This window comes from Ranitomeya imitator, chromosome 10, assembly GCF_032444005.1.
Source record: "Ranitomeya imitator isolate aRanImi1 chromosome 10, aRanImi1.pri, whole genome shotgun sequence".
NCBI lineage: Eukaryota > Metazoa > Chordata > Amphibia > Anura > Dendrobatidae > Ranitomeya > Ranitomeya imitator.
Window position 1 is genome coordinate 147,624,012 of NC_091291.1, and position 144,179 is coordinate 147,768,190.

At 54.1% G+C, this 144,179-nt stretch overlaps 1 protein-coding gene across 7 annotated transcripts; it reads left to right on the plus strand.

The window, feature by feature from the left end:
• The first annotated feature begins 1,755 nt into the window (after positions 1–1,755).
• On the plus strand, positions 1,756–119,242 carry APLP2 (amyloid beta precursor like protein 2). Of its 7 annotated transcripts, XM_069742114.1 has the most exons (18): positions 1,756–1,893; positions 87,574–87,747; positions 87,828–87,957; positions 88,695–88,807; positions 91,611–91,789; positions 91,858–92,057; positions 93,603–93,770; positions 101,532–101,662; positions 103,135–103,209; positions 103,904–104,062; positions 104,175–104,303; positions 105,730–105,829; positions 105,909–106,082; positions 109,606–109,641; positions 110,279–110,355; positions 110,843–110,917; positions 116,767–116,922; positions 118,391–118,846. In XM_069742114.1, the coding sequence occupies exons 1-18, from the start codon at positions 1,822–1,824 to the stop codon at positions 118,490–118,492; spliced, it is 2,250 nt and encodes a 749-aa protein (XP_069598215.1). In that variant the 5' UTR covers positions 1,756–1,821; the 3' UTR covers positions 118,493–118,846. The 7 variants fall into 7 exon arrangements, with proteins under 7 accessions (XP_069598215.1, XP_069598219.1, XP_069598216.1 ...); XM_069742118.1 differs by lacking the exon at positions 93,603–93,770 and having other exon boundaries at positions 118,391–119,242; XM_069742115.1 differs by lacking the exon at positions 109,606–109,641 and having other exon boundaries at positions 118,391–118,838.
• The last annotated feature ends 24,937 nt before the right edge of the window (positions 119,243–144,179 follow it).

Genomic DNA, 144,179 nt, shown 5'->3' on the forward strand with positions numbered 1-144,179 from the left:
ATGGTGATGATGGTGGTGGTGATGGATGATGATGGTGATGACGATGTTGGTCGATGGTGGTGATGGATGATGATGGTGATGATGATGTTGGTGGATGATGGTGGTGATGATGATGATGATGGATGGTGGTGAGGGATGATGATGATGATGGATGGTGGTGATGGATGATGATGGTGATGTTGGTGGATGGTGGTGATGGATGATGATGGTGATGATGTTGGTGGATGGTGGTGATGGATGATGGTGATGATGATGTTGGTGGATGATGGTGATGGATGATGATGGTGATGATGTTGGTGGATGGTGATTATGTTGGTGGATGGTGATGATGATGTTGGTGAATGATGGTGGTGATGATGGTGATGGATGATGGTGATGATGATGGTGATGGATGATGGTGATGGATGATGGTGATGATGATGGTGATGGATGATGGTGATGGATGATGGTGGTGGTGGTGATGGTGATGGATGATGGTAATGATGATGTTGGTGGATGATGGTGATGATGGTGGTGATGGATGATGATGGTGATGATGATGTTGGTGGATGGTGGTGATGGATGATGATGGTGATGATGTTGGTGGATGGTGGTGATGGATGATGGTGGTGATGATGGTGGTGATGGATGATGATGGTGATGATGTTGGTGGATGATGATGATGTTGGTGGATGGTGGTGATGGATGATGGTGGTGATGATGGTGGTGATGGATGATGATGGTGATGATGTTGGTGGATGGTGTTGATGGATGATGGTGGTGATGATGGTGGTGATGGATGATGATGGTGATGATGTTGGTGGATGATGGTGATGATGTTGGTGGATGATGGTGATGATGGATGGTGGTGATGGATGGTGGTGATGGATGATGATGATGATGATGATGGATGGTGGTGATGGATGTTGGTGGATGATGGTGATGATGATGATGATGGTGGTGATGGATGATGGTGATGTTGGTGGATGGTGGTGATGATGATGATGGTGATGATGGTGATGATGATGTTGGTGGATGTTGGTGGATGATGGTGATGATGATGATGATGATGGTGATGATGGTGATGGATGATGATGTTGGTGGATGTTGGTGGATGATGGTGATGATGATGGTGGTGATGATGATGATGGTGATGATGGAGATGATGATGTTGGTGATGTTGGTGGATGATGGTGATGATGATGGTGGTGATGATGATGATGGTGATGATGGAGATGATGATGTTGGTGATGTTGGTGGATGATGGTGATGATGATGATGATGATGGTGATGATGATGGATGGTAGTGATGGATGGTGGTGATGGATGATGATGGTGATGATGATGGATGGTAGTGATGGATGGTGGTGATGGATGATGATGATGATGATGATGATGATGATGATGGATGGTGGTGATGGATGTTGGTGATGATGATGATGATGATGGTGATGATGGAGATGATGATGTTGGTGGATGATGGTGATGGATGGTGATGACGTCACACACGTCTCTGCTTCTTGTCCTGTGTCCTCGGTCGCAGCATCTTCTTCTCTGCATCCTTGGTGGGCGTGGTCATTGATCTTTGAGGGGCGTGGCTCTCTTAGGCCTAATAGACAGCCGCAACTGAAGAGGCGGGGTTACAGCACTATTTACCTGTGCTGGGAGGATTGTGGGTGTGGCTTAGAAATTGCCTGCGTTATGATTGGCATAGCGGCTGGACTACGGAAGAGGTAAGGGCGGGGCCTTGTGACGTCAGATCCGGTTGGGCTGGCTCTTGGTCTGCGGGGCGGGCTTCTCCTCAGTCCAGAGCTGCAGGTTGAGCGGAGAGGAGCTTCCGTCATGGCCGCGTTCCCTGCGCTGTGCGCGGTCCTGGCTGCCGTCGTCGTGCCCTGTCTGGCCGGATACATAGAGGTACGAGCTGCCCGGGGCGGGGAGGCTCCCGGCGGCGGAAACCCGCAGCGCCCGCTCTGCCGCCACATTGTGGCCGTGCGCCCCCTCCCGCTCTGTCCTCACCCGCCGCTCCGGTTACATAATGCGGGGACGGGAGGGGAAGTAATAATGTGAGAGGCGGCGGCGGCGGCTGTGTGCAGTGTGTGTATATATATATATATAGGGGGGGTCCTCAACATTACAGGTATATACTGGTGTATATATATATATATATACAGGGGGGTCCTCAACATTACAGGTATATACTGGTGTATATATATATATATACAGGGGGGCTCCTCAGCATTACAGGTATATACTGGTGTGTGTATATATATACAGGGGGGGCTCCCCAGCATTACAGGTATATACTGGTGTGTGTGTATATATATATATATATATATATATATATATACAGGGGGGGCTCCTCAGCATTACAGGTATATACTGGTGTGTGTATATATATATATACAGGGGGGGCTCCTCAACATTACAGGTATATACTGGTGTATATATATATATATATACAGGGGGGTCCTCAACATTACAGGTATATACTGGTGTATATATATATATATATACAGGGGGGTCCTCAACATTACAGGTATATACTGGTGTGTGTATATATATATATATACAGGGGGGGCTCCTCAACATTACAGGTATATACTGGTGTGTGTATATATATATATATACAGGGGGGGCTCCTCAACATTACAGGTATATACTGGTGTGTGTATATATATATACAGGGGGTCTCCCCAACATTACAGGTATATACTGGTGTGTGTATATATATATACAGGGGGTCCTCAACATTACAGGTATATACTGGTGTGTGTATATATATATACAGGGGGGTCCTCAACATTACAGGTATATACTGGTGTATATATATATATATATACAGGGGGGTCCTCAACATTACAGGTATATACTGGTGTGTGTATATATATATACAGGGGGGCTCCCCAACATTACAGGTATATACTGGTGTGTGTATATATATATATACAGGGGGGCTCCCCGGCATTACAGGTATATACTGGTGTGTGTATATATATATATACAGGGGGTCCTCAACATTACAGGTATATACTGGTGTGTGTATATATATATACAGGGGGGTCCTCAACATTACAGGTATATACTGGTGTGTGTATATATATATATATACAGGGGGGTCCTCAACATTACAGGTATATACTGGTGTGTGTATATATATATACAGGGGGGTCCTCAACATTACAGGTATATACTGGTGTGTGTATATATATATATATACAGGGGGGTCCTCAACATTACAGGTATATACTGGTGTGTGTATATATATATACAGGGGGGCTCCCCAACATTACAGGTATATACTGGTGTGTGTATATATATATATACAGGGGGGCTCCCCGGCATTACAGGTATATACTGGTGTGTGTATATATATATATATATACAGGGGGGTCCTCAACATTACAGGTATATACTGGTGTATATATATATATATATATACAGGGGGGTCCTCAACATTACAGGTATATACTGGTGTGTGTATATATATATATATATAGGGGGGGTCCTCAACATTACAGGTATATACTGGTGTGTATATATATATACAGGGGGGTCCTCAACATTACAGGTATATACTGGTGTGTATATATATATATACAGGGGGGTCCTCAACATTACAGGTATATACTGGTGTATATATATATATATATATACAGGGGGGTCCTCAACATTACAGGTATATACTGGTGTGTGTATATATATATATATATAGGGGGGGTCCTCAACATTACAGGTATATACTGGTGTGTATATATATATACAGGGGGGTCCTCAACATTACAGGTATATACTGGTGTGTATATATATATATATAGGGGGGGTCCTCAACATTACAGGTATATACTGGTGTATATATATATATACAGGGGGGTCCTCAACATTACAGGTATATACTGGTGTGTATATATATATATATAGGGGGGGTCCTCAACATTACAGGTATATACTGGTGTATATATATATATACAGGGGGGTCCTCAACATTACAGGTATATACTGGTGTGTACAGGGGGGCTCCCCGGCATTACAGGTATATACTGGTGTGTGTGTATATATATATATAGGGGGGGTCCTCAACATTACAGGTATATACTGGTGTATATATATATATACAGGGGGGTCCTCAACATTACAGGTATATACTGGTGTGTACAGGGGGGCTCCCCGGCATTACAGGTATATACTGGTGTGTGTGTATATATATATAGGGGGGGTCCTCAACATTACAGGTATATACTGGTGTGTGTATATATATATATATACAGGGGGGTCCTCAACATTACAGGTATATACTGGTGTGTGTATATATATATATATACAGGGGGGTCCTCAACATTACAGGTATATACTGGTGTGTGTATATATATATATATACAGGGGGGTCCTCAACATTACAGGTATATACTGGTGTATATATATACAGGGGGGGCTCCCCGGCATTACAGGTATATACTGGTGTGTATACAGGGGGGCTCCCCGGCATTACAGGTATATACTGGTGTGTACAGGGGGGGCTCCCCAGCATTACAGGTATATACTGGTGTGTATACAGGGGGGCTCCCCGGCATTACAGGTATATACTGGTGTGTACAGGGGGGGCTCCCCAGCATTACAGGTATATACTGGTGTATACAGGGGGGGCTCCCCAGCATTACAGGTATATACTGGTGTCTATACAGGGGGGCTCCCCAGCATTACAGGTATATACTGGTGTGTATACAGGGGGGGCTCCCCAGCATTACAGGTATATACTGGTGTATACAGGGGGGGCTCCCCAGCATTACAGGTATATACTGGTGTATACAGGGGGGCTCCCCAGCATTACAGGTATATACTGGTGTGTATACAGGGGGGGCTCCCCAGCATTACAGGTATATACTGGTGTATACAGGGGGGGCTCCCCAGCATTACAGGTATATACTGGTGTATACAGGGGGGGCTCCCCAGCATTACAGGTATATACTGGTGTGTATACAGGGGGGGGCTCCCCAGCATTACAGGTATATACTGGTGTATACAGGGGGGGCTCCCCAGCATTACAGGTATATACTGGTGTGTATACAGGGGGGGCTCCCCAGCATTACAGGTATATACTGGTGTGTATACAGGGGGGTGCTCCCCAGCATTACTGGTATATACTGGTGTGTATACAGGGGGTGCTCCCCAGCATTACAGGTATATACTGGTGTGTATATGGCGGGTGCTCCCCAGCACTGTATATACTGGTGTGTGTATACGGCGGGTGCTCTCCAGCACTGTATATACTGGTGTGTGTATACGGCGGGTGCTCTCCAGCACTGTATATACTGGTGTGTATATGGCGGGTGCTCCCCAGCACTGTATATACTGGTGTGTGTATATGGCGGGTGCTCCCCAGCACTGTATATACTGGTGTGTGTATACGGCGGGTGCTCTCCAGCACTGTATATACTGGTGTGTATATGGCGGGTGCTCCCCAGCACTGTATATACTGGTGTGTATACGGCGGGTGCTCTCCAGCACTGTATATACTGGTGTGTATACGGCGGGTGCTCCCCAGCACTGTATATACTGGTGTGTGTATATGGCGGGTGCTCCCCAGCACTGTATATACTGGTGTGTGTATACGGCGGGTGCTCTCCAGCACTGTATATACTGGTGTGTATACGGCGGGTGCTCCCCAGCACTGTATATACTGGTGTGTATACGGCGGGTGCTCTCCAGCACTGTATATACTGGTGTGTGTATACGGCGGGTGCTCTCCAGCACTGTATATACTGGTGTGTGTATACGGCGGGTGCTCTCCAGCACTGTATATACTGGTGTGTATATGGCGGGTGCTCCCCAGCACTGTATATACTGGTGTGTATACGGCGGGTGCTCTCCAGCACTGTATATACTGGTGTGTACGGCGGGTGCTCCCCAGCACTGTATATACTGGTGTGTATATGGCGGGTGCTCCCCAGCACTGTATATACTGGTGTGTGTATATGGCGGGTGCTCCCCAGCACTGTATATACTGGTGTGTGTATACGGCGGGTGCTCTCCAGCACTGTATATACTGGTGTGTATACGGCGGGTGCTCCCCAGCACTGTATATACTGGTGTGTATACGGCGGGTGCTCTCCAGCACTGTATATACTGGTGTGTGTATACGGCGGGTGCTCTCCAGCACTGTATATACTGGTGTGTGTATACGGCGGGTGCTCTCCAGCACTGTATATACTGGTGTGTATATGGCGGGTGCTCCCCAGCACTGTATATACTGGTGTGTATACGGCGGGTGCTCTCCAGCACTGTATATACTGGTGTGTACGGCGGGTGCTCCCCAGCACTGTATATACTGGTGTGTATATGGCGGGTGCTCTCCAGCACTGTATATACTGGTGTGTATATGGCGGGTGCTCTCCAGCACTGTATATAGTGGTGTGTACGGCGGGTGCTCCCCAGCACTGTATATACTGGTGTGTGTGTGTGTGTGTGTATACGGCGGGTGCTCTCCAGCACTGTATATACTGGTGTGTATATGGCGGGTGCTCCCCAGCACTGTATATACTGGTGTGTATATGGCGGGTGCTCCCCAGCACTGTATATACTGGTGTGTATACGGCGGGTGCTCCCCAGCACTGTATATACTGGTGTGTATATGGCGGGTGCTCCCCAGCACTGTATATACTGGTGTGTGTATATGGCGGGTGCTCTCCAGCACTGTATATACTGGTGTGTACGGCGGGTGCTCCCCAGCACTGTATATACTGGTGTGTATACGGCAGGTGCTCCCCAGCACTGTATATACTGGTGTGTGTATATGGCGGGTGCTCCCCAGCACTGTATATACTGGTGTGTGTATACGGCGGGTGCTCCCCAGCACTGTATATACTGGTGTGTGTATACGGCGGGTGCTCCCCAGCACTGTATATACTGGTGTGTACGGCGGGTGCTCCTCAGCACTGTATATACTGGTGTGTATACGTTAGGTGCTCCCCAGCACTGTATATACTGGTGTGTGTATATGGCGGGTGCTCCCCAGCACTGTATATACTGGTGTGTGTATACGGCGGGTGCTCCCCAGCACTGTATATACTGGTGTGTGTATACGGCGGGTGCTCCCCAGCACTGTATATACTGGTGTGTGTATACGGCGGGTGCTCCCCAGCACTGTATATACTGGTGTGTATGCCGGGTGCTCCCCAGCACTGTATATACTGGTGTGTGTGTGTGTATACGGCGGGTGCTCCCCAGCACTGTATATACTGGTGTGTATACGGCAGGTGCTCCCCAGCACTGTATATACTGGTGTGTATATGGCGGGTGCTCCTCAGCACTGTATATACTGGTGTGTATACGGCAGGTGCTCCCCAGCACTGTATATACTGGTGTGTGTATATGGCGGGTGCTCCCCAGCACTGTATATACTGGTGTGTGTGTGTGTGTGTGTGTGTGTATACGGCCGGTGCTCTCCAGCACTGTATATACTGGTGTGTATGCCGGGTGCTCCCCAGCACTGTATATACGTGTGTGTGTGTGTATACGGCGGGTGCTCCCCAGCACTGTATATACTGGTGTGTATACGGCAGGTGCTCCCCAGCACTGTATATACTGGTGTGTATATGGCGGGTGCTCCCCAGCACTGTATATAGTGGTGTGTGTGTGTATACGGCCGGTGCTCCCCAGCACTGTATATACTGGTGTGTGTATATGGCAGGTGCTCCCCAGCACTGTATATGGCGGGTGCTCCCCAGCACTGTATATACTGGTGTGTATATGGCGGGTGCTCCCCAGCACTGTATATACTGGTGTGTATGGCGGGTGCTCCCCAGCACTGTATATATTGGTGTGTATATGGCGGGTGCTCCCCAGCACTGTATATAGTGGTGTGTGTGTGTGTATACGGCCGGTGCTCCACAGCACTGTATATACTGGTGTGTGTATATGGCAGGTGCTCCCCAGCACTGTATATGGCGGGTGCTCCCCAGCACTGTATATACTGGTGTGTATATGGCGGGTGCTCCCCAGCACTGTATATACTGGTGTTTATGGCGGGTGCTCCCCAGCACTGTATATACTGGTGTTTATGGCGGGTGCTCCCCAGCACTGTATATACTGGTGTGTGTATATGGCAGGTGCTCCCCAGCACTGTATATACTGGTGTGTATATGGCGGGTGCTCCCCAGCACTGTATATACTGGTGTGTGTGTGTATATGGCGGGTGCTCCCCAGCACTGTATATACTGGTGTGTATGGCGGGTGCTCCCCAGCACTGTATATACTGGTGTGTATATGGCGGGTGCTCCCCAGCACTGTATATACTGGTGTGTGTATATGGCGGGTGCTCCCCAGCACTGTATATACTGGTGTGTATATGGCGGGTGCTCCCCAGCACTGTATATACTGGTGTGTGTATATGGCGGGTGCTCCCCAGCACTGTATATACTGGTGTGTATATGGCGGGTGCTCCCCAGCACTGTATATACTGGTGTGTGTGTATATGGCGGGTGCTCCCCAGCACTGTATATACTGGTGTGTGTATATGGCGGGTGCTCCCCAGCACTGTATATACTGGTGTGTATATGGCGGGTGCTCCCCAGCACTGTATATACTGGTGTGTGTATATGGCAGGTGCTCCCCAGCACTGTATATACTGGTGTGTGTATATGGCAGGTGCTCCCCAGCACTGTATATACTGGTGTGTGTGTATATGGCGGGTGCTCCCCAGCACTGTATATACTGGTGTGTATATGGCGGGTGCTCCCCAGCACTGTATATACTGGTGTGTATGGCGGGTGCTCCCCAGCACTGTATATACTGGTGTGTGTATATGGCAGGTGCTCCCCAGCACTGTATATACTGGTGTGTATGGCGGGTGCTCCCCAGCACTGTATATACTGGTGTGTATATGGCGGGTGCTCCCCAGCACTGTATATACTGGTGTGTATGGCGGGTGCTCCCCAGCACTGTATATACTGGTGTGTGTATATGGCAGGTGCTCCCCAGCACTGTATATACTGGTGTGTGTGTATATGGCGGGTGCTCCCCAGCACTGTATATACTGGTGTGTATATGGCGGGTGCTCCCCAGCACTGTATATACTGGTGTGTATGGCGGGTGCTCCCCAGCACTGTATATACTGGTGTGTGTATATGGCAGGTGCTCCCCAGCACTGTATATACTGGTGTGTATGGCGGGTGCTCCCCAGCACTGTATATACTGGTGTGTATATGGCGGGTGCTCCCCAGCACTGTATATACTGGTGTGTGTATATGGCGGGTGCTCCCCAGCACTGTATATACTGGTGTGTATGGCGGGTGCTCCCCAGCACTGTATATACTGGTGTGTGTATGGCGGGTGCTCCCCAGCACTGTATATACTGGTGTGTATGGCGGGTGCTCCCCAGCACTGTATATACTGGTGTGTGTGTATATGGCGGGTGCTCCCCAGCACTGTATATACTGGTGTGTGTATACGGCGGGTGCTCCCCAGCACTGTATATACTGGTGTGTATGTGGCGGGTGCTCCCCAGCACTGTATATACTGGTGTGTATGGCGGGTGCTCCCCAGCACTGTATATACTGGTGTGTGTATATGGCAGGTGCTCCCCAGCACTGTATATACTGGTGTGTATGGCGGGTGCTCCCCAGCACTGTATATACTGGTGTGTATATGGCGAGTGCTCCCCAGCACTGTATATACTGGTGTACTGTGGCCCCGCTGTCGTGCTCCATCCTGCCCCCTTCTGGTCGTTTGCTCTCGGCCCCGGGACCCTCCGGTGGTGGCCACTGTCCGCTGACATTGCAGAGGCCGGTAAGGGTTAATGTGCGGCCCCCTCTGTCCGGTTAGGATATCCGGCGGTGGCAGTTGGAGGGGATGCAGGGGATGTGCGGCGCTGGGTGGGATGTTACAGGGAAGACCCCGCTTGTGTCTGCCAGGTACTGCGACTCTCATCCTCTGTCCTTTGTCGGCACAGTGGGACCACAAGTCTCAGCCTGCAGGGTGCTGGTGATGCCTGGCTGTTAACCCTTCAGTGTGTGGAACTTTCCCCCTCCCCCTCATCCTATTGAAATCTGTTAATAATTAATTTTCTCCTGTGGAATTCTTCCAAGGTCGTCTGTCTGCAGCGAGTGGCACATCGGAGGGTCCCTGCACGCTGCCGGAGACCCCCAGAGCCGGCGGTGTGGCTGCCCGGTCTGGTGGTTGCTTGTTTTACCCTGTGTTCTTGGCATCATCTGTCAGGACTGCGGACCCCCGGGATGCACATTGCTGGGATTCCTGCTGGCTGGTCCAGGTGTGCGCTGTGGATGAGTCTCGGGGAGTGGACGCTCTTGTGGCTGTCTGCAATGTATTCTGGGAGATGGGTGGACGCTCGAGGGGGAAAAAAAGATCCCCCAAAACTGGAAAAATGAGAAGCTCACAAATCCCCAGTGACCTTCTGTGTACTGGGAGTGACAACCAGTTTGGCACCAGTGCAGCTTTTATCAGGTTGTCAGTCAGCTCAGTGCTGCAAAGCGACTGATGTGTGCATGGCACTATATACCTGCTCCTCAGAGGGTGGAGATTGCGCAGTGTCTGTGGCTGACCAAGGTGTGTGTGCACAGTGTCTGTGGCTGACCAAGGTGTGGGATTGCACAGTCTGCGGCTGACCAAGGTGTGGGATTGCACAGTGCCTGCGGCTGACCAAGGTGTGGGATTGCACAGTGCCTGCGGCTGACCAAGGTGTGGGATTGCAGTGTCTGCGGCTGACCAAGGTGTGTGAGTGCACAGTGCCTGCGGCTGACCAAGGTGTGTGAGTGCACAGTGCCTGCGGCTGACCAAGGTGTGTGAGTGCACAGTGCCTGCGGCTGACCAAGGTGTGTGAGTGCGCAGTGCCTGCGGCTGACCAAGGTGTGGGATTGCACAGTGCCTGCGGCTGACCAAGGTGTGGGATTGCACAGTGCCTGAGGCTGACCAAGGTGTGGGATTGCACAGTGCCTGAGGCTGACCAAGGTGTGGGATTGCACAGTGCCTGCAGCTGACCAAGGTGTGTGAGTGCACAGTGCCTGCAGCTGACCAAGGTGTGGGATTGCACAGTGCCTGCGGCTGACCAAGGTGTGGGATTGCAGTGTCTGCGGCTGACCAAGGTGTGGGATTGCACAGTGCCTGCGGCTGACCAAGGTGTGTGTGCACAGTGACTGCGGCTGACCAAGGTGTGGGATTGCACAGTGCCTGCGGCTGACCAAGGTGTGGGATTGCACAGTGCCTGCGGCTGACCAAGGTGTGGGATTGCACAGTGCCTGCGGCTGACCAAGGTGTGGGATTGCACAGTGTCTGGCTGACCAAGGTGTAGGATTGCACAGTGCCTGCAGCTGACCAAGGTGTGTCAGTGCACAGTGTCTGCAGCTGACCAAGGTGTGCGAGTGCACAGTGCCTGAGGCTGACCAAGGTGTGGGATTGCACAGTGCCTGAGGCTGACCAAGGTGTGGGATTGCACAGTCTGCGGCTGACCAAGGTGTGGGATTGGTGTCTGCGGCTGACCAAGGTGTGTGAGTGCACAGTGCCTGCGGCTGACCAAGGTGTGGGATTGCACAGTGCCTGCGGCTGACCAAGGTGTGGGATTGCAGTGTCTGCGGCTGACCAAGGTGTGTGAGTGCACAGTGCCTGCGGCTGACCAAGGTGTGTGAGTGCACAGTGACTGCGGCTGACCAAGGTGTGTGAGTGCACAGTGCCTGCGGCTGACCAAGGTGTGTGAGTGCGCAGTGCCTGCGGCTGACCAAGGTGTGTGAGTGCACAGTGCCTGCGGCTGACCAAGGTGTGGGATTGCGCAATGCCTGCGGCTGACCAAGGTGTGGGATTGCGCAGTGCCTGGGGCTGACCAAGGGCAGATGAAAGTGTGAAAGTTAGTCTCCTACAGACTCCATGCACTGCCAGGGTCTTGGGTAAATTATTCCTGACCAGTTCGCCTCCCCGCTGTTACATTTCTAGCTGTATTTTTTCATGAACGTGCTTTGTGTTGGTGACCTGTGTCCATGCTTAGCTATGCGAAGCCAAACTGAACTTTGGGATCCTGAAAAATGCTCCAAAACATGTTTCTAATGCTGCTTCTTTTCTGCTAAGAGTGCTAGTGTTGCTGCAGGAAAAGCCGCAGCCAATATTGCTAGTGTGAACTGCGCCTTAACCCTGCTGTTCTGTTGGTCAAAAATGACCGACTTTGAACTTCAATATTCTTTAAAATATTCAAGATGCGGCTCTGAAACCCGTGGCCGACCGACCCATCCTCATTTAAGTCAATCAACCACAAGTTTCAGAACCGCATCTTGAACACCCCAAAAAATACCAAAGTTCAAAATAGGTCTCCCCAGACCGAACAGAACAGCAGGGTTAATGGGTAGCTGAAAACATGGTGACAGGTTCTGGCTGTGGAGCCAGGTCAGGTCTCCAGCCCTGAGGACTCCTCACTACGTGCCGTCAGGTCCGCCCTGGCTGCTGCTCGGCCGCTCAGTGACTGTAGACCGTCCACCTGCTGCCGGGTGGCTTCTGAGGCTCGGATACGGCTGTGTATCTCAGGGGCATCCCAGGGCGCGGTACTCTTATTTCGGGGGCCACGGCCGGAGCGTCGGTGACTTTAGCGCGCCGTCTCCTGCTGGCCGGTTATTATTTATAATTGCTTCCTCAGTGTTGGGCAGTAGCTGGGAGGAAGCGGATCCGGAGAGGAAGGTTCTGATGGGTGGAGGGTCCGGCGGTGGAGTTAACCCTTCCAGGGATGGAGCGAGCTGATGCCGCACGTTGGGCTTCTCTTCAGCTCCGTGTGTGTCTGCTGGTTACTGGTACTTGCTGGGATTATACTGGGGCGGGTGCAGACGTGATTCTCAGGTGACCGGATCCCTTAGATCCCGGCGCTGATCTCATTAGTGAACATTTTTCCTGGGCGCCGCTGATCCTGACCGCTGAACAGTGATTGCATGGGAGCGTGCTTCATTCCCGCAGGGCGGCAGTGGTGATGTAGACTGGACGCTGGTTGTTCAGGATGATGGGAGTCTTCATCCTCAGTGTCCGTGTTCTGCTCCGTGGCTGCGGCCCTGATAGATGGTGACAAGGACCGCGGCTGTAGCCCCACCCCATGCAGCCATCTTCTTGGGGGTCCATCGGTCTGTGGCCGCTGCGTGGTTATTACGTGACGGAGCCGATCCTCACACGATGACTGCGAAGGCTACACTGGTGTTTATGGTGGAGGAGTCGGTCACATGAAGGGTGCGTGCGGCAGACGCCATCATCCTCCAGCTTCCTCTTCATATGATGCCCCTGGTCTATTATCCTGCCTGACAGTCCTGCTGAAGGTTTGTTACAATGTGTCGGTAAGAGCAGCTCCAGTGTCTCCTGATGGCCGCTTGCTGATCGTCTTCCCTGATACACTGTAACGATCCCTGAGCCTGGTGCTGCTGCCGGTCTGGCTCCTGGTCGGTGTCGCTGCCGGCGCTCTGCGGGGCCCTGAGTCCGGGTTATTGCTGCAGGAATGTGATCTTTGTCCTTCCTGGCGCTGCCGTCATCTGACCCTGGTCCGGGCGTTCACCTGGGTGCGGTATTATGGCGCTGCGGTCCTAGACAAGGTCACTGCTGGGTCACAACAGCCGTGGCTCAGCCGCACATCCCTACCGCCTAGGTGTGCCACGGGCAGGAAGCGTGCGCCCCTCGGTGACGTGGTGGGTACAGTGCTGGCCGGCCAGGCCTCGGTCCAGCCTGGGGACCCTCGCTCCTGTCCTTGGGCCCTCGCTCTGGTCCTGGGGGGGGGCCCTGGCTCTGGTCCTGGGGGGGGGGGGCCCTCGCTCCTGTCCTTGGGCCCTCGCTCTGGTCCTGGGGGGGGGGCCCTCGCTCTGGTCCTGGGGGGGGGGCCCTCGCTCCTGTCCTTGGGCCCTCGCTCTGGTCCTGGGGGGGGGGCCCTCGCTCTGGTCCTGGGGGGGGGGGCCCTCGCTCTGGTCCTGGGGGGGGGGGGCCCTCGCTCTGGTCCTGGGGGGGGGGCCCTCGCTCTGGTCCTGGGGGGGGGGGCCCTCGCTCTGGTCCTGGGGGGGGGGGGGGCCCTCGCTCTGGTCCTGGGGGGGGGGGGGGGCCCTCGCTCTGGTCCTGGGGGGGGGGGGCCCTCGCTCTGGTCCTGGGGGGAGGGGCCCTCGCTCTGGTCCTGGGGGGGGGGGGGGCCCTCGCTCTGGTCCTGGGGGGGGGGGGCCCTCGCTCTGGTCCTGGGGGGAGGGGCCCTCGCTCTGGTCCTGGGGGGAGGGGCCCTCGCTCTGGTCCTGGGGGGAGGGGCCCTCGCTCTGGTCCTGGGGGGAGGGGCCCTCGCTCTGGTCCTGGGGGGGGAGGGGCCCTCGCTCTGGTCCTGGGGGGGGAGGGGCCCTCGCTCTGGTCCTGGGGGGGGAGGGGCCCTCGCTCTGGTCCTGGGGGGGGAGGGGCCCTCGCTCTGGTCCTGGGGGGGGAGGGGCCCTCGCTCTGGTCCTGGGGGGGGAGGGGCCCTCGCTCTGGTCCTGGGGGGGGGGGGGGCCCTCGCTCTGGTCCTGGGGGGGGGGGGGGCCCTCGCTCTGGTCCTGGGGGGGGGGGGGCCCTCGCTCCGGTCCTGGGGGCCCTCGCTCCGCTTGCTTTGCAGCGGTTTGCGTCGGTTCTCGCGCACCACAATGAGCCGCTCAGGATTTGTTTTCATGGCGTTGGATGCTCTGGTCATTGCTCATTGTCGGGGCTCTCGCCCGCGGGTCACCTTTAGGTTACAACCTGTCACTGACTACTATTACTGCGGCCGGGTGGAGGCCGACGTCCCGTGGTGCTGTAGGTTATCCGCTAGTGTCGTCTGGCAGCGTTAGTCCCGTGCGGCGCAGTGTGACCGTGGAGCGTCCGTCACACAGTCTACACCTGCTGGCTGTTTGCACATGGTGGATCCGGTCGCAGCGGCCGTTAGTCAGCGGCACAGAAGCTCCCGCCGGTGTCGGTGGAGATCGGTGCTCTTCTTTGCCTCCATGCGGTTTTCCTGGTTTCTGCCATTGGTGAACCTCACGGTATTGATCAGCGGTGATGGAGATGAGCGGATGTCGCCGTGGACGAGGAGCCGATGACACCGGGTGGATTTAATTCTCTCCCGATTCGTTGCTGGTAATGGCCGTGGCTGAGGAGTCACATTGTAGACTGGATGTGATCGGCGGCGGTCACCGCAGGGTGGGGGCAGGGATTGGACCTTGCATGAAATCCCCCCGTATGTGTACAGTCTGGGGGGCACCATGCGGCTGCAGTCGGAGTTCTGCCCGCTGTCCCCCCGCAGTGCGTCTCTGGATGGAGCATGCGTCCTGCAGTAAGGATGGAGGCCCGCTCCGCGTCTGTCTACATGTCTATAGCAGTGTGGGGGTGATGGGCACCTTGTATCAGCGACTAACACGCACCCCCCAACAGGTGACTGCAGAGTCGGGCCGGCCCCCTATGTCATGCATCGCACCATATGGAGAGAAACCAAGCCTGCAATGGCCAAGGGATTCCTGCCGCGGCCGTCTCCGGTGGAGCTGTGCAGCTGCCGCCACGCAGGAGTAACGCTGGTGATACGGGGCGGAGGAATGTTCCAGTGACTTATATAGCAGCCGGAATATGTGTTTGTATACGAGCACTGTAGGTGCACATTCCCACTGCAGCTAAAAGCCAAATGTGCCGATCCCCCTGCAGGAATAGTAATTGTGCATGTAAAAGCCGTCCTACCACGACAAGGTGACCCCACCGGGACAGGCCCTAACCTGTGCCAGCAGACGTCACAATAGACGGGGCAGAGCAGGACGGGGCCGACGGTGCAGACACATGTGCGTGGAGCGCACGGCCCAAGAGGGAGCCGCAGCCCGTATGTACAGAGCAGAAAAAACTAAGGCAAAACCAAAAACATGAGCCGCGGCACATAAGTGCAGTGAAGGTGACCAGTGAGTGACCCCCAAGGCAGCTGACAACCTGGCTGTATAATGGCTGCTGGTAGTGGTTGTCACCCAGCGGGCAACATGTGGCAATTGACATGGGGTGGAGGGCAAGATGGCTTATGTGAATGCAGGAAAACAATGTGGCGTCCAATCCTGGAGACTTGTACCACTATCTACCACTATATATACACCCCTTTATACACCATGTATATCACTACAGTTGCTTGCAGAAGTCTTCACGCCCTACAGTCAGTACTCTGTAGAGCCTCGTTTTGCAGCAGTTACAGCTGTACGCCGCTGTGGACCAGTCTCTGAGCTTTGCACACCTTGTCACTGGGATTTCTGTCCAGTCCACTGCTCCAGCTCCTTCACGTTAGATGTTTCCTCTGGTGAACAGCGATCTTCATGTCTGACCACACATTCTCCATTGGATGAAGGTCTGGACTTGGTCTTGGCCGCTCCAGAACGTTTACATTACTGGCCGACCCCATGGGACTCCATACCGCGACTCGTGTTTTCGGCACTCTGGCAGTAGGGTAGTCCTTGGCATCCCCGTGGATACAGCAGACACCCACATGTTTCCCCGTGATCTTCTGGTGGAGAAACGTGGCCTATATCGGGGTCTCCAAACTCCGAGTCCAAGAGTCCTGACATTAGTACTGTTTATGGTCATGGGTCGTGACTGTGGCCCCTCATCGGCCTGATCGTCCGCACTGCAGGCGGGATAGGCATAGTGTGAGGAGCGCCTCCCGAGGCTGCAGTCCGTCTGCTCACAGGACATAGGACACAGGTGGCCCCTCACCGGCCTGATCGTCCACACTGCAGGCGGGATAGGCATAGTGTGAGGAGCGCCTCCTGAGGCTGCAGTCCATCTGCTCAGAGGACATAGGACACGGGTGGCCCCTCACCGGCCTGATCGTCCGCACTGCAGGCGGGATAGGCATAGTGTGAGGAGCGCCTCCCGAGGCTGCAGTCCGTCTGCTCAGAGGACATAGGACACGGGTGGCCCCTCCCCGGCCTGATCGTCCACACTGCAGGCGGGATAGGCATAGTGTGAGGAGCACCTCCCGAGGCTGCAGTCCGTCTGCTCAGAGGACATAGGACACGGGTGGCCCCTCAGCGGATCCGGTCATTACCAGCAGCCTTTGGTAGCCCCTCAGCAACTCCTTGTGGGGACTCTACTACTCCTCTTCTGGGGCTCGGGCTCCCGCTGAGTACCCCAGTATGGAGATGCCCCACCCTGAGCTTCCTTAGGGACCCCCTCAACAACCTGGTACCTTTCTATGTGGTCCGCCAGGTTGTCTGCTTTCTGGGGGTCTCCCTGGACTACCCATATCTGCACTGGCCTGGGGGGAGAGTGAATAAATCTGTCCATGACACCCGCTTGACTGGGCTGGAGTGGAGATCTCTGGCTGCACCATTTCTGGACCAAACGCAGCAAGTGAAACATCTGAGAGCGGGGAGGTCTGTCACCATGATACGCCCAGTGATGAGCCCCACGGGCACTGACATTGACCCCGGAGCCACTGTCTGTTATTCCTGGGCATCCTGTGAGCCCAAGTAAGTCAAAATAAGCTTTCTGGGCGGGGGGGGGGGGAGGGCCGGCAGCTTCGCCCGCTGCTCCGGGGGGGGGGAGGGGCCGGCACCTCCGCCCGAGCTGCTCTGGGGGGGGGCCGGCACCTCCGCCCGCTGCTCGGGTTATATTTTCTAGCCCCCGCGGCGTCATCTAGTCGCTCCACGCAGCCACGGGGACATTAACACGGGAGCACGGCCATTATACTCGATAACCCCCACGCCACATTGTTACTGGGGGTCATAGGTCACTGGCTCGTTGTGGTGACAAGGGAGGAGTCGCAGGACATGTTATATGATTTGGAGGACCATGGCAGCGCGAGCCCTGGAGAAGTCCGGCAGCAGACTCCTGAGCCAGCGATCACTTTTGGTCCAGTCTGTCACTGGGAGAGCTGGGTGCCCTCCATCATGGCCGCCATCTCGGTCTCCCGCGGTCCTCTGTGTGGTGTCATGGCGTCCACGTCGGTCTCTCGGCTTCTTCATTGCATCTGTTAATGTCACGGATCCCAGAGAGGATTCCTTTATCATCCCCGCCACTCACACCAATTTGTCACGAATCGGGGTTGTTTGGTTGCCCCTGGTTCCTTCTGAAGTGGATTTATCTTTATCCCACTTCCCAGTTAGTTTGTAACTTGCAGCTCTCTGGTGCCCCTTACCTTCAGGTCAGACACGGTACTGCACCTGGGTTAATTAGTCGCCAGAAAGGCTGCCTTACTTTGTACTGGCTAATGGGCACACTGCAGCGAGGGCGATATAACTACTCCCACTCAGGCGGGAACAATAATTATCAACGCCGCTGGTCGCTACAAAGCCTCCCAAACGCACAGGACAAAACCTCTGCCGCCAGCTCCGATTCCTTAATAACGGGTCCGGAGCCAACCCAAATTAGTAGCGTAATTCACCATAGAGGACGTGACAGTACGTTATAGAGCAAGGAGAAACTAAGCTAGTAATTTTATATATTTTACTCCAAAAAGGTAGGCAGTGTTTACACTGGTAAAAGGATATTATAAACAGATACGTATCGTTAATGCAGTACAATTACATATAAAATGGGATTAACATTGAGAAAAACTTAGTTCCTTATGTCATTTCATCTCATGGCAGACCAGGTGACTCGGGGGACGGGTGACACATCAAGATGCGTTACACATGGGTCTCACAGCTAGACCCTAGACAAGACAAGTGAGAGAGATATCAGTCTTCACTAATCTGTGTACCCACAGTCAAGGCACTCCCCCTGTGGTGACCTCACTCAGAGGCTGAATACTCCTTTCTTAGATTTAACAATTCCTATACATAACTCGCTGTATGAACCTCATAGAAGTATGACACAATGATCATGATGCTCACCATGCCATGGGTGTTCTTTTAAGTATTAACACGGCATAGATATATGACCCGCTTATGGAGATATTTGTTGTTGCTTTTCGTTGGGTTTAGATTCTAGCGATTTCAGTGAGTTATAGACCTCTTGGTGGTCATCCTGAATATGTAACCTTTATATCTCTATCCCTGATCCGTGCCATTATACATAACTTTTCAATAACAAAAGAATCTCATGCGGTTTGAAAGTTGCTGTACCAGTTATAGCTGGTATCAGGCGGGAGGGGTGATAAGGGGTTTAGACAGAAGACTGGCTTTCCCAGCTCAAAGCCATAAAAATTCCACCCTTGAATGTTGCTGGCACGCTGGTCTCACATTACAGCTATATAGCAGGGGGAGGGAGGAAGAGTGGCTTAGAATTCCAGCCTGTGCTGGCAGGCAGAGGAAACTGCAGCAGAGAGCCATGTATGTGTAATTGGGAAGAGACTTGCAGGCAGTGTGGCGTGTTGTGGTGCGCTCCCCGGTATTCGCTTAGTCTCGGGGGTGGCTGACTTCCCCTACTATGGGCATTAGGCCTGTAGTGATGGAGGAAGGTGGCGCGGTTTCCATGTGGGCCGCCCGTGTCGGGGTGCCGGAGGTTGGGAAGAGACTTGCTGGCAGTGTGGCGGGTGTTGTGCGCTCCCCGGTATTCTCCTGGTCTTGGGGGTGGCTGACTACCCCTACTATGGGCATTAGGACCATAGCGATGGAAGGAGGTGGCGCGGCGCGGTCTCCATGTGGGCCAACCGTGTCGGGGTGCCGGAGGTTGGGAAGAGACTGGCTGGCAGTGTGGCGGGTGTTGTGCGCTCCCCGGTATTCTCCTGGTCTCGGGGGTGGCTTACTACTCCTACTATGGGCATTAGGCCTGTAGTGATGGAAGGAGGTGGCGCGATCTCCATGTGGGCTGCCCGTGTCGGGGTGCCGGAGGTTGGGATGAGACTTGCAGGCAGTGTGGCGGGTGTTGTGCGCTCCCCGCTATTCTCCTGGTCTCAGGGGTGGCTGACTACCCCTACTATGGGCATTAGGCCTGTAGTGATGGAAGGAGGTGGCGCGGTGTCCATGTGGGCCGCCCGTGTCGGGGTGCCGGAGGTTGGGATGAGACTCGCAGGCAGTGTGGCGGGTGTTGTGCGCTCCCCGGTATTCTCCTGGTCTCGGGGGTGGCTTACTACTCCTACTATGGGCATTAGGCCTGTAGTGATGGAAGGAGGTGTCGCTGTCTCCATGTGGGCTGCCCGTGTCGGGGTGCCGGAGGTTGGGATGAGACTTGCAGGCAGTGTGGCGGGTGTTGTGCGCTCCTCGGTATTCTCCTGGTCTCAGGGGGTGGCTGACTACCCCTACTATGGGCATTAGGCCTGTAGTGATGGAAGGAGGTGGCGCGGTGTCCATGTGGGCCGCCCGTGTCGGAGTGCCGGAGGTTGGGATGAGACTTGCAGGCAGTGTGGCGGGTGTTGTGCGCTCCTCGGTATTCTCCTGGTCTCAGGGGTGGCTGACTACCCCTACTATGGGCATTAGGCCTGTAGTGATGGAAGGAGGTGGCGCGGTGTCCATGTGGGCCGCCCGTGTCGGGGTGCCGGAGGTTGGGATGAGACTTGCTGGCAGTGTGGTGGGTGTTGTGCGCTCCTCGGTATTCTCCTGGTCTCAGGGGTGGCTGACTACCCCTACTATGGGCATTAGGCCTGTAGTGATGGAAGGAGGTGGTGCGGTCTCCATATGGGTGGCCGGTGCCTGAGGTTTGGAGGAGACTTGCAGGCAGTATGGTGGGGCAAGGTTCTGCAGGCCTGTGACACGGTCCTCCTCCGTTCCCTGCGGTGCCTCTGTCACTAGACTGATGGGGATTTTTCTCCGGGGCTCAGAGCTCCTCCATCCATGGAGGGCACACAGTTCACCTGCGGAGGGATGTGGAGCCGGGCGGTGATGCATCCTCCCTGGGTCTCGGCAGCCATTGTGTGGACAGCGCTGTGGTGGGTCCGTGGTGGGCTCCAGCTGGCGCTGTTGTCTGACACATAGTACAGACTGTAACGACCCCTCAGCTGTGAGCAGTGGATCTCGGGATGCTGTTCCTGCAGGTAATGACTGCGCCTCCGTCTGCCGCTCATCGGCCATTATCCCGCCGTAGTCACATGGCTCACAGCACTGGTTTCCATAGCGACAGGAGTTCTAGGACGAAGGAATTGGCCCAAATCTCGTGTTCTGGTGTTTGCAGCTCAGAATTAATCATCGTCACGAATGTCAGTGCCAGCGCCGCTAATTACCCAGATGTTCAGGGCGCGGCGCCACCCGGAGGACCCCGGATCATACTGGAGCGTTATAAGAGGCTGATATCAGTACTGGAGCGTTATAAGAAGGCTGATATCAGTCACATATGGTGTAATGTCTGGAGGTTATATCAGTACTGGAGCGTTATAAGAGGGGCTGATATCAGTCACATATGGTATAATATCTGGGGGATATATCAGTACTGGAGCGTTATAAGAGGGGCTGATATCAGTCACATATGGTGTAATGTCTGGGGTTATATCGGCCCTTTTATAACGCTCCAGTATTATCAGTTCCGAGTGTTGGGGGGCCTGTGTCTTGCTGTGTGAGTTGTGTAGGGATGAGGCGGGGGGTGAACTGTGTAGAAGCCATAGAGACCCTGAAAGACAAGGCCTGCAAAACCTTCTATGCCATCCGAAGGACACTCTACCATCTGAAGCCACCAGTGAGGGTCTGGCTAAAAATCTTCGACTCCATCATCGCCCCAATCCTCCTGTATGGCAGCGAAGTCTGGGGTCCTCACACCTACCCAGACTGGTCAAAGTGGGACTCCAGTCCAACAGAAATATTCCACCTGGAATTCTGCAAGCACCTTCTCCAGGTCCATCGGAGCACCTCCAACAGTGCTTGTCGGGCCGAGCTGGGCAGATTCCCTCTACACCTAACAGTTCTAAAGAGGGCGCTGTCATTCCGGGCTCACCTGCATAGGAGCAATCCAAGCTCCCATCCCCATAAAGCCCTGATACATGAAGGTGAAACAGAAAAACCAGAACCCCCGGAACAGCCCAGCCAAACCCAACCGGAGCAGAACACCAATCACAACAACCTGACAAAAGCCGGAATTAGGAAGATGGCAGATGAAGGCCAGGAGAGGTATGTCAGTGACTGGAAGAATGATATCATCAGCTCACAGAAACTGACCATGTACCGGAGCCTACAGAGAGACTACAGACTGGCCCCATATCTGGAGAAACTCCCGGACCCCAGAGACCGCCAGATCCTGAGCCGATATAGACTCAGTGCCCACAGTCTGGCCATCGAATGTGGCCGACACAGGCAGAGCTACAAGCCCAGGGAGGAAAGACTGTGCCAACACTGTGACCAGGAGGCCATAGAGGACGAAACCCACTTCCTGCTACACTGCTCCAAATACTCAGCAGTGAGGGACACTCACTTCAGGAGACTCTCACATCTCTTCCCAGACTTCATCACCATGAAGGAGGAAGAGAAAACATATATCTTGCTGGGAGAAGAAGAGAGAGCGGTGGAGATAGCAGCGCGGTATGTGAGCGAATGTCATAGACTGCGAGAAAGAGAAGTATGATGCCATGGACTATAGCCCCCACAATGGACCTGCCCCATCCACCTCCCCTATGCCATGGACTATAGCCCCCACAATGGATCTGCCCCATCCACCTCCCCTATGCCATGGACTATAGCCCCCAACCTGAACCTGCCCCATCCACCTCCCCTATGCCATGGACTATAGCCCCCACAATGGATCTGGCCCATCCACCTCCCCTATGCCATGGACTATAGCCCCCAACCTGGACCTGCCCCATCCACCTCCCCTATGCCATGGACTATAGCCCCCACAATGGATCTACCCCATCCACCTCTCCTATGCCATGGACTATAGCCCCCACAATTGATCTGCCCCATCCACCTCCCCTATGCCATTGACTATAGCCCCCACCCTGGACCTGCCCCTTCCACCTCCCCTATGCCATGGACTATAGCCCCCAACCTGGACCCCATCCACCTCCCCTATGCCATGGACTATAGCCCCCAACCTGGACCCCATCCACCTCCCCTATGCCATGGACTATAGCCCCCACCCTGGATCTGCCCCATCCACCTCCCCTATGCCATGGACTATAGCCCCCACCCTGAATCTGCCCCATCCACCTCCCCTATGCCATGGACTATAGCCCCCACCCTGGATCTGCCCCATCCACCTCCCCTATGCCATGGATTTGCCCCCATCCACCTCCCTTATGCCATGGACTATAGCCCCCACTCTGGATCTGCCCAATCCACCTCCCCTATTCCATGGACTATAGCCCCCACAATGGATTTGCCCCCATCCACCTCCCCTATGCCATGGACTATAGCCCCCACCCTGGATCGCCCCCATCCACCTCCCCTATGCCATGGATTTGCCCCCATCCACCTCCCCTATGCCATGGACTATAGCCCCCACAATGGATCTGCCCCCATCCACCTCCCCTATGCCATGGACTATAGCCCCCACAATGGATCTGCCCCCATGCACCTCCCCTATGCCATGGACTATAGCCCCCACCCTGGATCTGCCCCATCCACCTTCCCTACAGCTCCTACCCAACATCCCCACAGTCCCTATCCCTATTGCCTTTATACACTTGCTTTGGCAAAACTTATGTGTATTTGGTCCTGACAATAAAGCTTCTTTGAATCTTGATTTCTTGATATCAGTTTAGTCCTGCCTGTGATGATAATGAGATAACTGTGGAGACTTTACAGAACAGAAGTTTCATCCTTTGAGGCTCTGTGGTCAGAAGGACTACAGGATCTCGTAGTGACCTGGAAACTAAAAAAGCACCATAAGAGGAAAAAACCTCCACTATTAAAGATGAAAAAAACCAGGAAACTACCATCTTTCTTCCCCAGGTACGAAGTGCAGAATTGTGCTGACGGCTCCTCTCGGATTAGGGCCTGGCTGTGCTGACGCTCCGTCTGATGGCTCCGTGTGCTGACGGCTCCTCTCGGATTAGGGCCTTGCTGTGCTGACGCTCCCTCTGATGGCTGTGTGCTGACGGCTCCTCTTGGATTAGGGCCTGGCTGTGCTGACGCTCCCTCTGATGGCTGTGTGCTGACGGCTCCTCTCGGATTAGGGCCTGGCTGTGCTGACGTTCCCTCTGATGGCTCCGTGTGCTGACGGCTCCTCTTGGATTAGGGCCTGGCTGTGCTGACGCTCCCTCTGATGGCTGTGTGCTGACGGCTCCTCTCGGATTAGGGCCTGGCTGTGCTGACGCTCCCTCTGATGGCTCCGTGTGCTGACGGCTCCTCTCGGATTAGGGCCTGGCTGTGCTGACTCTCCCTCTGATGGCTCCGTGTGCTGACGGCTCCTCTCGGATTAGGGCCTGGCTGTGCTGACGCTCCCTCTGATGGCTCCGTGTGCTGACGGCTCCTCTTGGATTAGGGCCTTGCTGTGCTGACGTTCCCTCTGATGGCTCTGTGTGCTGACGGCTCCTCGTGGGTTAGGGCCTTGCTGTGCTGACGCTCCCTCTGATGGCTCTGTGTGCTGACGGCTCCTCTCGGATTAGGGCCTGGCTGTGCTGACTCTCCCTCTGATGGCTCCGTGTGCTGACGGCTCCTCGTGGGTTAGGGCCTTGCTGTGCTGACGCTCCCTCTGATGGCTCTGTGTGCTGACGGCTCCTCTCGGATTAGGGCCTGGCTGTGCTGACTCTCCCTCTGATGGCTCTGTGTGCTGACGGCTCCTCGTGGGTTAGGGCCTTGCTGTGCTGACGCTCCCTCTGATGGCTCTGTGTGCTGACGGCTCCTCTCGGATTAGGGCCTGGCTGTGCTGACGCTCCCTCTGATGGCTCCGTGTGCTGACGGCTCCTCTCGGATTAGGGCCTGGCTGTGCTGACTCTCCCTCTGATGGCTCCGTGTGCTGACGGCTCCTCTCGGATTAGGGCCTGGCTGTGCTGACGCTCCCTCTGATGGCTCCGTGTGCTGACGGCTCCTCTTGGATTAGGGCCTTGCTGTGCTGACGTTCCCTCTGATGGCTCTGTGTGCTGACGGCTCCTCGTGGGTTAGGGCCTTGCTGTGCTGACGTTCCCTCTGATGGCTCCGTGTGCTGACGGCTCCTCTTGGATTAGGGCCTTGCTGTGCTGACGTTCCCTCTGATGGCTCTGTGTGCTGACGGCTCCTCGTGGGTTAGGGCCTTGCTGTGCTGACGCTCCCTCTGATGGCTCCGTGTGCTGATGGCTCCTCTCGGATTAGGGCCTGGCTGTGCTGACGTTCCCTCTGATGGCTCCGTGTGCTGACGGCTCCTCTCGGATTAGGGCCTGGCTGTGCTGACGCCTGTCGCTTGCTTTCTTCTTGTGATGTAGACTTGACCCAGTACATGCTGCGGTGAGATGTGAGGGGTTAATGCAGATTACATGAGATTTCATCTTCCCGCTGCGCTCGGCAGCTTTTATAGAGGACTAATTACTGCACTGTGAGGTTTTCACTTCAATGATCCCACGGCTGTGAGGCGCGATGTGTCCTGGGGGCCGCAGGCTGCGACGGGTGCTGGTGGTAGCTGGGGGGCCGCAGGCTGCGACGGGTGCTGGTGGTAGCTGGGGGGCCGCAGGCTGCGACGGGTGCTGGTGGTAGCTGGGGGGCCGCAGGCTGCGACGGGTGCTGGTGGTAGCTGGGGGGCCGCAGGCTGCGACGGGTGCTGGTGGTAGCTGGGGGGCCGCAGGCTGCGACGGGTGCTGGTGGTAGCTGGGGGGCCGCAGGCTGCGACGGGTGCTGGTGGTAGCTGGGGGGCCGCAGGCTGCGACGGGTGCTGGTGGTAGCTGGGGGGCCGCAGGCTGCGACGGGTGCTGGTGGTAGCTGGGGGGCCGCAGGCTGCGACGGGTGCTGGTGGTAGCTGGGGGGCCGCAGGCTGCGACGGGTGCTGGTGGTAGCTGGGGGGCCGCAGGCTGCGACGGGTGCTGGTGGTAGCTGGGGGGCCGCAGGCTGCGACGGGTGCTGGTGGTAGCTGGGGGGCCGCAGGCTGCGACGGGTGCTGGTGGTAGCTGGGGGGCCGCAGGCTGCGACGGGTGCTGGTGGTAGCTGGGGGGCCGCAGGCTGCGACGGGTGCTGGTGGTAGCTGGGGGGCCGCAGGCTGCGACGGGTGCTGGTGGTAGCTGGGGGGCCGCAGGCTGCGACGGGTGCTGGTGGTAGCTGGGGGGCCGCAGGCTGCGACGGGTGCTGGTGGTAGGTTGGCTGCTGTGGGCGACGCTGCCGTCGTTCTCCTGTGGTGATGTGTAATGTGACCGTCTGGTGTCTTACACGGCAGGGGTCTGCTGTGCCCATGGGCCGCAGGTCAGCTCAGGGGAAAACTGTTGCTTTCTGTTATCAGCTTTTTTTAGCGGCTTTTGACTGATTAATTTGCTGGAGCCATAATCGCAGCCATACTGGCAAACGGCGCATTCACAAATCTATCGGAAGACGTAAAGCGGCGGTTTGTCATAGACCCGATCCTTGTGACCCGGCTCCTGGGGTTCGTCCTGGTGGGCTCGGCTGCAGTAGCCCCCTGTCAGATATGTGGCTGTGTACTGGAGCCCGTATACACCATGTTCCAAATTATTATGCAAATTATATTTTTCTCGGATTTTCCTAAATGGTCGGTGCAAATGAGTCAGTCTAATAAGTCATCACCCGTTAGATTATACATCAAATTTTATTGAAGAAACCTCCCAATGGTAACAGTATAATCTCCAAAATGAATAAAACCCCACAATGCACTGCTCCTAATTATTAGGCCCAGTAGAATTTCTAAACATTTGATATAAAGACCTGAAACGTCTCATTTGTGGAATTTGCAGCATTAGGAGGTCACATTCACTGAGCAAAAAAGCTATTTAACTCCAGAACCTCCTAACAGCCAAGTTACATGTAACATCGGAGCCTTCTGTGATGTCACCTTCACAATTCTTGCATCCATGGAACTTGTGAGAGCTTCTGCTTGTATTTCTTTGCCCCCAGAGCTGCTGTTTTGATGTGAACGGCCTCCCACCCTCATAGATCTTTTGCTTGATGATCCTACAAAGGTTCAATATAGGGTTGAGGTCAGGGGAAGATGGCGGCCGCACCATGAGTTTATCTCCTTTTATGCCCATAGCAGCCAATGACTCAGAGGTTTCTTTGCAGCATGAGATGGGGCATTGTCAGCATGAAGATGATTTTGCTCCTGGTTTCTGCTTTTTAGACCATGGAAGAAAGTTGTCAGTCAGAAACTCTATATACTTTGCAGAGGCCATTTTCACACCTTCATGAACCTTAAAGGGCACTACCAGCTGTTTCCCCATGATTCCGGCCCAAAACATGACTCCTCCACCTCCTTGCTGACATCGCAGCCTTGTTGGGACATGGTGGCCTCCACCATCCACTACTCCATCCATCTGGACCATCCAGGGTTGCTCAAGACTGTTGGAAAGTATGTCTGGGCCCACTGCAACCGTTTCTGCTTGAGAATACTGTTTGGGGGTGGCCGAATAGTAGGTTTATGCACCACAGCAAGCCTTTGAAGGATCCTACACCTTGAGGTTTGAGGGACTCCAGAGGCACCAGCAGCTTCAAATATCTGTTTGCTGCTTTGTAATGGTATTTTGGCAGCTGCTCTCTTTATCCAATGAATTTGTCTGGCAGAAACCTTCCTCATTATGCCTTTATCTACATGAACTCTGTGCTTTTTGTCACAAATCTCTTCACAGTATGATGATCACTCTTAAGTTTTCGTGGAATATCTAATGTTTTCATCCCTTGTCCAAGACATTGCACTATTTATCGCTTTTCAGCAGCAGAGAGATCCTTTTTATTTCACATATTGCTTAAAACCTGTAGCCTGCTTAATAATGTGGAACATAATTTTTAAGTAGTTTTCCTTTAATTAGAATCACCTGGAAAACTAATTATCACGTGTTTAAGATTGATTTGTTATCTATTGAGCCCTGAGACACAATACCATCCATGAGTTTATTTGAAAAACAAAACAATTAAATCTTTATGACACTTAAATGCAATTTGCATAATAATTTGGAACACGGTTTACACTGCTATGTGTAGTGGTGGTGGGGTGTATACGGCTATATATGTGGTGTGTAATGTGTATGCTGTGTGTAGTGGTGGGGTGTATACGGCTATATATGTGGTGTAATGTGTATGTATGCCGTGTAGTGGTGGGGTGTACACGGCTATATAAGTGGTGTGTAATGTGTATGTACACCGTGTGTAGTGTTGGGGTGTATACGGCTATATATGGGGTGTATAATGTGTATGCGGTGTAGTGGTGGGGTGTATATGGCTATATATGGGGTGTATAATGTGTATGTATGCTGTGTAGTGGTGGGGTGTATATGGCTATATATGGGGTGTATAATGTGTATGTATGCCGTGTGTAGTGGGGTGTATACGGCTATATGTATGGGGGTTGTGTGTAACATAGGTGTACACACCGTGTATAGTGCTGAGGGGTGTATATAGGTATATATGGGGTGTATACGGGTATATATGGGGTGTGATGTGTGTGTGTGTGTGTGTATACACACACACACACACACACACACACACACACACACACACACACACACACACACACACACACACACACACACACACACACACACGTCTCGGTCTCTGTACTTGGCGCTTCAGTGTTGGCTCAGGTGCCGGCCCTGGTTTCCCGCCGCCGCCGGCCCTCCTCACACCTGCCTCCTTTCCGTGTCTGTCAGTCTATATAAACAATGTTCTGTCATCTGCTGGTGACCCTGCGCCGCCACCCTCTGTGTATGGAGGGGCTGACTGTCCCCCCAATAGATGAAGTCTGGGTGAATAACTAGTCCGGAGGGCAATGGTGCCAGAGGGTCTGTTATATATCAGGGGTCCGAGGTGTGTGGTAAATATAGGATTGTCAACATGTATCTCGTGGCAGCGGTCCCCGGGCTGATGGCGGTACATGGGCGGTGGCCATGGCTCTTGTCATCCATCCCTCAGCTCTGGCGTCCTCTTCATGATGTCTCCCTGATGGCGGCTGTGCTGACCTCGCGGTGTCAGAGCTGAGACATGAGGTTAGTTGTGAGTGCAGAAGATCTACTCGCCATGCTCTAGTTATAAGGTGGCGGTCTGTGTTGCCATGTTGACCTCTGGGGCCAGACCCTCTTATCCCGGGCAGCCCCTCGTCTTTATGAATGACATTCTCCTCCACAGTCCCTGGCTCTGCAGCGCACCTTACACCCAGGTGCGTGACGAGCCCGCACATACCAGGATCAGCGTGTGCACGGACCTGGGTGAATGACTGTCACGATATGGTATGAAATATCATATAAGTAGTTTCTCTTGTTAGCAGGCTGTGGGCTAAAAAGCCCCCCTTCCCTCTCACCCAGCCAAGAGCTGCCTTGTCAATGTGCTGGGGGGAGTTTTATGGCCGAAAGGTATTTACGACTAGGCTCAAATCTTCCTCTAGCAGAGAACTGTTTAGAAGTGTCTAGAAGTTTCCAGAAATCCATGGAAGTTCTTTGTTCTGTTTTTGTAAGATATTACGCAAACCGTTTACGTTAAGAACACGAAAATATATATTCGTAATCTCCCTCGGTGGATCTACCCATCCCTCGAAACACGGACTTCTAACTCCATCCGGTAAAGAAGTAGGGATTTCTCTGTAAATATGTATCACTGACAGGACATATTTGATCTCATTAGAATGCCCACGTTAATCCGAGATGAATGCTGGGTTTGTTATGACTGACATGTTTTGTAGCGGAGTTATCGAAATTAGATATAGGTTAGGGTAAAATTAGTTAACTGAAGAGGTAGGAGGGACGAGGTGATCCAACCCCTTTCTGGGATGTCACAGGCTGAAGCTATAACTGTCTGCCAAGATCCCCAGCTCAGTCTTCTTGACTTCTTGCCTTTCTCTCTGGAGAGCCCGGAGTACGTCCAATGAACTGGGACGTATGGTTGCCTGCAATGCAATGAACTGAGAACATGTGAGTGTTATATTTTCTCCTTTAATCCCCTTTGTTATAATTACCTTGTACATATTTGCAATTGTCTCATTTGTAACATCATTTGTAAAATATTTTGTTAAAACACTGCCTGAAACTTTTGATGGGGTATATTATTTAATACTAGTTCGTTCTCCTGTTCTAAACCGTACCCCAAGTCTCCTGAAGGGAAATACTCTACTGTTTTGGGTTAGCTTCGGACCCGTTTAATCGAAGCTGGTGGCAGCGATACCGTGCAGGCTTTTGGGGTGATGTTGTATCGACTGCGGCGTTGATTATTGTTCCTGCCTGAGTGGGAGTAGTTATCGCGTCGCTGCAGCGTGCCCAATAGCCAGTACATAGCAGGCAGCCTGTCTGGCGACTAACTACCCAGGGTGCAGTACCTAATCTGACGAGATTAAGGGGGGCGCCAGAGAGCTGCAAGTGTTAAGTGGAACTGTAAGCGGGATATACATAAATCCCTGCAGTTCGTGGTGTATTGAAAAGCAGTGGGATACCTAATATAAGCCCCTGCTGTAAACTAAGAGGTCAATAGTCTTGTGTGTGTTTTCTCATCACATTGTTAGCAGTGGAGGGATAACTAAGATAAGCCCCCTGCACATGTGATAGCCGTCTGTTGGCCCAAAGTCACCCCGATCTGTGACGTAGGGGTGACGGTCACGGTGTGAATAGTGACAAATTGGTGGCAGCGGTCAGGGATTCCTGACAAATTGGTGGCAGCGGTCAGGGATTCGTGACAGTGACGAGGCCGCACATACCAGGATCAGTGTTTAACTAAAAACCAGAGCACCGAACAGGAAAACTACCAAACAAGCATACCAATCCAGGAAAAATTATAAAAATAAAGCCTTTTATATCAGAAATGGCAATTAATTACAAAAGTGTAAAAATTATATATGATCATACATATTTAAAATAAATTATAAAAATACGCAACAGGATAAAAACAAAATTGTTCCCAGCAGAAAAATAACCCCAGATACACTAAATCAGGATTTTTTCGACTACAGCTGCACCAGAGTATACACAAAAACTAGTGTTCAAAATTATATAAAATATAAAAATATATAAATATTCGATATTAATAAAAGCGGAAAAAGAAATTTGGGTGATACTAAAAAGTGCAACTGTGCAGTTATATATAAGCAGCAAATATAAAGTGCTGGAATGCTGTGACCATAAATATGGTCATACCATGTGCAATCCACAACAATCAAGTGCAAATGTGTGGCAAAACTCCAGATAGCACCGCAATCATATGTATTAGTATACCTGTGGGGGGCTGGGTCCTGTATCGGCGTTCACCCGACGCGCGTTTCGGAGCACTGTCCTTCGTCAGGGGGTGGCTATGTGAGCAATTATGGGGGTTTATATACTGTGCTTATTCCAGACGCCGCGGCCCAGGCACATGCGGCGCATGCGCAGTCAGGAGGTCCCGGAAGTTCCGGTCTCCGCGTCACATGACCGGCCGTACGGGGACGGAGTACCCGACGTAGCCAAGGCAACATGGACGCGGAGAGCCGGGACTCCAGGACACAGACCCGGCATGCGCACAGCCCAGGACACAGCGTGAGGAGGAAAATATACCACTGCAGTGTATATGTAAATATGGGCGTGTAAAAAATAAAGAGAAAGACGGGGGCACAACTATATGTATATAAGGATGTATATAGGATACGTGGGCAACGGGATGGAGGGTTATGGCATAAAGAATGGATAGATATGTATAAAATATATATATCTCTAGTACAAATGTTAAGAGTAGGAATAAATCCACACTATATGGAGGATAGAAATATAATAAAGACACACCATATGTCTAGAGACAGTTGAGATACTGAAAATTACATAGATATGTGCATGCTGATATATAGTAAAGACATGTGGTCATATTAGGTCACATGCCTAATATGTAATATCGGGGGTTACAGATCCTATTAACCACAAATAAAGGCGTACAGACATACAATATCTTATGTACATATGCATATAACCCATCAATAAGGACCAAAAGAAATATTGAAAAACCAAAGGAAAAAAATTGAAAAACCAAAGAAAAAAATAAAAAAATACTACATAAAGGACAAAAATAAAAATAAAACAAAAAAAATATTAAAGTAAAAAATAAAAAATAAAATATAAAAAATAAATAAAAAAATATATATAAGAAATAAAAAATAAGGAAATTATGAGAAAAATAAAAAAAAAGGAAAATAAGAAACCATACTAATGAAAAAATAATAAAGAGAAAAATATATAACAGTATATACATAAGAAATATGCAAAAAATATAGTTCCCGATATTAATCATTAATCATTTGTTCCACAGGGTTTTCAAGTTTATGGTCCGCTGTGAGCTCCCATCCACCATCCGATGTCCCACACGAATAGCGAAGATCACCATCCAAGAAAACGAAGCCCACATATGGTAAGATAAAAACTAAAAAATACAAATAAAATACAATCACATACAAAGCCTAAAAACAGATTAAAATATGATAAAAAGTATATAATATTAATGTTAAAAGCGATGGTTTACAAGAGAAAATTATAAAAATGGTACGAAACTCAAATTTTCATTTAGAGCTTTTGGCGACACCGTTTCAAGAGTCCATATCCATTTGGTTTCTTTTTTGGCCAAAGCTACACTTATTTCACCACCTCTCTCATTCACTTTGATCATGTCAATGCCAGTAACTCTCAGTAATGATGTAATTTAAAGTGCTTCGGGATTGTTTTTAACAGGGACACATCATTTACCTCTTTTGCAGCTAGAATGCCTAGAATATGTTCCCTAGTGCGGACCTTGAGCTGTCTAGTGGTCATACCCACGTATACCATGCCACATGGGCATGTAGCATGGTACATCACAGCTTTAGACGTGCATGTTATATTTTGTTTGATCTTGTACAGAACTGTGCCGTCATGGTTGCAGAAGGTATTTGTCCTCACAATGTTGGGACATGCAACGCATTGTCCGCATGGTTTGCAACCAGGGACCGCCTTTATATCGTTAAGAAAGGAAGGGATTGTACAATTGTAGGTATAATGGCTTTTGACTAAATGATCTTTTAAATTCCTTGATCTGCGATGGGTAATGTTTGGTTTGTCACCGATGTATTGAGACAAGACTGGATCGGACTTCAAGATAGCCCAGGACTTAGTTAGATATGACCGCATAAGTTCGGTCTGGCCATGATATTGGGTAATCTATCTCACTACCCGGCTTGATTTAGGTGGTTTATTCCCATATAGGGCTTGATGTCTCGTTGTATGCTTAGCTCGGTTATAGCCTTTTTTTATTGAGCGCTTACTATATCCATGTTCTAAAAATCTCGCCTTAAGTTCAGTAGCTTGTCTTTCAAAGTCCATATCATTTGAACAAATCCTACGCAGGCGCAGGAACTGGGCTGTGGGGATAGATTTAATCATAGCAGGGGGGTGTGATGATGAAGCGTGAAGGAGAGAATTTACAGCCGTAGATTTTCTAAAGATATTGGTGTACAGACAACCATTATCATCCTTATGTACGCCCACATCCAAAAATTCCATAAACCCAACATCACATTTATATGTTAGGTGAATATTTAAATTGTTTGAGTTAAGCTGTTTCATAAACGCGTGGAGAGATTCCACAGAACCTTGCCAGATAAAAAATGTCATCAATGAACCGCACCCAAATAAAAATGCGGTCCATTCATGACACTGGCTCAGAATGAAAGAGATCCCTCTCCCACAGCCCCAAGAATAGATTTGCGTACGATGGCGCAAATGAAGCACCCATTGCTGTGCCTTGGAGCTGTAGGTAGAGGGATCCCTTAAAAAGAAAAAAAAATTTTGTCAAAGAAAATTCTAATAGCTGCAAAATAAATGGTCTCATGGATGTGGGTAAAGATGATGATTCTAAAAAATATCTGGCTGCCTGCACACCATTATTATGACGAATGTTGGTATATAAGCTCTCGACATCACAAGATACCAGCAGCGTGTCATCCCCAACATGAAGGCCATCTATTTTTTTCAAAAAGTCGTTAGTGTCTTTTAGAAAAGAGGGTAAATTTGCAACTAAAGGTTGTAGTCTTGAATCAATGAATTTATTGACCTTTTCTAAATAATTGCCACAGCCCGATATGATGGGTCTACCTGGTGGAGTTATTTGGTTTTTATGGACTTTAGGCAATAAATAGAATGTAGATACAGTTGGTTCGGAAACCTGGAGGGCCATAAACAGGTCCTTATTGATGACATTGTCATCCAGGGCTTCTTTCAAAATTAGTGATAGTTCTGCTCTAAATTTGCTCAGAGGGTTAAAGGTTAATTTTTTATAATAGATGCTATCCCTTAGCTGTCTAAATACGTCATGTTCATACATCTGTTTAGGCCAAATCACAACGTTACCCCCCTTGTCAGCCGGTTTAATAACCACATCAGATAAACTCTCCAATTTCTTAAGGGCAATTTTTTCATTTTTATCTAAATTATTAGTAGATGGAAAACAAGGAATCCTATCAAGTTCCTTGCTTACTGTTTTCACGAATGTATCAATAATAGAACAAGCTGACAAGGGGGGAAACCTACGAGACCTAGGCCTAATAGATGTCGGGATCTTACCCCCCTCAGGGTCGTTGTGCTCTCGTGCCAATTCATCCAGGATCTCTAGTGCCTCCTGTTCCACCTCTGTAGGGAATAATTGTAATATTCTTTCATTATGAAAATGCTTTTTAAACATGAGTTTCCTTGCGAACAAATGTAAATCTTTAATGGCCACAAATTTATCAAATCGTGCCGTAGGGCAAAACATGAGACCTTTTTTGAGAACATCAATCTCATTATTGGACAAAATATGCGTACTCAGATTAATCACCTTCAGATTGTTCTCCGGCGAATATCTGAAGTTGCGTTTAGCTGGCGCATAACGTGGTTCACGCTTGCGTTTAGGGGTCGACATGATTGAAGCCAGGGTAGAAACAGAGGCGGAAGAGGAGGCACCAGAAATATTCACTAATGCAGGATTTGATGAAGCAGACTCAGTCCGATCACGTGTATCACCATTCTGTTGGTTTTACAAACATTACCTATCGCAGATCAAGGAATTTAAAAGATCATTTAGTCAAAAGCCATTATACCTACAATTGTACAATCCCTTCCTTTCTTAACGATATAAAGGCGGTCCCTGGTTGCAAACCATGCGGACAATGCGTTGCATGTCCCAACATTGTGAGGACAAATACCTTCTGCAACCATGACGGCACAGTTCTGTACAAGATCAAACAAAATATAACATGCACGTCTAAAGCTGTGATGTACCATGCTACATGCCCATGTGGCATGGTATACGTGGGTATGACCACTAGACAGCTCAAGGTCCGCACTAGGGAACATATTCTAGGTATTCTAGCTGCAAAAGAGGTAAATGATGTGTCCCTGTTAAAAACAATCCCGAAGCACTTTAAATTACATCATTACTGAGAGTTACTGGCATTGACATGATCAAAGTGAATGAGAGAGGTGGTGAAATAAGTGTAGCTTTGGCCAAAAAAGAAACCAAATGGATATGGACTCTTGAAACGGTGTCGCCAAAAGCTCTAAATGAAAATTTGAGTTTCGTACCATTTTTATAATTTGCTCTTGTAAACCATCGCTTTTAACATTAATATTATATACTTTTTATCATATTTTAATCTGTTTTTAGGCTTTGTATGTGATTGTATTTTATTTGTATTTTTTAGTTTTTATCTTACCATATGTGGGCTTCGTTTTCTTGGATGGTGATCTTCGCTATTCGTGTGGGACATCGGATGGTGGATGGGAGCTCACAGCGGACCATAAACTTGAAAACCCTGTGGAACAAATGATTAATGATTAATATCGGGAACTATATTTTTTGCATATTTCTTATGTATATACTGTTATATATTTTTCTCTTATTTTTTCATTAGTATGGTTTCTTATTTTCCTTTTCTTCTTTATTTTTCTCATAATTTCCTTATTTTTTATTTCTTATATATATTTTTTTATTTATTTTTTATATTTTATTATTTTTTATTTTTTACTTTAATATTTTTTTTTGTTTTATTTTTATTTTTGTCCTTAATGTAGTATAATTTTATTTTTTCCTTTGGTTTTTCAATATTTCTTTTGGTCCTTATTGATGGGTTATATGCATATGTACATAAGATATTGTATGTCTGTACGCCTTTATTTGTGGTTAATTTTTGCACTTTTGTAATTAATTGCCATTTCTGATAATAAAGGCTTTATTTTTATAATTTTTCCTGGATTGGTATGCTTGTTTGGTAGTTTTCCTGTTCGGTGCCCTGGTTTTTAGTCTTTCTCTGGCAGTGGCTCTCGCTGTCCGCTTCCACTGTGCACCCTGACTAATGATGTATTGTGTGATATAAAAGTGATTTTTCATGATTTGTGGATACTCTGGGGTATATTGTGGTATTTAACAGGATCAGTGAGTGCACGGACCTGGGTGAGCGATGAGGCCGCACATACCAGGATCAGTGAGTGCACGGACCTGGGTGAGTGACGAGGCCGCACATATGAGGATCAGTGTGTGCACGGACCTGGGTGAGTGACGAGGCCGCACATACCAGGATCAGTGTGTGCACGGACCTGGGTGAGTGATGAGGCCGCACATATGAGGATCAGTGTGTGCACGGACCTGGGTGAGTGATGAGGCTGCACATATGAGGATCAGTGTGTGCACGGACCTGGGTGAGTGATGAGGCCGCACATACCAGGATCAGTGTGTGCACGGACCTGGGTGAGTGATGAGGCCGCACATACCAGGATCAGTGTGTGCACGGACCTGGGTGAGTGATGAGGCTGCACATACCAGGATCAGTGTGTGCACGGACCTGGGTGAGCGATGAGGCCGCACATACCAGGATCAGTGTGTGCACGGACCTGGGTGAGTGATGAGGCTGCACATACCAGGATCAGTGTGTGCACGGACCTGGGTGAGTGACGAGGCCGCACATACCAGGATCAGTGTGTGCACGGACCTGGGTGAGTGATGAGGCCGCACATATGAGGATCAGTGTGTGCACGGACCTGGGTGAGTGACGAGGCCGCACATATGAGGATCAGTGTGTGCACGGACCTGGGTGAGTGATGAGGCCGCACATACCAGGATCAGTGAGTGCACGGACCTGGGTGAGTGATGAGGCCGCACATACCAGGATCAGTGAGTGCACGGACCTGGGTGAGTGATGAGGCCGCACATACCAGGATCAGTGTGTGCACGGACCTGGGTGAGTGACGAGGCCGCACATACCAGGATCAGTGTGTGCACGGACCTGGGTGAGTGATGAGGCCGCACATATGAGGATCAGTGTGTGCACGGACCTGGGTGAGTGATGAGGCCGCACATACCAGGATCAGTGAGTGCACGGACCTGGGTGAGCGATGAGGCCGCACATATGAGGATCAGTGTGTGCACGGACCTGGGTGAGTGATGAGGCCGCACATGAGGATCAGTGTGTGCACGGACCTGGGTGAGTGATGAGGCTGCACATACCAGGATCAGTGAGTGCACGGACCTGGGTGAGTGATGAGGCTGCACATACCAGGATCAGTGTGTGCACGGACCTGGGTGAGTGATGAGGCTGCACATACCAGGATCAGTGTGTGCACGGACCTGGGTGAGTGACGAGGCCGCACATACCAGGATCAGTGTGTGCACGGACCTGGGTGAGTGATGAGGCTGCACATACCAGGATCAGTGTGTGCACGGACCTGGGTGAGTGATGAGGCCGCACATATGAGGATCAGTGTGTGCACGGACCTGGGTGAGTGACGAGGCCGCACATATGAGGATCAGTGTGTGCACGGACCTGGGTGAGTGATGAGGCCGCACATATGAGGATCAGTGTGTGCACGGACCTGGGTGAGTGACGAGGCCGCACATATGAGGATCAGTGAGTGCACGGACCTGGGTGAGCGATGAGGCCGCACATACCAGGATCAGTGTGTGCACGGACCTGGGTGAGTGATGAGGCCGCACATACCAGGATCAGTGTGTGCACGGACCTGGGTGAGTGATGAGGCTGCACATATGAGGATCAGTGTGTGCACGGACCTGGGTGAGTGATGAGGCCGCACATACCAGGATCAGTGAGTGCACGGACCTGGGTGAGTGACGAGGCCGCACATATGAGGATCAGTGAGTGCACGGACCTGGGTGAGTGACGAGGCCGCACATATGAGGATCAGTGTGTGCACGGACCTGGGTGAGTGATGAGGCCGCACATACCAGGATCAGTGTGTGCACGGACCTGGGTGAGTGATGAGGCCGCACATACCAGGATCAGTGTGTGCACGGACCTGGGTGAGTGACGAGGCCGCACATACCAGGATCAGTGTGTGCACGGACGTGGGTGAGTGACGAGGCCGCACATACCAGGATCAGTGTGTGCACGGACCTGGGTGAGTGATGAGGCTGCACATACCAGGATCAGTGAGTGCACGGACCTGGGTGAGTGATGAGGCCGCACATACCAGGATCAGTGTGTGCACGGACCTGGGTGAGTGATGAGGCCGCACATACCAGGATCAGTGTGTGCATGGACCTGGGTGAGTGATGAGGCCGCACATATGAGGATCAGTGTGTGCACGGACCTGGGTGAGTGATGAGGCCGCACATACCAGGATCAGTGTGTGCACGGACCTGGGTGAGTGATGAGGCCGCACATACCAGGATCAGTGTGTGCACGGACCTGGGTGAGTGATGAGGCCGCACATACCAGGATCAGTGAGTGCAGGGACCTGGGTGAGTGATGAGGCCGCACATACCAGGATCAGTGTGTGCACGGACCTGGGTGAGTGATGAGGCTGCACATACCAGGATCAGTGTGTGCACGGACCTGGGTGAGTGATGAGGCCGCACATACCAGGATCAGTGTGTGCACGGACCTGGGTGAGTGACGAGGCCGCACATACCAGGATCAGTGTGTGCACGGACCTGGGTGAGTGACGAGGCCGCACATACCAGGATCAGTGTGTGCACGGACGTGGGTGAGTGACGAGGCCGCACATACCAGGATCAGTGTGTGCACGGACCTGGGTGAGTGATGAGGCCGCACATATGAGGATCAGTGTGTGCACGGACCTGGGTGAGTGATGAGGCCGCACATATGAGGATCAGTGTGTGCACGGACCTGGGTGAGTGATGAGGCTGCACATACCAGGATCAGTGTGTGCACAGACCTGGGTGAGTGATGAGGCCGCACATACCAGGATCAGTGTGTGCACGGACCTGGGTGAGTGATGAGGCCGCACATACCAGGATCAGTGTGTGCACGGACCTGGGTGAGTGATGAGGCCGCACATACCAGGATCAGTGTGTGCACGGACCTGGGTGAGTGATGAGGCCGCACATATGAGGATCAGTGTGTGCACGGACCTGGGTGAGTGATGAGGCCGCACATACCAGGATCAGTGTGTGCACGGACCTGGGTGAGTGATGAGGCCGCACATACCAGGATCAGTGTGTGCACGGACCTGGGTGAGTGATGAGGCCGCACATACCAGGATCAGTGTGTGCACGGACCTGGGTGAGCGATGAGGCCGCACATACCAGGATCAGTGTGTGCACGGACGTGGGTGAGTGACGAGGCCGCACATACCAGGATCAGTGTGTGCACGGACCTGGGTGAGTGATGAGGCCGCACATACCAGGATCAGTGAGTGCACGGACCTGGGTGAGTGATGAGGCTGCACATACCAGGATCAGTGTGTGCACGGACCTGGGTGAGTGACGAGGCCGCACATACCAGGATCAGTGTGTGCACGGACCTGGGTGAGTGATGAGGCCGCACATATGAGGATCAGTGTGTGCACGGACCTGGGTGAGTGACGAGGCCGCACATACCAGGATCAGTGTGTGCACGGACCTGGGTGAGTGATGAGGCCGCACATACCAGGATCAGTGTGTGCACGGACCTGGGTGAGTGATGAGGCCGCACATACCAGGATCAGTGTGTGCACGGACCTGGGTGAGTGATGAGGCCGCACATACCAGGATCAGTGTGTGCACGGACCTGGGTGAGTGATGAGGCCGCACATACCAGGATCAGTGTGTGCACGGACCTGGGTGAGTGATGAGGCCGCACATACCAGGATCAGTGAGTGCACGGACCTGGGTGAGTGATGAGGCCGCACATATGAGGATCAGTGTGTGCACGGACCTGGGTGAGTGATGAGGCTGCACATACCAGGATCAGTGAGTGCACGGACCTGGGTGAGTGATGAGGCCGCACATACCAGGATCAGTGTGTGCACGGACCTGGGTGAGTGATGAGGCCGCACATATGAGGATCAGTGTGTGCACGGACCTGGGTGAGTGATGAGGCCGCACATACCAGGATCAGTGTGTGCACGGACCTGGGTGAGTGATGAGGCCGCACATATGAGGATCAGTGTGTGCACGGACCTGGGTGAGTGATGAGGCCGCACATATGAGGATCAGTGTGTGCACGGACCTGGGTGAGCGACGAGGCCGCACATACCAGGATCAGTGTGTGCACGGACCTGGGTGAGTGACGAGGCCGCACATACGAGGATCAGTGTGTGCACGGACCTGGGTGAGTGATGAGGCCGCACATACCAGGATCAGTGTGTGCACGGACCTGGGTGAGTGATGAGGCCGCACATACCAGGATCAGTGAGTGCACGGACCTGGGTGAGTGATGAGGCCGCACATACCAGGATCAGTGAGTGCACGGACCTGGGTGAGTGATGAGGCCGCACATACCAGGATCAGTGTGTGCACGGACCTGGGTGAGTGATGAGGCCGCACATACCAGGATCAGTGTGTGCACGGACCTGGGTGAGTGATGAGGCCGCACATATGAGGATCAGTGAGTGCACGGACCTGGGTGAGTGACGAGGCCGCACATACCAGGATCAGTGTGTGCACGGACCTGGGTGAGTGATGAGGCCGCACATACCAGGATCAGTGTGTGCACGGACCTGGGTGAGTGATGAGGCCGCACATACCAGGATCAGTGAGTGCACGGACCTGGGTGAGTGACGAGGCCGCACATATGAGGATCAGTGAGTGCACGGACCTGGGTGAGTGATGAGGCCGCACATACCAGGATCAGTGAGTGCACGGACCTGGGTGAGTGATGAGGCCGCACATACCAGGATCAGTGAGTGCACGGACCTGGGTGAGTGATGAGGCCGCACATACCAGGATCAGTGTGTGCACGGACCTGGGTGAGTGACGAGGCCGCACATACCAGGATCAGTGTGTGCACGGACCTGGGTGAGTGATGAGGCCGCACATATGAGGATCAGTGTGTGCACGGACCTGGGTGAGTGATGAGGCCGCACATATGAGGATCAGTGTGTGCACGGACCTGGGTGAGCGATGAGGCCGCACATATGAGGATCAGTGAGTGCACGGACCTGGGTGAGTGACGAGGCCGCACATACCAGGATCAGTGTGTGCACGGACCTGGGTGAGTGACGAGGCCGCACATACGAGGATCAGTGTGTGCACGGACCTGGGTGAGCGATGAGGCTGCACATACCAGGATCAGTGTGTGCACGGACCTGGGTGAGTGATGAGGCCGCACATACCAGGATCAGTGTGTGCACGGACCTGGGTGAGTGACGAGGCCGCACATACGAGGATCAGTGTGTGCACGGACCTGGGTGAGTGATGAGGCCGCACATACCAGGATCAGTGAGTGCACGGACCTGGGTGAGCGATGAGGCTGCACATACCAGGATCAGTGTGTGCACGGACCTGGGTGAGTGATGAGGCCGCACATACCAGGATCAGTGTGTGCACGGACCTGGGTGAGTGATGAGGCCGCACATACCAGGATCAGTGAGTGCACGGACCTGGGTGAGTGATGAGGCCGCACATACGAGGATCAGTGAGTGCACGGACCTGGGTGAGTGATGAGGCCGCACATACCAGGATCAGTGAGTGCACGGACCTGGGTGAGTGATGAGGCCGCACATATGAGGATCAGTGTGTGCACGCACCTGGGTGAGCGATGAGGCCGCACATACCAGGATCAGTGTGTGCACGGACCTGGGTGAGTGATGAGGCCGCACATATGAGGATCAGTGTGTGCATGGACCTGGGTGAGTGATGAGGCCGCACATATGAGGATCAGTGTGTGCACGGACCTGGGTGAGTGATGAGGCCGCACATACCAGGATCAGTGAGTGCACGGACCTGGGTGAGCGACGAGGCCGCACATATGAGGATCAGTGTGTGCACGGACCTGGGTGAGTGATGAGGCCGCACATATGAGGATCAGTGTGTGCACGGACCTGGGTGAGTGATGAGGCTGCACATACCAGGATCAGTGTGTGCACGGACCTGGGTGAGTGACGAGGCCGCACATACCAGGATCAGTGTGTGCACGGACCTGGGTGAGTGACGAGGCCGCACATACCAGGATCAGTGTGTGCACGGACCTGGGTGAGTGATGAGGCCGCACATACCAGGATCAGTGAGTGCACGGACCTGGGTGAGTGACGAGGCTGCACATACCAGGATCAGTGTGTGCACGGACCTGGGTGAGTGACGAGGCCGCACATATGAGGATCAGTGTGTGCACGGACCTGGGTGAGTGATGAGGCTGCACATATGAGGATCAGTGTGTGCACGGACCTGGGTGAGTGATGAGGCCGCACATATGAGGATCAGTGTGTGCACGGACCTGGGTGAGTGATGAGGCCGCACATACCAGGATCAGTGTGTGCACGGACCTGGGTGAGTGATGAGGCCGCACATACCAGGATCAGTGAGTGCACGGACCTGGGTGAGTGATGAGGCTGCACATACCAGGATCAGTGTGTGCACGGACCTGGGTGAGTGATGAGGCTGCACATACCAGGATCAGTGTGTGCACGGACCTGGGTGAGTGACGAGGCCGCACATACCAGGATCAGTGAGTGCACGGACCTGGGTGAGTGATGAGGGCGCACATACCAGGATCAGTGTGTGCACGGACCTGGGTGAGTGATGAGGCCGCACATACCAGGATCAGTGAGTGCAGGGACCTGGGTGAGTGATGAGGCCGCACATACCAGGATCAGTGTGTTCACGTACCATGGTGAGTGATGAGGCCGCACATACCAGGATCAGTGAGTGCAGGGACCTGGGTGAGTGACGAGGCCGCACATACCAGGATCAGTGAGTGCACGGACCTGGGTGAGTGATGAGGCTGCACATACCAGGATCAGTGTGTGCACGGACCTGGGTGAGTGATGAGGCTGCACATACCAGGATCAGTGTGTGCACGGACCTGGGTGAGTGACGAGGCCGCACATACCAGGATCAGTGAGTGCACGGACCTGGGTGAGTGATGAGGGCGCACATACCAGGATCAGTGTGTGCACGGACCTGGGTGAGTGATGAGGCCGCACATACCAGGATCAGTGAGTGCAGGGACCTGGGTGAGTGATGAGGCCGCACATACCAGGATCAGTGTGTTCACGTACCATGGTGAGTGATGAGGCCGCACATACCAGGATCAGTGAGTGCACGGACCTGGGTGAGTGATGAGGCTGCACATACCAGGATCAGTGTGTGCACGGACCTGGGTGAGTGATGAGGCTGCACATACCAGGATCAGTGTGTGCACGGACCTGGGTGAGTGACGAGGCCGCACATACCAGGATCAGTGAGTGCACGGACCTGGGTGAGTGATGAGGGCGCACATACCAGGATCAGTGTGTGCACGGACCTGGGTGAGTGATGAGGCCGCACATACCAGGATCAGTGAGTGCAGGGACCTGGGTGAGTGATGAGGCCGCACATACCAGGATCAGTGTGTTCACGTACCATGGTGAGTGATGAGGCCGCACATACCAGGATCAGTGAGTGCAGGGACCTGGGTGAGTGACGAGGCCGCACATACCAGGATCAGTGAGTGCACGGACCTGGGTGAGTGATGAGGCTGCACATACCAGGATCAGTGTGTGCACGGACCTGGGTGAGTGATGAGGCTGCACATACCAGGATCAGTGAGTGCACGGACCTGGGTGAGTGATGAGGGCGCACATACCAGGATCAGTGTGTGCACGGACCTGGGTGAGTGATGAGGCCGCACATACCAGGATCAGTGAGTGCACGGACCTGGGTGAGTGATGAGGCCGCACATACCAGGATCAGTGTGTGCACGGACCTGGGTGAGTGATGAGGCCGCACATACCAGGATCAGTGAGTGCACGGACCTGGGTGAGTGATGAGGCTGCACATACCAGGATCAGTGAGTGCACGGACCTGGGTGAGTGATGAGGCCGCACATACCAGGATCAGTGAGTGCAGGGACCTGGGTGAGTGATGAGGCTGCACATACCAGGATCAGTGTGTGCACGGACCTGGGTGAGTGATGAGGCCGCACATACCAGGATCAGTGTGTGCACGGACCTGGGTGAGTGATGAGGCCGCACATACCAGGATCAGTGAGTGCACGGACCTGGGTGAGTGACGAGGCCGCACATACCAGGATCAGTGTGTGCACGGACCTGGGTGAGTGATGAGGCCGCACATATGAGGATCAGTGTGTGCAGGGACCTGGGTGAGTGATGAGGCTGCACATACCAGGATCAGTGAGTGCACGGACCTGGGTGAGTGATGAGGCTGCACATACCAGGATCAGTGTGTGCACGGACCTGGGTGAGTGATGAGGCCGCACATACCAGGATCAGTGAGTGCACGGACCTGGGTGAGTGATGAGGCCGCACATACCAGGATCAGTGTGTGCACGGACCTGGGTGAGTGATGAGGCCGCACATACCAGGATCAGTGAGTGCACGGACCTGGGTGAGTGATGAGGCCGCACATACCAGGATCAGTGTGTGCACGGACCTGGGTGAGTGATGAGGCCGCACATACCAGGATCAGTGAGTGCACGGACCTGGGTGAGTGATGAGGCCGCACATACCAGGATCAGTGAGTGCACGGACCTGGGTGAGTGATGAGGCTGCACATACCAGGATCAGTGAGTGCACGGACCTGGGTGAGTGATGAGGCCGCACATATGAGGATCAGTGTGTGCTCGGACCTGGGTGAGTGACGAGGCCGCACATACCAGGATCAGTGTGTGCACGGACCTCGGTGAGTGATGAGGCTGCACATACCAGGATCAGTGTGTGCACGGACCTGGGTGAGTGATGAGGCTGCACATACCAGGATCAGTGTGTGCACGGACCTGGGTGAGTGATGAGGCCGCACATACCAGGATCAGTGAGTGCACGGACCTGGGTGAGTGATGAGGCTGCACATACCAGGATCAGTGAGTGCACGGACCTGGGTGAGTGATGAGGCTGCACATACCAGGATCAGTGTGTGCACGGACCTGGGTGAGTGATGAGGCCGCACATACCAGGATCAGTGTGTGCACGGACCTGGGTGAGTGATGAGGCTGCACATATGAGGATCAGTGTGTGCTCGGACCTGGGTGAGTGACGAGGCCGCACATACCAGGATCAGTGTGTGCACGGACCTCGGTGAGTGATGAGGCTGCACATACCAGGATCAGTGTGTGCACGGACCTGGGTGAGTGATGAGGCCGCACATACCAGGATCAGTGAGTGCATGGACCTGGGTGAGTGATGAGGCCGCACATACCAGGATCAGTGTGTGCACGGACCTGGGTGAGTGATGAGGCCGCACATACCAGGATCAGTGTGTGCACGGACCTGGGTGAGTGATGAGGCCGCACATATGAGGATCAGTGTGTGCACGGACCTGGGTGAGTGATGAGGCTGCACATACCAGGATCAGTGAGTGCACGGACCTGGGTGAGTGATGAGGCTGCACATACCAGGATCAGTGTGTGCACGGACCTGGGTGAGTGATGAGGCTGCACATACCAGGATCAGTGAGTGCACGGACCTGGGTGAGTGATGAGGCTGCACATACCAGGATCAGTGTGTGCACGGACCTGGGTGAGTGATGAGGCCGCACATACCAGGATCAGTGTGTGCACGGACCTGGGTGAGTGATGAGGCTGCACATACCAGGATCAGTGTGTGCACGGACCTGGGTGAGTGATGAGGCCGCACATACCAGGATCAGTGTGTGCACGGACCTGGGTGAGTGATGAGGCCGCACATACCAGGATCAGTGTGTGCACGGACCTGGGTGAGTGATGAGGCCGCACATACCAGGATCAGTGTGTGCACGGACCTGGGTGAGTGATGAGGCCGCACATACCAGGATCAGTGTGTGCACGTACCATGGTGAGTGATGAGGCCGCACATACCAGGATCAGTGTGTGCACGTACCATGGTGAGTGATGAGGCCGCACATACCAGGATCAGTGTGTGCACGTACCATGGTGAGTGATGAGGCCGCACATACCAGGATCAGTGTGTGCACGGACCTGGGTGAGTGATGAGGCCGCACATACCAGGATCAGTGTGTGCACGGACCTGGGTGAGTGACGAGGCCGCACATATGAGGATCAGTGTGTGCACGGACCTGGGTGAGTGATGAGGCCGCACATACCAGGATCAGTGTGTGCACGTACCATGGTGAGTGATGAGGCCGCACATACCAGGATCAGTGAGTGCACGGACCTGGGTGAGTGATGAGGCCGCACATACCAGGATCAGTGAGTGCACGGACCTGGGTGAGTGATGAGGCCGCACATATGAGGATCAGTGTGTGCACGGACCTGGGTGAGTGATGAGGCTGCACATACCAGGATCAGTGAGTGCACGGACCTGGGTGAGTGACGAGGCCGCACATACCAGGATCAGTGTGTGCACGGACCTGGGTGAGTGATGAGGCCGCACATACCAGGATCAGTGAGTGCACGGACCTGGGTGAGTGATGAGGCCGCACATACCAGGATCAGTGAGTGCACGGACCTGGGTGAGTGATGAGGCCGCACATACCAGGATCAGTGAGTGCACGGACCTGGGTGAGTGATGAGGCCGCACATACCAGGATCAGTGAGTGCACGGACCTGGGTGAGTGATGAGGCCGCACATACCAGGATCAGTGTGTGCACGGACCTGGGTGAGTGACGAGGCCGCACATACCAGGATCAGTGTGTGCACGGACCTGGGTGAGTGATGAGGCCGCACATACCAGGATCAGTGTGTGCACGGACCTGGGTGAGTGATGAGGCCGCACATACCAGGATCAGTGAGTGCACGGACCTGGGTGAGTGATGAGGCCGCACATACCAGGATCAGTGAGTGCACGGACCTGGGTGAGTGATGAGGCCGCACATACCAGGATCAGTGAGTGCACGGACCTGGGTGAGTGATGAGGCCGCACATACCAGGATCAGTGTGTGCACGGACCTGGGTGAGTGACGAGGCCGCACATACCAGGATCAGTGTGTGCACGGACCTGGGTGAGTGATGAGGCCGCACATATGAGGATCAGTGTGTGCACGGACCTGGGTGAGTGATGAGGTCGCACATATGAGGATCAGTGTGTGCACGGACCTGGGTGAGTGATGAGGCCGCACATACCAGGATCAGTGAGTGCACGGACCTGGGTGAGTGACGAGGCCGCACATACCAGGATCAGTGAGTGCACGGACCTGGGTGAGTGATGAGGCCGCACATATGAGGATCAGTGAGTGCATGGACCTGGGTGAGTGATGAGGCCGCACATACCAGGATCAGTGTGTGCACGGACCTGGGTGAGTGATGAGGCCGCACATACCAGGATCAGTGAGTGCACGGACCTGGGTGAGTGATGAGGCCGCACATATGAGGATCAGTGTGTGCACGGACCTGGGTGAGTGATGAGGCCGCACATACCAGGATCAGTGTGTGCACGGACCTGGGTGAGTGATGAGGCCGCACATACCAGGATCAGTGTGTGCACGGACCTGGGTGAGTGATGAGGCCGCACATACCAGGATCAGTGAGTGCACGGACCTGGGTGAGTGACGAGGCCGCACATACCAGGATCAGTGAGTGCACGGACCTGGGTGAGTGACGAGGCCGCACATACCAGGATCAGTGAGTGCACGGACCTGGGTGAGTGACGAGGCCGCACATACCAGGATCAGTGAGTGCACGGACCTGGGTGAGTGACGAGGCCGCACATACCAGGATCAGTGAGTGCACGGACCTGGGTGAGTGATGAGGCCGCACATACGAGGATCAGTGAGTGCACGGACCTGGGTGAGTGATGAGGCCGCACATATGAGGATCAGTGAGTGCACGGACCTGGGTGAGTGATGAGGCCGCACATACCAGGATCAGTGTGTGCACGGACCTGGGTGAGTGATGAGGCTGCACATACCAGGATCAGTGTGTGCACGGACCTGGGTGAGTGATGAGGCTGCACATATGAGGATCAGTGAGTGCACGGACCTGGGTGAGTGATGAGGCCGCACATATGAGGATCAGTGAGTGCACGGACCTGGGTGAGTGATGAGGCTGCACATACCAGGATCAGTGTGTGCACGGACCTGGGTGAGTGATGAGGCCGCACATATGAGGATCAGTGTGTGCACGGACCTGGGTGAGTGATGAGGCCGCACATATGAGGATCAGTGTGTGCACGGACCTGGGTGAGTGATGAGGCCGCACATACCAGGATCAGTGAGTGCACGGACCTGGGTGAGTGATGAGGCCGCACATACCAGGATCAGTGTGTGCACGGACCTGGGTGAGTGATGAGGCCGCACATACCAGGATCAGTGAGTGCACGGACCTGGGTGAGTGATGAGGCCGCACATACCAGGATCAGTGTGTGCACGGACCTGGGTGAGTGACGAGGCCGCACATACCAGGATCAGTGTGTGCACGGACCTGGGTGAGTGATGAGGCCGCACATATGAGGATCAGTGAGTGCACGGACCTGGGTGAGTGATGAGGCCGCACATATGAGGATCAGTGAGTGCACGGACCTGGGTGAGTGATGAGGCCGCACATACCAGGATCAGTGAGTGCACGGACCTGGGTGAGTGATGAGGCCGCACATATGAGGATCAGTGAGTGCACGGACCTGGGTGAGTGATGAGGCCGCACATACCAGGATCAGTGTGTGCACGGACCTGGGTGAGTGACGAGGCCGCACATACCAGGATCAGTGTGTGCACGGACCTGGGTGAGTGATGAGGCCGCACATACCAGGATCAGTGTGTGCACGGACCTGGGTGAGTGATGAGGCCGCACATACCAGGATCAGTGAGTGCACGGACCTGGGTGAGCGATGAGGCCGCACATATGAGGATCAGTGAGTGCACGGACCTGGGTGAGTGATGAGGCCGCACATACCAGGATCAGTGAGTGCACGGACCTGGGTGAGTGACGAGGCCGCACATATGAGGATCAGTGTGTGCACGGACCTGGGTGAGTGATGAGGCCGCACATATGAGGATCAGTGTGTGCACGGACCTGGGTGAGTGACGAGGCCGCACATACCAGGATCAGTGTGTGCACGGACCTGGGTGAGTGATGAGGCCGCACATACCAGGATCAGTGTGTGCACGGACCTGGGTGAGTGATAAGGCCGCACATACCAGGATCAGTGAGTGCACGGACCTGGGTGAGTGATGAGGCCGCACATACCAGGATCAGTGTGTGCACGGACCTGGGTGAGTGACGAGGCTGCACATACCAGGATCAGTGTGTGCACGTACCATGGTGAGTGATGAGGCCGCACATACCAGGATCAGTGTGTGCACGCACCTGGGTGAGCGATGAGGCCGCACATACCAGGATCAGTGTGTGCACGGACCTGGGTGAGTGATGAGGCCGCACATATGAGGATCAGTGAGTGCACGGACCTGGGTGAGTGATGAGGCCGCACATATGAGGATCAGTGTGTGCACGGACCTGGGTGAGTGATGAGGCCGCACATACCAGGATCAGTGAGTGCACGGACCTGGGTGAGTGATGAGGCCGCACATACCAGGATCAGTGTGTGCACGGACCTGGGTGAGTGATGAGGCCGCACATACCAGGATCAGTGTGTGCACGGACCTGGGTGAGTGACGAGGCCGCACATACCAGGATCAGTGAGTGCACGGACCTGGGTGAGTGATGAGGGCGCACATACCAGGATCAGTGTGTGCACGCACCTGGGTGAGCGATGAGGCCGCACATACCAGGATCAGTGTGTGCACGGACCTGGGTGAGTGACGAGGCCGCACATACCAGGATCAGTGAGTGCACGGACCTGGGTGAGTGATGAGGCTGCACATACCAGGATCAGTGAGTGCACGGACCTGGGTGAGTGATGAGGCTGCACATACCAGGATCAGTGTGTGCACGGACCTGGGTGAGTGACGAGGCCGCACATACCAGGATCAGTGAGTGCACGGACCTGGGTGAGTGACGAGGCCGCACATACCAGGATCAGTGAGTGCACGGACCTGGGTGAGTGATGAGGCTGCACATACCAGGATCAGTGAGTGCACGGACCTGGGTGAGTGACGAGGCCGCACATACCAGGATCAGTGTGTGCACGGACCTGGGTGAGTGATGAGGCCGCACATACCAGGATCAGTGAGTGCACGGACCTGGGTGAGTGATGAGGCCGCACATATGAGGATCAGTGTGTGCACGGACCTGGGTGAGTGATGAGGCCGCACATACCAGGATCAGTGTGTGCACGGACCTGGGTGAGTGATGAGGGCGCACATACTAGGATCAGTGTGTGCACGGACCTGGGTGAGTGATGAGGCCGCACATAGCAGGATCAGTGTGTGCACGGACCTGGGTGAGTGATGAGGCCGCACATACCAGGATCAGTGTGTGCACGGACCTGGGTGAGTGACGAGGCCGCACATACCAGGATCAGTGTGTGCACGGACCTGGGTGAGTGACGAGGCCGCACATACCAGGATCAGTGAGTGCACGGACCTGGGTGAGCGATGAGGCCGCACATATGAGGATCAGTGAGTGCACGGACCTGGGTGAGCGATGAGGCCGCACATACCAGGATCAGTGTGTGCACGGACCTGGGTGAGTGATGAGGCCGCACATACCAGGATCAGTGTGTGCACGGACCTGGGTGAGTGACGAGGCCGCACATACCAGGATCAGTGTGTGCACGGACCTGGGTGAGTGATGAGGCCGCACATACCAGGATCAGTGTGTGCACGGACCTGGGTGAGTGACGAGGCCGCACATACCAGGATCAGTGAGTGCACGGACCTGGGTGAGTGATGAGGCTGCACATACCAGGATCAGTGAGTGCACGGACCTGGGTGAGTGATGAGGCTGCACATACCAGGATCAGTGTGTGCACGGACCTGGGTGAGTGACGAGGCCGCACATACCAGGATCAGTGAGTGCACGGACCTGGGTGAGTGATGAGGCTGCACATACCAGGATCAGTGAGTGCACGGACCTGGGTGAGTGATGAGGCTGCACATACCAGGATCAGTGTGTGTACGGACCTGGGTGAGTGATGAGGCCGCACATACCAGGATCAGTGTGTGCACGGACCTGGGTGAGTGATGAGGCCGCACATACCAGGATCAGTGTGTGCACGGACCTGGGTGAGTGATGAGGCCGCACATACCAGGATCAGTGAGTGCACGGACCTGGGTGAGTGATGAGGCCGCACATACCAGGATCAGTGTGTGCACGGACCTGGGTGAGTGATGAGGCCGCACATACCAGGATCAGTGTGTGCACGGACCTGGGTGAGTGATGAGGCTGCACATACCAGGATCAGTGAGTGCACGGACCTGGGTGAGTGACGAGGCCGCACATACCAGGATCAGTGTGTGCACGGACCTGGGTGAGTGATGAGGCCGCACATACCAGGATCAGTGTGTGCACGGACCTGGGTGAGTGATGAGGCCGCACATATGAGGATCAGTGTGTGCACGGACCTGGGTGAGTGATGAGGCCGCACATATGAGGATCAGTGTGTGCACGGACCTGGGTGAGTGATGAGGCCGCACATACCAGGATCAGTGAGTGCACGGACCTGGGTGAGTGACGAGGCCGCACATACCAGGATCAGTGTGTGCACGGACCTGGGTGAGTGATGAGGCCGCACATACCAGGATCAGTGTGTGCACGGACCTGGGTGAGTGATGAGGCCGCACATATGAGGATCAGTGAGTGCACGGACCTGGGTGAGTGACGAGGCCGCACATACCAGGATCAGTGAGTGCATGGACCTGGGTGAGTGACGAGGCCGCACATACCAGGATCAGTGTGTGCACGGACCTGGGTGAGTGACGAGGCCGCACATACCAGGATCAGTGTGTGCACGGACCTGGGTGAGTGATGAGGCCGCACATACCAGGATCAGTGTGTGCACGGACCTGGGTGAGTGATGAGGCCGCACATATGAGGATCAGTGTGTGCACGGACCTGGGTGAGTGATGAGGCCGCACATATGAGGATCAGTGTGTGCACGGACCTGGGTGAGTGACGAGGCCGCACATACCAGGATCAGTGTGTGCACGGACCTGGGTGAGTGATGAGGCCGCACATATGAGGATCAGTGTGTGCACGGACCTGGGTGAGCGATGAGGCCGCACATACCAGGATCAGTGTGTGCACGGACCTGGGTGAGTGATGAGGCCGCACATATGAGGATCAGTGTGTGCACGGACCTGGGTGAGTGATGAGGCCGCACATATGAGGATCAGTGAGTGCACGGACCTGGGTGAGTGACGAGGCCGCACATACCAGGATCAGTGTGTGCACGGACCTGGGTGAGTGACGAGGCCGCACATACCAGGATCAGTGTGTGCACGGACCTGGGTGAGTGACGAGGCTGCACATATGAGGATCAGTGAGTGCACGGACCTGGGTGAGTGACGAGGCCGCACATACCAGGATCAGTGAGTGCACGGACCTGGGTGAGTGATGAGGCCGCACATATGAGGATCAGTGTGTGCACGGACCTGGGTGAGTGATGAGGCCGCACATATGAGGATCAGTGTGTGCACGGACCTGGGTGAGTGATGAGGCCGCACATATGAGGATCAGTGTGTGCACGGACCTGGGTGAGTGACGAGGCCGCACATACCAGGATCAGTGTGTGCACGGACCTGGGTGAGTGATGAGGCCGCACATATGAGGATCAGTGTGTGCACGGACCTGGGTGAGCGATGAGGCCGCACATACCAGGATCAGTGTGTGCACGGACCTGGGTGAGTGATGAGGCCGCACATATGAGGATCAGTGTGTGCACGGACCTGGGTGAGTGATGAGGCCGCACATATGAGGATCAGTGAGTGCACGGACCTGGGTGAGTGACGAGGCCGCACATACCAGGATCAGTGTGTGCACGGACCTGGGTGAGTGACGAGGCCGCACATACCAGGATCAGTGTGTGCACGGACCTGGGTGAGTGACGAGGCTGCACATATGAGGATCAGTGAGTGCACGGACCTGGGTGAGTGACGAGGCCGCACATACCAGGATCAGTGAGTGCACGGACCTGGGTGAGTGATGAGGCCGCACATATGAGGATCAGTGTGTGCACGGACCTGGGTGAGTGATGAGGCCGCACATACCAGGATCAGTGAGTGCACGGACCTGGGTGAGTGATGAGGCCGCACATACCAGGATCAGTGAGTGCACGGACCTGGGTGAGTGATGAGGCCGCACATATGAGGATCAGTGTGTGCACGGACCTGGGTGAGTGATGAGGCCGCACATATGAGGATCAGTGTGTGCACGGACCTGGGTGAGTGACGAGGCCGCACATACCAGGATCAGTGTGTGCACGGACCTGGGTGAGTGATGAGGCCGCACATACCAGGATCAGTGTGTGCACGGACCTGGGAGAGTGATGAGGCCGCACATATGAGGATCAGTGTGTGCACGGACCTGGGTGAGTGATGAGGCCGCACATATGAGGATCAGTGAGTGCACGGACCTGGGTGAGTGATGAGGCCGCACATATGAGGATCAGTGTGTGCACGGACCTGGGTGAGTGATGAGGCCGCACATATGAGGATCAGTGTGTGCACGGACCTGGGTGAGTGACGAGGCCGCACATACCAGGATCAGTGTGTGCACGGACCTGGGTGAGTGATGAGGCCGCACATATGAGGATCAGTGTGTGCACGGACCTGGGTGAGTGATGAGGCCGCACATATGAGGATCAGTGTGTGCACGGACCTGGGTGAGTGATGAGGCCGCACATATGAGGATCAGTGTGTGCACGGACCTGGGTGAGTGATGAGGCCGCACATACCAGGATCAGTGTGTGCACGGACCTGGGTGAGTGATGAGGCCGCACATATGAGGATCAGTGTGTGCACGGACCTGGGTGAGTGATGAGGCTGCACATACCAGGATCAGTGTGTGCACGGACCTGGGTGAGTGATGAGGCCGCACATACCAGGATCAGTGTGTGCACGGACCTGGGTGAGTGATGAGGCCGCACATACCAGGATCAGTGTGTGCACGGACCTGGGTGAGTGATGAGGCCGCACATATGAGGATCAGTGTGTGCACGGACCTGGGTGAGTGATGAGGCCGCACATATGAGGATCAGTGTGTGCACGGACCTGGGTGAGTGATGAGGCCGCACATATGAGGATCAGTGTGTGCACGGACCTGGGTGAGTGATGAGGCCGCACATACCAGGATCAGTGTGTGCACGGACCTGGGTGAGTGATGAGGCCGCACATATGAGGATCAGTGTGTGCACGGACCTGGGTGAGTGATGAGGCCGCACATATGAGGATCAGTGTGTGCACGGACCTGGGTGAGTGATGAGGCCGCACATATGAGGATCAGTGTGTGCACGGACCTGGGTGAGTGACGAGGCCGCACATACCAGGATCAGTGTGTGCACGGACCTGGGTGAGTGATGAGGCCGCACATACCAGGATCACTGAGTGCACGGACCTGGGTGAGTGACGAGGCCGCACATACCAGGATCAGTGTGTGCACGGACCTGGGTGAGTGACGAGGCCGCACATATGAGGATCAGTGAGTGCACGGACCTGGGTGAGTGACGAGGCCGCACATACCAGGATCAGTGAGTGCACGGACCTGGGTGAGTGATGAGGCCGCACATACCAGGATCAGTGTGTGCACGGACCTGGGTGAGTGATGAGGCCGCACATATGAGGATCAGTGAGTGCACGGACCTGGGTGAGTGACGAGGCCGCACATACCAGGATCAGTGTGTGCACGGACCTGGGTGAGTGATGAGGCCGCACATACCAGGATCAGTGAGTGCACGGACCTGGGTGAGTGATGAGGCCGCACATACCAGGATCAGTGTGTGCACGGACCTGGGTGAGTGATGAGGCCGCACATATGAGGATCAGTGAGTGCACGGACCTGGGTGAGTGATGAGGCCGCACATACCAGGATCAGTGAGTGCACGGACCTGGGTGAGTGATGAGGCCGCACATATGAGGATCAGTGTGTGCACGGACCTGGGTGAGTGATGAGGCCGCACATACCAGGATCAGTGTGTGCACGGACCTGGGTGAGTGATGAGGCCGCACATACCAGGATCAGTGTGTGCACGGACCTGGGTGAGTGATGAGGCCGCACATATGAGGATCAGTGTGTGCACGGACCTGGGTGAGTGATGAGGCCGCACATATGAGGATCAGTGTGTGCACGGACCTGGGTGAGTGATGAGGCCGCACATACCAGGATCAGTGAGTGCACGGACCTGGGTGAGTGACGAGGCCGCACATACCAGGATCAGTGAGTGCACGGACCTGGGTGAGTGATGAGGCCGCACATACCAGGATCAGTGTGTGCACGGACCTGGGTGAGTGATGAGGCCGCACATATGAGGATCAGTGAGTGCACGGACCTGGGTGAGTGATGAGGCCGCACATACCAGGATCAGTGTGTGCACGGACCTGGGTGAGTGACGAGGCCGCACATACCAGGATCAGTGTGTGCACGGACCTGGGTGAGTGACGAGGCCGCACATACCAGGATCAGTGTGTGCACGGACCTGGGTGAGTGATGAGGCCGCACATACCAGGATCAGTGTGTGCACGGACCTGGGTGAGTGATGAGGCCGCACATACCAGGATCAGTGTGTGCACGGACCTGGGTGAGTGACGAGGCCGCACATACCAGGATCAGTGTGTACGGACCTGGGTGAGTGATGAGGCCGCACATATGAGGATCAGTGTGTGCACGGACCTGGGTGAGTGATGAGGCTGCACATACCAGGATCAGTGAGTGTACGGACCTGGGTGAGTGATGAGGCCGCACATACCAGGATCAGTGTGTGCACGGACCTGGGTGAGTGACGAGGCCGCACATACCAGGATCAGTGTGTGCACGGACCTGGGTGAGTGACGAGGCCGCACATACCAGGATCAGTGTGTGCACGGACCTGGGTGAGTGACGAGGCCGCACATACCAGGATCAGTGTGTGCACGGACCTGGGTGAGTGACGAGGCCGCACATACCAGGATCAGTGTGTGCACGGACCTGGGTGAGTGATGAGGCTGCACATACCAGGATCAGTGTGTGCACGGACCTGGGTGAGTGACGAGGCCGCACATACCAGGATCAGTGTGTGCACGGACCTGGGTGAGTGATGAGGCCGCACATATGAGGATCAGTGAGTGCACGGACCTGGGTGAGTGATGAGGCCGCACATACCAGGATCAGTGTGTGCACGGACCTGGGTGAGTGACGAGGCCGCACATACCAGGATCAGTGAGTGCACGGACCTGGGTGAGTGATGAGGCTGCACATATGAGGATCAGTGAGTGCACGGACCTGGGTGAGTGATGAGGCTGCACATACCAGGATCAGTGAGTGCACGGACCTGGGTGAGTGATGAGGCCGCACATATGAGGATCAGTGAGTGCACGGACCTGGGTGAGTGACGAGGCCGCACAAACCAGGATCAGTGTGTGCACGGACCTGGGTGAGTGATGAGGCCGCACATATGAGGATCAGTGTGTGCACGGACCTGGGTGAGTGATGAGGCCGCACATATGAGGATCAGTGAGTGCACGGACCTGGGTGAGTGACGAGGCCGCACATACCAGGATCAGTGTGTGCACGGACCTGGGTGAGTGACGAGGCCGCACATACCAGGATCAGTGAGTGCACGGACCTGGGTGAGTGATGAGGCCGCACATATGAGGATCAGTGAGTGCACGGACCTGGGTGAGTGACGAGGCCGCACATACCAGGATCAGTGTGTGCACGGACCTGGGTGAGTGATGAGGCCGCACATACCAGGATCAGTGAGTGCACGGACCTGGGTGAGTGATGAGGCCGCACATACCAGGATCAGTGAGTGCACGGACCTGGGTGAGTGATGAGGCCGCACATACCAGGATCAGTGTGTGCACGGACCTGGGTGAGTGATGAGGCCGCACATATGAGGATCAGTGAGTGCACGGACCTGGGTGAGTGATGAGGCTGCACATATGAGGATCAGTGAGTGCACGGACCTGGGTGAGTGATGAGGCCGCACATACCAGGATCAGTGAGTGCACGGACCTGGGTGAGTGATGAGGCCGCACATACCAGGATCAGTGTGTGCACGGACCTGGGTGAGTGATGAGGCCGCACATACCAGGATCAGTGTGTGCACGGACCTGGGTGAGTGACGAGGCCGCACATACCAGGATCAGTGAGTGCACGGACCTGGGTGAGTGATGAGGCTGCACATACCAGGATCAGTGAGTGCACGGACCTGGGTGAGTGATGAGGCTGCACATACCAGGATCAGTGTGTGCACGGACCTGGGTGAGTGACGAGGCCGCACATACCAGGATCAGTGTGTGCACGGACCTGGGTGAGTGATGAGGCCGCACATACCAGGATCAGTGAGTGCACGGACCTGGGTGAGCGATGAGGCCGCACATACCAGGATCAGTGTGTGCACGGACCTGGGTGAGTGATGAGGCCGCACATACCAGGATCAGTGAGTGCACGGACCTGGGTGAGTGACGAGGCCGCACATACCAGGATCAGTGTGTGCACGGACCTGGGTGAGTGATGAGGCCGCACATACCAGGATCAGTGAGTGCACGGACCTGGGTGAGTGACGAGGCCGCACATACCAGGATCAGTGTGTGCACGGACCTGGGTGAGTGATGAGGCCGCACATACCAGGATCAGTGAGTGCACGGACCTGGGTGAGTGATGAGGCCGCACATACCAGGATCAGTGTGTGCACGGACCTGGGTGAGTGATGAGGCCGCACATACCAGGATCAGTGAGTGCACGGACCTGGGTGAGTGACGAGGCCGCACATACCAGGATCAGTGTGTGCACGGACCTGGGTGAGTGATGAGGCCGCACATACCAGGATCAGTGTGTGCACGGACCTGGGTGAGTGATGAGGCCGCACATACCAGGATCAGTGTGTGCACGGACCTGGGTGAGTGACGAGGCCGCACATACCAGGATCAGTGTGTGCACGGACCTGGGTGAGTGATGAGGCCGCACATACCAGGATCAGTGTGTGCACGGACCTGGGTGAGTGATGAGGCCGCACATACCAGGATCAGTGTGTGCACGGACCTGGGTGAGTGATGAGGCCGCACATACCAGGATCAGTGTGTGCACGGACCTGGGTGAGTGATGAGGCCGCACATATGAGGATCAGTGTGTGCACGGACCTGGGTGAGTGATGAGGCCGCACATATGAGGATCAGTGTGTGCACGGACCTGGGTGAGTGATGAGGCCGCACATACCAGGATCAGTGAGTGCACGGACCTGGGTGAGTGACGAGGCCGCACATACCAGGATCAGTGAGTGCACGGACCTGGGTGAGTGATGAGGCCGCACATACCAGGATCAGTGTGTGCACGGACCTGGGTGAGTGATGAGGCCGCACATATGAGGATCAGTGAGTGCACGGACCTGGGTGAGTGACGAGGCCGCACATACCAGGATCAGTGAGTGCATGGACCTGGGTGAGTGACGAGGCCGCACATACCAGGATCAGTGTGTGCACGGACCTGGGTGAGTGATGAGGCCGCACATATGAGGATCAGTGAGTGCACGGACCTGGGTGAGTGACGAGGCCGCACATACCAGGATCAGTGAGTGCATGGACCTGGGTGAGTGATGAGGCCGCACATACCAGGATCAGTGTGTGCACGGACCTGGGTGAGTGATGAGGCCGCACATACCAGGATCAGTGTGTGCACGGACCTGGGTGAGTGACGAGGCCGCACATACCAGGATCAGTGAGTGCAGGGACCTGGGTGAGTGATGAGGCCGCACATACCAGGATCAGTGTGTGCACGGACCTGGGTGAGTGATGAGGCCGCACATATGAGGATCAGTGTGTGCACGGACCTGGGTGAGTGATGAGGCCGCACATATGAGGATCAGTGTGTGCACGGACCTGGGTGAGTGATGAGGCCGCACATACCAGGATCAGTGAGTGCACGGACCTGGGTGAGTGACGAGGCCGCACATACCAGGATCAGTGAGTGCACGGACCTGGGTGAGTGATGAGGCCGCACATACCAGGATCAGTGTGTGCACGGACCTGGGTGAGTGATGAGGCCGCACATACCAGGATCAGTGTGTGCACGGACCTGGGTGAGTGATGAGGCCGCACATATGAGGATCAGTGAGTGCACGGACCTGGGTGAGTGACGAGGCCGCACATACCAGGATCAGTGAGTGCATGGACCTGGGTGAGTGACGAGGCCGCACATACCAGGATCAGTGTGTGCACGGACCTGGGTGAGTGATGAGGCCGCACATATGAGGATCAGTGAGTGCACGGACCTGGGTGAGTGACGAGGCCGCACATACCAGGATCAGTGTGTGCACGGACCTGGGTGAGTGATGAGGCCGCACATATGAGGATCAGTGAGTGCACGGACCTGGGTGAGTGACGAGGCCGCACATACCAGGATCAGTGAGTGCATGGACCTGGGTGAGTGATGAGGCCGCACATACCAGGATCAGTGAGTGCACGGACCTGGGTGAGTGATGAGGCCGCACATACCAGGATCAGTGAGTGCACGGACCTGGGTGAGTGATGAGGCCGCACATATGAGGATCAGTGTGTGCACGGACCTGGGTGAGTGATGAGGCCGCACATATGAGGATCAGTGTGTGCACGGACCTGGGTGAGTGATGAGGCCGCACATATGAGGATCAGTGTGTGCACGGACCTGGGTGAGTGACGAGGCCGCACATACCAGGATCAGTGTGTGCACGGACCTGGGTGAGTGATGAGGCCGCACATATGAGGATCAGTGTGTGCACGGACCTGGGTGAGCGATGAGGCCGCACATACCAGGATCAGTGTGTGCACGGACCTGGGTGAGTGATGAGGCCGCACATATGAGGATCAGTGTGTGCACGGACCTGGGTGAGTGATGAGGCCGCACATATGAGGATCAGTGAGTGCACGGACCTGGGTGAGTGACGAGGCCGCACATACCAGGATCAGTGTGTGCACGGACCTGGGTGAGTGACGAGGCCGCACATACCAGGATCAGTGTGTGCACGGACCTGGGTGAGTGACGAGGCCGCACATATGAGGATCAGTGTGTGCACGGACCTGGGTGAGTGATGAGGCCGCACATACCAGGATCAGTGTGTGCACGGACCTGGGTGAGTGATGAGGCCGCACATATGAGGATCAGTGTGTGCACGGACCTGGGTGAGTGATGAGGCCGCACATATGAGGATCAGTGTGTGCACGGACCTGGGTGAGTGACGAGGCCGCACATACCAGGATCAGTGTGTGCACGGACCTGGGTGAGTGATGAGGCCGCACATATGAGGATCAGTGTGTGCACGGACCTGGGTGAGTGATGAGGCCGCACATATGAGGATCAGTGTGTGCACGGACCTGGGTGAGTGATGAGGCCGCACATATGAGGATCAGTGAGTGCACGGACCTGGGTGAGTGATGAGGCCGCACATATGAGGATCAGTGTGTGCACGGACCTGGGTGAGTGACGAGGCCGCACATACCAGGATCAGTGTGTGCACGGACCTGGGTGAGTGATGAGGCCGCACATATGAGGATCAGTGTGTGCACGGACCTGGGTGAGTGATGAGGCCGCACATATGAGGATCAGTGTGTGCACGGACCTGGGTGAGTGATGAGGCCGCACATATGAGGATCAGTGTGTGCACGGACCTGGGTGAGTGATGAGGCCGCACATACCAGGATCAGTGTGTGCACGGACCTGGGTGAGTGATGAGGCCGCACATATGAGGATCAGTGTGTGCACGGACCTGGGTGAGTGATGAGGCTGCACATACCAGGATCAGTGTGTGCACGGACCTGGGTGAGTGATGAGGCCGCACATACCAGGATCAGTGTGTGCACGGACCTGGGTGAGTGATGAGGCCGCACATATGAGGATCAGTGTGTGCACGGACCTGGGTGAGTGATGAGGCCGCACATACCAGGATCAGTGTGTGCACGGACCTGGGTGAGTGATGAGGCCGCACATATGAGGATCAGTGTGTGCACGGACCTGGGTGAGTGATGAGGCCGCACATATGAGGATCAGTGTGTGCACGGACCTGGGTGAGTGATGAGGCCGCACATATGAGGATCAGTGTGTGCACGGACCTGGGTGAGTGATGAGGCCGCACATATGAGGATCAGTGTGTGCACGGACCTGGGTGAGTGATGAGGCCGCACATACCAGGATCAGTGTGTGCACGGACCTGGGTGAGTGATGAGGCCGCACATATGAGGATCAGTGTGTGCACGGACCTGGGTGAGTGATGAGGCCGCACATATGAGGATCAGTGTGTGCACGGACCTGGGTGAGTGACGAGGCCGCACATACCAGGATCAGTGTGTGCACGGACCTGGGTGAGTGATGAGGCCGCACATACCAGGATCACTGAGTGCACGGACCTGGGTGAGTGACGAGGCCGCACATACCAGGATCAGTGTGTGCACGGACCTGGGTGAGTGACGAGGCCGCACATATGAGGATCAGTGAGTGCACGGACCTGGGTGAGTGACGAGGCCGCACATACCAGGATCAGTGAGTGCACGGACCTGGGTGAGTGATGAGGCCGCACATACCAGGATCAGTGTGTGCACGGACCTGGGTGAGTGATGAGGCCGCACATACCAGGATCAGTGTGTGCACGGACCTGGGTGAGTGATGAGGCCGCACATACCAGGATCAGTGTGTGCACGGACCTGGGTGAGTGATGAGGCCGCACATATGAGGATCAGTGTGTGCACGGACCTGGGTGAGTGATGAGGCCGCACATACCAGGATCAGTGTGTGCACGGACCTGGGTGAGTGATGAGGCCGCACATATGAGGATCAGTGAGTGCACGGACCTGGGTGAGTGACGAGGCCGCACATACCAGGATCAGTGAGTGCACGGACCTGGGTGAGTGATGAGGCCGCACATACCAGGATCAGTGTGTGCACGGACCTGGGTGAGTGATGAGGCCGCACATATGAGGATCAGTGAGTGCACGGACCTGGGTGAGTGACGAGGCCGCACATACCAGGATCAGTGTGTGCACGGACCTGGGTGAGTGACGAGGCTGCACATATGAGGATCAGTGAGTGCACGGACCTGGGTGAGTGATGAGGCCGCACATACCAGGATCAGTGAGTGCACGGACCTGGGTGAGTGATGAGGCCGCACATATGAGGATCAGTGTGTGCACGGACCTGGGTGAGTGATGAGGCCGCACATACCAGGATCAGTGTGTGCACGGACCTGGGTGAGTGATGAGGCCGCACATACCAGGATCAGTGTGTGCACGGACCTGGGTGAGTGATGAGGCCGCACATACCAGGATCAGTGTGTGCACGGACCTGGGTGAGTGATGAGGCCGCACATACCAGGATCAGTGTGTGCACGGACCTGGGTGAGTGATGAGGCCGCACATATGAGGATCAGTGAGTGCACGGACCTGGGTGAGTGACGAGGCCGCACATATGAGGATCAGTGAGTGCACGGACCTGGGTGAGTGATGAGGCCGCACATACCAGGATCAGTGTGTGCACGGACCTGGGTGAGTGACGAGGCCGCACATACCAGGATCAGTGTGTGCACGGACCTGGGTGAGTGACGAGGCCGCACATACCAGGATCAGTGTGTGCACGGACCTGGGTGAGTGATGAGGCCGCACATACCAGGATCAGTGTGTGCACGGACCTGGGTGAGTGATGAGGCCGCACATACCAGGATCAGTGTGTGCACGGACCTGGGTGAGTGACGAGGCCGCACATACCAGGATCAGTGTGTACGGACCTGGGTGAGTGATGAGGCCGCACATATGAGGATCAGTGTGTGCACGGACCTGGGTGAGTGATGAGGCTGCACATACCAGGATCAGTGAGTGTACGGACCTGGGTGAGTGATGAGGCCGCACATACCAGGATCAGTGTGTGCACGGACCTGGGTGAGTGACGAGGCCGCACATACCAGGATCAGTGTGTGCACGGACCTGGGTGAGTGATGAGGCCGCACATACCAGGATCAGTGTGTGCACGGACCTGGGTGAGTGATGAGGCTGCACATACCAGGATCAGTGTGTGCACGGACCTGGGTGAGTGACGAGGCCGCACATACCAGGATCAGTGTGTGCACGGACCTGGGTGAGTGATGAGGCTGCACATACCAGGATCAGTGTGTGCACGGACCTGGGTGAGTGATGAGGCCGCACATACCAGGATCAGTGTGTGCACGGACCTGGGTGAGTGATGAGGCCGCACATATGAGGATCAGTGAGTGCACGGACCTGGGTGAGTGATGAGGCCGCACATACCAGGATCAGTGAGTGCACGGACCTGGGTGAGTGATGAGGCTGCACATATGAGGATCAGTGAGTGCACGGACCTGGGTGAGTGATGAGGCCGCACATACCAGGATCAGTGAGTGCACGGACCTGGGTGAGTGATGAGGCCGCACATACCAGGATCAGTGTGTGCACGGACCTGGGTGAGTGATGAGGCCGCACATATGAGGATCAGTGAGTGCACGGACCTGGGTGAGTGACGAGGCCGCACAAACCAGGATCAGTGTGTGCACGGACCTGGGTGAGTGATGAGGCCGCACATATGAGGATCAGTGTGTGCACGGACCTGGGTGAGTGATGAGGCCGCACATATGAGGATCAGTGAGTGCACGGACCTGGGTGAGTGACGAGGCCGCACATACCAGGATCAGTGTGTGCACGGACCTGGGTGAGTGACGAGGCCGCACATACCAGGATCAGTGAGTGCACGGACCTGGGTGAGTGATGAGGCCGCACATACCAGGATCAGTGAGTGCACGGACCTGGGTGAGTGATGAGGCCGCACATACCAGGATCAGTGAGTGCACGGACCTGGGTGAGTGTTGAGGCCGCACATACCAGGATCAGTGTGTGCACGGACCTGGGTGAGTGATGAGGCTGCACATATGAGGATCAGTGAGTGCACGGACCTGGGTGAGTGATGAGGCCGCACATACCAGGATCAGTGAGTGCACGGACCTGGGTGAGTGATGAGGCCGCACATATGAGGATCAGTGTGTGCACGGACCTGGGGGAGTGACGAGGCCGCACATACCAGGATCAGTGTGTGCACGGACCTGGGTGAGTGACGAGGCCGCACATACCAGGATCAGTGTGTGCACGGACCTGGGTGAGTGACGAGGCCGCACATACCAGGATCAGTGTGTGCACGGACCTGGGTGAGTGATGAGGCCGCACATACCAGGATCAGTGTGTGCACGGACCTGGGTGAGTGATGAGGCTGCACATACCAGGATCAGTGTGTGCACGGACCTGGGTGAGTGATGAGGCCGCACATACCAGGATCAGTGAGTGCACGGACCTGGGTGAGTGATGAGGCTGCACATATGAGGATCAGTGAGTGCACGGACCTGGGTGAGTGATGAGGCCGCACATACCAGGATCAGTGAGTGCACGGACCTGGGTGAGTGATGAGGCCGCACATATGAGGATCAGTGAGTGCACGGACCTGGGTGAGTGATGAGGCCGCACATACCAGGATCAGTGTGTGCACGGACCTGGGTGAGTGATGAGGCCGCACATACCAGGATCAGTGTGTGCACGGACCTGGGTGAGTGATGAGGCCGCACATACCAGGATCAGTGAGTGCACGGACCTGGGTGAGTGATGAGGCCGCACATACCAGGATCAGTGTGTGCACGGACCTGGGTGAGTGACGAGGCCGCACATATGAGGATCAGTGTGTGCACGGACCTGGGTGAGTGATGAGGCCGCACATATGAGGATCAGTGTGTGCACGGACCTGGGTGAGTGACGAGGCCGCACATACCAGGATCAGTGAGTGCACGGACCTGGGTGAGTGACGAGGCCGCACATATGAGGATCAGTGTGTGCACGGACCTGGGTGAGTGATGAGGCCGCACATACCAGGATCAGTGTGTGCACGGACCTGGGTGAGTGATGAGGCCGCACATATGAGGATCAGTGTGTGCACGGACCTGGGTGAGTGACGAGGCCGCACATACTAGGATCAGTGTGTGCACGGACCTGGGTGAGTGACGAGGCCGCACATACCAGGATCAGTGTGTGCACGGACCTGGGTGAGTGATGAGGCCGCACATACCAGGATCAGTGTGTGCACGGACCTGGGTGAGTGATGAGGCCGCACATACCAGGATCAGTGTGTGCACGGACCTGGGTGAGTGACGAGGCCGCACATACTAGGATCAGTGTGTGCACGGACCTGGGTGAGTGACGAGGCCGCACATACCAGGATCAGTGTGTGCACGGACCTGGGTGAGTGATGAGGCTGCACATACCAGGATCAGTGAGTGCACGGACCTGGGTGAGTGATGAGGCCGCACATACCAGGATCAGTGAGTGCACGGACCTGGGTGAGTGACGAGGCTGCACATATGAGGATCAGTGAGTGCACGGACCTGGGTGAGTGATGAGGCCGCACATACCAGGATCAGTGAGTGCACGGACCTGGGTGAGTGATGAGGCCGCACATACCAGGATCAGTGTGTGCACGGACCTGGGTGAGTGACGAGGCCGCACATATGAGGATCAGTGTGTGCACGGACCTGGGTGAGTGACGAGGCCGCACATACCAGGATCAGTGTGTGCACGGACCTGGGTGAGTGACGAGGCCGCACATACCAGGATCAGTGTGTGCACGGACCTGGGTGAGTGACGAGGCCGCACATACCAGGATCAGTGTGTGCACGGACCTGGGTGAGTGACGAGGCCGCACATATGAGGATCAGTGTGTGCACGCACCTGGGTGAGCGATGAGGCCGCACATACCAGGATCAGTGTGTGCACGGACCTGGGTGAGTGATGAGGCCGCACATACCAGGATCAGTGTGTGTACGGACCTGGGTGAGCGATGAGGCCGCACATATGAGGATCAGTGTGTGCACGGACCTGGGTGAGTGATGAGGCCGCACATACCAGGATCAGTGTGTGTACGGACCTGGGTGAGCGATGAGGCTGCACATACCAGGATCAGTGTGTGCACGGACCTGGGTGAGTGATGAGGCCGCACATACCAGGATCAGTGTGTGCACGGACCTGGGTGAGTGACGAGGCCGCACATACCAGGATCAGTGTGTGCACGGACCTGGGTGAGTGATGAGGCCGCACATACCAGGATCAGTGTGTGCACGGACCTGGGTGAGTGATGAGGCCGCACATACCAGGATCAGTGTGTGCACGGACCTGGGTGAGTGATGAGGCCGCACATACCAGGATCAGTGAGTGCACGGACCTGGGTGAGTGATGAGGCCGCACATATGAGGATCAGTGAGTGCACGGACCTGGGTGAGTGACGAGGCTGCACATACCAGGATCAGTGTGTGCACGGACCTGGGTGAGCGATGAGGCCGCACATACCAGGATCAGTGTGTGCACGGACCTGGGTGAGTGATGAGGCCGCACATACCAGGATCAGTGTGTGCACGCACCTGGGTGAGTGACGAGGCCGCACATACCAGGATCAGTGTGTGCACGGACCTGGGTGAGTGATGAGGCCGCACATACCAGGATCAGTGTGTGCACGCACCTGGGTGAGCGATGAGGCCGCACATACCAGGATCAGTGTGTGCACGGACCTGGGTGAGTGACGAGGCCGCACATACCAGGATCAGTGTGTGCACGCACCTGGGTGAGCGATGAGGCCGCACATACCAGGATCAGTGTGTGCACGGACCTGGGTGAGTGACGAGGCTGCACATACCAGGATCAGTGTGTGCACGGACCTGGGTGAGCGATGAGGCCGCACATACCAGGATCAGTGTGTGCACGGACCTGGGTGAGTGACGAGGCCGCACATATGAGGATCAGTGAGTGCACGGACCTGGGTGAGTGATGAGGCTGCACATACCAGGATCAGTGAGTGCACGGACCTGGGTGAGTGATGAGGCCGCACATACCAGGATCAGTGAGTGCACGGACCTGGGTGAGTGACGAGGCTGCACATATGAGGATCAGTGAGTGCACGGACCTGGGTGAGTGATGAGGCCGCACATACCAGGATCAGTGAGTGCACGGACCTGGGTGAGTGATGAGGCCGCACATACCAGGATCAGTGTGTGCACGGACCTGGGTGAGTGACGAGGCCGCACATATGAGGATCAGTGTGTGCACGGACCTGGGTGAGTGACGAGGCCGCACATACCAGGATCAGTGTGTGCACGGACCTGGGTGAGTGACGAGGCCGCACATACCAGGATCAGTGTGTGCACGGACCTGGGTGAGTGACGAGGCCGCACATACCAGGATCAGTGTGTGCACGGACCTGGGTGAGTGACGAGGCCGCACATATGAGGATCAGTGTGTGCACGCACCTGGGTGAGCGATGAGGCCGCACATACCAGGATCAGTGTGTGCACGGACCTGGGTGAGTGATGAGGCCGCACATACCAGGATCAGTGTGTGTACGGACCTGGGTGAGCGATGAGGCCGCACATATGAGGATCAGTGTGTGCACGGACCTGGGTGAGTGATGAGGCCGCACATACCAGGATCAGTGTGTGTACGGACCTGGGTGAGCGATGAGGCTGCACATACCAGGATCAGTGTGTGCACGGACCTGGGTGAGTGATGAGGCCGCACATACCAGGATCAGTGTGTGCACGGACCTGGGTGAGTGACGAGGCCGCACATACCAGGATCAGTGTGTGCACGGACCTGGGTGAGTGATGAGGCCGCACATACCAGGATCAGTGTGTGCACGGACCTGGGTGAGTGATGAGGCCGCACATACCAGGATCAGTGTGTGCACGGACCTGGGTGAGTGATGAGGCCGCACATACCAGGATCAGTGAGTGCACGGACCTGGGTGAGTGATGAGGCCGCACATATGAGGATCAGTGAGTGCACGGACCTGGGTGAGTGACGAGGCTGCACATACCAGGATCAGTGTGTGCACGGACCTGGGTGAGCGATGAGGCCGCACATACCAGGATCAGTGTGTGCACGGACCTGGGTGAGTGATGAGGCCGCACATACCAGGATCAGTGTGTGCACGCACCTGGGTGAGTGACGAGGCCGCACATACCAGGATCAGTGTGTGCACGGACCTGGGTGAGTGATGAGGCCGCACATACCAGGATCAGTGTGTGCACGCACCTGGGTGAGCGATGAGGCCGCACATACCAGGATCAGTGTGTGCACGGACCTGGGTGAGTGACGAGGCCGCACATACCAGGATCAGTGTGTGCACGCACCTGGGTGAGCGATGAGGCCGCACATACCAGGATCAGTGTGTGCACGGACCTGGGTGAGTGACGAGGCTGCACATACCAGGATCAGTGTGTGCACGGACCTGGGTGAGCGATGAGGCCGCACATACCAGGATCAGTGTGTGCACGGACCTGGGTGAGTGATGAGGGCGCACATACCAGGATCAGTGTGTGCACGGACCTGGGTGAGTGACGAGGCCGCACATACCAGGATCAGTGTGTGCACGGACCTGGGTGAGTGATGAGGCCGCACATATGAGAATCAGTGTGTGCACGGACCTGGGTGAGTGACGAGGCCGCACATATGAGGATCAGTGTGTGCACGGACCTGGGTGAGCGATGAGGCCGCACATACCAGGATCAGTGAGTGCACGGACCTGGGTGAGTGATGTGGCCGCACATACCAGGATCAGTGTGTGCACGGACCTGGGTGAGTGACGAGGCCGCACATACCAGGATCAGTGTGTGCACGGACCTGGGTGAGTGATGAGGCCGCACATACCAGGATCAGTGAGTGCACGGACCTGGGTGAGTGATGAGGCCGCACATATGAGAATCAGTGTGTGCACGGACCTGGGTGAGTGACGAGGCCGCACATATGAGGATCAGTGTGTGCACGGACCTGGGTGAGTGATGAGGCCGCACATACCAGGATCAGTGTGTGCACGGACCTGGGTGAGCGATGAGGCCGCACATATGAGGATCAGTGAGTGCACGGACCTGGGTGAGTGATGTGGCCGCACATACCAGGATCAGTGTGTGCACGGACCTGGGTGAGTGATGAGGCCGCACATACCAGGATCAGTGTGTGCACGGACCTGGGTGAGCGATGAGGCCGCACATATGAGGATCAGTGAGTGCACGGACCTGGGTGAGTGATGTGGCCGCACATACCAGGATCAGTGTGTGCACGGACCTGGGTGAGTGACGAGGCTGCACATACCAGGATCAGTGTGTGCACGGACCTGGGTGAGTGATGAGGCCGCACATACCAGGATCAGTGTGTGCACGGACCTGGGTGAGCGATGAGGCCGCACATATGAGGATCAGTGAGTGCACGGACCTGGGTGAGTGATGTGGCCGCACATACCAGGATCAGTGTGTGCACGGACCTGGGTGAGTGATGAGGCCGCACATACCAGGATCAGTGTGTGCACGGACCTGGGTGAGCGATGAGGCCGCACATACCAGGATCAGTGAGTGTACGGACCTGGGTGAGTGATGAGGCCGCACATACCAGGATCAGTGTGTGCACGGACCTGGGTGAGTGATGAGGCCGCACATACCAGGATCAGTGAGTGCACGGACCTGGGTGAGTGATGAGGCCGCACATACCAGGATCAGTGTGTGCACGGACCTGGGTGAGTGATGAGGCCGCACATACCAGGATCAGTGAGTGCACGGACCTGGGTGAGTGATGAGGCCGCACATATGAGGATCAGTGTGTGCACGGACCTGGGTGAGTGATGAGGCCGCACATACCAGGATCAGTGAGTGCACGGACCTGGGTGAGTGATGAGGCCGCACATACCAGGATCAGTGTGTGCACGGACCTGGGTGAGTGACGAGGCCGCACATACCAGGATCAGTGTGTTCACGTACCATGGTGAGTGATGAGGCCGCACATACCAGGATCAGTGTGTGCACGGACCTGGGTGAGTGATGAGGCCGCACATACCAGGATCAGTGAGTGCACGGACCTGGGTGAGTGATGAGGCCGCACATACCAGGATCAGTGAGTGCACGGACCTGGGTGAGTGATGAGGCCGCACATATGAGGATCAGTGTGTGCACGGACCTGGGTGAGTGATGAGGCCGCACATACCAGGATCAGTGAGTGCACGGACCTGGGTGAGCGATGAGGCCGCACATATGAGGATCAGTGAGTGCACGGACCTGGGTGAGTGACGAGGCCGCACATACCAGGATCAGTGTGTGCACGGACCTGGGTGAGTGACGAGGCCGCACATACCAGGATCAGTGTGTGCACGGACCTGGGTGAGTGACGAGGCCGCACATATGAGGATCAGTGAGTGCACGGACCTGGGTGAGTGATGAGGCCGCACATACCAGGATCAGTGTGTGCACGGACCTGGGTGAGTGATGAGGCCGCACATACCAGGATCAGTGTGTGCACGGACCTGGGTGAGTGATGAGGCCGCACATACCAGGATCAGTGTGTGCACGGACCTGGGTGAGTGACGAGGCCGCACATACCAGGATCAGTGAGTGCATGGACCTGGGTGAGTGACGAGGCCGCACATACCAGGATCAGTGAGTGCACGGACCTGGGTGAGTGATGAGGCCGCACATATGAGGATCAGTGTGTGCACGGACCTGGGTGAGTGATGAGGCCGCACATACCAGGATCAGTGAGTGCACGGACCTGGGTGAGTGATGAGGCCGCACATATGAGGATCAGTGTGTGCACGGACCTGGGTGAGTGATGAGGCCGCACATATGAGGATCAGTGTGTGCACGGACCTGGGTGTGTGATGAGGCCGCACATACCAGGATCAGTGTGTGCACGGACCTGGGTGAGTGATGAGGCCGCACATACCAGGATCAGTGAGTGCACGGACCTGGGTGAGTGATGAGGCCGCACATATGAGGATCAGTGTGTGCACGGACCTGGGTGAGTGATGAGGCCGCACATATGAGGATCAGTGTGTGCACGGACCTGGGTGTGTGATGAGGCCGCACATACCAGGATCAGTGTGTGCACGGACCTGGGTGAGTGATGAGGCCGCACATACCAGGATCAGTGAGTGCACGGACCTGGGTGAGTGATGAGGCCGCACATATGAGGATCAGTGTGTGCACGGACCTGGGTGAGTGATGAGGCCGCACATATGAGGATCAGTGTGTGCACGGACCTGGGTGAGTGATGAGGCCGCACATACCAGGATCAGTGAGTGCACGGACCTGGGTGAGTGATGAGGCTGCACATACCAGGATCAGTGTGTTCACGTACCATGGTGAGTGATGAGGCCGCACATACCAGGATCAGTGTGTGCACGGACCTGGGTGAGTGACGAGGCCGCACATACCAGGATCAGTGTGTTCACGTACCATGGTGAGTGATGAGGCCGCACATACCAGGATCAGTGTGTGCACGGACCTGGGTGAGTGATGAGGCCGCACATACCAGGATCAGTGAGTGCACGGACCTGGGTGAGTGATGAGGCCGCACATACCAGGATCAGTGAGTGCAGGGACCTGGGTGAGTGATGAGGCCGCACATACCAGGATCAGTGTGTGCACGGACCTGGGTGAGTGATGAGGCCGCACATATGAGGATCAGTGTGTGCACGGACCTGGGTGAGTGATGAGGCCGCACATACCAGGATCAGTGAGTGCACGGACCTGGGTGAGCGATGAGGCCGCACATATGAGGATCAGTGAGTGCACGGACCTGGGTGAGTGACGAGGCCGCACATACCAGGATCAGTGTGTGCACGGACCTGGGTGAGTGACGAGGCCGCACATACCAGGATCAGTGAGTGCACGGACCTGGGTGAGTGATGAGGCCGCACATACCAGGATCAGTGTATGCACGGACCTGGGTGAGTGACGAGGCCGCACATACCAGGATCAGTGAGTGCACGGACCTGGGTGAGTGATGAGGCCGCACATATGAGGATCAGTGAGTGCACGGACCTGGGTGAGTGATGAGGCCGCACATACCAGGATCAGTGTGTGCACGGACCTGGGTGAGTGACGAGGCCGCACATACCAGGATCAGTGTGTGTACGGACCTGGGTGAGTGACGAGGCCGCACATACCAGGATCAGTGTGTGCACGGACCTGGGTGAGTGATGAGGCCGCACATACCAGGATCAGTGTGTGCACGGACCTGGGTGAGTGATGAGGCCGCACATACCAGGATCAGTGTGTGCACGGACCTGGGTGAGTGACGAGGCCGCACATACCAGGATCAGTGTGTGCACGGACCTGGGTGAGTGATGAGGCCGCACATACCAGGATCAGTGTGTGCACGGACCTGGGTGAGTGATGAGGCCGCACATACCAGGATCAGTGTGTGCACGGACCTGGGTGAGTGACGAGGCCGCACATACCAGGATCAGTGTGTGCACGGACCTGGGTGAGTGATGAGGCCGCACATATGAGGATCAGTGTGTGCACGGACCTGGGTGAGTGACGAGGCCGCACATACCAGGATCAGTGAGTGCACGGACCTGGGTGAGTGATGAGGCTGCACATACCAGGATCAGTGTGTGCACGGACCTGGGTGAGTGACGAGGCCGCACATACCAGGATCAGTGTGTGCACGGACCTGGGTGAGTGACGAGGCTGCACATACTAGGATCAGTGAGTGCACGGACCTGGGTGAGTGACGAGGCCGCACATACCAGGATCAGTGTGTGCACGGACCTGGGTGAGTGATGAGGCCGCACATACCAGGATCAGTGAGTGCACGGACCTGGGTGAGTGACGAGGCCGCACATACCAGGATCAGTGTGTGCACGGACCTGGGTGAGTGATGAGGCCGCACATACCAGGATCAGTGTGTGCACGGACCTGGGTGAGTGATGAGGCCGCACATACCAGGATCAGTGAGTGCACGGACCTGGGTGAGTGATGAGGCCGCACATACCAGGATCAGTGAGTGCACGGACCTGGGTGAGTGATGAGGCCGCACATATGAGGATCAGTGTGTGCACGCACCTGGGTGAGCGATGAGGCCGCACATACCAGGATCAGTGTGTGCACGGACCTGGGTGAGTGATGAGGCCGCACATATGAGGATCAGTGTGTGCACGGACCTGGGTGAGTGACGAGGGCGCACATATGAGGATCAGTGTGTGCACGGACCTGGGTGAGTGATGAGGCTGCACATATGAGGATCAGTGAGTGCACGGACCTGGGTGAGTGATGAGGCCGCACATACCAGGATCAGTGAGTGCACGGACCTGGGTGAGTGATGAGGCCGCACATACCAGGATCAGTGAGTGCACGGACCTGGGTGAGTGACGAGGCCGCACATACCAGGATCAGTGTGTGCACGGACCTGGGTGAGTGATGAGGCCGCACATATGAGGATCAGTGAGTGCACGGACCTGGGTGAGTGATGAGGCCGCACATACCAGGATCAGTGAGTGCACGGACCTGGGTGAGTGATGAGGCCGCACATATGAGGATCAGTGAGTGCACGGACCTGGGTGAGTGACGAGGCCGCACATACCAGGATCAGTGAGTGCACGGACCTGGGTGAGCGACGAGGCCGCACATATGAGGATCAGTGTGTGCACGGACCTGGGTGAGTGATGAGGCCGCACATACCAGGATCAGTGTGTGCACGGACCTGGGTGAGTGACGAGGCCGCACATACCAGGATCAGTGTGTGCACGGACCTGGGTGAGTGATGAGGCCGCACATATGAGGATCAGTGTGTGCACGGACCTGGGTGAGTGATGAGGCCGCACATACCAGGATCAGTGAGTGCACGGACCTGGGTGAGTGATGAGGCCGCACATACCAGGATCAGTGTGTGCACGGACCTGGGTGAGTGATGAGGCCGCACATACCAGGATCAGTGTGTGCACGGACCTGGGTGAGTGATGAGGCCGCACATACCAGGATCAGTGAGTGCACGGACCTGGGTGAGTGACGAGGCCGCACATACCAGGATCAGTGTGTGCACGGACCTGGGTGAGTGATGAGGCCGCACATACCAGGATCAGTGTGTGCACGGACCTGGGTGAGTGATGAGGCCGCACATACCAGGATCAGTGAGTGCACGGACCTGGGTGAGTGATGAGGCCGCACATACCAGGATCAGTGAGTGCACGGACCTGGGTGAGTGATGAGGCCGCACATATGAGGATCAGTGTGTGCACGGACCTGGGTGAGTGATGAGGCCGCACATATGAGGATCAGTGTGTGCACGGACCTGGGTGAGTGATGAGGCCGCACATATGAGGATCAGTGTGTGCACGGACCTGGGTGAGTGATGAGGCCGCACATATGAGGATCAGTGTGTGCACGGACCTGGGTGAGCGATGAGGCCGCACATACCAGGATCAGTGTGTGCACGGACCTGGGTGAGTGATGAGGCCGCACATATGAGGATCAGTGTGTGCACGGACCTGGGTGAGTGATGAGGCCGCACATATGAGGATCAGTGAGTGCACGGACCTGGGTGAGTGACGAGGCCGCACATACCAGGATCAGTGTGTGCACGGACCTGGGTGAGTGATGAGGCCGCACATACCAGGATCAGTGAGTGCACGGACCTGGGTGAGTGATGAGGCCGCACATACCAGGATCAGTGAGTGCACGGACCTGGGTGAGTGATGAGGCCGCACATATGAGGATCAGTGAGTGCACGGACCTGGGTGAGTGATGAGGCTGCACATATGAGGATCAGTGAGTGCACGGACCTGGGTGAGTGATGAGGCCGCACATACCAGGATCAGTGAGTGCACGGACCTGGGTGAGTGATGAGGCCGCACATATGAGGATCAGTGTGTGCACGGACCTGGGGGAGTGACGAGGCCGCACATACCAGGATCAGTGTGTGCACGGACCTGGGTGAGTGACGAGGCCGCACATACCAGGATCAGTGTGTGCACGGACCTGGGTGAGTGACGAGGCCGCACATATGAGGATCAGTGTGTGCACGGACCTGGGTGAGTGATGAGGCCGCACATACCAGGATCAGTGTGTGCACGGACCTGGGTGAGTGATGAGGCTGCACATACCAGGATCAGTGTGTGCACGGACCTGGGTGAGTGATGAGGCCGCACATACCAGGATCAGTGAGTGCACGGACCTGGGTGAGTGATGAGGCTGCACATATGAGGATCAGTGAGTGCACGGACCTGGGTGAGTGATGAGGCCGCACATACCAGGATCAGTGTGTGTACGGACCTGGGTGAGTGATGAGGCCGCACATATGAGGATCAGTGAGTGCACGGACCTGGGTGAGTGATGAGGCCGCACATACCAGGATCAGTGTGTGCACGGACCTGGGTGAGTGATGAGGCCGCACATACCAGGATCAGTGTGTGCACGGACCTGGGTGAGTGATGAGGCCGCACATACCAGGATCAGTGTGTGCACGGACCTGGGTGAGTGATGAGGCCGCACATACCAGGATCAGTGTGTGCACGGACCTGGGTGAGTGACGAGGCCGCACATATGAGGATCAGTGTGTGCACGGACCTGGGTGAGTGATGAGGCCGCACATATGAGGATCAGTGTGTGCACGGACCTGGGTGAGTGACGAGGCCGCACATACCAGGATCAGTGAGTGCACGGACCTGGGTGAGTGACGAGGCCGCACATATGAGGATCAGTGTGTGCACGGACCTGGGTGAGTGATGAGGCCGCACATACCAGGATCAGTGTGTGCACGGACCTGGGTGAGTGATGAGGCCGCACATACCAGGATCAGTGAGTGCACGGACCTGGGTGAGTGACGAGGCCGCACATACTAGGATCAGTGTGTGCACGGACCTGGGTGAGTGACGAGGCCGCACATACCAGGATCAGTGTGTGCACGGACCTGGGTGAGTGATGAGGCCGCACATACCAGGATCAGTGTGTGCACGGACCTGGGTGAGTGATGAGGCCGCACATACCAGGATCAGTGTGTGCACGGACCTGGGTGAGTGATGAGGCCGCACATACCAGGATCAGTGTGTGCACGGACCTGGGTGAGTGACGAGGCCGCACATACCAGGATCAGTGTGTGCACGGACCTGGGTGAGTGATGAGGCTGCACATACCAGGATCAGTGAGTGCACGGACCTGGGTGAGTGATGAGGCCGCACATACCAGGATCAGTGAGTGCACGGACCTGGGTGAGTGATGAGGCTGCACATACCAGGATCAGTGTGTGCACGGACCTGGGTGAGTGACGAGGCCGCACATATGAGGATCAGTGTGTGCACGGACCTGGGTGAGTGATGAGGCCGCACATACCAGGATCAGTGAGTGCACGGACCTGGGTGAGTGACGAGGCCGCACATACCAGGATCAGTGTGTGCACGGACCTGGGTGAGTGACGAGGCCGCACATATGAGGATCAGTGTGTGCACGGACCTGGGTGAGTGACGAGGCCGCACATACCAGGATCAGTGTGTGCACGGACCTGGGTGAGTGACGAGGCCGCACATACCAGGATCAGTGTGTGCACGGACCTGGGTGAGTGACGAGGCCGCACATACCAGGATCAGTGTGTGCACGGACCTGGGTGAGTGACGAGGCCGCACATATGAGGATCAGTGTGTGCACGCACCTGGGTGAGCGATGAGGCCGCACATACCAGGATCAGTGAGTGCACGGACCTGGGTGAGTGATGAGGCCGCACATACCAGGATCAGTGAGTGCACGGACCTGGGTGAGTGATGAGGCCGCACATACCAGGATCAGTGTGTGTACGGACCTGGGTGAGCGATGAGGCCGCACATATGAGGATCAGTGTGTGCACGCACCTGGGTGAGCGATGAGGCCGCACATACCAGGATCAGTGAGTGCACGGACCTGGGTGAGTGATGAGGCCGCACATACCAGGATCAGTGAGTGCACGGACCTGGGTGAGTGATGAGGCCGCACATACCAGGATCAGTGTGTGCACGCACCTGGGTGAGCGATGAGGCCGCACATACCAGGATCAGTGTGTGCACGGACCTGGGTGAGTGATGAGGCCGCACATACCAGGATCAGTGAGTGCACGGACCTGGGTGAGTGATGAGGCCGCACATACCAGGATCAGTGTGTGTACGGACCTGGGTGAGCGATGAGGCCGCACATATGAGGATCAGTGTGTGCACGGACCTGGGTGAGTGATGAGGCCGCACATACCAGGATCAGTGTGTGTACGGACCTGGGTGAGCGATGAGGCTGCACATACCAGGATCAGTGTGTGCACGGACCTGGGTGAGTGATGAGGCCGCACATACCAGGATCAGTGTGTGCACGGACCTGGGTGAGTGATGAGGCCGCACATATGAGGATCAGTGTGTGCACGGACCTGGGTGAGTGACGAGGCCGCACATACCAGGATCAGTGTGTGCACGGACCTGGGTGAGTGATGAGGCCGCACATACCAGGATCAGTGTGTGCACGGACCTGGGTGAGTGATGAGGCCGCACATACCAGGATCAGTGTGTGCACGGACCTGGGTGAGTGATGAGGCCGCACATACCAGGATCAGTGAGTGCACGGACCTGGGTGAGTGATGAGGCCGCACATATGAGGATCAGTGAGTGCACGGACCTGGGTGAGTGACGAGGCTGCACATACCAGGATCAGTGTGTGCACGGACCTGGGTGAGCGATGAGGCCGCACATACCAGGATCAGTGTGTGCACGGACCTGGGTGAGTGATGAGGCCGCACATACCAGGATCAGTGTGTGCACGGACCTGGGTGAGTGACGAGGCCGCACATACCAGGATCAGTGTGTGCACGGACCTGGGTGAGTGATGAGGCCGCACATACCAGGATCAGTGTGTGCACGCACCTGGGTGAGTGACGAGGCCGCACATACCAGGATCAGTGTGTGCACGGACCTGGGTGAGTGATGAGGCCGCACATACCAGGATCAGTGTGTGCACGCACCTGGGTGAGCGATGAGGCCGCACATACCAGGATCAGTATGTGCACGGACCTGGGTGAGTGACGAGGCCGCACATACCAGGATCAGTGTGTGCACGCACCTGGGTGAGCGATGAGGCCGCACATACCAGGATCAGTGTGTGCACGGACCTGGGTGAGTGACGAGGCTGCACATACCAGGATCAGTGTGTGCACGGACCTGGGTGAGCGATGAGGCCGCACATACCAGGATCAGTGTGTGCACGGACCTGGGTGAGTGATGAGGGCGCACATACCAGGATCAGTGTGTGCACGGACCTGGGTGAGTGACGAGGCCGCACATACCAGGATCAGTGTGTGCACGGACCTGGGTGAGTGATGAGGCCGCACATACCAGGATCAGTGTGTGCACGCACCTGGGTGAGCGATGAGGCCGCACATACCAGGATCAGTGAGTGCACGGACCTGGGTGAGTGACGAGGCCGCACATACCAGGATCAGTGTGTGCACGGACCTGGGTGAGTGACGAGGCCGCACATATGAGGATCAGTGTGTGCACGGACCTGGGTGAGCGATGAGGCCGCACATACCAGGATCAGTGAGTGCACGGACCTGGGTGAGTGATGTGGCCGCACATACCAGGATCAGTGTGTGCACGGACCTGGGTGAGTGACGAGGCCGCACATACCAGGATCAGTGTGTGCACGGACCTGGGTGAGTGATGAGGCCGCACATACCAGGATCAGTGAGTGCACGGACCTGGGTGAGTGATGAGGCCGCACATATGAGGATCAGTGTGTGCACGGACCTGGGTGAGTGACGAGGCCGCACATACCAGGATCAGTGTGTGCACGGACCTGGGTGAGCGATGAGGCCGCACATATGAGGATCAGTGAGTGCACGGACCTGGGTGAGTGATGTGGCCGCACATACCAGGATCAGTGTGTGCACGGACCTGGGTGAGTGATGAGGCCGCACATACCAGGATCAGTGTGTGCACGGACCTGGGTGAGCGATGAGGCCGCACATACCAGGATCAGTGAGTGTACGGACCTGGGTGAGTGATGAGGCCGCACATACCAGGATCAGTGTGTGCACGGACCTGGGTGAGTGATGAGGCCGCACATACCAGGATCAGTGAGTGCACGGACCTGGGTGAGTGATGAGGCCGCACATACCAGGATCAGTGTGTGCACGGACCTGGGTGAGTGATGAGGCCGCACATACCAGGATCAGTGAGTGCACGGACCTGGGTGAGTGATGAGGCCGCACATATGAGGATCAGTGTGTGCACGGACCTGGGTGAGTGATGAGGCCGCACATACCAGGATCAGTGAGTGCACGGACCTGGGTGAGTGATGAGGCTGCACATACCAGGATCAGTGTGTTCACGTACCATGGTGAGTGATGAGGCCGCACATACCAGGATCAGTGTGTGCACGGACCTGGGTGAGTGACGAGGCCGCACATACCAGGATCAGTGTGTTCACGTACCATGGTGAGTGATGAGGCCGCACATACCAGGATCAGTGTGTGCACGGACCTGGGTGAGTGATGAGGCCGCACATACCAGGATCAGTGAGTGCACGGACCTGGGTGAGTGATGAGGCCGCACATACCAGGATCAGTGAGTGCAGGGACCTGGGTGAGTGATGAGGCCGCACATACCAGGATCAGTGTGTGCACGGACCTGGGTGAGTGACGAGGCCGCACATACCAGGATCAGTGTGTGCACGGACCTGGGTGAGTGATGAGGCCGCACATACCAGGATCAGTGTGTGCACGGACCTGGGTGAGTGATGAGGCCGCACATATGAGGATCAGTGTGTGCACGGACCTGGGTGAGTGATGAGGCCGCACATACCAGGATCAGTGAGTGCACGGACCTGGGTGAGCGATGAGGCCGCACATATGAGGATCAGTGAGTGCACGGACCTGGGTGAGTGACGAGGCCGCACATACCAGGATCAGTGTGTGCACGGACCTGGGTGAGTGACGAGGCCGCACATATGAGGATCAGTGAGTGCACGGACCTGGGTGAGTGACGAGGCCGCACATACCAGGATCAGTGAGTGCATGGACCTGGGTGAGTGACGAGGCCGCACATACCAGGATCAGTGAGTGCACGGACCTGGGTGAGTGATGAGGCCGCACATATGAGGATCAGTGAGTGCACGGACCTGGGTGAGTGATGAGGCCGCACATACCAGGATCAGTGAGTGCACGGACCTGGGTGAGTGATGAGGCCGCACATATGAGGATCAGTGTGTGCACGGACCTGGGTGAGTGATGAGGCCGCACATATGAGGATCAGTGTGTGCACGGACCTGGGTGAGTGATGAGGCCGCACATACCAGGATCAGTGTGTGCACGGACCTGGGTGAGTGATGAGGCCGCACATACCAGGATCAGTGAGTGCACGGACCTGGGTGAGTGATGAGGCCGCACATACCAGGATCAGTGTGTGCACGGACCTGGGTGAGTGATGAGGCCGCACATACCAGGATCAGTGAGTGCACGGACCTGGGTGAGTGATGAGGCCGCACATATGAGGATCAGTGTGTGCACGGACCTGGGTGAGTGATGAGGCCGCACATACCAGGATCAGTGAGTGCACGGACCTGGGTGAGTGATGAGGCTGCACATACCAGGATCAGTGTGTTCACGTACCATGGTGAGTGATGAGGCCGCACATACCAGGATCAGTGTGTGCACGGACCTGGGTGAGTGACGAGGCCGCACATACCAGGATCAGTGTGTTCACGTACCATGGTGAGTGATGAGGCCGCACATACCAGGATCAGTGTGTGCACGGACCTGGGTGAGTGATGAGGCCGCACATACCAGGATCAGTGAGTGCAGGGACCTGGGTGAGTGATGAGGCCGCACATACCAGGATCAGTGTGTGCACGGACCTGGGTGAGTGATGAGGCCGCACATATGAGGATCAGTGTGTGCACGGACCTGGGTGAGTGATGAGGCCGCACATACCAGGATCAGTGAGTGCACGGACCTGGGTGAGCGATGAGGCCGCACATATGAGGATCAGTGAGTGCACGGACCTGGGTGAGTGACGAGGCCGCACATACCAGGATCAGTGTGTGCACGGACCTGGGTGAGTGACGAGGCCGCACATATGAGGATCAGTGAGTGCACGGACCTGGGTGAGTGACGAGGCCGCACATACCAGGATCAGTGTGTGCACGGACCTGGGTGAGTGACGAGGCCGCACATATGAGGATCAGTGAGTGCACGGACCTGGGTGAGTGACGAGGCCGCACATACCAGGATCAGTGAGTGCATGGACCTGGGTGAGTGACGAGGCCGCACATACCAGGATCAGTGAGTGCACGGACCTGGGTGAGTGATGAGGCCGCACATATGAGGATCAGTGTGTGCACGGACCTGGGTGAGTGATGAGGCCGCACATACCAGGATCAGTGAGTGCACGGACCTGGGTGAGTGATGAGGCTGCACATACCAGGATCAGTGTGTTCACGTACCATGGTGAGTGATGAGGCCGCACATACCAGGATCAGTGTGTGCACGGACCTGGGTGAGTGACGAGGCCGCACATACCAGGATCAGTGTGTTCACGTACCATGGTGAGTGATGAGGCCGCACATACCAGGATCAGTGTGTGCACGGACCTGGGTGAGTGATGAGGCCGCACATACCAGGATCAGTGAGTGCACGGACCTGGGTGAGTGATGAGGCCGCACATACCAGGATCAGTGAGTGCAGGGACCTGGGTGAGTGATGAGGCCGCACATACCAGGATCAGTGTGTGCACGGACCTGGGTGAGTGACGAGGCCGCACATACCAGGATCAGTGTGTGCACGGACCTGGGTGAGTGATGAGGCCGCACATACCAGGATCAGTGTGTGCACGGACCTGGGTGAGTGATGAGGCCGCACATATGAGGATCAGTGTGTGCACGGACCTGGGTGAGTGATGAGGCCGCACATACCAGGATCAGTGAGTGCACGGACCTGGGTGAGCGATGAGGCCGCACATATGAGGATCAGTGAGTGCACGGACCTGGGTGAGTGACGAGGCCGCACATACCAGGATCAGTGTGTGCACGGACCTGGGTGAGTGACGAGGCCGCACATATGAGGATCAGTGAGTGCACGGACCTGGGTGAGTGACGAGGCCGCACATACCAGGATCAGTGAGTGCATGGACCTGGGTGAGTGACGAGGCCGCACATACCAGGATCAGTGAGTGCACGGACCTGGGTGAGTGATGAGGCCGCACATATGAGGATCAGTGAGTGCACGGACCTGGGTGAGTGATGAGGCCGCACATACCAGGATCAGTGAGTGCACGGACCTGGGTGAGTGATGAGGCCGCACATATGAGGATCAGTGTGTGCACGGACCTGGGTGAGTGATGAGGCCGCACATATGAGGATCAGTGTGTGCACGGACCTGGGTGAGTGATGAGGCCGCACATACCAGGATCAGTGTGTGCACGGACCTGGGTGAGTGATGAGGCCGCACATACCAGGATCAGTGAGTGCACGGACCTGGGTGAGTGATGAGGCCGCACATACCAGGATCAGTGTGTGCACGGACCTGGGTGAGTGATGAGGCCGCACATACCAGGATCAGTGAGTGCACGGACCTGGGTGAGTGATGAGGCCGCACATATGAGGATCAGTGTGTGCACGGACCTGGGTGAGTGATGAGGCCGCACATACCAGGATCAGTGAGTGCACGGACCTGGGTGAGTGATGAGGCTGCACATACCAGGATCAGTGTGTTCACGTACCATGGTGAGTGATGAGGCCGCACATACCAGGATCAGTGTGTGCACGGACCTGGGTGAGTGACGAGGCCGCACATACCAGGATCAGTGTGTTCACGTACCATGGTGAGTGATGAGGCCGCACATACCAGGATCAGTGTGTGCACGGACCTGGGTGAGTGATGAGGCCGCACATACCAGGATCAGTGAGTGCAGGGACCTGGGTGAGTGATGAGGCCGCACATACCAGGATCAGTGTGTGCACGGACCTGGGTGAGTGATGAGGCCGCACATATGAGGATCAGTGTGTGCACGGACCTGGGTGAGTGATGAGGCCGCACATACCAGGATCAGTGAGTGCACGGACCTGGGTGAGCGATGAGGCCGCACATATGAGGATCAGTGAGTGCACGGACCTGGGTGAGTGACGAGGCCGCACATACCAGGATCAGTGTGTGCACGGACCTGGGTGAGTGACGAGGCCGCACATATGAGGATCAGTGAGTGCACGGACCTGGGTGAGTGACGAGGCCGCACATACCAGGATCAGTGAGTGCATGGACCTGGGTGAGTGACGAGGCCGCACATACCAGGATCAGTGAGTGCACGGACCTGGGTGAGTGATGAGGCCGCACATATGAGGATCAGTGAGTGCACGGACCTGGGTGAGTGATGAGGCCGCACATACCAGGATCAGTGTGTGCACGGACCTGGGTGAGTGACGAGGCCGCACATACCAGGATCAGTGTGTGTACGGACCTGGGTGAGTGACGAGGCCGCACATACCAGGATCAGTGTGTGCACGGACCTGGGTGAGTGATGAGGCCGCACATACCAGGATCAGTGTGTGCACGGACCTGGGTGAGTGATGAGGCCGCACATACCAGGATCAGTGTGTGCACGGACCTGGGTGAGTGACGAGGCCGCACATACCAGGATCAGTGTGTGCACGGACCTGGGTGAGTGACGAGGCCGCACATACCAGGATCAGTGAGTGCACGGACCTGGGTGAGTGACGAGGCCGCACATACCAGGATCAGTGTGTGCACGGACCTGGGTGAGTGATGAGGCCGCACATATGAGGATCAGTGTGTGCACGGACCTGGGTGAGTGACGAGGCCGCACATACCAGGATCAGTGAGTGCACGGACCTGGGTGAGTGATGAGGCTGCACATACCAGGATCAGTGTGTGCACGGACCTGGGTGAGTGACGAGGCCGCACATACCAGGATCAGTGAGTGCACGGACCTGGGTGAGTGATGAGGCTGCACATACCAGGATCAGTGTGTGCACGGACCTGGGTGAGTGATGAGGCCGCACATACCAGGATCAGTGAGTGCACGGACCTGGGTGAGTGATGAAGCCGCACATACCAGGATCAGTGTGTGCACGGACCTGGGTGAGTGACGAGGCCGCACATACCAGGATCAGTGTGTGCACGGACCTGGGTGAGTGACGAGGCCGCACATATGAGGATCAGTGAGTGCACGGACCTGGGTGAGTGATGAGGCCGCACATACCAGGATCAGTGTGTGCACGGACCTGGGTGAGTGACGAGGCCGCACATACCAGGATCAGTGAGTGCACGGACCTGGGTGAGTGACGAGGCCGCACATGCCAGGATCAGTGTGTGCACGGACCTGGGTGAGTGATGAGGCCGCACATACCAGGATCAGTGTGTGCACGGACCTGGGTGAGTGATGAGGCCGCACATACCAGGATCAGTGTGTGCACGGACCTGGGTGAGTGACGAGGCCGCACATACCAGGATCAGTGTGTGCACGGACCTGGGTGAGTGATGAGGCCGCACATATGAGGATCAGTGTGTGCACGGACCTGGGTGAGTGATGAGGCCGCACATTTGAGGATCAGTGTGTGCACGGACCTGGGTGAGTGACGAGGCCGCACATACCAGGATCAGTGTGTGCACGGACCTGGGTGAGTGACGAGGCCGCACATACCAGGATCAGTGTGTGCACGGACCTGGGTGAGTGATGAGGCTGCACATACCAGGATCAGTGTGTGCACGGACCTGGGTGAGTGATGAGGCCGCACATACCAGGATCAGTGTGTGCACGGACCTGGGTGAGTGACGAGGCCGCACATACCAGGATCAGTGTGTGCACGGACCTGGGTGAGCGACGAGGGCGCACATACCAGGATCAGTGTGAGTTCTCATGTCATCCATCATGGCGGTGCTGATGTAACCGATTGGACGTTGAACTCAACCGACCGGTTCCACCGCAATCCTTCAGAACATTAATGCCGTCCTCTCACTGTGGCGTGGGTGGCTGGGACTGGGGACTGTCGCTGCTTCGCTTGGCTGCGGTTATTGGGGGCATGGAGAATAGGGGATTCATAGAGGCCCCTCTGTACGTTTTCCCCTCCCTCGAGCCCCTCCGTGTAATACATCATGTCTTATCCTCCAGTCACTATTCTGCGGAGTGGCCCCAACATGCAGACAATACGTTCGGGGCCCCCACAGGACGGAGGTTTTGTAGAGCGGCCTCAGTCTTGTCAGTGGACGATCTACTGCATGTAACGCTGCCTTTCTTGTCCATGGCAACCAATCAGATCTCGGCTTTGACATCTTAAACTGGTGAAATTAAAGCGTTGCTCTGATTGGCTGCACTTGGTAGCTCTGATGAACAAGGCCCAGATGGTTATGTAAAATGGCGTTTTTTTTCCTGGTGGTGCTCTCCTTTCTCCACCTTGGAGCGCTCTCCCTCCTTCTGGGTGGCGCTCTCCCTCGTCCTCCTGGGCGGCGCTCTCCCTCGTCCTCCTTCTGGGTGGCGCTCTCCCTTGTCCTCCTTCTGGGCGGCGCTCTCCCTCGTCCTCCTTCTGGGCGGCGCTCTCCCTTGTCCTCCTTCTGGGCGGCGCTCTCCCTTGTCCTCCTTCTGGGCGGCGCTCTCCCTCGTCCTCCTTCTGGGCGGCGCTCTCCCTCGTCCTCCTTCTGGGCGGCGCTCTCCCTCGTCCTCCTTCTGGGCGGCGCTCTCCCTCGTCCTCCTTCTGGGTTGCGCTCTCCCTCGTCCTCCTTCTGGGCGGCGCTCTCCCTCGTCCTCCTTCTGGGCGGCGCTCTCCCTCGTCCTCCTTCTGGGCGGCGCTCTCCCTTCCCCCCATCGGAGACCTGACTGACCTGCATCATGAGACTATCAGCCCCATGAGCTGGGAGCAGTCAGTGACTGACGGCCGTGCGGTGACTTTGGGGTCACATCCTCTGCTACATGTTATGTACTGGTTTGTCTGTGCCGGGCTCCCTGCCAGCCAGGGATTAGGGGGACCGTCCCTGCGGCTGCCCGTCTGAGCAGCTTACAAAGCATTTGCTGACAGGAAGGGATGATCACAATGTGGGTTATGAGCCGAAAGAGAAAGCAATGGAACCAATAGTGACTGAAAACAGGGAATATCGAATGCTCCTTGCCCCACGTCCTCCATGTGGGGAGTGCAAGTGTCCACCTCTAGCGCTGCACTCACTATTGTGCTGTTACATCATGTCTTATCCTCCAGTCACCTCCAGAGCTGTGGTCGTTATTCTGTAAGCTTGATTGTGAGGGACGATGGGAGACTCCATTTTGGATTTATGAATTCAGGCCCCTTAGATTATCCAGAGATCTCCCTCCACTCCTGAATTGTTGCCCCACCTTTGGGAAAAGTACACAATTCCCAAAAGATCAGTGTATTAGAGGCCACGTGTTAATAAGGCCAGGAGGAACAAAGCTAGGACCCCTGCTGTCCTGTGTGCAAGGCGGCCCACATAAATTATACTTCAAGGGAAAACTCTAGGCTCTTTGGCATCGGCATCTAGAGATGAATTATGGAAGTGCCGTACATCTCAGGGTTATGTCTGATATATCACCAGAACCCTGGGAGCCCTCCGCACGAACCCCTGCGTCTCATCTCTCTAGCGTGCCCAGATTCCGAGCTATCGAGACTGGCTCTCCAGAACCTCTTAGCCGACCCAAGTTTGGACTCCGTATCAGCGCAGCCTCAATGAACCCGTTGAGACGTCAGTCGTCCCGTTTGGACCTCCCCCTGAGAAGTTATGACCCATCCTATATATTGGGAATTATTTCAGCTAGGAGGTCAAGGGAGGAGAATTCAGTCCAACCCAGAGGGACGATGGCGAATATGGGAGGGGACGAGCTAAGGGTTAAAAGCTAGCTACACACTTCCAGCCAGTGTCTTTGTTCTGTCATGGAAACCGCGTCACATTACGTGTGGAGATGGACCAGTATCTAAGGATGTACCTGTGGATACGAGAGCTTCCCTGGGCCCACATGCTATCAGACATAGTAATGTGACACATGCAGCTAACTGCTATCCCGTCCTGTACCCTCCCTTTATCTGCATCTCTGGCTGTAATCTCTGTATAATATTCTGTATATATTTGTAGTTTCTAGTCCGCCTTTCGGCAATTAAAATATCAATTAATTTTGGCTGCTCTTTTATGTCTAAACCCGATTTTTGCCACGTCTGTGATTACAGCTCGTCCTTATATGCTACCTGGGGTTGGTTTCTGACCCGATATAAGCTTGTTAACGGAGCGGGCTTATATCTAACGAGGAACTGGTGGCAGCATACCGTTCTGGTGTTATTGGAGGATCCTGGCAGTGATGGACCGGAGTGAGATAGATATATAGAGATGGCTATAGAGAGATGTATTGCTATAGAGAGATGTATGGCTATAGAGAGAGGGATTAGGGACGGAGGAGGGATAGCCGTTTTCCTTACAATGGTGATGAGTGTGTAGATGCCAGTCTGCATGTCTGCTGAACAGCAGCAAGGCATGCTGGGAGATCATGGCGCTGTGTGTGGTCCTGGGGTGATGCTGGGTGTTGTAGTGCCTGTGACCCCTAACGGTGACCCTCTCGTTTCCTTCCTCTAGGCTCTGGCTGCTAATGCCGCTGCTGGCTTTGCCGTATCGGAGCCGCAGGTCGCGATGTTCTGCGGTAAATTAAACATGCATGTGAACGTTCAGACTGGAAAATGGGAGCCGGATCCTTCAGGAAGTAAGAGCTGCTTCACAACGAAGGAGGAGATCCTGCAGTACTGCCAGGAGGTGAGCGGGGCCCTCGCACACAGGCTCGGCCGGGGCCCTCGCACACCCTTCATGGTTATCTCTTGTTTCTCCTCATCCAGGTTTACTCCGACTTCCAGATCACTAACGTGGTGGAGGCCAATCAGCCGGTGAGCATCGACAACTGGTGCAAGCCGGGCAAGAAGAACTGCAAGGGCCACAGCCACATCGTCCTGCCCTTCAAGTGTCTGGGTGAGCGAGCGAGGGCAACCGGGTCACAAGATCAGATGCTTCCTCTGGACGACTGCTCCCGGGGGATGGCCGCCGGTCACGTGAGGGGACGACTGCTCCCGGGGGATGGCCGCCGGTTATGTGAGGGGACGACTGCTCCCGGGGGATGGCCGCTGGTCACGTGAGGGGACAACTGCTCTCGTGGGATGGCCGCTGGTCACGTGAGGGGACGACTGCTCCCGGGAAATGGCCGCCGGTCACGTGAAGGGACGACTGCTCCTGGGGAATGGCTGCCGGTCACGTGAGGGGACGACTGCTCCCGGGGGATGGCCGCTGGTCACGTGAGGGGACAACTGCTCTCGTGGGATGGCCGCTGGTCACGTGAGGGGACGACTGCTCCTGGGGAATGGCCGCTGATCTCGTGAGGGGACGACTGCTCTCGGGGGATGGCCGCTGGTCACGTGAAGGGACGACTGCTCTCGGGGGATGGCCGCCGGTCACGTGAGGGGACGACTGCTCTCGGGGGATGGCCGCTGGTCACGTGAAGGGACGACTGCTCCTGGGGAATGGCCGCTGGTCTCGTGAGGGGACGACTGCTCCCGGGGGATGGCTGCTGGTCACGTGAGGGGACGACTGCTCCCGGGGGATGGCCGCTTTGCTGATGTGACCCCTGTGGTACCCTGGAATCTGGGAGCCTACAGATCACCCTCCGTGGCCGCCCTTTGACCTTCGCTTTTTTTTTTTTCTTCTCTCCTCAGTGGGTGACTTTGTCAGCGATGTTCTCCTGGTTCCTGAGCAATGCAAGTTCTTCCACAAGGAGCGCATGGACGTGTGCGAAAGCCACCAGCACTGGCAAAACGTGGCCCGGGAGGTGAGTGCCCGCTCCACACGGGGCCACAGATGCTGCTGAGTAACTGTCATGGAAAACGCCACAACCTGATAGATTTTAGGTTTTGCATTGCGATTCTTCCCCTTTATCCGTATCTCCGCTTGCTGTTGATGACTGAGCGCTGCTCATACTTGATCGGGCGCACACATCGTTATTATTTATTGTTATAGCGCCATTTATTCCATGCCGCTTCACATGTGAGGAGGGGTATAAATAATAAAAACAAGTAAAATAACCTTAAACAATACAAGTCATAACTGGTGCAGGAGGAGAGAGGATCCTGCCCACGAAGGCTCACAATCTACAAGGGATGGGTGAGGATAGAGGTGGTCGTGCAGTGGTTTGGTCGATCGGTGGTTACTGCAGGTTGTAGGCTTGCCTGAAGAGGTGGGTCTTCAGGCTCTTTTTGAAGGTTTCGATGGTAGGCGAGAGTCTGATGTGTTGTGGTAGAGGGTTCCAGAGTAGGGGTGATACGCGAGAAATCTTGTCTACGATTGTGTGAAGAGGAGATGAGAGGGGAGTAGAGAAGGAGATCTTGTGAGGATCGGAGGTTGCGTGCAGGAAAGTACCGGGAGACGAGGTCACAGATGTATGGAGGAGACAGGTTGTAGATGGCTTTGTATGTCATGGTTAGGGTTTTGTACTGGAGTCTCTGGGTGATGGGGAGCCAGTGAAGGGATTGACAGAGGGGAGAGGCCGGGGAATAGCGGGGGGACAGGTGGATTAGTCGGGCAGCAGAGTTTAGAATAGATTGGAGGGGTGCGAGAGTGTTCGAGGGGAGGCCACAGAGCAGGAGGTTGCAGTAGTCAAGGCGAGAGATGATGAGGGCATGGACTAGGGTTTTTGCAGATTCTTGGTTGAAGAATGAACGGATTTGTGAAATAGTTTTGAGTTGAAGGTGGCAGGAAGTGGAAAGGGCTTGGATATGTGGTTTGACGGAGAGATCAGCGTCAAGGATTTCCCCGAGACTGGGGAGAGTGGGCAGCCATTTTCTGTAATGGATAGGTTCGTTGGGGGGGGGGGGGGGGAAGGTATTGGTCGCATGAGATGGGGGAAAGATGATGAATTCTGTTTTGTCCATGTTAAGTTTGAGAAATCTACTGATGGATGAAATAATGGACAGACATTGAGGGATTCTGGTTAGTAGGGAGGTGATATCTGGTCCAGAGATGTAGATCTGTGTGTCATCAGCATAGAGATGATACTGAAAGCCATGAGATTCTATGAGCTGTCCCAGGCCAAAGGTGTAAATGGAGAAGAGCAGGGGCCCAAGGACTGAACCTTGTGGGACTCCGACAGATAGGGGGCGAGGTGAGGAGGTGGTGTGTGAGTAGGAGACGCTGAATGTCCGGTCTGTTAGGTATGATGAGATCCAGGATAGGGCCAAGTCTGCGATGCCAAGGGATGAGCGGGTCTGTAGTAATAGGGAATGGTCCACTGTGCCAAAGGCAGCCAATAGGTCGAGGAGGAGGAGGACAGAGTAGTGTCGCTTGCTCTTGGCGGTTAAGAGGTCATTGGTGACCTTAGTTAGGGCTGTTTCAGTGGTATGGTGTGACCGGAAGCCAGATTGTAAATGGTCGAAGAGGGAGCAGGAAGAGAGATGGGAGGACAGTTCAAGGTAGACGTGTTGTTCCAGTAGCTTGGAGGCAAAGGGGAGAAGTGATATAGGGCGATAGCTAGATACAGAGGATGGGTCAAGAGAGGGCTTTTTGAGGATGGGTGTGATGGAGGCATGTTTAAAGCTTGAGGGGAAAACACCAGTTGTTAGTGATGGGTTGAAGAGATGGGTTAGGGTTGGGATGAAGACTGTGGTGAGGTTTGGGATGAAATGGGATGGGATCGGGTCAAGTGCACAGGTGGTGAGATGCGATCTTGAGTAGAGTGGAGTCGATCTTCTGTAATGGTGGAGAAGTTGATTTAGGAGGTGGAGGGCTGAGAAGTCGGGAGGAAGGGCTCTGGGGGTTGTTGACCAAAACTGATATCAATCTTCTGCTTGAAAAATGAGGCAAAGTCTTCAGCTGAGATAAGTGGGGAGGGAGGAGGTGGTGGGGGACGGAGGAGAGAATTGAAGGTGTTGAATAACTGTTTAGGGTTCTGAGACAGGGAGGATATGAGAGATGAGAAGTAGGTTTGTTTAGCTGTGGCGAGTGTGGTTTTGAAAATAGTGAGGGACTGTGTGAATGCGATGAAGTGCTCGTTGGAGTGGTATCTTTTCCATCTCCGCTCTGCAGCCCTGGAAGCTCGCCTCAGTTCTTTGGTCAGGCTGGTGTGCCAGGGCATTCTGTTGATTTTGCGAGCTTTGGTATGTGTGAGAGGGGCAAGAGCGTCCAAAGCTGCAGCTATTGTGGTGTTATATAGAGCGGCAGCGTCATCCGCATTGTGTAAGGAACTTATGTCTGTGAGAGGGAGGAGGGATTCAGAGAATGTGTAGGTCAAGATGTTTAAGATTTCTGCGAGGGTGTGCAAGTTTGTGGGGTGGGAATTGTATACAAAAAGTGGAGAGGGAAGAGAATGTGAGTAGATTGTGGTCAGAAAGAGTGAAAGGTGAGTTAGAGAGGTTAGATGGGGAACAGAGGCGGGTGAAGATGAGGTCCAGTGTGTGGCCATCGTTGCAGTGTGTCAGCTCTTTCTGGTAGGGAGTTGATCCTGAGTGAAATCGGGAGGAGCTTTCGTCTTGTAATACGAGTGATTATCACATTCACTGACAGCAAGCAGTGTGGGCAGATAGGCCGTCACGGTGGCGTGTGTGGTGGTGTCCGGCATGCTCACAGTGTTCTCCCCGCAGGCTTGTATGATGGAGGTGATGGTGCTGCACAGTTACGGGATGCTGCTGCCCTGCGCCGTTGATCAGTTCCACGGCACAGAATACGTCTGCTGCCCTCAGGTGAAAAAGATGGAGGAGCCGCCGTCTAAGGTGGAGAACGAGGAGGAGGAGGATGAGGACGACTACGACTCCTACAAGAGGTCAGTATCTTGCTGCCATCGCCCCCGTCTTGGTTGTGTCTGTGTTCTGACGAGCCTCTGCTCTCCAGCGAGTTCCCGACCGAGGCCGACGTGGAGGACTTCACCGCCGCAGTGGAGGACGAGGAGGTGGAGGATGAAGACGATGTAGTGGAGGACCGCGATTATTACTATGACAACTACAAGGACGAGGACTACAATGACGAGACGACCGTTCAGCCGAGCAATGGCAGGACGCTCTCTGACAGCGAGATCTTCACCGATGTGAAAGGTAAGGCCTGCCTACACCGGCACACAGCTGAGTGGTTGTCACAATGTATCTGACTGCGTGCACTCTGAGGCACATGATGCATTGTGACACATCCACAGCTGTGAAAGCAGGACCCTGCAAGGAAGGAAAGCCTGACTGTCTGCGCTGCAGGTGACGGGGGGGCCCCAGCGCTGTGCTGCAGGTGACGGGGAGGGCCCCCAGCGCTGTGCTGCAGGTGACGGGGGAGCCCCCAGCGCTGTGCTGCAGGTGACGGGGGGTCCCAGCGCTGTGCTGCAGGTGACGGGGGGGGGGGGGGGGGGGGGGCCCCCAGCGCTGTGCTGCAGGTGACGGGGGGGGGGCCCCCAGCGCTGTGCTGCAGGTGACGGGGGGGCCCCAGCGCTGTGCTGCAGGTGACGGGGGGCCCCAGCGCTGTGCTGCAGGTGACGGGGGGTCCCAGCGCTGTGCTGCAGGTGACGGGGGGGCCCCAGCGCTGTGCTGCAGGTGACGGGGGGCCCCAGCGCTGTGCTGCAGGTGACGGGGGGGCCCCAGCGCTGTGCTGCAGGTGACGGGGGGGCCCCCAGCGCTGTGCTGCAGGTGACGGGGGGCCCCAGCGCTGTGCTGCAGGTGACGGGGGGGCCCCCAGCGCTGTGCTGCAGGTGACGGGGGGGGCCCCCAGCGCTGTGCTGCAGGTGACGGGGGGGGCCCCCAGCGCTGTGCTGCAGGTGACGGGGGGGCCCCCAGCGCTGTGCTGCAGGTGACGGGGGGGCCCCCAGCGCTGTGCTGCAGGTGACGGGGGGGGGGCCCCCAGCGCTGTGCTGCAGGTGACGGGGGGGGCCCCAGCGCTGTGCTGCAGGTGACGGGGGGCCCCAGCGCTGTGCTGCAGGTGACGGGGGGTCCCAGCGCTGTGCTGCAGGTGACGGGGGGGCCCCAGCGCTGTGCTGCAGGTGACGGGGGGCCCCAGCGCTGTGCTGCAGGTGACGGGGGGGGCCCCAGCGCTGTGCTGCAGGTGACGGGGGGGCCCCCAGCGCTGTGCTGCAGGTGACGGGGGGGCCCCAGCGCTGTGCTGCAGGTGACGGGGGGGCCCCCAGCGCTGTGCTGCAGGTGACGGGGGGGGCCCCCAGCGCTGTGCTGCAGGTGACGGGGGGGCCCCCAGCGCTGTGCTGCAGGTGACGGGGGGGGCCCCCAGCGCTGTGCTGCAGGTGACGGGGGGGCCCCCAGCGCTGTGCTGCAGGTGACGGGGGGGGCCCCCAGCGCTGTGCTGCAGGTGACGGGGGGGCCCCCAGCGCTGTGCTGCAGGTGACGGGGGGGCCCCCAGCGCTGTGCTGCAGGTGACGGGGGGGCCCCCAGCGCTGTGCTGCAGGTGACGGGGGGGCCCCAGCGCTGTGCTGCAGGTGACGGGGGGGTCCCAGCGCTGTGCTGTAGGTGACGGGGGGGCCCCCGGGGCAGCACCTTTACCTTACATCTGCCGATGTCGCCCATAATGGTGATAATGTTGTGTGGGCGCCGGGGGGTCTGGGAGGAGCGGCGCTCCGCTCCGCTCTGCTCACTGTCACCGTCTTCTCGCAGCTGTCTGCTCCCAGGACGCCGTCACCGGTCCGTGCCGCGGCATGTTTCCTCGCTGGTACTTCGACATCCGCCAGAGGAAGTGCGTCCGGTTTATATTTGGCGGCTGTTACGGCAACAGGAACAATTTTCAGTCTGAGGACTATTGCATGGCTGTCTGTAAAGTGACCAGTAAGTGGGGCCGCACTCCGCTCCCTCTGGCCCACCAGGACATTGTGGTGACGCCGCCTCTTGTCTGTCACTTTCTTATCGAGACCATTACTAATCCCTGCACCAATCGCATGTAACAGCGAGCTTCACCCTGGACACAAAGGGTTAACTAGAGTCCGCACATAATCCTGTATCTGCTGCCTCTGCATCAGTGTAGAGGGGGATGTGCACCCCGACGTCCGTGCCGAACAGTGAGCGCAGCTCTGGAGTATAATACAGGAGGTAACTCAGGATCAGTAATGTAATGTATGTACACAGTGACTGCACCAGCAGAATAGTGAGTGCAGCTCTGGGGTATAATACAGGATGTAACTCAGGATCAGTAATGTATGTATGTACACAGTGACTGCACCAGCAGAATAGTGAGTGCAGCTCTGGAGTATAATACAGGATGTAACTCAGGATCAGTAATGTAATGTATGTACACAGTGACTGCACCAGCAGAATAGTGACTGCAGCTCTGGAGTATAATACAGGATGTAACTCAGGGTCAGTAATGTATGTACACAGTGACTGCACCAGCAGAATAGTGAGTGCAGCTCTGGGGTATAATACAGGATGTAACTCAGGATCAGTAATGTATGTACACAGTGACTGCACCGGCAGAATAGTGAGTGCAGCTCTGGGGTATAATACAGGAGGTAACTCAGGAGCAGTAATGTAATGTATGTACACAGTGACTGCACCAGCAGAATAGTGAGTGCAGCTCTGGAGGATAATACAGGATGTAACTCAGGATCAGTAATGTAATGTAATGTATGTACACAGTGACTGCACCAGCAGAATAGTGAGTGCAGCTCTGCGGTATAATACAGGATGTAACTCAGGATCAGTAATGTATGTACACAGTGACTGCACCAGCAGAATAGTGAGTGCAGCTCTGGAGTATAATACAGGATGTAACTCAGGATCAGTAATGTATGTACACAGTGACTGCACCAGCAGAATAGTGAGTGCAGCTCTGGGGTATAATACAGGATGTAACTCAGGATCGGTAATGTACTGTACACAGTGACTGCACCAGCAGAATAGTGAGTGCAGCTCTGGGGTATAATACAGGATGTAACTCAGGATCAGTAATGTAATGTATGTACACAGTGACTGCACCGGCAGAATAGTGAGTGCAGCTCTGGAGTATAATACAGGATGTAACTCAGGATCAGTAATGTATGTACACAGTGACTGCACCAGCAGAATAGTGAGTGCAGCTCTGGAGTATAATACAGGATGTAACTCAGGATCAGTAATGTAATGTACACAGTGACTGCACCAGCAGAATAGTGAGTGCAGCTCTGGAGTATAATACAGGATGTAACTCAGGATCAGTAATGTATGTACACAGTGACTGCACCGGCAGAATAGTGAGTGCAGCTCTGGGGTATAATACAGGATGTAACTCAGGATCAGTAATGTATGTACACAGTGACTGCACCGGCAGAATAGTGAGTGCAGCTCTGGGGTATAATACAGGAGGTAACTCAGGAGCAGTAATGTAATGTATGTACACAGTGACTGCACCAGCAGAATAGTGAGTGCAGCTCTGGAGGATAATACAGGATGTAACTCAGGATCAGTAATGTAATGTAATGTATGTACACAGTGACTGCACCAGCAGAATAGTGAGTGCAGCTCTGCGGTATAATACAGGATGTAACTCAGGATCAGTAATGTATGTACACAGTGACTGCACCAGCAGAATAGTGAGTGCAGCTCTGGAGTATAATACAGGATGTAACTCAGGATCAGTAATGTATGTACACAGTGACTGCACCAGCAGAATAGTGAGTGCAGCTCTGGGGTATAATACAGGATGTAACTCAGGATCGGTAATGTACTGTACACAGTGACTGCACCAGCAGAATAGTGAGTGCAGCTCTGGGGTATAATACAGGATGTAACTCAGGATCAGTAATGTAATGTATGTACACAGTGACTGCACCGGCAGAATAGTGAGTGCAGCTCTGGAGTATAATACAGGATGTAACTCAGGATCAGTAATGTATGTACACAGTGACTGCACCAGCAGAATAGTGAGTGCAGCTCTGGAGTATAATACAGGATGTAACTCAGGATCAGTAATGTAATGTACACAGTGACTGCACCAGCAGAATAGTGAGTGCAGCTCTGGAGTATAATACAGGATGTAACTCAGGATCAGTAATGTATGTACACAGTGACTGCACCAGCAGAATAGTGAGTGCAGCTCTGGGGTATAATACAGGATGTAACTCCGGATAAGTAATGTACTGTACACAGTGACTGCACCAGCAGAATAGTGAGTGCAGCTCTGGGGTATAATACAGGAGGTAACTCAGGATCAGTAATGTAATGTATGTACACAGTGACTGCACCAGCAGAATAGTGAGTGCAGCTCTGGGATATAATACAGGATGTAACTCAGGATCGGTACAGGATCAGTAATGTAGTTTCCCTGCTCCCCCCTCCCGGTCTCTGTGTCTCCCTGCTCCCCTCTTCCGGTCTCTGTCTCCCTGCTCCCCTCTTCCGGTCTCTGCGTCTCCCTGCTCCCCTCTTCCGGTCTCTGCGTCTCCCTGCTCCCCTCTTCCGGTCTCTGTCTCCCTGCTCCCCTCTTCCGGTCTCTGTGTCTCCCTGCTCCCCTCTCTCGGTTTCTGTTTCCCTGCTCCCCTCTCCCGGTCTCTGTGTCTCCCTGCTCCCCTCTCCCGGTCTCTGTGTCTCCCTGCTCCCCTCTCTCGGTTTCTGTTTCCCTGCTCCCCTCTCCCGGTCTCTGTGTCTCCCTGCTCCCCTCTCTCGGTTTCTGTCTCCCTGCTCCCCTCTCTCGGTCTCTGTGTCTCCCTGCTCCCCTCTCCCGGTCTCTGTGTCTCCCTGCTCCCCTCTTCCGGTCTCTGCGTCTCCCTGCTCCCCTCTTCCGGTCTCTGTGTCTCCCTGCTCCCCTCTCTCGGTCTCTGTGTCTCCCTGCTCCCCTCTTCCGGTCTCTGTGTCTCCCTGCTCCTCTCTCCCGGTCTCTGTGTCTCCCTGCTCCCCTCTTCCTGTCTGCGTCTCCCTGCTCCCCTCTTCCGGTCTCTGCGTCTCCCTGCTCCCCTCTTCCGGTCTCTGCGTCTCCCTGCTCCCCTCTTCCGGTCTCTGCGTCTCCCTGCTCCCCTCTTCTGGTCTCTGTGTCTCCCTGCTCCCCTCTCTCGGTTTCTGTTTCCCTGCTCCCCTCTCTCGGTCTCTGCGTCTCCCTGCTCCCCTCTCCCGGTCTCTGTGTCTCCCTGCTCCTCTCTCCCGGTCTCTGTGTCTCCCTGCTCCCCTCTTCCGGTCTGTGTCTCCCTGCTCCCCTCTCTCGGTCTGTGTCTCCCTGCTCCCCTCTTCCGGTCTCTGTGTCTCCCTGCTCCCCTCTCTCGGTCTCTGTGTCTCCCTGCTCCCCCCTCCCGGTCTCTGCGTCTCCCTGCTCCCCTCTTCCGGTCTCTGACTCCCTGCTCCCCTCTTCCGGTCTGTGTCTCCCTGCTCCCTTCTCTCGGTCTGTGTCTCCCTGCTCCCCTCTTCCGGTCTCTGTCTCCCTGCTCCCCTCTTCCGGTCTCTGCGTCTCCCTGCTCCCTTCTTCCGGTCTCTGTGTCTCCCTGCTCCCCTCTTCCTGTCTGTGTCTCCCTGCTCCCCTCTTCCGGTCTCTGCGTCTCCCTGCTCCCCTCTTCCTGTCTCTGTGTCTCCCTGCTCCCCTCTTCCTGTCTGTGTCTCCCTGCTCCCCTCTTCCGGTCTCTGCGTCTCCCTGCTCCCCTCTTCCGGTCTCTGCGTCTCCCTGCTCCCCTCTTCCGGTCTCTGCGTCTCCCTGCTCCCCTCTTCCGGTCTCTGCGTCTCCCTGCTCCCCTCTTTCGGTCTCTGTCTCCCTGCTCCCCTCTCTCGGTCTCTGTGTCTCCCTGCTCCCCTCTCTCGGTCTCTATGTCTCCCTGCTCCCCTCTCTCGGTCTCTGCGTCTCCCTGCTCCCCTCTTCCGGTCTCTGCGTCTCCCTGCTCCCCTCTTCTGGTCTCTGCGTCTCCCTGCTCCCCTCTCTCGGTCTGTCTCCCTGCTCCCCTCTTCCGGTCTGTGTCTCCCTGCTCCCCTCTCTCGGTCTGTCTCCCTGCTCCCCCCTCCCGGTCTCTGTGTCTCCCTGCTCCCCTCTTCCGGTCTCTGTGTCTCCCTGCTCCCCTCTCTCGGTTTCTGTTTCCCTGCTCCCCTCTCTCGGTCTCTGCGTCTCCCCTCTCCCGGTCTCTGTGTCTCCCTGCTCCCCTCTCCCGGTCTCTGTGTCTCCCTGCTCCCCTCTTCCTGTCTCTGTGTCTCCCTGCTCCCCTCTCTCGGTCTGTGTCTCCCTGCTCCCCCCTCCCGGTCTCTGTGTCTCCCTGCTCCCCTCTCTCGGTCTGTGTCTCCCTGCTCCCCCCTCCCGGTCTCTGTGTCTCCCTGCTCCCCTCTTCCGGTCTCTGTGTCTCCCTGCTCCCCTCTCTCGGTTTCTGTTTCCCTGCTCCCCTCTCTCGGTCTCTGCGTCTCCCCTCTCCCGGTCTCTGTGTCTCCCTGCTCCCCTCTTCCGGTCTCTGTGTCTCCCTGCTCCCCTCTTCCGGTCTCTGCGTCTCCCTGCTCCCCTCTTCCGGTCTCTGTGTCTCCCTGCTCCCCTCTCTCGGTCTCTGTGTCTCCCTGCTCCCCTCTTCCGGTCTCTGTGTCTCCCTGCTCCCCTCTTCCGGTCTCTGCGTCTCCCTGCTCCCCTCTTCCGGTCTCTGTGTCTCCCTGCTCCCCTCTCTCGGTCTCTGTGTCTCCCTGCTCCCCTCTTCCGGTCTCTGTGTCTCCCTGCTCCCCTCTTCCGGTCTCTGCGTCTCCCTGCTCCCCTCTTCCGGTCTCTGTGTCTCCCTGCTCCCCTCTCTCGGTCTGTCTCCCTGCTCCCCTCTTCCGGTCTCTGTGTCTCCCTGCTCCCCTCTCTCGGTCTGTGTCTCCCTGCTCCCCTCTTCCGGTCTCTGTGTCTCCCTGCTCCCCTCTCTCGGTCTGTGTCTCCCTGCTCCCCTCTTCCGGTCTCTGTGTCTCCCTGCTCCCCTCTCTCGGTCTGTGTCTCCCTGCTCCCCTCTCCCGGTCTCTGTGTCTCCCTGCTCCCCTCTCCCGGTCTCTGTGTCTCCCTGCTCCCCTCTTCCGGTCTCTGTGTCTCCCTGCTCCTCTCTCCCGGTCTCTGTGTTTCCCTGCTCCCCTCTTCCTGTCTCTGTGTCTCCCTGCTCCCCTCTTCCGGTCTCTGTGTCTCCCTGCTCCCCTCTCCCGGTCTCTGCGTCTCCCTGCTCCCCTCTCCCGGTCTCTGCGTCTCCCTGCTCCCCTCTCTCGGTCTCTGTCTCCCTGCTCCCCTCTCTCGGTCTCTGTGTCTCCCTGCTCCCCTCTCCCGGTCTCTGCGTTTCCCTGCTCCCCTCTCCCGGTCTCTGTCTCTCCCTGCTCCCCTCTCTCGGTCTCTGTGTCTCCCTGCTCCCCTCTTCCGGTCTCTGTGTCTCCCTGCTCCCCTCTCTCGGTCTCTGTGTCTCCCTGCTCCCCTCTCTCGGTCTCTGTGTCTCCCTGCTCCCCTCTCTCGGTCTCTGTGTCTCCCTGCTCCCCTCTCTCGGTCTCTGCGTTTCCCTGCTCCCCTCTCCCGGTCTCTGCGTTTCCCTGCTCCCCTCTCCCGGTCTCTGCGTTTCCCTGCTCCCCTCTCCCGGTCTCTGCGTTTCCCTGCTCCCCTCTCCCGGTCTCTGTGTCTCCCTGCTCCTCTCTCCCGGTCTCTGTGTCTCCCTGCTCCCCTCTCTCGGTCTCTGTGTCTCCCTGCTCCCCTCTTCCGGTCTCTGCGTCTCCCTGCTCCCCTCTCCCGGTCTCTGCGTCTCCCTGCTCCCCTCTCCCGGTCTCTGCGTCTCCCTGCTCCCCTCTCTCGGTCTCTGTCTCCCTGCTCCCCTCTCTCGGTCTCTGTGTCTCCCTGCTCCCCTCTCTCGGTCTCTGTCTCCCTGCTCCCCTCTCTCGGTCTCTGTCTCCCTGCTCCCCTCTCTCGGTCTCTGTCTCCCTGCTCCCCTCTCTCGGTCTCTGTGTCTCCCTGCTCCCCTCTCTCGGTCTCTGTGTCTCCCTGCTCCCCTCTCTCGGTCTCTGTGTCTCCCTGCTCCCCTCTCTCGGTCTCTGTGTCTCCCTGCTCCCCTCTCTCGGTCTCTGTGTTTCCCTGCTCCCCTCTCCCGGTCTCTGCGTTTCCCTGCTCCCATCTCCCGGTCTCTGCGTTTCCCTGCTCCCCTCTCCCGGTCTCTGCGTTTCCCTGCTCCCCTCTCCCGGTCTCTGTCTCTCCCTGCTCCCCTCTCTCGGTCTCTGTGTCTCCCTGCTCCCCTCTTCCGGTCTCTGTGTCTCCCTGCTCCCCTCTCTCGGTCTCTGTGTCTCCCTGCTCCCTCTTCCGGTCTCTGTGTCTCCCTGCTCCCCTCTCTCGGTCTCTGTGTCTCCCTGCTCCCTCTCTCGGTCTCTGTGTTTCCCTGCTCCCCTCTCTCGGTCTCTGCGTTTCCCTGCTCCCCTCTCCCGGTCTCTGCGTTTCCCTGCTCCCCTCTCCCGGTCTCTGCGTTTCCCTGCTCCCCTCTCCCGGTCTCTGCGTTTCCCTGCTCCCCTCTCCCGGTCTCTGCGTTTCCCTGCTCCCCTCTCCCGGTCTCTGCGTTTCCCTGCTCCCCTCTCCCGGTCTCTGTCTTTCCCTGCTCCCCTCTCTCGGTCTCTGTGTCTCCCTGCTCCCCTCTTCCGGTCTCTGTGTCTCCCTGCTCCCCTCTTCCGGTCTCTGTGTCTCCCTGCTCCCCTCTTCCGGTCTCTGTGTCTCCCTGCTCCCCTCTCTCGGTCTCTGTGTCTCCCTGCTCCCTCTTCCGGTCTCTGTGTCTCCCTGCTCCCCTCTCTCGGTCTCTGTGTCTCCCTGCTCCCCTCTCTCGGTCTCTGTGTCTCCCTGCTCCCCTCTCTCGGTCTCTGCGTTTCCCTGCTCCCCTCTCCCGGTCTCTGCGTTTCCCTGCTCCCCTCTCCCGGTCTCTGCGTTTCCCTGCTCCCCTCTCCCGGTCTCTGCGTTTCCCTGCTCCCCTCTCCCGGTCTCTGTCTCTCCCTGCTCCCCTCTCCCGGTCTCTGTCTCTCCCTGCTCCCCTCTCCCGGTCTCTGCGTTTCCCTGCTCCCCTCTCCCGGTCTCTGTTTTCTCCTTCTCAGTGCTCCTCTGTCCCCCTCGGTCTCTGTGTTCCTCTTTGGTATTTTACTGTGACATTCCTCCTCTTGGAGCACACAGGTAGAGTTGAGCTGCACACGGATGCTTCTGTACCTGATTTTTCATGTTTCTGACGCTTCTGATGTTTCTCTGTTCTTCTTTTTGAAGTGACCCTGTGGCATTAAAGTTGAGTCTGATCTACATCAATGTGCTCAGAATACCTGTGTTCTGGACCTAAGAGTCCAGGGGTCGGTCCTGACAGTATTTATTGGGTGACTGGAGGATAAGACCTGCTGCAGTCACTATTCTGCTGTTACATCAGGTCTTATACTCCAGTCACCTCCAAAGCTGCTGCAGTCACTATTCTGCTGTTACATCAGCTTTGGAGGTGACTGGAGTATAAGACATGATGTATCCGCAGAATAGAGAGCGCAGCTCTGGAAGTGACTGGAGTGTACGCTATATGCTGGGGGCAGGGGAACTCGTTGCTGCGCTGTGTGCTCATCTGCCGCTTTCCTGCATTCATTTTCTCCTTTCCGGGCCTCCGTTTGATGGCGGATTCAGACTGTATTAATGTTGGGTTTTGACTTTGTCCCTATTTTCAGTCTCTTCCACCCCAGCCCCAGTGGATGATGTGGATGTTTACCTGGAGACCCCGGCAGATGATAATGAACACGCACGCTTCCAGAAAGCGAAGGAACAGCTGGAAGTGCGACATCGTAACCGCATGGATCGGGTCAGTGCACAGCTGCTCCTGTGAGGTCCTCACACACTGCTGCTCCCGAGCTGACACTTCACAGCTGCTCCTGTCAGGTCCTCACACACTGCTGCTCCCGAGCTGACACTTCACAGCTGCTCCTGTGAGGTCCTCACACACTGCTGCTCCCGAGCTGACACTTCACAGCTGCTCCTGTCAGGTCCTCACACACTGCTGCTCCTGTCAGGTCCTCACACACTGCTGCTCCCGAGCTGACACTTCACAGCTGCTCCTGTCAGGTACTCACACACTGCTGCTCCCGAGCTGACACTTCACAGCTGCTCCTGTGAGGTCCTAACACACTGCTGCTCCGGAGCTGACATTTCACAGCTGCTCTTTTGAGGTCCTCACGCACTGCTGCTCCGGAGCTGATACTTTACAGCTGCTCCTGTCAGGTCCTCACACACTGCTGCTCCGGAGCTGACACTTCACAGCTGCTCCTGTGAGGTCCTCACACACTGCTGCTCCCGAGCTGACACTTCACAGCTGCTCCTGTGAGGTCCTCACACACTGCTGCTCCTGTCAGGTCCTCACACACTGCTGCTCCGGAGCTGACACTTCACAGCTGCTCCTGTGAGGTCCTAACACACTGCTGCTCCCGAGCTGACACTTCACAGCTGCTCCTGTCAGGTCCTCACACACTGCTGCTCCTGTCAGGGCCTCACACACTGCTGCTCCTGTCAGGTCCTCACACACTGCTGCTCCTGTCAGGGCCTCACACACTGCTGCTCCCGAGCTGACACTTCACAGCTGCTCCTGTCAGGTCCTCACACACTGCTGCTCCTGTCAGGGCCTCACACACTGCTGCTCCTGTCAGGTCCTCACACACTGCTGCTCCTGTCAGGTCCTCACACACTGCTGCTCCTGTCAGGGCCTCACACACTGCTGCTCCCGAGCTGACACTTCACAGCTGCTCCTGTGAGGTCCTCACACACTGCTGCTCCCGAGCTGACACTTCACAGCTGCTCCTGTCAGGTCCTCACACACTGCTGCTCCTGTCAGGTCCTCACACACTGCTGCTCCCGAGCTGACACTTCACAGCTGCTCCTGTGAGGTCCTCACACACTGCTGCTCCCGAGCTGACACTTCACAGCTGCTCCTGTCAGGTCCTCACACACTGCTGCTCCGGAGCTGACACTTCACAGCTGCTCCTGTGAGGTCCTAACACACTGCTGCTCCCGAGCTGACACTTCACAGCTGCTCCTGTCAGGTCCTCACACACTGCTGCTCCTGTCAGGTCCTCACACACTGCTGCTCCGGAGCTGACACTTCACAGCTGCTCCTGTGAGGTCCTAACACACTGCTGCTCCGGAGCTGACATTTCACAGCTGCTCTTTTGAGGTCCTCACGCACTGCTGCTCCGGAGCTGATACTTTACAGCTGCTCTTTTGAGGTCCTCACACACTGCTGCTCCGGAGCTGACGCTTGACAGCACTGTTCTTGTCATTCAGGCCAAGAGTGAATGGGAGGATGCTGAGCGCCAGGCGAAGAACCTGCCCAAGGCTGAGAAACAGACGCTAATGCAGGTAACGTACTATGTGATCCTCACAAGTGGCGGAGAGAATCGCTCAGAGGTCAGTTCAGTTAAAGCTTAAAGGGGTTTTACCACAAACAAAGTTACCGTAATTTTAAATTTCATTTTATTCACTAGATCTCAGAATAATAACTTCCACAATTGGATGAAAAATATAATATTCCTGTGCTGAGATCTTATACATGTGCCCCCCTGATGTACTGTGTAATGGTCGTGTCCGACCGTGCAGCGGCATGGTCTGGTCATACCACATCTCCTGGGCAGGGGGGAAGCAAAAGAGAACGGACCTTACAGCACAGGATCGCAGCTGATTATTTTTGTGAGATAAAGCATAATTCACAGCCTGTTCATAACGTCTTCCCCCAAAGAAACCTTTTCTGATTCTGCGCTGTCCTGTTCGTATTCTCTCCTGTGTACTCCCCGCCCAGGAGCTGTGGTATGATCCGACCATCTCCCTGCATGATCGGCCACGACCATTACACAGCACAGCAGGGGGGCACAGGTATGAGATTATCTCAGCACAGGAACATTTTATTTATTACATCCAATTGTGGAAATTATTATAATTCTGAGATCTTTACTTGGACTTTGGTGATTTAATTCCTAGAATGTCATGTAGCGGGTGGTTCGTCGTGGCTCCGGCTTGTGGGGGTCTCCTGTGTCATTGGTCGCCCCTTGTCTTGCAGCATTATCAGGCCACGGTTAAAGCTCTGGAGAAGGAGGCTGCCCACGAGAAGCAGCAGCTGGTGGAGACTCACCTGGAGCGAGTGGAGGCCATGCTGAACGACAAACGGCGCGTCGCCCTGGAGAACTACCTGTCCGCCTTACAGGCCGACTCCCCTCGTGTACGTGCGCGTGTGAGGCAGCGGTCCCCGAGCAGGGTCTTTGTCCCGTGGGCGGCCATCTTTGTCCCGTGGGCGGCCATGGCTCGGAGTTTACCGTCTCGTTGTCTTGCAGCCTCATCGCGTTCTTCAGGCCCTGAAGCGATACGTGCGGGCGGAGAACAAGGATCGGCTGCACACCATCCGCCACTACCAGCATGTGCTGACCGTGGATCCTGAGAAAGCCGCGCAGATGAAGTCCCAGGTGAGTGCGGCCGCTGGCCGGGCTCTGGAGTGGCCGGCGGCTGCAGCATCTCTAGGCGTGACTGGAGGGACGGGTGCAGTCTTGGGAGTTGCCGCAGTCCTGTACGCTCCCGCAGTCCCGGTTGCATCGGTTACTGCCGCCTCCTCAGGCCGGGGCTCGCCTGCTGTAGGGGTCGTGTTATGTATAGATTAGCTGAGCTGTGATTGGACAGCTGTAGGTGTCCCCCAAGGGCCCTTCCTCACCTGCGCCTCCACCATTCAAGGTCACCTTACAGGCGGGGGTCTGGCGCTGCGTCCTCCCGCTCTTAAGGTACCGTCACACTTAACGATATCGTTATGTGTGACAGCAACCAACGATCAGGCCCCTGCTGGGAGATCGTTGGTCGCTGAGGAAAGTCCAGAACTTTATTTTGTCGCTGGATCTCCCGCTGACATCGCTGGATCGGCGTGTGTGACACCGATCCAGCGATGTCTTCACTGGTAACCAGGGTAAACATCGGGTAACTAAGCGCAGGGCCGCGCTTAGTAACCCGATGTTTACCCTGGTTACCGTTGTAAATGTAAAAAAACAAACACTACATACTTACATTCTGGTGTCTGGTCAGGTCCCTCGCCTTCAGCTTCCCACACTGACTGGTGAGCGCCGGCCAGCCGTAAAGCAAAGCACAGCGGTGACGTCACCGCTGTACTTTACGGCCGGCCGGTGCTGACAGTGCTGGAAGCTGAAGGCGAGGGACCTGACCAGACACCAGAATGTAAGTATGTAGTGTTTGTTTTTTTTACATTTACAACGGTAACCAGGGTAAACATCGGGTTACTAAGCGCGGACCTCGGGATCCTTGGTCGCTGGAGAGCGGTCTGTGTGACAGCTCTCCAGCGACCAAACAGCAGTTTCAGTGTGACGGTACCTTTATTCCCCAGAATGCAGATTAGGTGCCGGCTTCGAGGATCTTCTGTGACAGAACGAGCTGCAGGGTAAGTGGCCATGTTGGTGCTGCGGCTTCATAGATCAGCAGCGCCTCCTGGTGGTCAATGTCTGAGAAGCAGCGAATTCTCAAGAGATTTTCTCTGCTCATAGGAAATTGTGCTTTACCCGGGGGTCTCCACTTCTCACCCTGAGCCAGTAAAGCAGGCGCCCTGGGTGCCGGAGCCCAACCTGGCCAAATATTACACAGCCCCGTTCTCCAGAGCCCAATGCAACTGCAGGATAGGACGTTACACTCTTGGGTGCTGGGAAATGTCGCACTGAATGCACTCTGCAGGCCGGTGACGAGCAGCCGACAGGATTACTCTCCGGCTTCCCCCCACCCCTCCTGGTCCTCAGGCAAACCCACCCCCTCCGTGCTGGTCCCCCGGCTGACCAGACCCCCCCACCCCCCCCAGCTGCATTCTTTCCCATCCTGACCATGTCCGTCGTTTCCCGGCAGGTGCTGACCCATCTACGTGTGATCGAGGAGCGCATGAACCAGAGCCTGTCCCTCCTCTACAAGGTGCCATACGTGGCCGATCAGATCCAGGATGAAATCGGTAAGTCTGCGGTGACCGCTGCCCCAGGGTCTTCCAGCGTGGTCGGGGGTCTCACGCTTGTTCGCCTCCTTCTGTACAGACGAGGTATTCCAGGAGCAGCGCTGGGACATGGACCAGTTCACCTCCTCCTTCTCAGAGTCCCAGGGGGACGTACGGGTCAGCTCTGAGGAGAGTGACGAGACCCCAGTGAGAGAGGGCAAACCCTTCCGACCACTGCAGGTCGAGACCTTCCCGGCAATCTCTGACTCTGAAGGTAAGTCCCCGGCTGGGAGCAAGCAGGGTTGGGGACAGAGCTGGCCCTGCCCGGCAGGGGGGGCGGAGATGGCCCTGCCCGGCAGGGGGGGGTGGGACACGGAGCTGGCCCTGCCCGGCGGGGGGGTGGGACACGGAGCTGGCCCTGCCCGGCGGGGGGTGGGACACGGAGCTGGCCCTGCCCGGCGGGGGGTGGGACACGGAGCTGGCCCTGCCCGGCGGGGGGTGGGACACGGAGCTGGCCCTGCCCGGCGGGGGGTGGGACACGGAGCTGGCCCTGCCCGGCGGGGGGTGGGACACGGAGCTGGCCCTGCCCGGCGGGGGGTGGGACACGGAGCTGGCCCTGCCCGGCGGGGGGTGGGACACGGAGCTGGCCCTGCCCGGCGGGGGGTGGGACACGGAGCTGGCCCTGCCCGGCGGGGGGTGGGACACGGAGCTGGCCCTGCCCGGCGGGGGGTGGGACACGGAGCTGGCCCTGCCCGGCGGGGGGTGGGACACGGAGCTGGCCCTGCCCGGCGGGGGGTGGGACACGGAGCTGGCCCTGCCCGGCGGGGGGTGGGACACGGAGCTGGCCCTGCCCGGCGGGGGGTGGGACACGGAGCTGGCCCTGCCCGGCGGGGGGTGGGACACGGAGCTGGCCCTGCCCGGCGGGGGGTGGGACACGGAGCTGGCCCTGCCCGGCGGGGGGTGGGACACGGAGCTGGCCCTGCCCGGCGGGGGGTGGGACACGGAGCTGGCCCTGCCCGGCGGGGGGTGGGACACGGAGCTGGCCCTGCCCGGCGGGGGGTGGGACACGGAGCTGGCCCTGCCCGGCGGGGGGTGGGACACGGAGCTGGCCCTGCCCGGCGGGGGGTGGGACACGGAGCTGGCCCTGCCCGGCGGGGGGTGGGACACGGAGCTGGCCCTGCCCGGCGGGGGGTGGGACACGGAGCTGGCCCTGCCCGGCGGGGGGTGGGACACGGAGCTGGCCCTGCCCGGCGGGGGGTGGGACACGGAGCTGGCCCTGCCCGGCGGGGGGTGGGACACGGAGCTGGCCCTGCCCGGCGGGGGGTGGGACACGGAGCTGGCCCTGCCCGGCGGGGGGTGGGACACGGAGCTGGCCCTGCCCGGCGGGGGGTGGGACACGGAGCTGGCCCTGCCCGGCGGGGGGTGGGACACGGAGCTGGCCCTGCCCGGCGGGGGGTGGGACACGGAGCTGGCCCTGCCCGGCGGGGGGTGGGACACGGAGCTGGCCCTGCCCGGCGGGGGGTGGGACACGGAGCTGGCCCTGCCCGGCGGGGGGTGGGACACGGAGCTGGCCCTGCCCGGCGGGGGGTGGGACACGGAGCTGGCCCTGCCCGGCGGGGGGTGGGACACGGATAACGTCACTTCGCCACATGTAGAATTTTAAAGTTTATTTCTCAAGAGCAACGTTCTCCCCTTCTACGCGATGTGAGATCCTGGGACCCCACTACCACGATCAGCCCTTGTCCCACCATGCTGCATTTATGGAGCACAGGACCCCGACCGACAAAGTCAGACTAAAAACTGCAGTAACACCTTACATCACTCCAGAGCTGCGATCACCATTCTGATGGTGCCTGTAAAGAATTCTACTGGATCTTAAGGGAAACGGTCAACAAGTTTGTAGCCAGACTCTGCTCCTAACAGCTTACCAGGGAGATGTCCAGTTGAAGGCTCAAGAATAGTGAGTGCAGCTCTGGAGTATAATACAGGAGGTAACTCAGGATCAGTAATGTAATGTATGTACACAGTGACTGCACCAGCAGAATAGTGAGTGCAGCTCTGGGGTATAATACAGAAGGTAACTCAGGATCAGTAATGTAATGTATGTACACAGTGACTGCACCAGCAGAATAGTGAGTGCAGCTCTGGAGTATAATACAGGATGTAACTCAGGATCAGTAATGTAATGTATGTACACAGTGACTGCACCAGCAGAATAGTGAGTGCAGCTCTGGAGTATAATACAGGATGTAACTCAGGATCAGTAATGTAATGTATGTACACAGTGACTGCACCAGCAGAATAGTGAGTGCAGCTCTGGAGTATAATACAGGATGTAACTCAGGATCAGTAATGTAATGTATGTACACAGTGACTGCACCAGCAGAATAGTGAGTGCAGCTCTGGAGTATAATACAGGAGGTAACTCAGGATCAGTAATGTAATGTATGTACACAGTGACTGCACCAGCAGAATAGTGAGTGCAGCTCTGGAGTATAATACAGCATGTAACTCAGGATCAGTAATGTGATGTATGTACACAGTGACTGCACCAGCAGAATAGTGAGTGCAGCTCTGGGGTATAATACAGGATGTAACTCAGGATCAGTAATGTGATGTATGTACACAGTGACTGCACCAGCAGAATAGTGAGTGCAGCTCTGGGGTATAATACAGGATGTAACTCAGGATCAGTAATGTATGTACACAGTGACTGCACCAGCAGAATAGTGAGTGCAGCTCTGGGGTATAATACAGGAGGTAACTCAGGATCAGTAATGTAATGTATGTACACAGTGTCTGCACCAGCAGAATAGTGAGTGCAGCTCTGGAGTATAATACAGGATGTAACCAAGGATCAGTAATGTAATGTATGTACACAGTGACTGCACCAGCAGAATAGTGAGTGCAGCTCTGGAGTATAATACAGGATGTAACCAAGGATCAGTAATGTAATGTATGTACACAGTGACTGCACCAGCAGAATAGTGAGTGCAGCTCTGGGGTATAATACAGGATGTAACTCAGGATCAGTAATGTATGTACACAGTGACTGCACCAGCAGAGTAGTGAGTGCAGCTCTGGAGTATAATAAAGGATATAACTCAGGATCAGTAATGTAATGTATGTACACAGTGACTGCACCAGCAGAGTAGTGAGTGCAGCTCTGGAGTATAATAAAGGATATAACTCAGGATCAGTAGTGTAATGTATGTACACAGTGACTGCACCAGCAGAGTAGTGAGTGCAGCTCTGGAGTATAATACAGGAGGTAACTCAGGATCAGTAATGTAATGTATGTACACAGTGACTGCACCAGCAGAGTAGTGAGTGCAGCTCTGGGGTATAATACAGGAGGTAACTCAGGATCAGTAATGTAATGTATGTATACAGTGACTGCACCAGCAGAATAGTGAGTACAGCTCTGGGGTATAATACAGGAGGTAACTCAGGATCAGTAATGTAATGTATGTACACAGTGACTGCACCAGCAGAATAGTGAGTGCAGCTCTAGGGGTGGATTTGGTACTATGTTGTGGCTGTACCCGGCGGTGGCTGCACATGGTTGTCGCTCCTCAGCATGTCGCACGTGTCCTTCTTCCCATAATGCACCTGTGCGGTTTTGGCATGACATGCTGTCGCCTGCGTGGACGTGTCATGTGACTGGCGCTGGGTCATGTGATGTCACCCGTCAGTCCTGGCTCTTCACATTCCTTTCAGTTATTATTAATGTCTTCTGCTTTCTCTATCTTTTGTTTTTCTCCCCTCCTCCGCGCCTCCCCCAATCTGCTGCGTAGAATCGGCACGGGACTCCTACCTTCCAGTGAGAAAAGGTTGGTTCTGCTCTCACCGCTCCCCTCTGTCTCTTCTCATTATTCTGTCTCCTGCTGAAAACTGCAAATCCATCTGGTGCTGGAATCCTAATGGCTTCTGTGCTGGTGGATGCTGGTGAATGGGAATCACTACTGCTCCTATCCTCTTGGTGTTCATCCAGTGTAATTGGTGGAGGGTAGCAGTGATAGGTGGTGGTCAGTGCTGCCGCCACACGATGGGCGAGAACGAGCGACCCTGTACCCCGGAGCCTGGCTGTCATTCCTCATTGCGATCTCTGCTTGCTGTAAACCCGTCCTGATGGTCCCGCTTGTCCTGGCTCCGGGCGGCGGTCCCGCTTGTCCTGGCTCCGGGCGGCGGTCCCGCTTGTCCTGGCTCCGGGCGGCGGTCCCGCTTGTCCTGGCTCCGGGCGGCGGTCCCGCTTGTCCTGGCTCCGGGCGGCGGTCCCGCTTGTCCTGGCTCCGGGCGGCGGTCCCGCTTGTCCAGGCTCCTGGCGGCGGTCCCGCTTGTCCTGGCTCCGGGCGGCGGTCCCGCTTGTCCTGGCGGCGGTCCTGCTGTGTTCTTGAGCTTCTGGTGGCGGCAGCTCCATATTGGCGATGTTCATCTCTTCTAATAACAATCTCTTCTCTCTCCATCCAGGATCTGGTATCGCCGACAACAAACCGCTGATCGGCGCTGAGGAGAAAATTCTGAACAGCAAAGCGGACAAGAAAGTGGTGAGAACGACTTGTGCCCCCCGGCGTTGTCGGACTCCCTCATCCCCCCCCCCCCCCGGCGTTGTCTGTGTGCCCCCATCCCCCGGCGTTGTCTGTGTGCCCCCATCCCCCGGCGTTGTCTGTGTGCCCCCATCCCCCGGCGTTGTCTGTGTGCCCCCATCCCCCGGCGTTGTCTGTGTGCCCCCATCCCCCGGCGTTGTCTGTGTGCCCCCATCCCCCGGCGTTGTCTGTGTGCCCCCATCCCCCGGCGTTGTCTGTGTGCCCCCATCCCCCGGCGTTGTCTGTGTGCCCCCATCCCCCGGCGTTGTCTGTGTGCCCCCATCCCCCGGCGTTGTCTGTGTGCCCCCATCCCCCGGCGTTGTCTGTGTGCCCCCATCCCCCGGCGTTGTCTGTGTGCCCCCATCCCCGAGCTCCCCCCTCCTCGCCGCACCATACTTAGTGTTCTTTCTTTGCATCTCTATTTTCGTTACTCTCCCCACCGTTTCAGGTCATTGATGAGACCCTGGATGTGAAGGAAATGATTTTCAATGCAGAAAGAGTCAGTGGCCTTGTGGATGAGCCGGTATGTATGTCTGCGAGCCGGAGCCGCGGCTTCATGTGTCATCTCATGTCGCCCCCCCATTGTTAATGAATGGCCATAGTTCATCTGCAGGACTGTGTGTGATGTGCGGGTTATCCGATGGGGTGCAGCGCTGCGGAAACTTCCGGGCCCGTTCAAGCAATGGACTTGTTCGTATTGGAGTGTGCACGTTATAGATTCAGACTGAAGGCGGCAAAACCACGAAGAAAAGAAATGTGCGGCACAACCCAGAATGTGTTACCCCTCAGATTCCTCGTGTGTGCCCGCTACCCTGATGGCGGCTTTACGCTCCTCGTCATCAGTCGGGCTCCTTCAGTCCTGGAGTTCCCGGTGGTGCTGTGCGCTTGTCGGCTGCTTTGCCTTCACTGCGCCTTCATTTCATCCTAAGCAATCCTCACTGGCTGAGGTGATTGTAGAGGCCGTGTCCTCCGCTGCAGCCTCCATCCCTCTCCTTCCGTGTCACATTGCCTGGTGGGTTTGGGGCCATTGTCCTGTTACACAAGTGGTGGTCCCACTAAGCTGGAGCAGACAGGACAATGGTCGTTGTAGAACACTGGTGGCCATGGCGGGTAATTGTGCCATGGTTCACGGTGGCCACCACACAAGGAGAAGCCACCAGCTCACCTTTTCTAAGTCTGCTCCTTGTTCACCTCACTCCATACAAGTCTCTTCTTTGCCGTCCTCACTGGCGGCTTCTACCCTTCACCCAAATTATTCTGCAGATTGGATGTCAATGTGCTAAAGATGTCATTTTGTGTTTTTCCCATAAGCTCATGGACAGTTTGTGTCTCTGGGTCTTAGAATCACTGATATTAATCTTGGACCCCTGTGATAATTAGTTGCCTGTCGCCCAATTAAGGGGAAACTCATAAGAAGGACGTTCCACGTTAAGGTGCTGCAGGTTTCATTCAGTATGGGAAAGAAAAAAGATCTCTCTGCTGTCAGTAAGCATCACTAAGTGCAATACATCGGACAAGGTATGAAAACCTGAGATATTTCACAGAAACGTAAGCGCGATCCTCATACTGTGAAGAGATCTGTGGCTCATGCAGAGTAAAGAAGGTTTCTGCAGATAAAGGCATAATGAGGAAGGTTTCTGCAGATAAAGGCATAATGAGGAAGGTTTCTGCCAATCAAAGTCATTTGACTGAGAGCAGCTGCCAAAATACTATTACAAAGCAGCAAACAGGTATTTGAAGCTGCTAGAGCTTCTGGAGTTCACAAACCTCAAACTGTAGGACCCTCCAGAGGCTGCAGTTGTGCATAAACTGCTCACAAGCAGGTACGGCTACAGTGGTCCCGACATACATGAAGACTCAATGTAAACCAGCCATATTTACTGATGACACTGTGCAGCCCTGGATGGTCCAGATGGATGGAGTAGTGGATGGTTGGTGGATGGCCACCATGTCCCAACAAGGCTGCGACGTCAGCAAGGAGGTGGCGGAGTGATGTTTTTTTCCGGAAACATGGGGAGAGCTGGAAGTCCCTTTTAAAGTCCCTGAAGGTGTGAAAATAAGCGTTTCTGACGACCTTTTTGTGCCATGTAAGAAAGTGAAGAATCGGGAACCGCGCCGTCTGTAGTAGTCACCTTCATGCTGACAATGCCCCACCTCATGCTGCAGAGAAGACCGAGCCATTGGATGCTCTGGGCACAGAGGAGAGAGACTCATGGGGCGCACACCACCCTCCCCTGACCTCAGCCCTAGTGAGAACCCCTGGAGGATCCTCTGCAGAAGATCTGAGGGTGGGAGGCCATCACATCAGAACAGCAGCTCTGGGGGCGACTGACAGCCAGAAAATACAAGCAGAAACTGTCCGAAGACTCCCAAGAGGAACGGAGGCTGAATTGTGGAGGTGACATCCCAGAAGCTCCGGTGTGATGTGGACTCTGCCTGAGGAGGTCTCTGGTGGAAAAGCTGCTGATGTCAGTAATCGGACGTCAAACGCTGCAGATCCCGCAGATCACAGCTCTTTACAACCTAGAAAATGGCCGGACGCTCGTTCTGCAGAAGAATTTGCTGCTTTTTGAGATTTTTAGCTTTGAAATCCAGTTAATTGTTAAAGGATAAATCACATCTGAGACAAATCTAACAATCGATGATTGGACATTATGCTACTCATCTGTATCCTACATCCAGGAAATTGCGGTGTAGCTTGTTCCCCCTCAGTGGCCGTCTCCTCCTAGCTTGTGCCCCCTCAGTGGCCGTCTTCTGGCTTGTGCCCCCTCAGTGGCCGTCTCCTCCTGGCTTGCTCCCCCCTCAGTGGCCGTCTCCTCCTGGCTTGCTCCCCCCTCAGTGGCCGTCTCCTCCTGGCTTGCTCCCCCCTCAGTGGCCGTCTCCTCCTAGCTTGTGCCCCCTCAGAGGCCGTCTCCTCCTGGCTTGCTACATAGTTACATAGTTATTAAGGTTGAAGGAAGACTATATGTCCATCTAGTCCAACCCATAGCCTAACCTAACATGCCCTAACATGTTGATCCAGAGGAAGGCAAAAAAAAACCATGTGGCAAAGAGTAAGCTCCACATTGGGGAAAAAAATTCCTTCCCGACTCCACATACGGCAATCAGACTAGTTCCCTGGATCAACGCCCTATCAAGGAATCTAGTGTATATACCCTGTAACATTATACTTTTCCAGAAATGTATCCAGTCCCCTCTTAAATTTAAGTAATGAATCACTCAGTACAACATCATACGGCAGAGAGTTCCATAGTCTCACTGCTCTTACAGTAAAGAATCCGCGTCTGTTATTATGCTTAAACCTTCTTTCCTCCAGACGTAGAGGATGCCCCCTTGTCCCTGTCTCAGGTCTATGATTATAAAGATCATCAGAAAGGTCTTTGTACTGTCCCCTCATATATTTATACATTAACATAAGATCACCCCTTAGTCTTCGTTTTTCCAAACTAAATAGCCCCCAGTGTAATAACCTATCTTGGTATTGCAGACCCCCCAGTCCTCTAATAACCTTGGTCGCTCTTCTCTGCACCCACAGTGGCAGTCTCCTCCTGGCTTGCTCCCCCCTCAGTGGCCGTCTCCTCCTGGCTTGCTCCCCCCTCAGTGGCCGTCTCCTCCTGGCTTGCTCCCCCCTCAGTGGCCGTCTCCTCCTGGCTTGCTCCCCCCTCAGTGGCCGTCTCCTCCTGGCTTGCTCCCCCCTCAGTGGCCGTCTCCTCCTGGCTTGCTCCCCCCTCAGTGGCCGTCTCCTCCTGGCTTGCTCCCCCCTCAGTGACCGTCTCCTCCTGGCTTGTGCCCCCTCAGTGGCCAGCTTTTTTGAGAATCTGGTCTTTTTGGTTGAATAGCTCCACTGTCTTCTCTGGACAGCCGATGTTGAGGTGTGTGTGTGTGTGTGTGTTACTTGATGTCTGTGCACCATTTATGGGGACTGTGATCTGAGTTCCTGTCACTTTGCAGTTTCTGAAGCTGGAAATGCTGATGAACTTATCCTCTGCAGTAGATGTCATTCTTTATCTATCTTTTTGGGATGGTCCTCATGAGAGCCAATTTCATTATGGGAATTGATTATTTTCAAGATACCTTTTAAGATTCTAGCAATTTTCTAGTTCCTTACGGTCAAGCACTTTATGAATGCCGGTAATTTCACACATGACCTTCTGACAAGGTGACCTGATGGAGCCATTCCAGGAGAAGACTTGATGAAGCTGTGGTTGGACAATGGGACGTCTAGCTGTAATAGGGGCACCAGGAGGAATCTGAGGGGTAACGCATGTACTGTGTTGTGGATTTATGTGGCTGCGCTGCTGGAGTAAACAGATTCTTCAGCAATGATGGCAATGGTTTATTTTATTCACAACGCGTTTCCACATCTATGGAGTGAAAAGAAGCAAATGTCTGACGACGGGGACAGTTGTCTTTTTCACTTGATATTGATGCTGGTACGGTATTGAAATGTGTTGTAAATAAAACCCTTGTTATCACTGGTGAAGAATCTGTGTACTCCATCAGCGCAGACACTGTCTCCTGGAGGATTTATCCTGCCGCCACCAGGCGCCAGCAGAGGTTTCTCTTCATGCCCCATGGTTGTGCCCGTCACAGCGTTAGCCGAGCACTCGCCCACTCTCATCCATCCAGGATCTCCCTGTTGTGTCCTCTGGTCCCCACATCTAGGTTTATCCACGTGTCCCTTTTTCTTTCCTTCTGGTTTTGCCGCCTTCAGTCTGAATCTACAATGTGCACATTCCCATAAGAGCAAGGAAACCGTTAATGTCCAGGGGCGGACTCCACCCCGGTGCTGCACAATGTGTCTGATCAGCGTGTGCGCTCATGGCTGCTGCTGACCCTATGGGAGAACGTCCGCACTATACAGTGGAGATCCGTACACCGCCTGAAGTCATGGCAGCTCTGGAGGTGACTGGAGGATAAGACACGATGTAGCAGCAGAATAGTGAGTGCAGCTCTGGAGGTGACTGGAGGATAAGACACGATGTAGCAGCAGAATAGTGAGTGCAGCTCTGGAGGTGAATGGAGGATAAGACACGATGTAACAGCAGAATAGTGAATGCAGCTCTGGAGGTGACACAGCAGAATAGTGACTGCAGCTCTGGAGGTGAATGGAGGATAAGACACGATGTAACAGCAGAAGTGACTGCAGCTCTGAGGGTGCCTGGAAGATAAGCTACAATATAACAGCAGAATAGTGACTGCAGCTCTGGAGGATAAAATACAATATAGCAGCAGAATAGTGACTGCAGCTCTGGAGGATAATATACAATATAGCAGCAGAATAGTGACTGCAGCTCTGGAGGATAATATACAATATAGCAGCAGAATAGTGACTGCAGCTCTGGAGGATAATATACAATATAGCAGCAGAATAGTGGCTGTAGCTCTGGAGGTGACTGGAGGATAAGATACAATATAACAGCAGAATAGTGACCGCAGCTCTGGAGGTGACTGGAGAATGGATATGAATGTGTATATATATGTTATTAGTGACGGTGGCCATTACCGCAGTCATTGGATAATAATTTTCTTGGGGCAGTGCAGGTTTGGGGGTCACACTCATGGCGGTGGCTGCCGCTCCTTGTCTCTTGGTGGTGGCGGTGGCTGCCGTTCTTTGTGTCTCGGTGGCGGCGGTGGCTGCCGCTCCTCGTCTCTCGGTGGCTGCCGCTCCTCGTCTCTCGGTGGCGGCGGTGGCTGCCGCTCCTCGTCTCTCGGTGGCGGCGGTGGCTGCCGCTCCTCGTCTCTCGGTGGCGGCGGTGGCTGCCGCTCCTCGTCTCTCGGTGGCGGCGGTGGCTGCCGCTCCTCGTCTCTCGGTGGCGGCGGCTGCCGCTCCTCGTCTCTCGGTGGCGGCGGCGGCGGCTGCCGCTCCTCGTCTCTCGGTGGCGGCTGCCGCTCCTCGTCTCTCGGTGGCGGCTGCCGCTCCTCGTCTCTCAGTGGCGGCTGCCGCTCCTCGTCTCTCGGTGGCGGCTGCCGCTCCTCGTCTCTCGGTGGCGGCTGCCGCTCCTCGTCTCTCGGTGGCGGCTGCCTCTCCTCGTCTCTCGGTGGCGGCTGCCGCTCCTCGTCTCTCGGTGGCGGCTGCCGCTCCTCGTCTCTCGGTGGCGGCTGCCGCTCCTCGTCTCTCGGTGGCGGCTGCCGCTCCTCGTCTCTCGGTGGCGGCTGCCGCTCCTCGTCTCTCGGTGGCGGCTGCCGCTCCTCGTCTCTCGGTGGCGGCTGCCGCTCCTCGTCTCTCGGTGGCGGCTGCCGCTCCTCGTCTCTCGGTGGGGGCTGCCGCTCCTCGTCTCTCGGTGGCGGCTGCCGCTCCTCGTCTCCCCAGCAGGGCGTTTTCGTGTTTTGGTGCCGAGTCTTCACCTTGCCGCCTTCCTCTCTCCCCAGGACACGGACGGATCTCTCCGCAGTGACTTCAGTTTCAGCAGTGGCACACTGATCGGCCTCTTGGTCATCGCTGTGGCCATTGCCACCATCATCGTCATCAGCCTGGTCCTGCTGCGGAAGAGACAGTATGGCACCATCAGTCACGGCATTGTGGAGGTGAGCGCCATTTAATGGGATCCTCATTCTGGTTTCCTGTATGATGAGATCGCTGATGATCCGCTGACGGACGCCGTACACGGCTGTTAACTCATTGTCTGATACTGGTTATAACACTGCTCATTAACCCCTTAACGATGGCGGCTGTACATGTACATCGATCATGTGCTCACATTATGGCGCGGAGAGATGAATACATTTATCAGGATTTTGGCAGCCGGCGTGACGACTGGGGGGGTGGTCTGTTCCATTGGCAGTCGGGGGTCTTCTGAACGTGTCGGCCGTGGGTGGTCTCTGACGCGGCTGGGCTTCGTGGAATGACGTCACTAGATCCACGGGCGCAGTCAGGTCCCAGAATGAAATTAAGAAAACATTGTAAATATGGAGATTTGCAAAGTGACTCCCCGTCCGGCGTGTAATTATCTGAGCCATTGAGCTGCGGATCCCGTGCGGTGGACGCCGGCGTGCGCAGAGGACATCAGACGTCACAGTTGTGGGGTTGTTTTCTGTTGCCGCAGTTCAGTGTTGTCACCGGCTGTCGCCTCAGAGGTCCGGGTCACGGAGGGAGAAATCGACGGCGCACAAAATGGCGACAACAAACCCAACTTTTCTTTTATAAAGTTCTGACATTTTTTTTTTCCTTGATAAAATATATAAGAAGCCCCCAATATTTGGTGTGGCGATGACTGGACCGAGTGGGAGAATCTTGTTTTACGGCGTTTGTTGTGCAGTAAGCAAGATGTCAGATACAACGGCCGAACTGCGGGAGTCTCATCTCTATACAGTACATTGTATGGAAAAAAAAATCAAGTACGACCCGTCCTGCACGGAACAAGCCCCCCCTCCACCATCCTGCATGGAACAAGCCCCCTCCACTGTCCTGCACGGAACAAGCCCCCCCTCCACCATCCTGCATGGAACAAGCCCCCTCCACCGTCCTGCACGGAACAAGCCCCCCCATCCTTCACGGAACAAGCCCCCCCTCCACTGTCCTGCACGGAACAAGCCCCCCCCCCCATCCTTCACGGAACAAGCCCCCCCCCCCCCCATCCTTCACGGAACAAGCCCCCCCCCCCCATCCTTCACGGAACAAGCCCCCCCCATCCTTCACGGAACAAGCCCCCCCATCCTTCATGGAACAAGCCCCCCCTCCCCCGTCCTCCTCCACGGGACAAGCCCAACCCCCCTCCCCCCTTGTCCTGCACAGAACAAGCCCCCCTCCCCCGTCCTTCACGGAACAAGACCCCTCCTGCACGGAACAAGCCCCTCCCTGCCCCCGTCCTGCACGGAACAAGCCCCTCCCTGCCCCCGTCCTGCACGGAACAAGCCCCCGTCCTGCTGAGGGAAATTTATGATGAGCCCTGCGATAAAACCATGGAGTGCCCGGGGGGTTAAATGTGGGCGGTCATGGTCGGACCCCCGGTGTGTGATCTGTGTGGTGATGCTGATCCGCTCTCATTCCTCCTAGGTGGATCCCACGTTGACCCCCGAGGAGCGCCACCTGAACAAGATGCAGAATCACGGCTACGAGAACCCCACCTACAAATACCTGGAGCAGATGCAGATCTGAGCGCGGGGGAGGGGACGGGCCGGGGGTCTCTGTAAGCCTGGGGTGGGGTACATAGTTGGAGATGGGGCCAAAGATACTGGGGCGTTGATTTGGGGGTCACTGCTGACAGATTGTCCGGGACTCGGATCACTTCCAATATTTTATTTTTGTGTGTTTTTAGCCGGGTGACAGGATAGGGTTAATCAGCGTCTTCACCGAATCTTTTCTTTGTCGTGTTGTTTTTTCTGAATCAGACGCCATCGCTGTGAGTCTCCTGCATACGATAGACCTAGAGATAAATATATATATATATGGGGGGCCGGTGGTCTCGGCTCTCGCCGCCTCCTATTCGCTTATTTAAGAGACTAAAAATGTAAAAAAGAAATTACAAAAACTGCAAGAAACGGTCAGGACGGGAGCGGAGGACGTCGCTGCGGACTTTACTGTAGGATCGATGCCGGTGAGACTGAAGCGCTCTGCTATGGAGGGAACGGGGTCTGCACTCCCACCAGTGGCGACCCCTCCGTCGTGATCCAGGCCGAGGATGGCCACTTTATACTACTGATGTGCTGCGGGCGCCGCGGCCCGCACTCTCCTTCTACTTACCAGTAAAGTGGATTGTTTCATTCCCCGGGGCGCGGGGATCTGTTTGGGATCACTCACCACCATGGAACCGCTGCACTTTACTGACTCCGCCCCTTTCTATGTAAAAACTTTATTGGTAATAAGAACAAGATGGCGGCAGAGGTTTTGCTTGTGGCGCCGGATCCCAAAACATGGTTTTGGTGAAGAGTGGATAATTCACTGTGCGTCCTAGCGTGTGCCGCCCTCCCGTCCGGTGCGTGCCGCCCTCTCGCCCGGTGCGTGCCGCCCTCTCGCCCGCGGTGCGTGCCGCCCTCTCGCCCGGTGCGTGCCGCCCTCTCGCCCGGTGCGTGCCGCCGTCTCGCCCGGTGCGTGCCGCCTCTGGCCCGGTGCGTGCCGCCCTCTGGCCCGGTGCGTGCCGCCCTCTCTCGCCCGGTGTGTGCCACCCTCTCTCGCCCGGTGCGTGCCACCCTCCCGCCCGGTGCGTGCCGCCTCTCGCCCGGTGCGTGCCGCCTCTCGCCCGGTGCGTGCCGCCTCTCGCCCGGTGCGTGCCGCCCTCTCCCCGCCCCGTGTCTGTTTGGCTTGTAATCAGCGCATCATCTCAGTCTAGGGTTCTGGTAACCTATGGTTGTGTCTTTTTCCTGTTCTTTTATTGTGATTTTTATTTTTTTATCTTTTTCCTGAGTTTTTATTTCGATCGCACTATGCACAGATTCTACTTTACCTGCAAGATCCCTTGTGTGTTCTGTGGGAATGTAAAAATTGGAGAAAACACGTCAATAAACACTAACTTCCATAAATCTTGTGTGACTGTCGCAGCCGTCTCTGAGCGCCGGATGGAGCACGGGGCATTCACATTACTGCCAGGAATGGCGGGAAACTGAGGTGTGAGCAGCAGGTGGCGCCCCCTATCCATACAGTATGTGTAGAGACCACGACTGTCACCGGTCCGCAGCGGCACGTATTGCGGTATATTGTCACTGACCACTTCAGAGAGCTGCACTCTGAGTTCTGCCCTGGAGCACACGCGTAACCCCTCAGGGAGCGGTTACCACCCCTGCTCCAGGACTTTCAGGGGTTTTCGGAAAGTTTCTATATTTGATATGTGCTGAGAAGTAATGATTCTTGGTTGGAGAATGCTGTCTGACCGATCAGTCCGGTCCTCCTAGGCCCGATCATCGCTCCGGGCACAAGCATTCTGCTAATATAGAGGACTTGTATACCAGGGAGGTGTATATGGGAGGACCTGTATTCCGGGGAGGAGCTGTATAGTGGGGAAGTGTATAAAGGGAAGGTGAATACGGGAGGAGTTGTATATACCGGTGAAGAGCTGTACAGTCATGGACAAAAATTGAGAATGAGACAAATATTCATTTTTCTAAAGTCTACTGCTTCATTTTTTCTAATGGCAATTTGCATATACTCCTGAATGTCAGAGTGATCAGCTTAACAGCAATTACTGTACTTGCAAAGTCAATATTTGCCCAGAAAATGAACTTTAACCCCCAAAACACATTTCAACATCATTGCAGTCCTGCCTTAAAAGGAGCAGCTAACATGTACTATCCCGTCGAGGTGGGGTGGGCCCCTATGACCACCGACGGGATAGTACGTCATACGAGATCGGCCGCGCTCACGGGGGGAGCGCGGCCGGGTGTCAGCTGCCTATCGCAGCTGACATCCGGCACTGTGTGCCAGGAGCTGTCACGGACCGCTCCCGGCACATTAACCCCCGGCACACCGCGATCAAACATGATAGCGAGGTGCCGGCGGTACAGGGAAGCATCGCGCAGGGAGGGGGCTCCCTGCGGGCTTCCCTGAGCCCCCCCGCAGCAACGCGATGTGATTGCGTTGCTACAAGGGTCTCCCTACCTCCCTCCCTGTAGCAGGCCCGGATCCAAGATGGCCGCGGCATCCGGATCCTGCAGGGAGGGAGATGGCTTCACAGAGCCTGCTCAGAGCAGGCACTGTGAAGCCTGCAGCCCTGTAAGTAAGATCAGTGATCTGACAGAGTGCTGTGCAAACTGTCAGATCACTGATCTGTGATGTCCCCCCCTGGGACAAAGTGTAAAAAAAAATATTATTCCCATAAATACACTTCTTTATCTAAATAAAAAAAACAATAAAAGTGCACACATTTAGTATCGCCGCGTCCGTAACGACCCGACCTATAAAACTGGCCCAATAGTTAACCCCTTCAGTAAACACCGTAAGAAAGAGGCAAAAAACAACGCTTTATTATCATACCGCCGAACAAAAAGTGGAATAACACGCGATCAAAAAGACAGATATAAATAACCATGGTACCGCTGAAAGCGTCATCTTGTCGCGCAAAAAACGAGTCGCCATATAGCATCATCAGCAAAAAAATAAGTTATAGTCCTGAAAATAAAGTGATGCAAAAATAATTATTTTTTCTATAAAATAGTTTTTATCATATAAAAGCGCCAAAACATAAAAAAATAATCTAAATGAGGTGTCGCTGTAATCGTACTGACCCGAAGAATAAAACTGCTTTATCAATTTTACCAAACGCGGAACGGTATAAACGCCTCCCCCAAAAGAAATTCATGAATTGCTGGTTTTTGGTCATTCTGCCTCACAAAAATCGTAATAAAAAGCGATTAAAAAATGTCACGTGCCCGAAAATGTTACCAATAAAAACGTCAACTCGTCCCGCAAAAAACAAGACCTCACATGACTCTGTGGACCAAAATATGGAAAAATTATAGCTCTCAAAATGTGGAGACGCAAAAAATATTTTTTGCAATAAAATGCGTCTTTCAGTGTGTGACGGCTGCCAATCATAAAAATCCGCTAAAAAACCCGCTATAAAAGTAAATCAAACCCCCCTTCATCACCCCCTTAGTTAGGGAAAAATAAAAAAAAATGTATTTATTTCCATTTTCCCATTAGGGTTAGAGTGAGTTAGGATTAGGGTTAGGGCTAGGGTTAGGGCTAGGGTTACAGTTAGGGCTAGGGTTAGGGCTAGGGTTAGGGCTAGGGTTACAGTTAGGGCTAGGGTTAGGGCTAGGGTTAGGGTTGGGGCTACAGTTTGGGTTGGGGCTAAAGTTAGGGTTAGGGTTTAGATTACATTTACAGTTGGGAATAGGGTTGGGATTAGGATTAGGGGTGTGTCAGGGTTAGAGGTGTGGTTAGGGTTACTGTTGGGATTAGGGTTAGGGGTGTGTTTGGATTAGGGTTTCAGTTATAATTGGGGGGTTTCCACTGTTTAGACACATCAGGGGCTCTGCAATCGTGACATGGCGATCGATCTCAATTCCAGCCAATTCTGCGTTGAAAAAGTCAAATGACGCTCCTTCCCTTCCGAGCTCTCCCGTGTGCCCAAACAGTGGTTTACCCCCACATATTGGGTATCGGCGTACTCAGGACAAATTGTACAACAACTTTTGGGGTCCATTTTCTCCTGTTACCCTTGGGGAAAATAAAACAAATTGGAGCTGAAGTAAATTTTTTGTGAAAAAAAGTTAAATGTTCATTTTTATTTAAACATTCCAAAAATTCCTGTGAAACACCTGAAGGGTTAATAAACTTCTTGAATGTGGTTTTGAGCACCTTGAGGGGTGCAGTTTTTAGAATGGTGTCACACTTGGGTATTTTCTATCATATAGACCTCTCAAAATGACTTCAAATGAGATGTGGTCCCTAAAAAAATAAAATGGTGTTGTAGAAATGAGAAATTGCTGGTCAACTTTTAACCCTTATAACTCCTTAACAAAAAAAAAATTTGGTTCCAAAATTGTGCTGATGTAAAGTAGACATGTGGGAAATGTTACTTATTAAGTATTTTGTGTGACATATCTCTGTGATTTAATTGCATAAAAATTCAAAGTTGGAAAATTGCGAAATTTTCATAATTTTCGCCAAATTTCCGTTTTTTTCACAAATAAACGCAGGAACCATCAAAGAATTTTTACCACTATCATGAAGTACAATATGTCATGAGAAAAGAATGTCAGAATCACTGGGATCTGTTGAAGCGTTCCACAGTTATAACCACATAAAGGGACAGTGGTCAGAATTGTAAAAATTGGCCCGGTCCATAACGTGCAAACCACTCTTGGGGGTAAAGGGGTTAAGTAAGAATGACATCACTGGACACTTTACAAGGAGGCTGGCGCTTGGTATCATTGTTTCTCTTCAGTTAACCATGGTTATCTCTAAAGGAACACGTGCAGCCATCATTGCACTGCACACAAATGGCCTAACAGGGAAGAGTATCGCAGCTACAAAGATTGCACCTCAGTCAACAATCTATCGCATCATCACGAACTTCAAGGAGAGAGCTTCCATTGTTGTCAAAAAGGCTCCAGGGCGCCCAAGAAAGACCAGCAAGCGCCAGGATCGTATCTTCAAACTGTTTCAGCTGCGGGATCGGACTACCAGCAGTGCCGAGCTTGCTCAGGAATGGCAGCAGGCTGGTGGGAGCGCTTCTGCACGCACTGTGAGGCCGAGACTCTGAGAAAGGCCTGGTTTCAAGGAGGGCAGCAAAGAAGCCACTTCTCTCCAGAATAAACATCATTATAATAAATGAAATGTGGATTACATCCGCGCTGCTGCGACAATAATAGATCCAGATATACTGTTAGGGTGGTTTATTCATATAAATAAATGAATAAACCACCCGAACACCCTAACAGTATATCTGGATCTATTATTGTCGCAGCAGCGCGGATGTAATCCACATTTCATTTATTATAACGGTTCTGAGAGGTCGCAACGCCGACCTGTGGATCTGCAGCAGCTGACAACTACACGCTTGTACTGTGTACTACCAGGTGAGCAGTTCTCTCACAATTGATTAAGAACAATCCTGGGGATAAGACCCTATTTGCGCTTTTTTGTCTCCTATCTTTCAAGACAGAATAAACATCAGGGACATCTGGAAAACAGCTTATTCGGAGAAGAAGAGGTGAGCGCTCCCACCAGTCTTGTCTCATGCCAACTGTAAAGCATCCTGAAACCATTCATGTGTGGGGTTGCTTCTCAGCCAAGGGAATCGGCCTAAAAACACAGCCATGAATAAAGAATGGTACCAGAATGTCCTCCAAGAGCAACTTCTCCCAACCGTCCAAGAGCAGTTTGGCGCCCAACAATGCCTTTTCCAGCATGATGGAGCACCTTGCCATAAAGCAAAGGTGATAACTAAATGGCTCATGGAACAAAACATAGAGATTTTGGGTCCATGGCCTGGAAACTCCCCAGATCTTAATCCCATTGAGAACTTGTGGTCAATCATCAAGAGACGGGTGGACAAACAAAAACCAACAAATTTTGGCAAAATGCAAGCATTGATTATGCAAGAATGGACGGCTATCAGTCAGGATTTGGTCCAGAAGTTGATTGAGAGCATGCCAGGGAGAATTGCAGAGGTCTTGAAGAAGAAGGGTCAACACTGCAAATATTGACTTGCTGCATTAACTCATTCTAACTGTCAATATAACCTATTGATGCTCATAATATGATTGCAATTATATTTCTGTATGCGATATAAACATCAGACAAACACTAATAAAAACCAGAGGGCAGCAGATCATGTGAAAATATAATTTTGGTGTCATTCTCAAAACTTTTGGCCATGACTGTGTACCAGAGAGGAGCTGTATACATGGGTGGTGTGTACAGGAGGATCTGTATATCGGGGAGAAGCTGCATATAGGGTAGATGTATATGAGAAGCTCTATACTGTGGAGGAGCTATGTACCAGGGAAGAGGTGTACACCAGTAAGAGCAGTTTACCAGGGAGGAGCTTTATACCAGGGAGGTGTTATATGGAAGGAGGTGTATAAGGGATGAGCTGTATACATGGGAAATGAATACAGGAGGATCTGTATACTGTGAAAGAGTTGTATATGGGAGGTGCTGTACACTGGAGAGGTGGTTACAGAAGGAGCTGTATACAGTAGGAGATTATACGGAAGAAGCTGTATACAGGAGGATGTGTATACCGTGGAGGAGCTATAATACTGGGGAGGAGCTGTATACGGGAGGAACTATATACCGGAGAGGAGCTGTATACTAGGGAGTTGTACATACCTCCCAACTCTTGAAGATGGGAAAGGGGGACAATGTTTGTGGCGTGCTGCGGCCCATTTTAGGCCACGCCTCTGACCACACCCATTCATAACTAGTCACACCCATAGCCACGTCCCAACCACATCCATTTAGCACTGCTGATCACACTGTTTCATAAAGAATAATAATTGTCTAAGGGTCACTTCTGTCTGTCCTTCTTTCTGTCACGTATATTCATTGGTCGCGGCCTCTGTCTGTCATGGAATCCAAGTCGCTGATTGTTAAATATTAATTATTCTTATTTTTATTCTGTACCGAGCACATGGTTTCTTGCTGACATTATCCAAAGCTATTTCTGTGTATGTAGCTCAGAGTATAAGTTAACGCCATATACAGGGAACACGTGATCAGTGTTGAGCATATATAAACGTCTCTTAGGAGGGTGTGGGGGGCTTTTTGTCACGTGGGACGGTCACCTCCCTTCCTTCACCATTATTCTCCATGGACATGGGACAAGACACGAGGAACAACAGCTGTTAGCTACTTCATGCCATGATGACTTCAGACTTTCACACAGACAGATGACTTCTACCATTCTTCCTTTTAAAGATGAGTAACAGGAGAAGCGCTGATATCTACACATGGACACTCTGTTTGTAATTCTTTCATCTACCTTTTATGTTTTTGTTGCGATGGTGGATAACTCAATAAACCACTATACTTTCGTCAGAATATCATGACATTTTTCTTTTAAGAATAACGCACCTGGTTAAGTCTTGATTAGATATTTTTGCTCAATAACGATTTTTAACATTTGGCCTAGCCAGCCAGTTTTGATTTTTTGTGCTATTTTTGCGTGAATTTCCTTCTTCTTGCACACGGGGGAAGACAGAACAGTTCCGCTAGATTGTGCAAGTATTCAGGAATTCCACTTCAAAACTACAAGTCACAAAGATCTCACAAGAACCTACGAATGACGGAGACTAACAGGTGTCAGACGGATTGACAAGCAGTAGCTGAAGAACAGACGTGCTAAAAATAGCCGTGCTGAAGTCTGGAGCCCAGCGTTGTAAAAGCAAAGGAACTACAAGCTGAGATTTCAAGGTAAGACAAATGGATTTGATAAATTCATATGCTAAATCAAGTCAGATAGAATTTGTAAGTTTGTACGGATCTAGCTTAGAAATATTTTGGTCTAATTTATTTGCAGAATGCAGAATAGCGAATTCGAATTTGAATTTAGATTGTAAGCTAATGTCTAAGAAAAAAGAAAAAGAGCAACTTAAAAATATCTTACATATGGTTTATGTATTTAACGAGTTTGTCATAGAGAAGTCCAAAAAAGACAGTGTAGAAAGAATTTCTAAGGAAACTAATGATGTTCCCAAGATTGACTGTAATGAGAAGAGTGAGGAAGATGTGACATACGTGTGTGTGGCCACCCAAAGTGACATTGACTTTGTGACACAAGATGAAAAACAAGATGGAGGAAGCGTAGGAGAAACTGACAAAGATGATCTACGAGGGACAGATGTACCATTGCCCTTAAAAATAGACGACTCAGAGGCCCAACTCCAACTTAAATCTAGGAAAATCCTGCTAAAATTATGCAAAATCATTCCTGCATATGATGACAAAATCCATGTGTGCAGAAATTCAGAGATATTTGAAAGTTTTGCTGATAAGTTTGATTTGACTAATCAGGAGAAAAATAATTTGTTTAAAATTTGGCTGCCAGTAACTTTTATGAGAAGATATTCATTAGAAATGCAGAATGAGGAGTATGAAAAGATGACTGATGTAGAAAGATTAAGAATTTTGATTTTCTGTGGATTGAAAGAAAATTATCCAGATCTTGATATTCTTCTAAAATTGAAGATTGGCCGGGAAGAATGTACGTTTACTTTTATGGCCATTTTTGAAAGGATTTATAAATTGGTCTGTACGAATTTGAATCAACAATCCATGATAAATTGTTTTGTAAACAAGTTTAAATTCTTAAATCCTGTATCTCGTATAATTGCTTCACAGAAAAATTCCTTATACGAATGCGCAAAATCCCTAGATTTTTCTAGAAAACACGAGAATCTTGAAAGGAAAACACATTTTACTAAGTTTTTGAAACCAGTCAGAATTCAATCTTATCAAAAGCCAAAATCAAAATCTTCAAACCTGTTCCAAAATCAAATCTATGAAGTACGAAGAAAATTACATATTTGTTACAAACCGTATGAAAAGATTCAGGAGTCTATTAAAGAAATTTCTCTGAAAGATTTAAAATCTGAAGGCTCAGATCTGTCTGTAAAGATGGCGGAAACTGACAGACGGAAGCAGGTGAGTATCCCAGGGGGAGCTCAGCTGAACACTCCATTATCACAGCAGCTCTTCAAAGAGTCCATAGGGTTAAAACTGACCTTACTAAATAAAGCATTTCAGCAGATTATCGACAAACAGCCAAATTTTGGGATAGGAATTGGCTAAAAATTAATTATATTATATGATGAGTTATACAATGTATTATTTATTAATATGTAATTATTCTATTTCAATATAATTCTGCAGTTACATATATTAATATAATATACAGTAAATACTGTAGCATATTTGTATAAGTAGAGATTATATTAACTGCATTTTTATATATATAGTGAAATAATTAAAATTTACTCCAGTAAAAAAATATTTAGAATTACAATTAAATACATTTATTAAATATATACATATGTATAAGATATCTAAATTATTTTGTTTTGAAATAAATATGAAATTAACCTTTATCTTTCATTTCCCTTAGAATTTTACTTTCAAAGCGAGGATTGAACAAAAAATACCTGTTTCATGAATTTATGTCTTATTCACACAGGAAGCTATATTAACTGCATGATTTTTATATATTTAACACTTAAAAATAAATAATATATCTAACAACCTAAAAATGTGTGTACTACATGTAAATTTTCTTTCTGTAATAATCTAAAACGTGTTTTTTTTTTCCTCCCACTGCATGGTGCATGACGTGACAGCTGTGAGTTAAGAAATATCATATAGCCTTGTTTTTTTTTAATTTTAGGAATTTTCCTCAGCCTATACATTCAAATGGTTTCAGTTACAGGCTTGTACCGAAATAGCGTTGAAACATTCAACTCGGGTTTCTTGTAAATGGAGGAGTCCTTTCTATAGGTTAAAACATACTGATACTGTTACATAATATTTGGGGAATATTCAAAGGAATATTAGAATACTAAATTTAATAGATTACAATGCGCATTGATTGATAATTAGGATACAATATTTTGGGTTAATATACATGTTTTTTATTCTTTGTATGTGAAATGTATTGTGAACGTCTATGTGAGTCACATGTGACAGGTGAGAGAACATATGAGCAGCTGCTGAGTGAATTTGACATGAGATGTGATGTAAGAGTGACCAGAGCGTGGTATGTGGAATGTGGAATGTGGATGCACAGTTTGACTGAGGCCTCATGATTTATGGTATGTTTGAGAGAAAAGAAAAGAAAAAAAACAACAACTTTGTGTTTAATAAATAATAAGATTCAGTTAAATTATTAGAATATTAAGATATATTTAAATATTATTATTCAACATGTAAGCAACATATATTTCTTTAGTTATTATTATTATTTAATAAGTACAATAACACATCAATATGGTTTATCAAGGAAACCTACATTTAGAACATTTTTTCCTAATGATAATTTTTTCATATTTCAGTGTTTTTTATATTTACATAGATGAGTATACATCTTCAAACAAATATAAGTCATAAAGTTGATATGACAGTAATAAAAATAATTATTTTTCACTTGGGTTTTTACAAATTAATTTTTTCATAAAATAATATTTTTTGATATTAAGGGGGAAATGTGTTTTTGATCCTGATCACATCATCACATTTCATCAATACCTCTTCTTCACACATTTTAATAAAGAAGAAATATTAATAAGGTATTATTGGGTACAATAACAATAAATATTATAAATATCATTTTTTTCTCTTATGAAGGGTATTATATGCAAAGTTGCATAATTTCAATATTTTGGTGTTCCAAGGTTATGACAACATCTACATGAGGAAGTATTAAGGGAGTGTGTTACTGAAACATAATCTCAGCATTTGTCATCAACATATAAAGGCCTTATTTTTATTTTTATTTTTATTTTTTATTCTCATTTTTATTTTTCATTTTTTTTCCACTTTTCTTTCAATTTTTATTTTTCATTCTTATTTTTCATCAAGGAAAAATCAATATTTAATAGAGTAATGTCTACAAGCATATTGCTTTATCAAATATAGTGATCATATGGTTTCATTATATAAGAAAATTTCAATTCTGAGTTAAATACAACAATTCTTTCACTCATTCATTCATTTATTCATATATATACTTATTTTGGTTCATGGCTATACATGCTTACATATTATTGGTCTACTGAACATAATTTAATAAAGTTTTAATACTAAATATCAGCACTTGTTACATAAAAGACACACTGACATCTATGGGTTCAAAAAGAAATTACACCTATGACATAAAAATGTCCAATCACATGAAGAATATGGTTAATAATATACTATCATTTATTATTATTATTATTTTATTTTTCCAAATATAAACTCCATTTTAATATCATTTAATAATTATATGAATATTATTGATTGCTATGGTACGCTGTGATATTATAAGTTAGGGAAATTACCAGATTTGGTATAGAATAGGGAATGAAGACTTCAATCAAGATACTAAAGACGTTAATAAAGATTTTATATTTTTCTAAATTCAATTGATTCTTAAAAGTTACAAGAAGAAAAGCCGTTATCCAGAAGTTCCACAAGGTAACAATGCTATGATTTCTGAGTAATAATAGACTGTGTCAAATACAATTCATGTCACCACTCACAACTACAGCATCCATCACTGACAACTGAGTACAGTATCAAAGATGAACTGTGTTATTACGTTCCAGTGGTTTCCTATCACCTATAAGACTTCCATGAAAGCTGGTGAACACTCAGGTAATTGTCAGGACGCTACAACCCTGACATATGTCCTGTGTACTAAGGACTGGTTATGGTGCTATGTTTAGCAAGGAAGAGTCAATGTAACCCTTGCTGTGCCGACCAAAGACGTCACACCTGTCCCAAGACCAGTGCGGACGATATGAGGATTCCAGATGATTTCCAAGGCGAGCCAATGTAAGTCCAGGTCTCTAAAAGTGACACTGCACAGATATTAAAGCTACATTTCATCTATGAACTTTGTTTTCTTATCAACATTTGAATTTATGGACTTTGATTGACACATGACACACAGTCTCTACATATCTACATGCTATCATCTATTGCAAAAGACATATTAAAGATTGTTTGAAAGAACCAAGAAGAAGAACCAAGATGAAGACCAGATGACATCAGATGACATCACACCTGAGATGCTTCAAGTAGATATAGGGAAGTATAATATATATTTTATATGAATATTAGTCACGGCTTACCATAACATGAATTACCATAACATGAATTTACATATCATTATATTATTGAGAACATATAACAATATTATTATTGATATTATTTATTACATCATTTTGCCAAAGAAGAAAGAAGATCTTATTATTATTTTAATTTGAGGGTTCCAATCAATGTCTGTCACCCTCAAAAGGGGGAATTGTTAAATATTAATTATTCTTATTTTTATTCTGTACCGAGCACATGGTTTCTTGCTGACATTATCCAAAGCTATTTCTGTGTATGTAGCTCAGAGTATAAGTTAACGCCATATACAGGGAACACGTGATCAGTGTTGAGCATATATAAACGTCTCTTAGGAGGGTGTGGGGGGCTTTTTGTCACGTGGGACGGTCACCTCCCTTCCTTCACCATTATTCTCCATGGACATGGGACAAGACACGAGGAACAACAGCTGTTAGCTACTTCATGCCATGATGACTTCAGACTTTCACACAGACAGATGACTTCTACCATTCTTCCTTTTAAAGATGAGTAACAGGAGAAGCGCTGATATCTACACATGGACACTCTGTTTGTAATTCTTTCATCTACCTTTTATGTTTTTGTTGCGATGGTGGATAACTCAATAAACCACTATACTTTCGTCAGAATATCATGACATTTTTCTTTTAAGAATAACGCACCTGGTTAAGTCTTGATTAGATATTTTTGCTCAATAACGAGGTACAATGACCTTTATCAAGCCATGACCAATCAGCGACGGGTGCAGTCCGGCGGCAACATGGCCGCTCCTTCCTCTCCGCAGTCTGTGCCCGCTCCGTACTCCCCTCCAGTCACCGCTCACACAGGGTTAATGGCAGCGCTAATGGACCGCGTTATGCCGCGGTGTAACACACTCCATTAACACAGCTATTAACCCTGTGTGACCAAAGTTTTACTATTCATGCTGCATAGGCAGCATCAATAGTAAAAAGATCTAATGTTAAAAATAATTTAAAAAAATTAAAAATCGTTATATACTCACCTTCTGCCGCCTTTCCCGCTCCTCGCGACCCTCCGGTGACCGCTCCATGAAAGCGGCAGGTTCCGGTACTAAGGATGCTATGCGACAAGGACCTGCCATGACGTCACGGTCATGTGACCGCGACGTCATCACAGGTCATGTGCCCATACCAACCCTGGGACCGGAAGCTGCCGCATGCACCGCACACAAGCACCAGGACTTCAACGGGCTCTACGGAGGGTGAGTATATGTTTATTTTTTATTTTAAGTCTGTATACTACGTGGCTGTGCAATATACTACATGGGCTGTGCAATATACTACGTGACTGGGCAATATGCTACGTTGCTGTGCAATATACTACGTGGACATGCATATGCATATTCTAGAATACCTGTTGCGTTAGAATCGTGCCACCATCTTGTATAGAATAATTATAAACAAAAAAATATGGCCACACAGTGCTCCATACTGTATAATGGCCACACATGATGCTCCATACTGTATAATAGCCACACATGATGCTCCATACTGTATAATGGCCCCACATGATGCTCCATACTGTATAATGGCCACACATGATGCTCCATACTGTATAATGGCCCCACATGATGCTCCATACTGTATGATGGCCCCACATGATGCTCAATACTGTATAATGGCCACACATGATGCTCAATACTGTATAACAGCCTCACGGTGCTCCATACTGTATAATGGCCACACATGATGCTCCATACTGTATAATGGCCACACATGATGCTCCATACTGTATAATGGCCACACATGATGCTCCATACTGTATAATGACCACACATGATGCTCAATACTGTATGATGGCCCCACATGATGCTCAATACTGTATAATGGCCACACATGATGCTCAATACTGTATAATGACCCCACATGATGCTCCATACTGTATAACAGCCTCACAGTGCTCCATACTGTATAATGGCCACACGGTGCTCCATACTGTATAATGGCCCCACAATGCTCCATACTGTATAATGGCCACACAGTGCTCCATACTGTATAATGGCCCCACAATGCTCCATACTGTATAATGGCCACACGGTGCTCCATACTGTATAATGGCCCCACAATGCTCCATACTGTATAATGGCCACACAGTGCTCCATACTGTATAATGGCCCCACAATGCTCCATACTGTATAATGGCCACACAGTGCACCATACTGTATAATGGCCACACAATGCTCCATACTGTATAATGGCCACAAATGATGCTCCATACTGTATAATGGCCACACAGTGCTCTATACTGTATAATGGCCACACATGATGCTCCATACTGTATAATGGCCACACGGTGCTCCATACTGTATAATGGCCCCACAATGCTCCATACTGTATAATGGCCACACAGTGCTCCATACTGTATAATGGCCCCACAATGCTCCATACTGTATAATGGCCACACAGTGCACCATACTGTATAATGGCCACACAATGCTCCATACTGTATAATGGCCACAAATGATGCTCCATACTGTATAATGGCCACACAGTGCTCTATACTGTATAATGGCCACACATGATGCTCCATACTGTATAATGGCCACACGGTGCTCCATACTGTATAATGGCCCCACAATGCTCCATACTGTATAATGGCCACACAGTGCTCCATACTGTATAATGGCCCCACAATGCTCCATACTGTATAATGGCCACACAGTGCACCATACTGTATAATGGCCACACAATGCTCCATACTGTATAATGGCCACAAATGATGCTCCATACTGTATAATGGCCACACAGTGCTCTATACTGTATAATGGCCGCACATGATGCTCCATACTGTATAATGGCCACACATAGCTACTCCTACACATGCGGCTGCGCTCCGTACACTTTGCACACACGGCTCCGCTCCGTACACGAGGCTTTGCTCCGTACACCTCATACACATTTAGCTCCACTCCATACACCTCATACACACACGGCTCTGCTCCATACACCTGACCTCGTACACATATAGCTCTGCTACACCCACTCTGTAAACACCTCCTGACGCCACACAAGGCAGCTTACTTACCTCATCCAGCAGCACTATGGCAAGTTGGCAACCAGCGCCACAGCCGAGTCCTGCAATCCACGGAGGTCCCGATCATGTGACCCCTGACTCCTCCCCTCCTGTGACCTCATCACAGGTCCTGTGCACACAGAGCAGCCAATATGTGGTGTAAGGCTCTGCGGGTGCAGAGATGACCGGCTGATACATTGCACACCTCCCAACCAGTGCGGGACATACCTTGTCCCGGCCGTGACAGCAGGGGAGACTGTCAAAATCGTGACAGTCCTGCTGGATCCGGGACGGTTGGGAGGTATAGAGTTGTATATGGGAGGTGCTGTATACTGGAAAGGTCGATACGGGAGGCACTGTATACAGGAGGAGGTGTATACGTAAGTAGCTGTATACAGGAGGAGGTGTATATGGGAGGAACTGTATACGTGAGGAGTTGTATATGGAGAGGATGTGTATACCGGGGAGGAGCTGTATACCACTCCAACGAGCACTTTATCGCATTCAAACAGTCCCTCACTACTTTCAAGACCACACTCGCCACAGCAAAACAAACCTACTTCTCATCTCTCATATCCTCCCTATCTCACAACCCTAAACAGTTATTCAACACCTTCAACGTTCTCCTCTCCGTCCCCCAGCACCTCCTCCCTCCCCACTCAACTCAGCAGAAGACTTTGCCTCATTTTTCAAGCAGAAGATTGAGAACATCAGGGACATTTTGTCGACAACCCCCAGAGCCCTTCCTCCCAACTTCCCAGCCCTCCACCTTGAAAACCAACTTCTCCAACATTACAGAAGATCAACTCTCCACTCTACTCTCAAGATCACATCTCACCACCTGTGCACTTGACCCGACCTCATCCCAAACCTCACCACAGTCTTCATCCCAACCCTAACCCATCTCTTCAACCTATCACTAACAACTGGTGTTTTCCCCTCAAGCTTTAAACATGCCTCCATCACACCTATCCTCAAAAAGCCCTCTCTTGACCCATCCTCTGTATCTAGCTATCGCCCTATATCACTTCTCCCCTATGCCTCCAAGCTACTGGAACAACACGTCTACCTTGAACTGTCCTCCCATCTATCTTCCTGCTCACTCTTCGACCGCTTACAATCAGGCTTATGGTCACACCACTCCACTGAAACTGCCCTAACTAAGGTCACCAATGACCTCTTAACCGCCAAGAGCAAGCGACACTACTCTGTCCTCCTCCTCCTGGACCTGTCAGCTGCCTTTGACACAGTGGACCATTCCCTATTATTACAGACCCTCTCATCCCTTGGCATCACAGACTTGGCCCTATCCTGGATCTCATCATACCTAACAGACCGGACATTCGGCGTCTCCCACTCACACACCACCTCCTCACCTCGCCCCCTATCTGTCGGAGTCCCACAAGGTTCAGTCCTAGGGCCCCTGCTCTTCTCCATTTACACCTATGGCCTGGGACAGCTCATAGAATCTCATGGCTTTCAGTATCAGCTCTATGCTGACGACACACAGATCTACATCTCTGGACCAGATATCACCTCCCTACTAACCAGAATCCCTCAATGTCTGTCCATTATTTCATCCTTCTTCTCCGCTAGATTTCTAAAACTTAACATGGACAAAACAGAAGTCATTCTTTCCCCCATCTTACGCGACACCCCCAATTAACCTATCCATTACAGTAAATGGCTGCCCACTCTCCCCAGTCCCACAAGTTCGCTGCCTCGGGGTAATCCTTGACACTGATCTGTCCTTCAAACCACATATCCAAGCCCTTTCCACTTCCTGCCGCCTTCAACTCAAAAATATTTCACGAATCCGTACATTCCTAAACCAAGAATCTGCAAACACCTTAGTCCATGCCCTCATCATCTCCCGCCTCAACTACTGTAACCTCCTGCTCTGTGGCCTCCCCTTAAACACTCTTGCACCCCTCCAATCTATTCTAAACTCAGCTGCTTGACTAATCCACCTGTCCCACCGCTATTCCCCGGCTTCTCCCCTCTGTCAATCCCTTCACTGGCTCCCCTGTTATGGACCTGGTGGTTAGGAGCACCCGGAACGACCTGATGGTTAAACTCACACAGGACAAGCTCTGGGAAGTGGGAGCTCTGCTGACCGCAACCCCTAATCCTATCACACAACTAGAAATAGCCGTGGAGCGTACCTAACTCTACCTGGACGCCTCTTCACAGCCTAAGAGCTAACTAGCCCTAAAGATAGAAAATAAAGCCTACCTTGCCTCAGAGAAATTCCCCAAAGGAAAAGGCAGCCCCCCACATATATTGACTGTGAGTTAAGATGAAAGTCACAAACACAGAGATGAAACAGGTTTCAGCAAAGGGAGGCCAGACTTACTAAACAGACTGAGGATAGGAAAGGTATCTTTGCGGTCAGCACAAAAAACTACAAAACACCACGCAGAGTGTGCAAAAAGACCTCCGCACCGACTCACGGTGCGGAGGTGCCACTCTGCATCCCAGAGCTTCCAGCTAGCAAGACAAAATCATGATAGCAAGCTGGACAAGAAAACAATGAACAAATAAGTAACTAGCAGGGACTTAGCTTCTGCTGGAGTAGACAGGTCACCAGAAAGATCCAGGAGCGAACTGAACCAGTACAAGAACATTGACAGCTGGCATGGAGTAACGATCTGAGTGGAGTTAAATAGAGCAGCCAGCCAAAGAATAAACTACTTCACCTGTGGAAGGAACCTCAGAAGCAGCAGCTCCACTCACAGCCACCAGAGGGAGTCCATGGACAGAACTCGCTGAAGTACCATTCAAGACCACAGGAGGGAGTTCGAAAACAGAATTCACAACACTCCCCATTGCTCAGAGTACAAAACCCTAACTATGACGTACAAAGCCACCCACAACCTGTCTCCTCCATACATCTGTGACCTCGTCTCCCGGTACTTTCCTGGACGCAACCTCCGATCCTCACAAGATCTCCTGCTCTACTCCCCTCTTATCTCCTCTTCCCACAATCGTATACAAGATTTCTCTCGCGCATCACCCCTACTCTGGAACTCTCTACCACAACATATCAGACTCTCACCTACCATCGAAACCTTCAAAAATTACCTGAAGACCAACCTCTTCCGGCAAGCCTACAACCTGCAGTAACCACCGATCGACCAAACTGCTGCACGACCAGCTCTACCCTCACCTACTGTATCCTCACCCACCCTTGTAGATTGTGAGCCCTCGCGGACAGGGTCCTCATTCCTCCTGTACCAGTTGTGACTTGTATTGTTCAAGATTATTGTACTTGTTATTATGTATACCCCTCCTCACATGTAAAGCGTCATGGAATACATGGCGCTATAATAAATAATAATACTGGGAAGGAGGTGTATATGGGAGGAACTGTATACCGGGGAGGCGTTATACGGAAGGAGCTGTATACTGTGGAGGTGCTGTATATTGGGGAGGAGCTGAATACTAGGGAGTTGTAAATGGGAGGTGCTGTATATAGGAGAGGTGGATACCGGGGAGGAGGTGTATACGGGAGGAGCTCTATACCGGGGGAGGAGGTGTATACCGGGGAGGTTTATACAGGAGGAGCTGTATACCGGGGAGGAAGTGCATACACGACAGCAGCAGTATATCGGGGAGGAGGTGTATACATGGGAGGAGCAGTATATCGGGGAGAATGTGTATACACAGGAGGAGCAATATACCGGGGAAGGAGGATGTTTATACAGGAGGATCTGTATACCAGGGAGGAGCTGTATACTGGGGTGTCACGGTTCGCGGGAAGGATACCTTTATCATTCCCACCACTCACACCAATTTGTCATGAACTGGGGTTGTTTGGTTGTCCCTGGTTCTTTCTGAAGGGGATTTACCTATATCCCACTTCCCAGTTCCAGTTTGGAACTTGCAGCTCTCTGGCGCCCCACCTACCCTCAGGTTAGTCAGGGTACTGCACCTAGGATAGTCGCCAGAAAGGTTGTCTTATTTCGTACTGGCTAATGGGCATGCTGCAGCGAGGGCGATATAACTACTTCTACTCAGGCGGGAACAATAATTATCAACGCCAACGTCACTACAAAGCCTCCCAAACACACAGGACAAATTCCGCTGCCACCAGCTCCAATTTCTTAATTATTAACGGGTCTGGAGCCAACCCAGATTAGTAGCGTATTTCACTTCAGAGGATGTGACAGTACATTATAGAGCAAGGAGAAACAAAGCTAGTAATTTTATATTTTACTCCAAAAAAGTTAGGCAGTGTTTACAGAAGTATAAAAAGATATTATAAAGAAGACGTATCGTATGTACAGTACAATCACAAGTAAAATGGGATTAAAGTTGAAGAGAACACTTACATTGCGTTATGTCATTTCATCTCATGGCAAACCGTGTGCTGTGGGGGATGAGCGAGCATATATCCAGATGCATCACCCCTGTCTCTCAGCTAGACCCCGGACAAAAGACACGTGAAGACTGCTGCTTCACTCACTCACTTCCCAGCCTAAAACCAAGTCACTTCCCCTGAGGTGACCTCACTTAGAGGCTGAATTCTCCCCTTTTTTGAGTTACGGCAACCATTTTTATAACATCTCGCTGTATGAACCTCATATACGAAAGACACCATGATCAGGATGTGCACCCCGTAGGGGGGGGGGGGGTTCCTTTAAAGTGTAAACACGGCGTAGTTACATGACCCGCTTACGGAGAAACCAGCTCCTTCCACTCGTTGGGTTTAGCTCCTATCGATTTCAGTGAGCTATCGATCTCTCGATGGAAATTCGGAATATATAATCCTTATGTCTCTAGCCTGGATCGGTGCCAGCATACATAACCTTAAAAGAACAATAGAATACCCTGCTTGCTGTACCAGTTTTGGCCACTATCAGTTGGGAGGGGGGAATGTGGAGTTTAACACAGAGTCTGGTTTTCACAGCACCAAGCCATAAACATTCCTGAAGGAAGGGAAAATGAAAGGTTTAGGATTACACATGCAGGCACAGGAAAGTGCAGCTGAGAGCTCTGTATGTGTAATTTAAGTAATCAGAACTTTCCTATTTCCTGACATGGGGAGGTGTATACCGGGGAGCAGGGGCGTAACTGCAACAGGTGCAGGGGTTGGAATCGCACCTGGGCCCTGGAGCCTAGGGGGCCCTAAAAGTCCCTTTGGTCTATAGAAAAAGACTATTGCTATTAAAGATTTAAAATATTTGGGGGCCCCGTTGGAGCTTTCACATTGGGGCCCATGAGTTTCAAGTTACGCCACCGCCGGGGAGGAGCTGTACATGGGGGAGGAGGTGTATACTGGAGGAGGTTTAAACCGGGGATGAGCTGTATATCGGAGGAGCTTTATACCGAGGAGGAGGTGTATACCTGGGAGGAGCTCTATACCAGGGAGGAGTATAATGGGGAGGAGCTGTATATGAGAGGAGCTGTTTACCGGGGAGAAGGTGTATGTGGGGGCAGCTGCATACCGGGGAGGAGCTGTACATGGGGGAGGTGTATACTGGAGGAGCTGTACACTGAGGAAGAGGTTTATACCGGGGAGAAGGTGTATATCGGGGAGGTGTATAATGAGGAGGAGCTGTATACCGGGGAGGAGGAGGTGTATACCGTGGAGAAGGAGGAGCTTTATATACTGAGGAGGTGTATACTGGGGAGAGGAGCTGTATACCGGGGAGGAGCTGTATACGGGGGAGGAGCAGGTGTATACCGGGGAGGAGGTGTATACTGGGGAGAGGATGTGTATACCGGGGAGAGGAGCTGTATACCGGGGAGGAGGAGGTGTATACGGGGGAGGAGAAGCTGTATACGGGGGAGGAGCTGTATACCGGGGAGAGGAGCTGTATACCGGGGAGGAGAAGGTGTATGTGGGGGCAGCTGCATACCGGGGAGGAGGAGGTGTATACGGGGGAGGAGAAGCTGTATACGGGGGAGGAGCTGTATACCGGGGAGAGGAGCTGTATACCGGGGAGGAGAAGGTGTATGTGGGGGCAGCTGCATACCGGGGAGGAGCTGTACATGGGGGAGGTGTATACTGGAGGAGCTGTACACTGAGGAAGAGGTTTATACCGGGGAGAAGGTGTATATCGGGGAGGTGTATAATGAGGAGCAGTTGTATACCGGGGAGGAGGAGGTGTATACCGTGGAGAAGGAGGAGCTTTATATACTGAGGAGGTGTATATGGGGGAGGAGCTGTATACCGGGGAAGAGGTGTATACCGGGGAGGAGCTGTATACGGGGGAGGAGCAGGTGTATACCGGGGAGGAGGTGTATACTGGGGAGAGGATGTGTATACTGGGGAGAGGAGGTGTATATGGGGGAGGAGCTGTATACCGGGGAGAGGAGCTGTATACGGGGGAGAGGAGCTGTATACCGGGGAGGAGGAGCTGTATACCGGGGAGGAGAAGGTGTATACGGGGGAGGAAGAGCTGTATACGGGGGGGACAAGGTGTATACCGGGGAGGAGGTGTATACGGGGGAGGAGAAGCTGTATACGGAGGAGCAGCTGTATATGGGGGAGGAGCTGTATACCGGGGAAGAGGTGTATGCTGGGGAGGAGCAGGTGTATACCGGGGAGGAGCTGTATACAGGAGAGGAGCAGGTGTATACCAGAGAGGGGGTGTATACCGAGGCGGAGAAGCTGTATACCGGGGAGCAGGTGTATACCGGGGAGGAGGTGTATACCGGGGAGGAGCTGTATATTGGGGAGGAGGTGTATACCGGGGAGAAGCTGTATGCCGGGGAGGAGGAGCTGTATACTGGGGAGCAGGTGTATTCCGGGGAGCAGCTGTATATCGGGGAGGAGGTGTATGCCGGGGAGGAGCTGTATACCGGGGAGCATGTGTATTCCGGGGAGGAGCTGTATACCGGGGAGGAGCTGTACACTGGGGAGGAGAAGGTGTATACCGGGGAGGAGCTGTATACCTGGGAGCAGCTGTATACTGGGGGGAAGCTGTATACTGGGGAGGAGGTGTACACCGGGGAGGAGCTGTACACCGGGGAGGAGCTGTATACCGGGGAGTAGCAGGTGTATACCGGGGAGGAGCTGTATACCGGGGAGGAGCTGTATACTGGGGAGAAGGTGTATACCGGGGAGGAGCTGTATACCGGGGAGAAGGTGTATACCGGGGAGGAGGAGCTGTATACCGGGGAGGAGGTGTATACCGGGGAGAAGGTGTATACCGGGGGAGAAGCTGTATACCGGGGAGGAGCTGTATACCGGGGGAGGAGCTGTATACCGGGGAGGAGGTGTATACCGGGGAGGAGGTGTATACCGGGGAGGAGCTGTATACCTGGGAGCAGCTGTATACTGGGGGGAAGCTGTATACCTGGGAGCAGCTGTATACTGGGGGGAAGCTGTATACCTGGGAGGAGCAGCTGTATACCGGGGAGGAGGTGTACACCGGGGAGGAGCAGCTGTATACCGGGGAGAAGGTGTATACGGGGGAGGAGCAGGTGTATACCGGGGAGGAGCTGTATACGGGGGAGTAGCAGGTGTATACCGGGGAGGAGGTGTATACCGAGGAGGAGGTGTATACCGGGGAGGAGCTGTATACGGGGGAGGAGCTGTATACGGGGGAGGAGCTGTATACCGGGGAGGAGCTGTATCCCGGGGAGGAGCTGTATACTGGGGAGAAGGTGTATACCGGGGTGAAGGTGTATACCGAGGAGGAGCTGTATACCGGGGAGAAGGTGTATACTGGGGAGAAGGTGTATACCGGGGAGAAGCTGTATACCGGGGAGAAGGTGTATACTGGGGAGAGGATGTGTATACTGGGGAGAGGAGCTGTATACCGGGGAGGAGGAGGTGTATACGGAGGAGGAGAAGCTGTATACGGGGGAGGAGCTGTATACCGGGGAGAGGAGCTGTATACCGGGGAGGAGAAGGTGTATACCGGGGAGGAGGAGCTGTATACGGAGGAGGAAGAGCTGTATACGGGGGAAGAGGAGCTGTATACGGGGGAGGAGGAGCTGTATACGGGGGAGGAGGAGCTGTATACGGGGGGGAGGAGGAGCTGTATACGGGGAGGAGCTGTATACGGGGGAGGAGCTGTATACGGGGGAGGAGCTGTATACCGGGGAGGAGCTGTATACGGGGGGGACAAGGTGTATACCGGGGAGGAGGTGTATACGGGGGAGGAGAAGCTGTATACGGAGGACCAGCTGTATATGGGGGAGGAGCTGTATACCGGGGAAGAGGTGTATGCTGGGGAGGAGCAGGTGTATACCGGGGAGGAGCTGTATACGGGGGAGGAGCAGGTGTATACCAGAGAGGGGGTGTATACCGGGGAGCAGGTGTATACCGGGGAGGAGGTGTATACCGGGGAGGAGGTGTATACCGGGGAGGAGCTGTATATTGGGGAGGAGGTGTATACCGGGGAGAAGCTGTATGCCGGGGAGGAGGAGCTGTATACTGGGGAGCAGGTGTATTCCGGGGAGCAGCTGTATATCGGGGAGGAGGTGTATACCGGGGAGGAGGTGTATACCGGGGAGGAGCTGTATGCTGGGGAGGAGCTGTATACCGGGGAGCATGTGTATTCCGGGGAGGAGCTGTACACCGGGGAGGAGCTGTATATCGGGGAGGAGCTGTACACTGGGGAGGAGAAGGTGTATACCGGGGAGGAGCTGTATACCTGGGAGCAGCTGTATACTGGGGGGAAGCTGTATACTGGGGAGGAGAAGGTGTATACCGGGGAGGAGGTGTACACCGGGAGGAGCTGTACACTGGGGAGGAGCTGTATACCGGGGAGTAGCAGGTGTATACAGGGGAGAAGGTGTATACCGGGGAGGAGGAGATGTATACCGGGGAGAAGGTGTATACCGGGGAGGAGGTGTATACCGGGGAGAAGGTGTATACCGGGGGAGAAGCTGTATACCGGGGAGGAGCTGTATACTGGGGGAGGAGCTGTATACCGGGGAGGAGCAGTATACCGGGTAGGAGGTGTATACCGGTGAGGAGCTGTACACTGGGGAGGAGAAGGTGTATACCGGGGAGGAGCTGTATACCTGGGAGCAGCTGTATACTGGGGGGAAGCTGTATACCGGGGAGGAGCTGTATATCTGGGAGCAGCTGTATACTGGGGGGAAGCTGTATACCTGGGAGGAGCAGCTGTATACCGGGGAGGAGGTGTACACCGGGGAGGAGCAGCTGTATACCGGGGAGGAGCTGTATACCGGGGAGAAGGTGTATACGGGGGAGGAGCAGGTGTATACCGGGGAGGAGCTGTATACGGGGGAGTAGCAGGTGTATACCGGGGAGGAGCAGGTGTATACCGGAGAGGAGCTGTATACCGGGGAGGAGCTGTATACGGGGGAGGAGCTGTATACGGGGGAGGAGCTGTATACCGGGGAGGAGCTGTATCCCGGGGAGGAGCAGGTGTATACCGGGGAGGAGCTGTATACTGGGGAGAAGGTGTATACCGGGGTGAAGGTGTATACCGAGGAGGAGCTGTATACCGGGGAGAAGGTGTATACTGGGGAGAAGGTGTATACCAGGGGAGGAGCTGTATACCGGGGAGGAGCTGTATACCGGGGAGAAGGTGTATACCGGGGAGAAGCTGTATACTGGGGAGGAGCTGTATACCGGGGAGAAGGTGTATACTGGGGAGGAGCTGTATACCGGGGAGCAGGTGTATACCGGGGAGCAGGTGTATACCGGGGAGAAGGTGTATACCGGGGAGGAGCAGGTGTATACCGGAGAGGAGCTGTATACCGGGGAGGAGCTGTATACCGGGGAGAAGGAGCTGTATACCGGGGAGGAGGAGCTGTATACCGGGGAGGAGCAGGTGTATACCGGGGAGGAGGAGCTGTATACCGGGGAGGAGCAGCTATATACCGGGGAGGAGGTGCTGTATATCGGGGAGGAGCAGGTGTATACCGGGGAGGAGGAGCTGTATACCGGGGTGAAGGTGTATACCGGGGAGGAGGAGCTGTATACCGGGGAGAAGGAGCTGTATATCGGGGAGGAGGAGCTGTATACCGGGGTGAAGGTGTATACCGGGGAGGAGGAGCTGTATACCGGGGAGGAGCTGTATATCGTGGAGGAGCAGTATACCGGGGAGGAGGTGTATACCGGGGAGGAGCTGTACACTGGGGAGGAGAAGGTGTATACCGGGGAGGAGCTGTATACCTGGGAGCAGCTGTATACTGGGGGGAAGCTGTATACCGGGGAGGAGCTGTATACCTGGGAGCAGCTGTATACTGGGGAGGAGGTGTACACCGGGGGAGGAGCTGTATACCGGGGAGGAGCTGTATCCCGGGGAGGAGCAGGTGTATACCGGGGAGGAGCTGAATACTGGGGAGGTGTATACCGGGGTGAAGGTGTATACCGAGGAGGAGCTGTATACCAGGGAGGAGCTGTATACCGGGGAGAAGGTGTATACCAGGGGAGGAGCTGTATACCAGGGGAGGAGCTGTATACCGGGGAGGAGCTGTATACCGGGGAGAAGCTGTATACTGGGGAGGAGCTGTATACCAGGGAGAAGGTGTATACTGGGGAGGAGCTGTATACCGGGGAGGAGGAGCTGTATACCGGGGAGGAGCTGTATACCGGGGAGCAGGTGTA

What these genes read in the sequence shown, in the direction of transcription:
- APLP2 (XM_069742114.1), top strand. Translation starts at nt 1,822, where the DNA reads ATGGCCGCGTTCCCTGCGCTGTGCGCGGTCCTGGCTGCCGTCGTCGTG. An exon ending in GGCTGTCTGTAAAGTGACCA is followed by an intron (nt 93,771 to 101,531) that starts GTAAGTGGGGCC and finishes CCCTATTTTCAG; the next exon opens with TCTCTTCCACCCCAGCCCCA. An exon ending in TCAGATCCAGGATGAAATCG is followed by an intron (nt 105,830 to 105,908) that starts GTAAGTCTGCGG and finishes CCTTCTGTACAG; the next exon opens with ACGAGGTATTCCAGGAGCAG.